A 144,179-nucleotide genomic window follows, 5' to 3' on the forward strand; every position below is an offset into this window, starting at 1 on the left:
TAAAGATGGTTGGCAGCAACTCCAGGCTCATATTCTCATAAATAACAAATCAAAACCTAGCATTTGTAAAACAAATTTCATGAAAGAACTTTAGGTTGCTTGGGTTATAGGTTCACCCTATAGCACTGTGACTGGAGAATGGAGTACCTTGTTTGGCCAGCTCTTAGTAACATCACCCATCCTTCTTGCCATGTTTCCTGAATAGACAGCACACTCATTGACAGCTCCACTGGAAACATCTGGGATGAAAGGACACTCATCCTTGAAAAGATGGTACCAACTAGATTAAAGCAGATGTCCTCTACATTCCATCCTTGGGTCAGCCAGCACACATAAAACTCATATACACATTCTTTTTTTCAATACATAAAATTGCAAAGAATTCACTACCTGATGTAGTGTAACTGTCCCATTTATAGCCAGTAATACACATAACTCTTCTATACCAAAGTAGACCTCCCACAGTTTACCCAGTTCCTGCACCTGACTCTTCAATTCTAGATCTCAGTGTAATATATATATATATATTTTTTTTTTTCTTATTGAGCAGTTGTAAAAGTGACTTCTCATGGTTAACTGTTTTAGTGAACATTCCCCCAACAATTTGATATCTAATACTTTATGTCTGTTACCTCATTAATCTTTTCAATAATGTTAGGAGGCCAATATTATGGATTTTACTTATAAATAATCCAATTTTGAGGTTCAGTTAGTACCCTAAGGACATATGGCTAGTATTATAGAATTCAAGCTAAGATCCAGGATTTAACTAATTGGGGAGGTTTTCAGTCTTACCTTCTTAATGTAGTATTCTTAAACTTGCAGTAGTTCCTCATTTATCTACAAGAGCAGGGTTACTGCAAAACAGACCATGAAGTACAGTTTTCAATTTACTTACTCAAATTGAGAAATAATTGTGGCTCCAGAATGTCTCTTATAAGCAAATGACCCTTACTTAAGAAACAAAAATGCTCATCGTACAAAGCATACAAATTGAAAGTCCAGGTCAGTGTTTATATTTCCAGGTACTAGAATCAAACTCTAGAACTCTCCAGGACAAGTACCTGATAATAATGGAAGTATACTCCTGTGAGAAGTTTGGCAATACGCTACAATAAAATTTTGAGTTTCAAGAAGGTTGAGCTTCAAAGCTATTTTGACACCAGATGATTAGACATTTAAAAAGTTTAAAATTCTAACTGTTCAAACAGATTTTTGAGTTTGGGGCTCAACTGCTCATCATTAGGTGGAAAATGTGTGTTTTGTAAGGGTTGTATGTTAAAACACCAACTGAATAGTGAAAAGTAGCCAAAAATGATTCTATAAGGAAACCTATGCAGCATTAGTTTTCAACAATGGGTGATATTTCCCCTAGGGTACATTTGCAATACCTAGAGGGATTTAGGGTTGTCACAAATGGTAGTTGTATATGTAGACAGTAGATGCAAGCGATGCTGCTCAACATCCTACAGTGCACAAGATACCTCCCCTATATACACGATCAAGGATATTTGGTCCATCCTGTCAGTAGTGCCAAGATTAAGTATCCTTCAGTATCCTTGCTATCGGACTCTTTCTTGTCTAAGATATATGCGTAGTAAGCCAAAGAACCAACATTTAATGAGTTAATACTATATACCTGCCAGTAGAGCATTAAAATCAGTCTATTTCTCTTTATATATTTAATTTATAGCTAGTGACCCTACACTAAGATCTGAGTAGAGGAGACAGATAAGAAAAATAACAATTATAAGCTACTGAACTAAGTGTTAGTGTAGAGACAGTGTATTGAAATAACTGACAGTGTTTGTATATATGAGTTATCTATGAAACAGACTTCTAACAGAACTTGAGTTACTCACAGGGCCATCCCAGATTTCAAGGGATGGAAAGCGATTTCAACTTTCACTGGGAAGCCTGGCAAAGAGTTAATGGTTTTCTTTAATGTACCATAATTACCTTTACTTCAGCACATAGACTGGAGCTATTTTACCTTTCCTGAACAGTAGATGAGCCTTGGCATTACTGTTCCCACTAATTCACTTTGTTCAGTGCTGTATACTCAGCATCTCTTGGAACACTGGGCACTTATTAGGTGTTGCATGTATGCATACATATTGAATGAGTGAATGAAAGACCAACTTATTTTATCACAGGCATTTTGGTATCACTTATAGGATACCATACATTAAAAGGCCATATACTGTTTTTTCCAAAATTATCTTAGCCACACTATTCATATACTTAACACTGTCATTATTATGTTTTCCCATGAGGTTGATGTGTCAGTTGCCCATCACATGTACCTCCCCTGTACATATCAGGGTATGTGTATTCTTGGGAACAAGGGTCAGTATCATCATCTTAAGCTTCTTGGTAGGGATATGCGCCTAACTGGAACTTAAGGGTGTATGGAGATTATTTTCTATTGCTTTTGTATTCTGCTTTTCAGCAAACAGGTATTATAGTACTATGTGTGTAACTTGACCTTCAGAAATGTGTAATAATTATATTAGAAGTCAGGCTCTGTACAATCTAGTTTTACAAGGTAATTTTTAATTTTGTTTTCATTAAATAATAGGATACCTTATTGACTATTGAAATAGCCTACTGATGTTGGTTGCCTTATAGTAATTTTCTTATCAAATTACTATCTTCACTTTATTTTGGATGACAATCTCAGACTTACGAATTCTCAATTCAAAATGAGACTATTATGTGAGTAGGAAATTTCTGGTGACCTAGTTTTTTTTTTGAATAAACTTTTTTGTTTCAGACTCCATTTAGATATACAGGAGTTGTGAAGATAGTACAGAGAGTTCCTGTATCTTCTCAAGTACTGATTTTCCACTGTTGTTAACATCTTGTGTGTTGATGGTACATTTGTCACAAGAAATAGGCCATTATTATTACATTATAATGTATTGAAGTCCCTACTTTTATTCTTGGATGACCCTTTAATAAAGATGTCAGGATGAGGTTTGATCATTATTTAAAGCTCTTTTGTTTTTGCCTGGAAAATTTAATACTACAACATGGTTTGTTTTTTAATCCTAAGATTGTTGGACAGAAAAGGGCTGTTGTTCTACCATAGTTAATTTGTCCTTCTTGTACTGAATTGGAACTTAGTTTAGGACGCAATAGCAATAAGAAGCCAGTGGCTTAGAGGCTCATTTCTATAATTCACATTGGTGTAAATAGCCTAATTCTTTCCCCCAGGACTCCTCAATTTAAGACTAAATTTTATACTGGAACATAGAAGCGATATGGTTATTTTGCTATTTCAGTGGAACCTTTTAATCAGCTTTAATGCAGTCCTGGGTAAAGTAAGAAGTAATCTTATCTCTCTTTTTGGGCTTTTTTATTTTGCCATTCTCAAAGCAGAAAAAGAAGCAGTGAAGCAGCACTGCTTCTTATAGTTTCTGTTTTTATTACATTTTCTTCATTAATCCTCTTCTAGTCTTTTCATTTTAACATTATTTGAGCCATGAAATAAAAATGGTACTCAAATGAAATTTCAAAAATTATTTTAGTGAAACACTGGAAATATTCCAAACCTCAAAAGATGTTTTTTCCCTAGTTTATTTTTTAAATTCTAGAAACTAGGTCAGTAGAAATATCCACCTTTAATTGGTTTAATTAGAAATGAAAAATTATAGGAGTAACTCAATTTGAACTGTAGATTTAAATAAGAATTATACTGGGATTAATATTTTTTAAGGGTGTGAATTTAAATAAGGTGCATTTAATTATAGCTTATAATTTCTTCTTGAAAAGATTTTAATAGTATTGAGGAAGCCAAAGTATTAGAATATATCAATACATGGGGAAAATTTTACCATGAAATATAATATTTGACACAGAAATCACTATAGGGCTGTATTTCTCAACTGGCATGCCTAAGAATATTATTCTACTGGATGCTAATAGGTATGTCTTGGGATATGTCTATGGAGGCTGAAGTATTCTGTGCCCAAGTAAGTCTGAGAAATATTAAGTTAAATAAATTTGAGTAATTACCTACAGAACTTCTCAGGGCATCCCCAAGTCTGTGTGTTCAAAATGTTTTCCCAATGTATACTATGAAGTATTATATCCAATCAATCCTTTGCTCAGTATTTCCCTTTTGTTGACTAAAGTGATTTCCAAACAAAACTGCATATTACAAATATCCAGGAAGCTTTTTAAAAAATACTAAGATTCCTGGGCTCTGACCTTGGAAATTGTTTGAATAGAAATGTCATGTGCTCAGGATTCTGTATTTATTACAAACATCCAGGTGATTCTGATGTAGCCAACACTGGCCCTCCAATTGCTACTTTGGAACTGTTGAACTAAAATTTACCTTTCTTCAATGGGTGATTGGGTTTGTGGTATAGTTAATTTGTAGTCATAAAACCCGTGGGCTAACAATCCCATACTGGAGAGAACTGCAGTACTGACCTCCACTGACCCCAAACGGTGATGTTTTGGCAGCACCCTAATGTGAAAAAAAGTACCAGTTTTTGAGGAAAAACAGAATAATCTTAAGGGACTTTTCATTACCATTTTAAGGAAACATCATATATAACTTTGCTATTTGTTTTTACTTAGTTTTGAGTAATAGCTATCTTGTGGATGGTATTTTATCTATATTTTAAAATAAATACTAGTTTTTAATTTATTTATTATGCCATTTAAGAGTATATTCTCTCCAGTCCTCCTGATAATAGATGGATATTTATCCTCAAGAAGCAAATAGGTCAATAGTCTCATTTATGCTTTCATTTATGTGAGCATTGATAATAACTTTTTATTAAAAGTATATATTTATGATTTCTGCCTGGTAAAACAAACCATATTACTGCATATTCTCTTTTGCAATCTACAAATATAGTTGAAAAAGAACAATATAAGTAATTACTACTGCTTTGAGAGACAACTAGTTTTAACATCTTGATTGGATAGTTTTAAACCAGCAATAATATATGATACATTAGACACATTAAATGACAGAAATATATACTGATGTGTTAAAATTATTCCACAAGATCTTGCTAATGCAGTAGACAAGAAACAAAAGATATGATTATGGAAACTGGAGATAAAATTTTCATTACTTGCAAATAAAATTGTATACTTAGAAAACCTAAGAGAAATTAAATAAAATTATGTTTAATAAACTGATTATCAGTGGTATCAAAATCCACATTTCTTTTATATACAAATAGCATTTCTTACGTATAGTGTTATTTCTACATATTAATTGGTTGGTGGAATTACAAACAGAAAAAAATAAGTTTGAATTTTCATGTTAAAGAATCAGGAGACAGAAAGTTCCCCCATAAAAACTCAGGGAAGAAAGCGTTGTAAGGAGAACTTTACCACCATTTACCATGGTAAATGTCAGAGCAATTGTGAGTACTGTGGATTCTACAGATGTTCTAGAACCACTGGCTTCCTTTGAAGGAAGTGGCAGTCAAACCACAGTGGTTGATGAAGGAATGTAATGTGAGAGCCAAGGCGTTTATTTGAGTTTGTTTGTAATGAAAAAAAGAGAGAGATTGAGAATTTTGTTGTTGTTGTTGCTGTTTTGTCATTTTGTTTATTTTCAGAACCTTTCCTTGTCTCCCATGGAAACCCCTCAAAGGCAGGCTCTCAACTGCGCTAGTGCACAGTCCTGCCTTGAAAATGTGGCACTCATTGACTTTATGTTTAATTCATGATTGTGAATGAAGATTTTCAAACATTTGGTAGTAGACAAAATGCAGCATAAATTTCAGTGCATTCTCACCTGTTAAATTAGGCAGCTCTAGCTTTGAGACATGTTCTCCGTGTGCCAACAATGGCAGTTATGCTGCTTCTCATCCCCCTGTCTTTGGCCTCAGCACTCTTGCCACCTCTGTTCATGACCTCTTCTTGGGCTTTTTTTACAGCTATGAAACCTACATAATCGAACATCACGATGCTTCTCCTGTAGAGTGTGTGATGAGGAGCAGAGTTTGGCTTTGGAGTGCTCGGAACCAGAGAAATTGCCGAGGACTCGGAGCTTAGCCCTGACTACTAGAGAGCCCACAACACGATGAACAAATTGAACTTCCATAACAACAGAGTCATGCAAGACCGCCGGAGTGTGTGTATTTTCCTCCCCAATGATGAATCTCTGAACATCATCATAAATGTGAGTAGATCCCACTTTTAGAAATGTTTAAATACAGTGTTCCCCACCAGTGACCACAGTCAAGTGTGGTGAAGAGTGAAACCATTAGAGTGAGATCATTAATAATGTAGCAGAATTCAGGCATTGTAGTAGTTTACACAGTTAGTATAAGCTTTGAATTACGACTTAAAGGCAACTGTCTCAAATTTTCTGTCACCTGGAATAAAATTAGAGACTTTAAGTATCTGTATCAAAAAAAAAAAAAACCACTTTCCTATTTTTAAACTTTTTATTAATGTGTAAATTTTGGTTATGAATATGAATTTGCTTTTTAAATGCTTTTGAGTTGTCATCATACACATGAAATGGTAGTTTTTTAATGTGTGTCTTTTTTGTTTTTAACAGTAGCCCAAGTCTAATTTCAAGAATAGTCTATGCATTTGAGCACTAAGCTGAAGGTTAGGGTTCATGAATCAGTTAACTCTCCTAGTTAAATTGGACATTGAGGAATGTGATACTGTTTTTCTTAACTTTTAATAATTGAGTTATAATTTACATACAGCAAAACATAGAAATCTTAATCATGCTGCTCATTAAGTTTTTGCAAGTGTATAAAGCCATGTGATCATCATCCACCTTAAGATTTAGTGTAGTTTCAGCACCTCAGAAAGATCTTTTGTGACTCCTTCTAGTAAATACCCTCCACTCAAAGGGCAATAACTGTTCCCCACTCTATTACTATGGAAATTTGCTTCTTAACTCTGTACTGAAAACTGTGTGGCATATTCTATATGCATCTGGCTTCTTTAATTTAATAGCCTATTAAACTCATCCATGTGACAGTACCTCTTTTTCATTGTTGTGTAATAGTCCACTGTATGAATATGCCCTATTTATATACCTATTGTTGATGAATATTGGTTGTTTTGATTTTGGACTATTATGAATAAAACAGCATAAAATGCTGTTGTGAACATTTTATGTTTATACCTATATGTATAAATTTCTGCACTCATACCCAGGCTTGGAATTATAAGATATACATCTATATCATATATTTTTATATATGTATTTACATATTCATATATATATATATATGAACTTTGGTATAGATAACCCAACAATTTTATGGTAATATTATGTCTAACATTTTTCAGCTACTATATTTTAAACCCAATTGATGTATAAAAGAATATTTCTAAATGTTACACTGAATACATATGACATTTAAATAGCTTCCTTAAAAAGTTTAGATAGAAAGAGGTTCTGCTTATTACCATGATTATTTTAGTTTTATTCTGACAATCACTGTAGTGCCTTAATGTAACCTCATTTTTGCTAATAGGGGTTGTCTGAACATCAAACCTGTCTATTGGATGAATGTGATCATCTGGCAGAATTCCTACACAGGGTGCCTGGAATTGTTTTGGATATTATTTTTTTGGATGTTTTTGGCTGTTACTTTTGGAACATTTGGTTTTTAAAAACTAATAAAAATTGACAACATATCACTCTTTTTCAGTGTGGACACTGACAAAACATTAAAATGTAATTCTGCATATATATCTGAATAGGCTATTTGAATTCTTTTGTACATTTATATAAAAATATATCCACTAAATTTTGAAACTAGCTATTATCCAGGGCATACAGCAGAAGCACTTAAGAAACTTCTTTTAGTTTCACTCTGTCTTTTCACCACTTGGAATATGAATAGGGGTGTGTGTGTATGTGTACATGTAGAGGATATGGAACAAAACATAACTGACCTCATACCTGTGAGAGGAATACTATGCTGACTGTTGAAGGGTACTTAGAGTTGACTATAATTTTCAAAGAAATTAATTTGTATGAAAAGCTTAGGTGATGAAGATAATTATGGCTAATAGACTGAAAATAGACTATTCTTGTAGATATGTGGTTTTAAAATTTTTTAAAAATTATTTGAGGAGCTTATTAAATACTCAGATTGTTGGACTCCTCTTCTTGGAGATGCTGATGTGTATTTAGGTTTGGAATCTGCATTTTACAAGGTCCCTTCAACAGGTGCTATAAACACTTTAAAATCTTAAGCCAGAAAGCAAAAACCTGATTACCAGCACCACTTAGGCTTTTTCATTCTGCAGAACACTATCTACAGGATTGTGTTTTTGGCATTGTATCAGTGGCTGAGCCCTTAGAATAGTACCTGATACATAGTAAGTACAGGTTGTTCATAATAATAATAAAATTAATAATAATATAATTACCATCATCTTTATAATACAAGTAATAATGTAATTACCATCATCAGTGTTGAGAAATGTTATAAGATTATTCATAATTTAGCTCTGCTATTGACTTGTTTTATGACCTTTGGACAAGTTGCTTAATCTCACTTTCTGCATTTGTAAAAGCAAACTGTGTTACCTCAATTAAAAAAAAAAAAAAGCAACTCACCCAGTACCCAGCTCATAATAGGCATCCAATTTCCCCCTTTCAGCCTTTCCTTTATAAAGAATAATTGAGGGGCAGACATGAATGTCTTAATGTCTTAAAATATACACACCTAAATTTAAATCCAATGACTAAATGACTTCTGGAAATTTAATTAAGCCTCCCTCAGCCCAACATCTTCACATATAAAATAGGAATACCTGTGCTATAAGGTCTTGTGAGAATGAAGGGTTAAATATAGCATATAACATATGCTATCCTCTCTATCCTGACACATAGAGAATAGCTGCTATTATTGTAATTTCTAGCCAGAGATTGATTTTACATTTCTTCTATTCTCATCTTTGCAAAATTAGTATGTTAATCTCTACAGGATGGTCAAGACTGCTCATGGACCGTATAGCTGTATGTCATCATAATTAAAGAGGATTTTAGCATCACAGGAACTAAGTGGAAATCATTTTGCAACCTTGGACAAGTTAGATTTTCTTGCTTCAGTTTCCTTATCTATAAAGTATGGAGAATTGTACTCTTCCCACAGAGACATTGCGAGGATTTAAAGAGATAAATGCATAAAGCACCCACTGCAGTGCCTGGCGCCCAGGAACTGCCAGTGAGCACTCACCAGAGCAGTGCATGTTTTAATTTCTTTGAGCTGTTTGTATTTTTCATTAGGAAATAAAATTCAAATGTAAAGCCTGAACCCATGTAGGTCTATAAAATTTTCTGGTTCCAGGTCGATACCCTTGCCAAGTCCAGACTTGTTATTAGCAATTGATTGGACCAAAGGAGAGAAAGGGGACTGGATTAAGTAGTATGGCAGCCCCCCCTGCCAGAAAATCAGTTCACAGCTGCCAGAGGTCTTTTTCTACAAAGTAGTGTTTTTGTATTCAGGAAACAGCAGTTAATGTTTATAGAGTTGTGGTTATAACAAATTAACTATAGCAAAAATTATTTCATTAATGGTCTTTTTTTTTACCCAACATTTCTAAGTTTTGTTTTTTTGTATTTTTTAAAAACAAGGTTTGTTCCATGATAGGTGTGGTTGATAAATTGTTGTCTTTCTGCATGTGGAGTAAATTTAACATTTTGGTCATTCTAAAGTCTCCATGAGTTGAACTAATAGGGGGTTGTTTTAAATTATTTTAGTCATCAGATAATACTGAATATGGAAACTTGGAAAATTTTGGAAATAATACCATGATCAATATAAGAACCACAAAGTTTCGAGTGATATAAATTGTGGCAAAGAGCTTATTACTCTTTTTCTAGAGTGTATTTTAAATATTCTTGCTCAGTAATGAGCCATTGACATTTAGGATCAAATGCTGTTTTTACTAAAATGTTCCATATGCAGTATATTTTTCAATAATGTCGTAATTCTTATTCTTAACGTGTTATACTATATAGCACTTTTTAAAATTCCCATTGCTCCTGAAGATTAAAGGACTTGAAAATTTTCATAATCAGCTAAAATGTGGCATTAAAGACTTGTAATTTGCAAATACAAAAAAACTCAAGCTTGTTTTCATAGCAAGTATTCATAGCAAGTAAGACTTCAGAGCAACAGCCTTACTTAATTACAGTTTTTAAAGAACACTGACTTACTTGATAGTCAGCTCAATACGATACTTGATAGTATCAGTCAGCTCCAAATACTTGATTAAAACTAGTGAAACAATAATAATTATATGGGATGCATGGAGGAAATGTGCAGTGTTATTTGAACAATAGTTACACAACATTACAGCATAGTTTATTTTTTATAGTTTGTGGTTTAGAATATTTTGGTGATTCTTTATCACATTTTATCCCAAGTCCTTTTTTATGCCACACTTTTAAATACAGTCAAAACTAAGCATGAAAATTTTAGAAATAAAATCATGATAAAGATGCTATGACATTTTAAATCTCAAACTTGTATTCTATAGTTTAATTCTATATGACACTTGATTCTTTTTTTTTTTTAAATCATTCTGTTTAAACTTATTTGTAGATTGGAAATACAAGTATAGAAACTCAGTGTCCAGAGTCTTTAGTTATGGAAAAGAGTAATGATTCTCCATTGGCAAATGTGTTGTCCCCATGGTCTTACAGGGTTTGTATTGGTGCATTCTCCCTAGGTTCCTAAATGGCATATTTTACAATGATTTGCTCAGTAGATTTGTAATCATGAAACAGAATGAAGGTGAAGAGTCCACAGGGGAATCAGACTTTGGGCCTCATTCATCAGTGTTTGCTATATAATATTCAGCCTATTATATATCCTGAATATAGAAAAAGACACTGTCGGGACCTCACTGCATTCCAGGTGCTTCTGACAGCTGAATTCGTGCTACCCTGGCCATAAATGAATATGCTTTTTCTGATGACTGAGGTGCTTCAAGTTGGTTGTCATTTAATAATGAATGTGGAAAAAAGCAATAAACCTATTTTTCTTACTGCAGTTGTAATGATCACCATTCTGAATAGTTTCGCTTTCAACTCTCAGGACATTTAGGCATGTTTTTTATTTTCTGAAACTGAGTTACATATATTCTAAAGTATGATTAAAAAGTTATTATTCAGTTACCTAATTTGAACTTAATAATAATTAAAACTATAATTGGCATTATTAAAAAAAAGAATTTCCAAGTTAATCATACAAATGAGAGGTGATATGTCACAAATAATATATAAATCTATGGCGCGCAGACATCCCCTGCCGCCCACTGCTCCCCTCAGCAGTGTACTTTGGTCCTTCTGCCTGCTCTGCTCCCCGCTCTGGCTCTGGTGAATTCTTTCACCCTCCTGCGCTTCTGACTGTACCCAGTGCTTGTATAAATAAATAAATAAATAAATAAATAAATAAATAAATCTTAAAAATATATATATATAAATCTAAAATGGTAAGTATGTCATGTTGTACCTATTTTATTTTTATTTTTTTAATTTTTTTTATTAGATAATAAATTTTATTGTTATATTCCCCATACAATTGCAGCCCCCCCATTCTGACCCCAATCCCTCCCCTCCCGCCCCCGCCCCCCTAAAAGTGTCTCTGGTTCATAGTTTTTTGCTGATTTTGATTTTCACTTTCTTATAGTTATTCATTTTCCTGGTCCCTTATTTAAGTTTTCTAGATTCCTGCTATGAGTGAGACCATCCGGTATTTTTCTTTTTCTTTCTGGCTTATTTCGCTGAGTATGATCCCTTCCAGCGCCATCCATGTTACTGCAAATTGCATGTGTTTATCTTTTTTGAATGCTGAGTAATATTCCATGGTATGTATGTACCACATCTTCTTGATCCAGTCATCTATTTTTGGGCATTTGGGTTGTTTCCAAAGCTTAGCTATTGTAAACAGTGCTGCTATAAACATAGGGGTGCAGGTGTTCTTTGGAATTGATGTTTCTGTGTCCTTTGGGTAAATACCTAGGAGTGGAATTGCTGGATCATATGGAAGCTCTATGTTTAGTAGGTCCAGAAATCTCCACACAGCTCTCCACAGTGGTTGGACCAGTTTGCACTCCCACCAACAGTGCAGAAGAGTTCCTTTTTCTCCACATCCTCGCCAACATTTGTTGTTGCTAGTTTTTTTAATATGTGCCATTCTCACTGGTGTAAGATGGTATCTCATGGTAGTTTTGATTTGCATTTCCCTGATGACAAGTGATGTTGAACATTTTTTCATATGCCTGTTGGCCATTTGCATTTCCTCTTCAGAGAAGTTTCTTTTTAGCTCTTCTGCCCATTTTTTGACTGGATTATTTTCTTTGTTGTTGTTGAGTCTCATCAGCTCTTTGCAGATTTTTGTGATCAGTCCTTTATCATTAGTGTTGGGTGCAAAAATGTTCTCCCAGTCAGTGGGGTTTCTCTTTGTTTTTGTTATTGTCTCTTTTGCTGTGCAGAAGCTCTTTAATTTGATGTAGTCCCAGCTGTTTAGCTTCGCCTTCACTATCACTGCTTTGGGTGATGTGTCTGTAAAGATGTCTTTGATGTGCAAATCACGTAGTGTTTCGCCTATATTTCCTTCTATATATTTTATGGTTTCAGGTCTTATGTCTAGTTCTTTAATCCATTTTGAGTTGATTTTTGTGTATGGTGTGAGGTAGTGGTCAAGCTTCATTCTTTTGCATGTAGCTACCCAGTTTTCCCAGCACCATTTATTGAACAAACTTTCTTTGCTCCAATGCATAGTCTTTGCTCCTTTGTCAAAGATTAGTTGACCATAAATCTGTGGGTTTATTTCTGGATTTTCTATTCGATTCCATTGGTCTGTATGTCTGTTCTTGTTCCAATACCATGCAGTTTTGATGATTATGGCTTTGTAGTAGAGTTTGAAGTCTGGGAGTGTGATGCCTCCATTCCCTTCTTTTTTTTTCAGGAGAGCTTTGGCTATTCGGGTTTTTTTGTGATTCCATATGAATTTCATCAATAATTGTTCTATTTCTTTGAAGAATGACATTGAAATTTTGATTGGAATAGCATTGAATCTGTATATTGCTTTTGGAAGGATGGCCATTTTAATAATGTTTATTCTTCCAATCCATGAGAAGGGGATGTCTCTCCATTTCTTTGTGTCTTCTTCTATTTCTTTTAACAGTGTTTTATAGTTTTCTTTGTATAGGTCCTTTACCTCTTTTGTTAGATTTATTCCCAAATATTTGATTTTTTTTGTTTCAATAACGAAAGGGATGGTTTTTTTGATTTCTTCTTCTTCAGATTTATTGTTTGTGTATAGGAAGGCTACTGACTTTTGCGTGTTGATTTTGTATCCTGCCACTTTACTGAACTGATTGATGAGTTGAATTAGCTTTTCTGTGGAGTTTTTGGGGTTCTCTATGTATAATATCATATCGTCTGCAAATAGTGATAGTTTGACTTCTTCTTTTCCTATTTGGATTCCTTGGATGTCTTTCTCTTGTCTTATTGCCCTGGCTAGGACTTCCAGTATTATATTGAAAAGCAGTGGTGAGAGTGGACATCCTTGTCTTGTTCCAGATCTTAATGGAATTGCTTTCAGCTTTTCACCGTTGAGAATGATACTGGCTGTTGGCTTGTCATAGATGGCCTTTATGATGTTAAGGTATGTTCCTTGTATCCCAAAAATTTCAAGGGGTTTTATCATGAATGGGTGTTGCACTTTGTCGAAAGCTTTCTCAGCATCTATTGATATTATCATATGGTTTTTATATTTCTTTTTGTTGATGTGTTGGATAACGTTGATTGATTTTCGGATGTTAAACCATCCTTGTGTACCTGGAATGAATCCTACTTGGTCGTGGTGAATTATCTTATGGATACATTGTTGGATTCTGATGGCTAAAATTTTATTGAGGATTTTTGCATCAGTGTTCATTAGGGAGATTGGCCTGTAGTTTTCCTTTTTTGTGTTGTCCTTGTTCGGTTTTGGTATTAGTGTAATGTTGGCTTCATAGAACGTGTTTGGTATTGTCCCTTCCTTCTCAATTTTTTGGAAGAGTTTGTGAAGGATAGGCACTAATTCGTCTCTGAATGTTTGGTAGAATTCATTTGAAAATCCATCAGGTCCTGGGCTTTTGTTTTTGGGGAGGTTTTTGATTACCATTTCAATTTCGCTAATTGTAATTGGTCTGTTTAGGTGTTCTATTTCTTCTTTATCTAGCTTTGGGTGATTGTAGAGTTGTAGGAATTTGTCCATCTCCTCTAGATTATTAAACTTGTTTCCATATAACTGTTCATAGTAGTTACTGATTATTCTTTTGATTTCTGCTGTGTCCGTTGTGATTTCTCCTCTTTCATTGATGATCCTGTTTATTTGTGCTTTCTCCCTTTTTTCCTTTGTGAGCCTGGCTAGGGGTTTGTCTGTTTTATTGATTTTTTCAAAGAACCAGCTCTTGGTTTCATTGATCTTTTGGATTGTTTTTTTAGTTTCAATTTCATTTATTTCTGCTTTGGTTTTTATTATTTCATTTCTTCTACTGGTTTTGGGTTTTTTTTGTTGTTCTTTTTCTAGATCTTTGAGCTTCGAGATTAGGTTGTTTCTTTGAGTTCTTTCTTGTTTCTTGATGTGAGCTTCTATTGCTATATATTTTCCTGTTATTACTGCTTTTGCTGCATCCCATACATTTAGGATATTGGTGTCCTCCTTGTCGTTCAATTCAAAAAATTTTTTAATTTCTTCTTTGATCTCCTCATTAGTCCAGTGATCTTCCAGTAGTGTGGTTTTCAATCTCCATGAGGTAGGAAAGTTCCTTGCCTTCTTTTTATGGTTTATTTCTAGTTTGATGCCTTCATGGTCAGAAAAGCTGGTTGATATGATTTCAATCTTGGTGTATCTGTTGATGTTTGTCTTGTGCCCCAGTATGTGATCGATCCTGAAGAATGATCCATGTGCGCTTGAGAAAAATGTGTACTCCGTTTTTTTGGGGTTTAGTGTTCTATAGATGTCTGTTAAGCCCAATTGCTCTAGGTCCTTATTTAGGGCTTTGGTTTCTTTACTTATTTTTTGTCTTGTTGATCTATCCATTGTTGATAGTGGTGTGTTGAAGTCTCCCACTACGTATGTGTTTTCTCTGATGTCTGTTTTCAGAGAGGACAACAGTTGTCTGATATATTTTGGTGCTCCTTCGTTTGGTGAGTATATGTTAATGAGTGTTATTTCTTCTTGAGGTATTGTCCCCTTGATCATAATGTAGTGACCATTGGGGTCTCTTTTTATCTTTTTGAGTTTGAAATCTGTTTTATCTGATATAAGTATAGCTGTTCCTGCTTTCTTTTTTGGTCCATTTGCTTGTAGGATTGTTTTCCATCCTTTAACTTTGAGCCTATTTTTATCTTTTGTAGCTAAATGTGTTTCCTGGAGACAGCAAAAGGTTTGGTTTTGTTTCTTAATCCAGGCTGCAACTCTGTGTCTTTTTATTGAAGAGTTTAGTCCATTTACATTTAGAGTTAATATTGATATGTTAACATCTGTATTTGCCATTGTGTTTGTCTTTCCTTTGATTTTATTTATTTATTCTTTTAATAACTTTTTTTTTTTTTTTGGCCTTCTTTCATTGTTATTCGTCCCTCTGAGGTTCTGGCTTTAGGACTCCTTGTAGTATTTTTTGGAGTGGGGGTTTAGTTGCAGTGAAATTCCGGAGTTTCTGTTTGTCTGGGAAGGTCCATATTCTTTCTTCAAAGAGGAAGGAGAGCTTTGCGGGATAGAGTATTCTTGGTTGGCATCTGTTTTCTTGGAGTCTGTTGACTATGTCCATCCACTCTCTCCTTGCCCGTAGTGTTTCTTCGGAGAAGTCTGATGTCAGCCTGATTGGTTTTCCTTTGAATGTTATCTGTTTCTTCCCTCTTGCCAGCTTCATTATTTTTTCCTTGTCCTGGATTCTTGGGAGCTTTACTATTATGTGTCTTGCTGTATTTTTCCTTTCGTCGTGGAAGTTGGGTGTTCTTCTTGCTTCTTGTATATCAATTTTCAGCTCCTTCTTCACATTTGGGAAGTTCTCTTCAATTATCTCTTTGAATATTTTCTCTGTTCCTACTTCTCTCTCCTCTCCTTCTGGTATTCCTATAACTCTTATATTTCCTTTCCTCATGGAGTCAGATAGTTCCCGAAGTCTTTCTTCATTCTTTTTCCTTCGTACTTCTCTTTCTTTTTCTGTTTTGGTTCTTTTTATTTCTGTGTCTTCAAGAGAACTTATTCGTTCTTCCATTTCATCAATTCTGCTTTCATTGCTTTTCCCAGAATTCTTTAGTTCTTCCATTAATTCTTTGATCTCCTGCATTTCTTTTACTTCCCTCTTTAGGGACTCAATTTCATTCTTCTGATCGTTGATTATTTTTCCCTTATCATTGTTTTCCTTTATGACTTCTGTCAGTTTTTTAATCACGGCAATTTTAAATTCTCTTTCTGGAAGGCTCAGAAGTTCTTCCAAGTTACTGTCGTTGCAATCTGGGGGCTGGTTTTCTTTTTGTGGTGTGCTTTTTCTCTGGAGAGTTGCTAGGTTGCGTGTGGTTCTTCTCCTCCCTACTGTCTGTTTTCTAATTTGCCGTATGCGTTGGGACACTGTGTTGTTGGGACTGGCCGGCATCTTGGGTGGGCTTCTCTGCTCCCCTCTGGTTCCTCCAGGAGTCATCTGTCAGTTTCAAACAGTCTTTGCTGGAGAAAGGTCCCTGTTCTAAAATGCCGATGTGGGGACACACTCCCCTGTGCGCCTGGTCTGCCCCGGCGGTGGGTTCCTGCTCCCACTCTGGGCTTGGACTGCAGGCCAGAGGGGGTCTGGCGTGGGCGAACTTCCCCCGCTCACCTCTGGCTCCTGAGGAAGCCTTCTGCAGGTAGTCTTTACTGAAGAAATGTCCCTATTCTATAATGGTGATGTGGGACACACTCCCTGCGCGTCCGGTCTCAGGCACACTCTTCTGCGCGCTTGGTCTGCCCCAGCTGTGGGTGCTCGCTCTCCCTGTGGGCTCAGACTACTTGTTTGGAAGGGGCCGGGTGTGGGCTAACTCCCCAGCTGGCCACTAGCTCCTTCAGGAGCCTGTGCTGGCTTCAAGTCGCTAGGTGGCGCCAGAGATCTCTCCTAGAGCCCTTGGGGAGCTGATTTTCCACCCCGTGGGATAGGGAGCAGAGCGGGGATGGTAGGGTACACCTCAACGGCTTTGGGGTGCTGTGTCTGCCTTGTGCCCCACCGTCGTGGGGAACCCACGCCCCTAATTTCGTGCCCCGGGTCTCAGTTCCAAAGCCCTCAGTTCAGTGGCGCGGGAATGGCGCCTTTTGAATCCCGCTCCCCTGCCTGGGCGCCTGGTTCCTGCTCACTCTGGGAGGGCCTCTGCGCGTCTCCCCGCAAGCCTAGGTTGCAGGCGCGGGGACCTGGGCAGCTGTGATCCGATCCAGATCCGCGTTTGCTTTTCAACCGCATTGCTTTTCAGCGCGATCCGCGTGCTCCGCTTTTCCGCCAATCCCGATCCGCGTCTGCTTTTCCAGCGCGCCGCTTTCTGTGCAAGCTTACCGGGCGGCCGGGGTTGTGTGCTGGTGCTGGTCTCCTCCTGGGGGGCGGGGCTCTCTTTAATGGTGCCTGGAGCTCACCTCTGTGGTGGATCCTGCAGGGTTCTCCACAGCTCCCATTCACGGGGTGTGGTGGCTGAAATAGTTCCTTTCCACTCACATTCCCGCTTGCTGCGTCCTTTGTTCTTATTGGCCGTTTTGGTTTGTTGTTTTCCTCCTCTCTGCCGGTCGGAGAGTGCAGCCTCTGTGGGCGGGGGAGGGGAGCAGGGTTCTGTGCTTCCCTCCCTTCTAGTCCTCTTTTATGGCCACTTTCTTCTTCGGGTAGTTTGCTGGAGTCACCCGTTTATCTTCCGTGTCCCAGTTCTCACTGGGACCTGCCGCTTTTCCTCCCTATTAACTTTTTTTAATGGGAGATCTTACTCGCAGCGTCTCCTCGCCGCCATGTTGCTCCCATGTTGTACCTATTTTAATATACACATGTAAAAATATTTTAATACACAGATAAGCAAAGTTGTGACTTGATGCTTTTGCCACTACTAGCTAGCTAATTTAAGCTTTGAGTTTTTTCAATTTGTTTTTAAGATTTATTTATTCATTCATTCATTCATTCATTCATTTATTTATTTATACAAGCACTGGGTACAGTCAGAAGCACAGGAGGGTGAGAGAATTCACCAGAGCCAGAGCGGGAGCAGAGCGGGCAGAAGGACTGAAGTACACTGCTGAGGGGAGCAGTGGGTGGCAGGAGAGGTCTGCGTGCCGTGTGGGACCCTCCTCCAGTGGCCGGGGAGCAGCCGGGCATCAAACCGGCGATGCAGAGGCTGCGGGCGCCTCATAAACCAGCGCTCAACTGCTGCGCCACTGGGAAGGCCCAAGTTTTTTCAATTTTTATAAAATGAAGAATATTGACCTGGATGATCTCATAAGTCTATTCCAATTCTCATTAGCTTTAGTGATTCTGAATCAAACATGGCAGTCTCAACACAATTACTATAGAATACTTCATTAAACATTTGAGAAATTATAAAACTATCTTTTAAAGACTATTCCATCTTTAAACACGTGACTTTTTAGAATAACTTTACCGCTAGAGTTGCAAATTAATATGGCTTTATTGTGTTTGAATTACACTAGGGCTCAGAAAAGGAACTCAGATTAGATACTTAAAAGATATACTATTTAAAAAGTGATTAACAGTAATTAAAATAAAATCAAAGCTAGGCATCTGCTTATTGTATAATATGAATGTTTTGCTTCGACCATTAAAGGGAGAATTTTTTATATGAAGATACTTGCCAAATTAATCTTTTTGATAATGTGAGCATGTTTTGGGTATATTCTGAAATACTCATTTCCACCATGATTTTAAAGAAAGACCTTATCCATATACTATAAGATTTATGAGACTTAAGGCTGCATTGATACTTTATTACTATGTTGTGAAAATTTGTGTACTGATAATCATTATTTTTTTTATCATTTTAAATTCTTTTTTTAAAAGGTTTATTTATGCATACAAGAGCCGGGGTACAGGCCAGAGGTGTGGGGAGTGAGAGGATTCACCAGAGACAGATTGGGGAACAGAATAGGTAGACTGATTGAAATACACTGCTGAGGGGAGCAGCGGGCGAGACAGGTGAGGTTTGCTGAGCCATGTGGGTAGCTCCCTGGCCAACCGGGGATCAAACTTGTGCTACAGAGGCTGCGGATTGCTTCATAGTGCTATGCTTAACCCCTTGTGCCACCAGGGAGGTCCTGATAATCATTATTGAAACACAGCTACAGATTAAAATGATTTCCATAAACCAGCAGTTGTTTTGCTAATGTCAGTTTGTTCTTTCAAGGATGTATACATAATGTATTAAATGGCCTGATCATGGCTCACTTGGTTGAATTATTACCTCAAATTGTGCTTTGATTCCTCCACAGGTTAAAATTCTATGTCACCAGTTGCTGGTTCAGGTGTGTGATCTACTCAGGCTAAAGGATTGTCACCTCTTTGGACTAAGTGTTATACAAAGTAAGTCTTAGTACCATCTCTGATGGATTTAGTCACCTGTCCTTAAGGAAATGACATTTTATAGCTATGACTTAAATTGAGCATATTGTCTTAAAATTGTGATTGTCAAAATATCCATTAACTGATTATTTTTAGTTTAATATTCATTTTTAAATATTTTCTGTTGTGTATTTCTTACAACATTGAGAATTTTAGATCATGTATTAAAGATTGAATTAAAAAAATGGTTCCTCTTTATAAGTCTGAATTTTATGTATTTGCTTCTTTATGTTTTAATATACCATGCTTGGTTTTTGTCCTTGTACTCAGGGAACAGCTAAAGCTAGTAGGAGATTATCTGAGGTGTTTTGTAATTTAATTGTTTTGTAATTCTTGCCATTAAAAAGAAATTTGGACATAACAAAACGGGCTTTCCTTTATGCAAGTTCTCTTGCTATTGCCTGTGTTGTATATAACAAAGTGGTCTGTTAATTTACTCATATTTCGTTTTTTCCTTCCTCATCCCTTCTCTTTTCCCATCAGACCATGGGACTTGAAGACATGGGCTCAGTTTCTTCTGTGTACTTTATTTGGAGATTTCCAAGTAATGGGTTTCATATAAGCTTTCTCCTCTCCCCTTCTTTCTCTCCCCACTCCACTCTCTCCCCCTTGCTCCATAACACCTTAGAATTAAGTTGCCAGGGTTAACTTGATAGTCATTCCTCATAAGCTTTCTTATTTCAAATCACACTAAATTTCTCTAACTTAATCTTCTAGATTCCTAAACCCTCTCATATCTTTTGTTCAGTGTTTCAAGGAGACTTGTGTGTGTGAAATATTTTTATATCTTATTCTTGGATGTGAATTATTTTCTATTACTGGAATTGGTTTAAATTTGATGGCCTATGAGATCTTTACGATCTGGTTCACACCATAAAGTGCTTAGCTATGTCAGGTTGGAAAGTATATCCTGATCAGTGATCAACACAGCCCTTCTCCGTAATGTGAGTTGTTTTCAGCTCTCTTTCTAGGAAGGGCCAGAGAGCATGTAGCAGGGAATATATCAGGAACTGATGAATCAGCCATTTGCTCTTTGCTTTCTTCCTGTGGTAGTTAAAGCAATAAAAACACAAATGCTCAGCTCCATCTTTCTATTAGTACTTCCTCAGTCATTCTTTCAGGAAATGGTCTGGAAGAAGGTGCCCTATTGATTCTAAATAATTTTATTTTTTTATATTCAAAGATAATTCTTCTTACTACAGTTGCAGCCTCACTGTTGATCTTTATTGTTCAACAAGTCAGTCTAATAAAACCAGTTTGCTATTCCTTAGATTTCAAAATTAGATTTATGAAGATGTCCTTTTTAAAAGCAAGATTGGATTGTGGTGTGGCGAAAGAACATTGGAACAGGAATGAGATGAACTAGTTCTGATTCTGGTTCTTCCACTAGCTAGCTGTGTGGCTTTAGACATGTCACTTAACTTTCCTCTATTTCAGTTTTCTCACATGTCAAATTAAAATTATTGTTCCACCAGCTTTGCAGGATTGATGTGTGCTTGAGAATCCTTAAAGTGCACAGCTCTGGTAAAACCATCAAATGGTAGAGACACAGCAATAGTTAAAAAACAGATATGTGCTCTTATGGTAAAGAGTCTCAGTTCTATTTATTATGTTGCTTCTTCAGACAGGAACTCAAGCCAAATCCAAGTCAGATTGAACAGGAAGGTTGTCTGGTCTTGTCCATTTCATGTTTAATCAGTAACATACGAGACATGGGAGTTAGGTTTTAGTTGATCTGATAAGTGGATTTATAAGTAGCATCTTCTCTTATCACTGGGATCGCTTCCTTATTCCTTTCGTTCAAATTGGTTGACTTACAATGCCATTTATGGTGGCTTTCCCCTGCCTATTATCTTATGGCACTTTTCCAGCAAACCCCTGCTTTCAGTCAGGAGTGACAGTGTGATCGAATGTGTTCTCCATGGTTTTTAGTAAAAATGAGATTCAAACCTTTGTGTTAGATAGGAATGCTGAAGTTTTTCTTGTGAGATAGATCTATCTTTTAAAAAATCTCCTAGGAAATAAGAAAATTATTGTACTTTATATTGTCTTCTTTAGATCATTTTTTTTTTAAAGATTTATTTATTTATACAAGAACTGGAGTACAGGCTAGAGGCATGGGAGGATGAGAGAATTCACCAGAGCCAGAGAAGGGAGCAGAATAGGCAGATGACCGAAAACACTGCTGAGGGGAGCAGCTGGCGAGACAGGAGAGGTCTACTGTGCCATGTGAGTATCTCCCCGGCCGGCCAGGAATAGAACCCGCACTGCAGAGGCTGTGGACAGCTTCACAGTGCTGCGCTTAACCTGTTGCGCCACCGGGGAGGCCCTGTTTAGATCATTTTTAAAATGGATTTTTAGGGCCTCCTCAGTGGCGCAGCAGTTGAGCGCTGGGTTGCAAAGCTGCCCGCAGCCTCTGCAGCACCGGTTCGATCCCCGGCCACCAGTGAGGGTCCCACATGGCGTGCAGACCTCTCCTGTTGCCCACTGCTCCCCTAAGCAGTGTACTTCGGCAGTCTGCCTGCTCTGCTCTGCTCTGCACTCTGCCTCTGGTGAATTCTCTCACCCTTCTGTGCTTCTGACTGTACCCAGTGCTTGTATTTAAAAAAAAAAAAAAAAAGGTAAAAAAATAAATAAAATGGATTTTTACCTTCTGTTCATCTTAAACTCATTCCCTTGAAGAAGTATTTCAGCATTCATTCTTTTCACTCTTAGAGTCTCCTCTCCTACAAGATCAGTCTCAAAGACAATGCAAGTAGTAGTTTATCATTTTGTGATGTTGTATTTTATGTGAGGACACAAGGAAGGCATGTCTTAGGTCAGGGGTCAGGCTCCTCACTTAGAAATGGGCTGATGTCATCAATGTTTCTAATGTTTTACGCAGCAATTAAGATGGTGTTTCTGTCCTGTTTTGTTATATTGTACCACTGAAAGAATCCACTAAGAACCTAGCAAAAAGCATGCTTTTCTAAGACCAAGCAATGCCAACTGTGTTGGAAGTTCAGACTATGTGTTTAATGACCCTAGAAATTAAGAAAAATCAGGAGTTGAAAACTAAATTTCTTCTAAATGTCACATATTCTAATATACATTTTGTTTTGCAAAAGCAAAATAATTCATAAAGAACCTCATTTGTGTCTACTCCACAGGATCTTTCATCTTTTAGTATCTTGCTGAGTTTTCTTAGTAGTGTGTGAATTCAGGGTATATTTCCAAATTTTAAGGCTTTTTAAAAAGTTGTTTCTTTGTATATTCTGTTCTTTCATCAAAATCTGTTCTTTATCATCATGTTTCCTTTTTGATTATGCAGATAATGAGCATGTGTATATGGAGTTGTCACAAAAGCTTTATAAGTATTGCCCAAAGGAATGGAAGAAAGAGGCCAGCAAGGTACGCCAATACGAAGTCACTTGGGTGAGATAACATTTATGAGCAAAATTATTTTGATTTTTTTTAAGGATTTGTTTTAGCTCTCAGACATTAGAAAAATATTTAACAGTACTTTACATGCACAGAAGGGAAAGAATTTAAGTTCTAAAATGTCATATTAGTCAAGTATTAATAGCTCATTAACAGCTCATAGCTATTAATAGCTCAAGTATTAATAGCTCAGTAGATTTTGGATATCTGCTCAAATAATGTTGGACAGTGAATTTTTTGTAATGAAAATGTGGAAAAAATATTCCTCTCCTGTGACTATTATTTGTCAAACTGATGTTCTGATTGTTATTAGTAATTTAAAAGTCTGCTCATATTACACATGATATTTTGTATTTTATTATACTAATGTCTTTAGTAAACATCAAATCCATTTAGTGGGGAACACTCATGGGGAATTTATGTAGTTTTCTGGGGTCATACTAGTAAGTCAGGAATAAATCCCTGTGTTTGAACCTAGATCATCCAATTTGTATTTAAGAATTTTCAGAATAAATGGAAAGGCTACTTCAAAGCCAACTACAAAGTAAGGAACATGAATGTCTAAATAAACAAACAGCATACTAGAATTTGGTATGTGCAATGTCAGAGGAACAAGAGAACATTTGTAATGAGGAGCAAATGGTCACCACAGGGGACAGAGCTGAGAGAAGAGCTGAATCTCGGCTAGAAATTTCCACTGACATTTATTTTTATCTTCCCTTATGTTGTCATTGGCATTACAGTGAATGAATATCAGATAACATAGTAATGCTTTGTAATTTTTTGGTTTTTCATGAACCTGGTAGGTCACCTAAATTTAGTGTTAAAAAGTATCTTGTACATACTGGTATTTTGTTGCTTCTGAAACCCATTTCTACAGTAACTGAAAATAGCTTAATTTTTATATATCTTTTCTACCAGGGTATTGACCAGTTTGGACCGCCTATGATCATCCACTTCCGTGTGCAGTATTATGTGGAAAATGGCAGATTGATCAGGTATGAGGACAAGGAGAGATTATTTCCCCATGCATTCCTCATAACACTCCAAATACAGTATTCATGTCTATTGTTTGCCGCCATGCTCCACAAGAGTAGGCCTTTTTAAAAAATCCTTTTGCATGCTCATATAGCCTCAGTTACTGAAACAGAAGCAGAGTAGATATTCACTAAATACCTGTTAAATAAATACTGTTCAAGTATATTTGACTGTCAAAGAAAATGTTATTAGTTTCACAGGCTCATACTTTCTGTACTCCACATTTTCAAGAACATTCCAGTCACCAAGAAAATAATACATTCAAGAAGGAGCTAGCACTTTTGTGTGAAGAGTAGAGAAATCCATTTAATGATTATATTCTTTTCTGATGGTGAGGTTGGGAGTAGAACAGGAACTAGAACTCTCTTTCATAAAAATGCTCAGTGTTTATACGGCCTGGTTTTCTTTTCACCCTTGGGGTCATGCTTCTGCACTTGGCAGTATCTTTAAAGCAAGAGTTTGACCAGTGGGGCTATCCTGTGAGGACCTTGGTTCCAACTTGGCATGGTCAGATAATTGATTCTTTTTCTGGAGGTGAGTGCATGAGTACCATGTTCATGATAACATACTCAGAAGTCACCATATCAGAAAGTTACAGAAAGTTTGTATGGGAGGATTCAGTGCTGGAAAACTTTCAGACGTGATTTGGTTGCTAATAAAAAATACTAGAAATGTGAACTCCGTTTAACCTATTTTTAAATTTTGAGAAACACCATGAAAAAGAAACAAAGATAATATTTGGCTAGTGAAATTTGCTCTTGAGCTTTATATATGGCAATGGCCATATGCAAATTAAAAAGTTGAACACATTAGCCCATAAAGAATTATTTTTTAAGGCTGAGTAATGTTGTTATATAAAAATTTTTACTCAGTTTACCTAATACCTATGGAATGTGCTGGAAAGGAGGAAAATGTATTATTTAGCCTCTAATTAATTCCCTGGGGCTAATGAATGTTTAATTGATCCCAATACTTGTGCCCTTTCCCCCAAGGGTGAACTGGTCCAAATATTGTTTGGTGAGCATTATAAAAAGAAGTGCTCCAAAAAGTTCTCTGCCCCGAGGGGAAAAATTACATAAATGTTTTATTTTTAAGCCCTGCATACTTAAACATGAACTTGCTTAAAATAAGCCCATATGTTGTTATATCATCAGTTAATGGACTATGAGTCTCAGGTAAACATTCAACCTAAAATAATTGGGAAGCAAATAAGCTCATTAAATACACACACACACAGAGGTTTTTTCCTTAGTATTTTACTTTGATCAGAAAGGCATCTTATTTGCCTGTGACATATTTTGGAGCTTCAACAGTGTTTTTCCTCTGTAAGCACTTCTTACTCATTGTATATAATGGGGACTCAATGGATTGTAGTGATCATACTATTACTATGTCAATTTGTAAGGAGTAATGTGATTGTCATAACGTGCCTATAAAAACACACCCATAAAGTAACATCTACTTAATTCTTAAAAATATTTGAGGAAAACTTCAGTTCCTTCATTCTTACTGAACACACTTAGTTAAAGCAAATTTTCCCCTAGAAAGGCAGAGTAAACAAACATTTTTAAAGGATCTTAGAGGATTTGCAACGTGCTCATGTAAAAAACAAAATGGAAACAAACAGCAAACATTAGAGCCAGGATTGTTCCCTTAAATTTGTCCTTCTTCATGTCTCATGGGCAGTATTATTACAGCAAAATTATTTTAATATAGACAACAAATACCTAGTCTTCTGTATAATACTTTATCAATGAAAGATTTGCCATGTTTTGCCCCCGTTCTCTCAATGAAAAATGTTACAGCCCTTAGAAAATGTTATCTTTGCCATCTGGGATTCTGACTTGGAGTTCTGACTGGCTGTGATCTCAGGGAAGCAGCAGTCCGTATTAGCTGCAACCTCCCCCTTTTCAGTGAGTGATGGGGAGGAAGGAGAGGAGGGAGCAAAAACAGAAGAGCCCTTGTCACCAGATGGAGAGCAGGATTTGGGTTCTGTTTACATGCCATTGGATTGTTCCATCAAAATGTGAGTTCTGTTTTCTTTTATTTTCCTAGTGACAGAGCGGCAAGATACTATTATTACTGGCACCTGAGAAAACAAGTTCTTCATTCTCAGTGTGTACTCCGAGAGGAGGCCTACTTCCTGCTGGCAGCCTTTGCCCTGCAGGCTGATCTTGGGAACTTCAAAAGGAATAAACACTATGGAAAATACTTTGAGCCAGAAGCTTACTTCCCATCTTGGGTAGGTACTGTTTTCAAATTCTATAGTGTTTTCTCTAGCACATTTTTCGTTTATTGTACTGCTACTGATGTTGCTTCAAGAAATGGAAACCCGGATATTTTGTGGCCAGTAAAGCTTAATGATGCCCAGATAAAAAATTAACACTTGAAAGCAGGATAGGTACAGAGTCTCTTGTCCTCAGTCTGCTTATAGTTCCTGGGGAGAAGAAAACTCCATCCTAAATATGGTGGAACTTGAAATTTGCTAGTCTTCTCTTGACATTTACCTGGCCTTGACCGTATTTACTCTTAATTTGAGCAGCATTTTTGTCAGGAAAAAAAGAGGATAACACAGTTCTTTAAAAGGTGAGATCATTCACAGCTTTTCCAGTGCTGAGAAAACAAGCATAAGTAAACTCCTTGCGCTGACTGCTATGTCCTTCACTACCAGAGAGGGACCACTCCCTTCTGCCATAGAAAACTTGGGTTATTCCAACATGAGCTGTCTCAACTGTCCTTACCTCCTCCCCCTTCCATATCTGTTCCCATCTTTCCTCCACGTCTCTGCTCTCTCTTCTATCTCTTTAACCTCTGCTCACATTAACTCCTCTCCAGGCAGAACATAAACATGTTCAGTTCACACCACTCCATCCTCAGGGGAGAAAGAGAGGAAACAACAGCTACCACTCTTGCCTTTCCTTTTCAGTTTAAGCTTCTTGAAAAAGTAATGTATATTTGATTTTTTAGCTTCTCTACTTCCCACACACGTACTACCCTCAACCCACTTCTTCCATCTGCTTCTTTCCCCACTACACTCCTCTCACGGTGCCCTCCCTGAGGTCACCAGTAACCTTTAAATTGCTAAACTTAGTAGACCTTTTTTGTCTTTTCCTCAATTCCTTGGCTGTATTTAACACTTGACCACTTAAATCCTGGGGAACCTGATCCAAATGAATGATTTTAACTACTACCTATGTGCTAACGATTCCCAAATACATTTCTCTCCCATTCCCAGGGATATGACTATTTTCCCTCTATACCTCAAAGCTCCCACATCAAATTCCTCTTGTTCCTACCTTCATTCTATGTATTCCTCACTCTGTGTAGCTGATGTCAGCTGGCACATTGCCAGCTGAACTCATCCACATCACCCTTCTGTCTTCCTGCCCTATGCAGTCACTCAGAGCAACTTCCAACATGAACTTAATTACCCATACCCAGCTTGAGAAATAAAATGTTCTTGTACTTCTGTTGTTAAACTTCCTAAATGTTTATTGCATTCTCTTCCTATTATTGTTTCTCATATCCCAGCTTCCAGCTCTCATTAGCACTTAACATCACTGCCACGGTGTCTTGTCTCCTCCTCAGCCTTTACTTACAGCTTGCAGAGGAGTTGATTTCATTTCTGATTAGTTCTTCAAAGACTCCCCAGCTACCTACAGCATGAAGCCCAGACTCTGAAGCGTGGCCTATGAACTTTCTGGAATATAGGCCTGCCAGCCTTTTTGACTTCTTTTCTGATTGCCCTGCACCTTGATTTTTATGTTCTGACCACATTCAGTAATTCCTGTCTCCACACCTGCTGTGGTGTTTCATACTTCTGGCCTTTCTTCTCTCAGTTACTTTAGCCAATGAAGCCCCTCTCCCTATTTCACCTGGCTAATTCCTGCTCCTCTGCCAAGATTCAACTCAGGTGTGGTTCCCTCTGGACAGACTCTCGCGTTTCCCTCCTTTGGGTTCACTTAGGTTCTGATAATAAGTGTTTTACATCTTACTTTCAAATGATCCATTTCTCTCCTGTCTGTTTCTTAGTATGTTCTAAAGGACAGGTACACACTTTACCTCCCCTGTTTTTTCCATTTCATATTGAGCTGCTTATTGTAAGATTTTGTTCACTGAATTACAGTGCTTCAGTTGTTGAAGAGCAGCCACAAAAGCAGTTCAAGTATCCCATATCAGTGTTGGATGAAAATTAGGTTGTATTTATATTCCCTAATTGTCATCAGGTACTCACTGAATCTTCATTGAAATCAGAACTTCCCAATCAGTGTGTCATGGCATCCAGAGTACCAGCTACCAATTTCCTAAACTCTTGAGATTACCAAGGCCTTCTACTTCAGTGTTTTTACAAATGTTATTTTCTTTGTTTTTTGACTTAAAAAAGGTTAACAATTGCTGAATTAGATGATCTCTATGTAAAAGAGTCCAGAAAGAAAAATTTGTAATTTGGGTCCTCAAAACTTGGTAATTGGCCAGTAATTGGTCTTGTTTAGCAGGAAGAAATAAAATGTGAATGTCTATAAAAACAATTTAAAACCAAAAATAGAGACTTTATTCTGATCACTGCAGTGCTTTTTGCTCTCATTGCATACTTCTTTCCATATTCTATAACTCATATAAAGTCAACTAACCATTTTAACTAATCAACACCTTTCTTTCAGCCTGCAGCTATTGGGTACTATATATTTTTGACTTCTACAAGTTGAGGCTACTATGCCATGAAAACCTGAGACACAGTGAATTGCAGTAATTTTTATTTTTTAAAAAAGATTTATTTATTTATTTATACAAGCACTGGGTACAGTCAGAAGCGCGGGAGGGCGAGGGAATTCACCAGAGCCAGAGTGGGGAACAGAACAGGCAGACCAATGAAATACACTGCTGAGGGGAGCAGCGGGCACGGCAGGAGAGAGCTGCATGCCATGTGGGACCCTTGCTGGCGGCCAGGGATCGAACCAGCGCTGCTGAGGCTGCTGACAGCTTTACAGCACAGCGCACAACCACTGCGCCACCAGTGGAGGTCCGCAGTAATTTTTAAATGAAATTATTTTTTCATAAATATTTCAATAAGCTGTTTATATCAGCCTCTTGCAAAAAAACAGATTTCAGAGAATTCCTCCAGTCCCCTGCCTTCTCTATATTAACATTCAGAACCTCCCACTCTGTGGGTATGCTTTTAAAAGAGATAGATCCAGAACTTGAAAATATGCTGACAGTAGGTATATTTTATGGTACCAATAATTTTACAAGTATAGACAATGATATGTAAAAAAACAAAAAAACTTGCAAGTGTGCATTTTTCCCCCTTGGTGGTTCTAAAACCAAAAGAACATATTTTTTCCATTTCCATTTATGATTTTTCTTACTCAGTTTTACAGCTAAATTGATATTGTAGCTTTTCATATTCATTGCTTCAGCCTTGTAGCAAAACAGGTGGTGAAAACAGAATAAAAGTGGGGAATTTCTAATAGAAATTAGCTGACTTATGTTGCCTATTTTAGGTTTTCATCCTTTTATCATTTTGGGGATGAGGGGAACACTGATTTCCCTCTAACAATTGTTGCAATGCACACCCATTGTATTCTGCAGGTTGTTTCCAAGAGAGGGAAGGACTACATCCTGAAGCACATTCCCAACATGCACAAAGACCAGTTTGCGCTTACAGCTTCTGAGGCTCATCTTAAGTATATCAAAGAGGCTGTTCGACTGGATGACGTGGCTGTTCATTACTACAGATTATATAAGGTACAAAACTGTAGTAACATCTGTAGCTTCTGAGACAGAAAACACCCCCTCAATTAGGATAAGCCCTTATTTAAAGTTATCACTTTATTTTCTAACAGGTCTTTATTTTAAGAGTTTCATATGAACTGCTGTTTGTCCTCCTAGGTCAGTCTGGAAGTCAGTAAGGCTTTCCTCTCGCCCGGAAGCAGGTGCAATATTTTCAGTGGTTCTAGTACTGAGATAATAAGCTGCTGTAAATTATGAATCTGGCTTTTCAGTGATCATGAAATAATTCTTTTTCTCCTTCCTAAATCTGATTTTCTGCACAGTAATTTTTAATATTCCTCAAATCAAAACTATGTGTGCATTGTATCTATTAATAAGAACATTGCTACAAAAGCTAATGTTTAGCAAATACTGTCTTTTTGGGGCACTTTACATTTATCCTTTTCTTTTTTAATCTCGCAGCTCTGTGAGATAGGAACTGTAACCTTCATTTACAGAACAGAAAATACACTGAAGATGACAATATTTAACAGAGCCAGGATTCAACCCAGGTCTTCTTCTAAACAGTGCTTAAAACGTTGAACTCCATATTTCCTTCACTCTCTGAAGTTTGCTACTCTCTTTTGTATCCTATGTGCCTCTAGCCTCATTTTCCCATCCCTGTCAAGGATCACACATCCAAATAACAACTGGGGACAGACTCTGAAGGAAATCACTCACATTAGTATTTATCATCATCTTGTCTTTTCCTTTTCTCCCTTCCCTCCCTATTTTCACAAATGTCACTTCCTTGGCAAGGATTTCTGAATTCCCAATTAAGTAATCAAAATTATATTCTCAAACCAAATAGGATGAATTAGTTAAAAGTGTGGTCTGTTGGGCCTCACTGTCTGGAATTGACTCCCAGCTTCATCTCTTACTGTGTGACCTTATGCATGATACTTAACCTCTGTATACTTAAGTTTCCCTGTAGTTAAATGGGGGCTCATAAGAAACCTAACTGTGAGGATTGATGAGCACTAAAGGGTTTAATGTATGAAAAGTGCTTAACACTGTGCCCAGCACATATTAAGCAGAATGTTAAATTTGCTGCTGCTACCATTACGGTTATTATTGTGCTTTTGGTATTTCTGCACTCTTGTAAGAGTAGGGAAACTAGACCACTGGAGACTGCTCTGGAGTTTGGATGTATTGCTGAATAATCTTCCTGATGGGTTAGAAAACTTAATAGGAGACCAAAGGAGGGTATCTGTGCAAGAGATGCACTGTTAATCCCTGTCATCATTGAAAGGCATAACTGAGTTCTACGAGATCGCATAGGCTAGATTCCTTAAGGACAGAGGGCTTTTTTTTTTTCCTTAAAAGAACATGTGACACCTCAATTTACCTGAGAAAATGCAAAAATAAAAAATATTTTTGACAAAGTTTGTTTTTAAATGTACTCAAAGTATGAATTATGTGTATATATAGAAAAGATTGTGACCTTGGAATTAGGTATCAGTTAGAAAGTCTCTGTTTCCACTTACTATTGCTAGAGTTCTACGCAACTATAACTATAACCCTACACTATGTATTAAATTAGTATGATTCCATATACTTTACAAGGTTGGCAGGATTCAACGAGGTAATCTGAAATAACCAGGTGGAAGTGCCTTGCACATTAATGAGTACTTAGTAAATATTAGTTGCTTCTTATTTACTAGGGAAATATGGTACTTTAAAAATATACCATTATGGGCCTCCCTGGTGGCGCAGTGGTTGAGCGCTGGGTTGCGAAGCTGCCCACAGCCTCTGCAGCGCTGGTTTGATCCCCGGCTGCTCCCCGGCCACCGGAGGAGGGTCCCACATGGCGCGCAGACCTCTCCTGCCACCCGCTGCTCCCCTCAGCAGTGTGCTTCAGCCTTCTGTCTGCTCCCCGCTCTGGCTCTGGTGAATTCTCTCACCCTCCCGCGCTTCTGACTGTGCCCAGTGCTTGTATAAATAAATAAATAAAATAAAATAAATCTTTAAAAAAAAAAAAAATAAAAAATACCATTAATAACCCCTCAGTGAAATAAACAGCCCCAATTTATTCCGTTAAAATCTTTCAATCTTGCTTAAAATGTAGTACTTTGTTGTATAGAGAATGACAATATTATCTGCTTAAAGCAAGGTAATACTAATGTAACTGAATGAAATAAGATACTGTTTATTTATGATCACAGTTTTCATTATTTGGAGAAATCAAGTGGCAGCCATTAACAGTTTCCTTTAAAACCTGCTTGAAAAATGGAAATAGGTTGACCGAGGACAGGAAATATGTGGGATAAAATAAACCTTCCCCAACAATACACACGACATGCATATTGAACCAACATTTTTTTTTTTTTTAAAGATTACAAACCTTTTTTTCTAGATTCATGTAGAGATTGGGCATGTTTAAACACATTTTTTAAAAAATAAATTTTATTTTTACATTCCCCATACAATTGCAACCCCCTTATTTTGACCCTAATCCCTCCCCTCCCTGCTCCCCACCCCCCATAGAGTGTCTCTGGTTCATAGTTTTTTGTTGATTTTGATTTTCACTTTCTTATAGTTATTCATTTTCCTGGTCCCTTATTTAAGTTTTCTAGATTCCTGCTACAAGTGAGACCATCCTTGAACCAACATTTTTATAAACACAGTCTTATTTCAGGAAGCAATCAAAACAGGCCTTGCAAGGGAAATTTGCCTAAATGCACCGTGATATGTTGGTTTCTCCTGTTAAACATACGCAGCATGTGCCTTCTTTGAAATAAAAATACGTTAGTTGGGAAAATCAGTCCAAATGGTGAAAATAGACTATGTCTTCTCTTTACTCTGCCAGACAGGATTCACATTCTAAAAATATTTCCTCCTATGCTTATGGGAAAACTTGCACTAACCATGGCAAAGATCTACACATATTCGTTTATTGTTTTTATTGAGAAATCTCTTAATGAAAATATTTTAGTTACTTCACTTTGATTTTCTGTTTTGAACTTCATAGTTTATACCCACTTATTAGAAGATGAGCCCTTAAAAGATGAGGCCAAACCTCAGAGCATATTGTAGAATTTCTTTCTCTTTGCTATTGTATTTTATTTTTTACATTTATGGTTTAATAGGTGGAATGTATGGTCATATTGGCAGGTGATAATTGAACTCATTAAAAATAAGGATTTTCTTTCTAAACTGAATGTAAAGCTTTTATAGCTTTATTATCATCTTCATGAGAGAGAGCCTTAAATATTTAGAATTGCCTCTAGTTTTGGTTTCAGAGTAGGATATTTACACAGTTTTAAATGCAAAGTCCAGTGCATCTCAAGAATATAACCATAGCATTATATTCTAGAGTCTGTCATCTGAGAAAAGATAGAGGTTTTAAAATATTGTGCAGACACAGCAAACATGGGCTTCTTAACTGCAGTTTTCAATATTGTAAATATTTAGAATATTGTTATATATGAAAATGTACACAATTAAACCATTAACATTTTGAAATCTCAAGCTTTTAAAAAAAAAGTGGGATATACCATAATTGATTGAATATGTGCTCAAAAATGATTATCTTAAATTTTGTAGAAAATTGGAAATACCGAAAGATAAGTAAAGTTACCTTAAATCAGAAGCTTTACAAATCTGAAATTTCTTTGTCTCTTTTCTCTGCTGCTGAGTTGTCCACTGGAGGGGAAATACATAATTTTTCATACAATTTTATTCCTGCAGGATAAGAGGGAAATTGAAGCTTCCCTGACCCTTGGATTGACTATGCGGGGAATACAGATTTTTCAGGTTAGTAATGAGAACTAAGGGCCTCCCCTAGTGGCGCAGTGGTTGAGCGCTGGGCTGCGAGCTGCCCGCAGCCTCTGCAGCACCGGTTCCATCCCCGGCTGCCTGCCGGTGAGGGTCCCACATGGCGCGCAGACCTCTCCTGCTGCGCCTGCTGCTCCCCTCAGCAGTGTATTTCATCAAGTCTGCCTGCTCTGTTCCCTGCTCTGGCTCTGGTGAATTCTCTCGCCCTCCCGTGCTTCTCACTGTACACAGTGCTTGTATGTATAAATAAATAAATAAATAAATCTTTAAAGAAAAAAAAGGAATGAGAACTAAGTTTCAAATGGTATCCACTGTCTTACTTGACAGTGTACCTGTGTGGTCCTGCAATACATTCATGGTCCATTTCCAGCCACTGATGGGCTATTGTTTCCTTTTTGTCTAGCACTGCTGCATATGATGTGGGGCAGATGAAATGATGCAGTTTGATCTTTGGCAGTAATAAGTCCTCTCAAAAAGAGAGCAGCAAGCCTAAGATTGGCCCTCATTCATCACTAACAGATTGTTAATATCTAAACATTTTTCTCTGTGTGTCATTTATTTTAAATAGGCTCCTTTATCCTTTGGCACATTTTTATGACCATGGAAAGAAAAATGACATTTTAATACCAGTGCCTGACCAGACACTTTAATTTCCGTTTTGCTTTTCTGATAAAATTTGTTCCTTGAATAAGTAGTAACTGTCACCCTTTTGCTTATGTGATAGTGTTATCTGTAGCCATCATTAGGGGAGAGAGACTGCCCCTTTCTCTGAGACCTAGAAGACTATAATGCTGCCTTATCTTTGATGTAGGCAAAATATCCAATTATGAAAGTCTGAATGTCATATCTCTAAATGCCTGAATAGTTTGGACTTTTTTTGTTTCAATTTAGAGATGGACCGGAGGGGAAAAGTCTGCCTTGAAAGGGCCAGTTAATGGAGTCACTCAGGGACCAAAAGCTACATAATTGTATCACTAATCTTTTAATTACTGTCTACATATCTCCAAAGAGAGCTGAGGACTTCCTTCAGATTTTAATTATTGTATTTTAGTTTTCTGGGAGAGAAGTTAAAGCTATTTTAGAGTGCCTGTCAGTTTCTCCATAACTCTTATGTGCGTATAATTCTTCCCACAGAATTTAGATGAAGAGAAACAATTACTCTATGATTTCCCCTGGACAAATGTTGGAAAGCTAGTGTTTGTGGTAAGTTTATAAAAAATAAGTGACTAAAAATGTTTTTTCAGTTGTTTGCTTTTTTCATTTTGTTTTTTAAAACAACATTGTCCCAGGCACAAAATTTGATATTGTTTAAAACTTGGAGAAGATAATTAGCTTTCTTATATTCTTATATATGTGCTATAATCCTTTTAGACCATAATAGTGAATCTGAAATCAAAGACTCTTACAGCAAGAGAAATCAATAATTTTAATTTGTGTGTGTGGTTCCTACCACACTTCCCTAAGTTATTATAATTGAAGTGGGAAAAGTATAAGATGAGTTCAGAATATACATGTATTTTTAAAAACCTATAGCAGAGGGATTGGAAAATAGAAAGTCTTAATCACAGGGTGAATTATTCTGTGTGTGTGTGTGTGTTTGTGTGTGTGGCAGGGGGAGGGGGCGGTCATCCATTTCCTTTGGAAGTTACATCTTTCCAGCAAAGAATAAAGAGTGATATAAAAAGATGTTTCTATTAATATCTGACCACTTGAAATTCAACATTATAAAAAAGATCTGCAATTCTTAGCATTGAAGATACTTGTATTTTTAGAATATTGGGAATGGTACATTTTCTTTTGTTAGAGCAAATTCATGATTCTCCCTAGGTGTTTCTTTATTTGCCAGCTATATTTGGTAGGGTTCAAAGAATTATAGATAATCATGAACATACCTGGTGGTCATTAAAATCCGTAATTTTACTTTGTTCAGAGATTATTAGAAGAAAATACACCAAGGAGGAAGATAAGGGTTTGAAGATGAGCTGGTCTCTCCGATAAAGTCAGTGCCAAATTGCACTGGGCACAGATCCACCCAGTGCAATGTGAGTCTAAAGACCTGCTTGTGATTTACTTTAATTACTCAGACACAGTAAAATTTCATTTAACTTTGTTCCTACATGAAGGGGGACCTGCCCTACCTCATCTATGTTGGTTTTCTCTTGTTCAAGCTCCTTGTGAAAGGATCTGACCTAGTTGAAAATGAACAGTTTATTACCCCCATTTTGTCCCAAATTAAGTAGTAATAAAATACATTTATGGAATTGAGTGTTTTAAGCCTCCTGGACTCATTGGTTTCCTGATCTTGTATGTGAGCCTGAAGAGTTTAAGATAACAGATTTCTGATCCTCATCTACTCCCATGTGAGTTTTGATTCAGTGGGTCAGGGATGAAAGCCAGAAATGTATTTTGACAGATTTTCCAGGATGATTCTTCTCATAGCCAGAGCAGCCCTAGCCTGGGTATGTGACCTTAGGCAGGTTTTTTTTAGCTTTTTTGGTTTCTTCACTTCAAAATGGGAATAATAGGCCTTTCTCCATACACTTGTGAGGATTAAATGAGTTAATACAAGCGTAGTGTTCATTATGTGTCAATTATTACTATTCTAGCATGGGATCCACTATTGTTGCCTTTAAAATGAAAAATCAGAAGTTGAAAAATTCTGTCCCTGTTACGCTAACCCATGTTACATTGTACTGACTTTAAGTGTGTCACTAGAATGTGCCTCCCTCTTTACTTCTCCCCTCCATCTGAGCATCATTGCGTCTGGAATATTCCTTTTAGAAGTTCTGCTGTCCTGTTCATTATAGGAATTCATAATATTCTATAACTCTAAGGGACTTTGACGAACTCATCCTCAACTCACAACTTTATGTTAATGAGCCCAGACTTAAAAAAAAAAAAAAAAAGACCTTCCCATAGCTTTACTGATGGATATTTAGGCCACTTCTGTCCTTTATCTTTCCTGTCATCCTTCCAGCTGTCTCTTTAGCTTCAAGCTCCCTCTCTTATCCAGCTATAGAGGTTTTCCATTTTTCTAAACCCTAAATTTGTATGCTGTGTTGTTCACTATTATAACTTCTTATTTATTTCCTTTCCAGAATTTATCATGTTATAATTGTTAACTATGTTTATTTGCCATGTCTCCCCCCAGAATATATCTCCTTGAGAGTAGGGATCTTGTCTGTCCTATTCACTGTCATTTTCTCAGTGCATAGCACAATTCTGGATACATAGTAAATGTTTAACAAATATTTGAATGCTTTATGCTTCTAGAAGTTGTCCTCTTGTTGGGCTTGAAATATTTGAATGCTGTGTACTTCTAGAATTTGTCATATCATTTGCCAAGTTAGGGTGTTGGGATTGCATTTGAAGGCACTTGCATTTGAAAGTCATTATGGGGCCTTCTCTCCTCCATTGTATAAATAGCCTGACCAGCCAGAGAAACCAAAGATGCTTCCCAACTGTTTTACACAGTCATGGTTTCCCTGGAGACTCTGAATGAATGCTTACATTATTTTTTTGGATAATCCTCTCTTCTGTGATATTGTTAAAAGGGAAAATAATTTACCCCTTGGGGGGATATTTTATTTGCTATTATTGAGGTAATACTGATTTAAAACAGTGTATGTAGAGGCACAGGCTCATACCTCTTTAGATGCAAGCCACCTTACCACACCCACCACCCAGGCACCCCTGTCTTCCACCATAGTCCACTGGGACCCCTCCCTGCCGTGGGGATTTTAAAAGGGAGCTTCACACCTATTTCTGAAACTGTAGTTCTTACTAAATAGAAAATGAAGAGGACTTGACAAATCAGAGATTATTTTTCCTGAATCTGATTCATACTTTCTCTCCATAGGGTAAGAAATTTGAGATTTTGCCAGATGGTTTGCCCTCAGCTAGAAAGCTCATATACTACACTGGGTGCCCCCTGCGCTCCAGACACCTCCTGCAACTCTTGAGCAACAGCCACCGCCTCTACATGAACCTGCAGCCTGTCCTGCGCCACATCCGGAAGCTGGAAGAAAATGAAGGTATTGCAGGATTTGGGGAAGGGAAGCAAATGGTGACTTTGCCCCCAGGGATCCCTTACTCTACAATTGCCATCAAGTTGGGGCCCAGAGAGTGGACTTTGGGGACTCCAGGTTCAAAGATGCATTACTATTTACATCTCAGCACCATCCTGGAAGGCATGGGGTAGCTTGAGGCCCACCTGCCATAGTGCTTATTCAATTACCTGAGGTTATCCCTGAAGCTAAAGTTTCAGTATAGTCTCTTTAAAGTTCCCTACACGTGGTTTGAAAACCTCTGCCAAAAGCTACCATGTGAAGGTTCAAGCCAAGGCTTATCTGCATATCTGTGCTCTGTACATACACTGATCGACCTTGGTGCTGTTGTCCATAGGCAATCTGCTATTCCTGATTATGCCTTAGATTAAGTAAAAGTAAAACTGGGTCATGGAAATGTCTCCAGCCTTTCTGATTAACTGTTGGGAGGTTCCCAAGGCTGACTCAGCAAGAATTATAAAGGACAGGGAAGTTTTCATTTAAGGATTTTTGCCAGCCAGTTTGGTGGGACTTTGCCAAGGCAGACAGATCAGAATAGACTCTTTGGGGCCCAGAATGCCAGGCTCTAAAAAGGAGGACAAGTCACATAAGGAAGAAGGCAAGGCTAGAGCCTCTAACTAAATAAACTTTATAATATTAACCTAATGGTTAGTCCTTTATCTTAGTTGTTGCACCCTGCGGTTACTCCATTTAACACATTTTTACCATCTAATCCCCCAGAAAGCAACTTTGCTTATTCTTTTTTTTTAAAGATTTATTTATTTATTTATTTATTTATTTATTTATTTATTTATTTATTTATTTATTTATACAAGCACTGGGTATAGTCAGAAGCACGGGAGGGTGAGAGAATTCACCAGAGCCAGAGTGGGGAGCAGAGCAGGCAGAAGGACCAAAGTACACACTGCTGAGGGGAGCAGCGCGCAGGAGAGGTTTGCGCGCCATGTGGGACCCTCCTCCAGTGGCCTGGGAGCAGCCGGGGATTGAACTGGCACTGCAGAGGCTGCGGGCAGCTTCACAACCCAGCGCTCAACCGCTGTGCCACTGGGGAGGCCCTTATTCATTTATTTTTTAATATCTTGATTTTTAAATTCATGTAGTAATTCAATTAGATTAGACTTTGGGTATTTGCATGAACAGCAGGATACAGATTCCTATCTCACACATTTGACCTCTCAGACTGCATCTTTCCTACAAAAACAAGACAAATACCTGCCTTTTCTTAACCAACAAAAACCTTTATAGAGGTTTTGATTGATTTCTTTCATATGCTGTCTGTCTCAATGCAACCCAGTTTGGAGATGCCATTGTAATTTAAGTAGCAATTAGAAGATGAATCATTTCCCACCACCTGCATCTGTCTTCAGAGAGAACTGGTACAACTGTCAGGTGTACTGCCTTCTTCTGTTTCCAGCCTTCCAGTTCTTCCCCACTATGACTCATCAGGGTAACAGATATCTTTCTTTGATGCTGATGTGAAGGTTTAAGAGGAATTCAGACAGGACAGAAGCACAAAGAAACTTGAGAACACGTGACTTCGGGACAGAGCCCACCATTTGCCAGTCAGCCTGGTTCCAAAATGACCAGGTTGGCACCTTGAGAAGTTCATTTATTCCCTCAGCTCTTTGCCAACAGCCTTTTAGTAAACTCTTATCTAGATGACCTTAAGGGGGGCCCTTTAGAGCCTGAAAGAATTAATGGACCTCCTCTAGAGGGGCTAAAATAAAATTGCAAAGAATTTTCAGCTCTTAAGAGGGCAGGGTTTTCTCCATTATCAAGCTTAGCACCAAGTGCATTGGGGGCTTAAGTGAATAGGGTGGAAGGAATGATAAAGGTGTAAATTGAATCTTTAATTTTTTTTAAAAAAATTTTAAAGATTTATTTGTGCATTGAAGAACTGGGGTGTAGGCCAGAAGTGTTGGGGGGGCGCGGCGGGTGAGAGGATTCATCAGAGACAGATATAGAGCAGAGCGGGCAGATCTATTGAAATACACTGCTGAGGGGAGCAGCGGGTAAGACAGGAAAGGTCTGCTAGGGTATGTGGGTTAGCTCCCTGGCCAGGGATTGAACTCATGCCACAGCAATGATAGCATGATAGCACTGTGACTTAATCCCTATGCTACCAGGGAGGCCCTAAATTGAATCTTTTATTAGATATGTATGGATAGATTTAGAGGGAATTTTTTTCTTCTTCTCCATAATATTTCTTCTACTTAGAGAACCCTCTAAGTCTGAGAAGAGCCCTAAGTTCTGAGCCAACCTTAGCTTGCGTCGTTACCTCACCCAGTTAAGGGCTCCATCATTTTCATAAGGAAACCCTTCACTCAATATTAGTTTAGCAAATAAAAAAAAAAAAAACTAGCACAAAATGAGTCTTTTTTCCTTAATTGAATTTAACTTAGAGTCACATTGTCTGAAACACTATTTTTAGCATCTTAGAGCAGAAAATGATCACAATAATTCTTCCATATGATTTAGAAGAGAAGGGAGAGAGGAGTGGTTTGTATCATTAAAAAAAGAAATTAACCCAACTTTATTCAATAGCTGGAGTTTGTTAGGTCAAATGTCAGGAGGTCACATTAACTACATTCTATCCCAAGATAATGTATGAAAAACTTTATCATCTCTCAGCTACTACAACATAGAAGAAAAGGGACATCAATGTATTGATAATTTGCACTGTTGATGTGAGTGATTATTAGGAAGTTGAAAATTTTGTATCATTCAGAATAAATTGCAGGGTTATTTAAAATTTCAGTGTATAACTGAATTGTGTGAAGCTGTGCTACAGCACTGTGAAGGGAACAGAAACCAGCCACATGGAAACCAGAATTGCTCTGATATGTTGATGTAGATTTCCACACGTTTCCACTGGATAGAAAGCAGCCTGGCAGGTACTTGTCTTCTGGAGTGCCTACTAGTGAGTGTAGAGTAACTATAATTGGTGCTGAAGCTTCTGGAAATTGGGAGTAAAAGGCTATTGTAAATCCTTTGTATTACTATATCCATAATTCCCAATTGTCTTAGAATTTGAACACCCTCTCTAGAACCTTCTTTAATTTTTCTCCTCACTGCCTACCCTTCCAAGGGCCACACTGTGTTAATTTGAACTACACTTACACAAATTATATGAGGGCCTCCCTGGTGGCGCAAGCAGTTGAGCGCCACACTGTGAAGCTGTCTGCAGCCTCTTCAGTGAGGGTTCGATCCCGGCCAGCCGCGGAGAAACCCACATGATGCAGCAGACCTCTCCTGCCTCTGCCGCCTCTCCCCTCAGCAGTGTGTTTCATCAGTCTGCCTGTTCTGTTCCCCACTATGTCTCTGGTGAATCCTCTCACCCTCCCACACATCTGGCCTGTACCCGGTTCTTGTATAAATAAATAAATCTTTTTTTAAAAATACAAATTATATGAGAATTTACAAACCCCTTCAGCTCTTTACCTTTATTTCTTCCCTGTTGCCTTCAGAAAACAGAACTCAGTAGAACCCCATCTAGCTCTAAACGATAACTGTGGATGGACACCGTCATAGCAGCAATTTGTGTGGAGAGGTGGGGCTTCCAATGTCTGGTTCCAGTCCACTTTCTTTATTGCTGCACACACTAGCCTTTGGTTTTCAGCCTGGTTTCTGGTAGAGAGGCATGGATAGGCTGGAGTGCAGTAATGTCCATGTTATGTTGCCTTCTTGAAGCACTTTGTTGCATTTTGCATCCTGGAAAGCATATCTTCTTTTCTTTGCTTATTTCCTCTGGGGAGCAGATGGTGATTATATTTCTGAACCAGATTCAGCCATCAGTAGCACAGGTATTTTCACTTAACTAAGAAACAAGACAATTAAGTCCATTAACAGGCCCCTGAGAACCCAATTAGTTTACTAGTTAGCAGTTTCTGAAATAATAATCTAACATTTCCCAAATGCTCTTTCCATTTTTAACATTGTTGTGATATCTCTTTTTTCCCTCATCAGCAGTAAAAATACAAGGATACTAAACTATTTGTTACAAACTTCTGATCTGAAATACAAAAATAACTGTTTTGTGTCAAATGTATACTGCAGTTTAGTTGTAACATTGTGTCTCAATGTTATGGGTAGTTTAACATTTGATTAATAAGACTTAAAATGTTTTTGCATTAAAGAACAGCACTGAAATGTTAAATCAGGACAGTTTTACCAATCAAAGGCCATGTGTATATAAATCATCAACTAGTAGTGATACAACTATTTTCTAAATAGTGATAAAGAAAGCTTTACTAGTTCAGCCTAAGTGGAGAAAAGCAATCTTCATTATTGAATGTCTAAATTTTATACTTCTTTGAAAGAAATTCTCAGAATAGCTTTATTTAAAAATGTTTTATTCTAACAAAACTAAACTAACAATAAACAAATGAGTGGCAAATAGCATAATTATATTTATTAAATAGTCTTTTACAGCAGTGCTTCTGAATTTATATATGGAGAAGGACTAGATTCTATAAATTTCTAATCCACCGAGGACTGATACATTTGGAAAGTACAAAATCACATCTATGACTGTCATGCAATGTCAAAGTGCTCTTAAAGTTTCTAAATGTTTGTTCTCACTTACTGAACTTATTTCAGTGTGGATCAATGACATTTTGCAGACAAGAAGAGGTTGAAGAGGTTGCTGCCTATACTTTGAGTAGCATTCTTTTATAGCATTTAAAGTTCAAAACTGAGTAGCTTCAGTACTCAGCAAATTTTGTACTGGTTTTCATTCGTTTTTCAGCCTTCTTCAGTTGCAATCCTACCCAAATTATCACCACTTCCACTCACCAGATTCTGGCTGTGAAATTGTACTTGTTTTGGGCCTGATGATGCATACAATCTAACCAGTCACTTGTTCTGTCTTGGTTGAATATAATAACAAGCTGTGTTCCTCACCAACAGAGAAGAAGCAGTACCGGGAATCTTACATCAGCGATAACCTGGACCTCGACATGGACCAACTGGAAAAGCGGTCTCGGGCCAGTGGGAGCAGTGCAGGAAGTATGAAGCATAAGCGTCTGTCTCGTCATTCCACCGCCAGCCACAGCAGTTCTCACACCTCGGGTATCGAGGCCGATACCAAGCCCCGCGACACTGGGCCGGAGGACAGCTACTCCAGCAGTGCCATCCACCGCAAGCTGAAAACCTGCAGCTCAATGACCAGCCACGGCAGCTCTCACACCTCGGGGGTGGAGAGTGGCGGCAAGGACCGACTGGAAGAGGACTCGCAGGACGATGGTAACCTCGCCAGTCATCTGTGCTAACTGGGCTCACATGTCGTCTCTTCTTTTCACTCCTAGCTTTTTCCTAGCAAAGATTGTGTAGAATTCATGTCTGGTGAGCTGCTGAGGAGTAGTAATAGAGAGGAGAGGTGACTTCCCAACTCCCCAGTAGAGTGGGTGAGTTGTTGAGTTTGTGAACAGAGCATCCCTCTCGCCACGATCCTTTGTTGCCACAGGTTAGATGGTTGTGGATTCCAAGTCCTAGCAGTTTATATGAAGTAAAGGTTAGTCCTGCAAGTTTAGCCCTTGTGACTGCATTTCTGATTCTCAGATTAAATAGGTGTTAGGACAACAGAGTGGAGGCAGTGATAGTGACAAAGATGAATTTTGGCAAAAAAAAAAAAAAAAAAAATGAGCAAAGGCCTTTTGTTTCTTAAACACCTTCCATGTAACCAAAACTCTAGGAGTAAGTTGAGACCTCGAGCCTAGGTAAAGCCAAACTTACTAGTGTTCATATGCATCTTTTTTACAATTTTCTGTCTCAAATCACTGCTATAGCACTAAGGTTTAAGAAAAAGATACTCCATTAAAGAAAACTAAAAACATTTGTTTAGCTAGTATACAGTTCATGTGGATCTGGATCTCATATTGAGTCACTAAATGTCCTGAGAGTAGGCAGCTCTGGGAAGTGTGGAGCGCCTCCAGCTACTCCTTTAGCCTGTGTCAGCAGTCTGGGCATTAGGGCATTAGGCAAATAGCCTATTAGTCTCTGTCAGTCCTTTGTCATTCAGCATGGGGGTACAGCTTTTCTCTTTCTTGAAAAATAAAGAATAATTGACAAATCCTGGCATTACAAGACAGCTAGAGAGCACAGCAGTCCTGTGAGAGAGAACAAGTAGCATCTAGTTAATAATGTCCCTACGGTTTTTGCTTTTAAAGTCTCATCAACAAATTTATTTTTAAATATGGATAATTACATAGCCTTCTTCAAAAGTGTGGCTATGAATTATGGTAGCCACTTTCCTGCATTTTACTAAAAGGCTTTTCCTTCTTCTGTATCAGAAATAGAAATGTTGGTTGATGACCCCAGGGACCTGGAGCAGATGAATGAAGAGTCTCTGGAAGTTAGCCCAGACATGTGCATCTACATCACGGAGGACATGCTCCTGTCGAGGAAGCTGAATGGACACTCAGGTGAGCTCTTAAGGAAGGTCATCTGACCTAGTGGCTCAGAAAATTGGAGGGCGCAGTGGGGACTTTGGGTCAGAGATAGGGTTGGAGTAAGAGCCTTTCTAAGACATTTTCATAAAGTGCGGGATTCAGGGCGTTCTGTAAAAGGAAAGGAAAGGGGAAAGGGAAAAGGAAAGGAGAAGAGCACCCAGGATTGGGAATTAACGTTTTCTCCCCCATGCTCTGGATAGAGTTTATAGTAGGAAGGGGTCTGGGAGACTTAGACTGGTGGCCTCCTTTTTACAGATGAGAAAACCTGTTGGGTAGAGAGGGAAAATGCTCTCTGGCTAGAAGCAGAAGTCAGTTCTCTAGGCTTATTTTGTTTTGTTGCGTGCCGCCCCCCCCCCCAACTTTACCTGGTCTAGGGGGAAAAGTGTCAAACATGGTTTACATAAAGAGATACTCTTGAATCTCACATTTGATTCATTCCTCTAGAAAACCGGCAATCACTGTAACCTTATTACAAGGTTATATAATATATGATATAATCTATATTTCTAGCAAATGAAAGGTGTTATCTTTTTTTGCAGAAAGCAGCAGTATGGCTTTTGCTTTTAAACCTTAGTCATTTTTAGCTGCATTTGTTATGTGTCATGAATTAGTCCGTATTCTTCAGAGAAATATGCCTCAAATGTCAAATGTCAGAATGACCCAGGTGCTTACTGTTCTACTTCAAGCTCTGGCTCAGTGAAATGAGTGAAGTGACCTGCCACTGCTCTCAAGACCCTCAAGTCTGACAGTGAACCTCTCCCACGCATCAGGCGCTGGGAATCAGAGCTGAGGAAGGCGCATACTTACAGTCTCAACCGTGATGGCACTTACTCTGTGAGAGCTTGAGGCCCCTTTACTGCAGCGTTAACTTTGTTAACCTAGAAAACCATGGCCTCCTGGCAGAACCTCTCCTAGGAGCTGACCTGCCCATGGCTACAGAGAATCAGTCTGCATGTCCCTCAGACTTAACAGACGCATTGCTCTAGTCCTGCTTAGCCTTCCTATTCCAAACATGGCCCTTTTGGACTATTTACTTTACTATATTGCACTTGTTTCTTACAAATACATCTCAATCTACATTAAGTACAAATTTACCATTATATGCACATTATAGGTGCATGAATAACACACACTTGCTTATGTTGTGGGTGGAAAGAAAATAGTTTGAAATGTTGTAGGCCAAATTGCCTGTGGCAAAGGGGGGCATGAGGAAAGCAGACTTTTACTTGCTGTTTTTATATTTCTGAGTTTAATTTTTATAAGATTAGCATGTAAATTTAAATAGAAACAAAATTTTTATAGGATGACCATTTAAAAAGATTTACATACAAAAGGTGTTTATTGAAATGTCATTTCTAATAGCAAAAAGAAAAAGAACCTAAATGTTTCATAATAAATAAGTATATTCTATTCAGACAATGGAATGTTATATAGCCAGAAAAAGAGATTTTTCAAAGAATGTTTTATAATATAAGAAGGTAGGTAAGAAAAACAATACAAATCCTATATCAGCATGATCTCAAATTATAAAATAAAAATGATTGTATATATATGAAAAACACATAAAAATATTACCAGCCTTTTCTCTGTTCTAGTTTTCCAAAATCCCTACAATTTGAGCAGTTAAGCATTGTTTTTAAAGCATGAAGTTAAGATTGAGTCATGAAGTTTACAGCTCCATCCTCCCTTCTTGTGGAAGTTTGGTAGGAGGAGTTAGTTTACTGTTCTAAGTATCAGGTTTGATGCTGATTTTTATAGTGGCAGTTTGAGTTTGGGCGTGGGGGGTGGTGGGCAGGTTATTTTCAGAGATGGTAGCCAAGAGCACACTTATCAGGAAATCCAAAAGGAAACATACCAAGTCCTAACCAGTGCCTTGGTCCACATCTTCCTGTGAGGATTTGTTTAAAAGTTTAATAATTTCTGGATGATAAGGATCTTTCTAAAGAAACACCTCCCATTAAAGCAGTTTGCACTAACCCCCGTTATATAAATATCATCTAAGTGTTTTTAAACTGTCTACATGTAAACCGAGAATGTTTTCCTAGTTCATGTTTCAGTTGAACTAATTATCAAACATTTAATGTATGCAGAACATATGCCAGACACCAAATCATTGTGAGACATTTCTAAAGAGTAAAGGGATGGAACACAAAAAATCATGTCTGTAGGTAACTAGCAGTGAGTAAATAGAAATCTCATTACAAAAAGTTCTTTTCTATGAAAGAAAATGCACTTTCCCTGAGAAGTCATTTTGCCTGAGAACTGGGACTCAAATTACGTGCTTACTTATCATATTTGCAAAAAAAAAAAAAAAGGTCAGTGGTCTTACTTACCAGTTCTTGTTGGCAATTTTTTGTCTTCTGGAATATTTTTCCTGGTTCTTCCCTTAATATCTTGGTCACATAGATAGTGTCAATCCTGGATTTCTGGGGGATTTTTTGTTTTTTTGTTTTTTTGTTTTTTTATATACAAGAGCTGGGGTACAGGCCAGATGTTGGGGAGGGTGAGAGGATTCACCAGAGACAGAGTGGGGCACAGAACAGGCAGACTGACGAAATATACTGCTGAGGGGAGCAGCTGGCGAGACAGGAGAGGTCTGCTCACCATGTGGGTTGCTTCAAGGCCGGTGGGGATTGAACCAGCACTTCAGAGGCTGCGGACAGCTTCACAGTGCTGCGCTCAACCACTTGCACCACCAGGGAGGCCCCTGGATTTCTGTTTGGAAAATATTAGCAGGTTGCCCCCAAGCACGATTAGGGACTCTGTTGATCTCAGAGATCCAGAAATAGTCTCTTAGCTATGAGATTTGGAAGCAGTGCACAGTGTCCCTGCTGACCCAGAAGAGCTCCTGTGAACCTGGTGTGTTCCACATACAGGCCCCGTACCTGGCCCTTTGCATGCAGTTGCTTTGTAATCATCTTAAAACTACTGAGTAGTTGCTCTTATTAGCCCCTTTTATAAGAGGAAAAGACTAAGATACAGAGGGTAGGTTACTGCCAGAACACATAGCTAATTATTTACTTTCTGTGCTCAGTTCCAACCCAGGTCTGTGTGACTCCACAGGCCAGAATCCCCACACTTATCCACTGCTCATCCAAATCAAGTGGAAGCAAATTTAGAGGCTGCAGCACTAGTCAGTCAAAATTAGTGTTATGTGAAAAGTGGGAATACTTTAGGAGCTAAAGAGACTGCTTTACATTTACAGTCTTTGTTCTCATTACTAACTTGATCATAAATGGCTTCATTAGAAGTTTAAGCAAATTCAAATTCCAAACTCTGTCCTATACGCTGACCCCACATTTATCTCATTCCCCCAGTATACTGTAAGACAAGAGCTAATGTGCTCCATCCAGTTTATCTACCATCAAAAAGTCACAGTGAGAATTTTCAGTAATGGATAGCATTTGACATTTTTTTCTTGGTATATGTAAGATATGCAACAAGGGTTATGAATACCTAAGTCTTCATTGCTTTTTCCTCTATGTTGTACTTTTAGGGTTGATTGTAAAAGAAATTGGTTCTTCCACCTCCAGCTCCTCAGAAACCGTTGTCAAACTCCGTGGCCAGAGCACTGATTCTCTTCCACAGGTAGGAATGGAATTAAAACAATTTTAAGTCAGAAACTGAAATTATAAAATAGTTTAAATAGGAACTTAAATCTATATTTCCATAAATATGCAAAACTTTAAAGTCTTAAGAAAATAATTCTTACTAGACATGGATAGATTATGTGTTTTGTTCCACATTTTATATAGGTGGGAAGTATCTGGTCTTCAGACTTCAGGTCTGTGGGTGGCAGTGGTTGGAGAAGTAGTTGGTTGACCTCAACAACTGTGAGAGTGTATTTTCTTGGTGGTGTGTCATGGCAGAAATGTTTCCATCTCTGATAATTGTTCTGGGGTTGAATTTTCAAAGTAAGCTCTAGAGTATTTGATAACCTGTAGAACTATTAAAATGTCAGAAGACAGAGATATATTAAAATACCCTGAAGCCATGCTTACAGCACTTGAGTGTGCTCTATGACTGATACTCACCTCTGCATCTGAGCGCTAGCTTTCCCTCTCCTTCTGAGTCTTGCTGCCTTGGGCTCCCGCTGGCTTTTTTTTTTCTTTCCCCACCTCTGTGTGTTTCATCCTCTTTATTTTTTTCTCTTGTATTCTGACAATCTTTGCCACCTACATTTTTCTCTTTCTTTCCCTTTTTCTCATGTGGCTTTTTTTCTCTTCCTTTTAAGTCGGCATAATGTGAACATGACATTTTATGAAGGATTTTTCTGAAAATTCCAATGAATAATTTTTACAACAGTGTGTATAGCATGATGATTAGGGATTCGAGCTCCTAAGTCAAATGGCCAGACTTGCACCTCTGCTCTGCTGCTCAGTGTCAGCTCTTAGTACACAGAAGTATTTGTGGGAACAGCTGAGGATCAGATGCCACAACTTCAAAATGGGGAGAAGGGAGTATGTGTGCCTGTCTCGAGGATTTGTGATGATGACCTGATGCATTCTAGGTGTGAAACCGCCTGGGTACCAAGGAAGGTGGCACTGATATAAGGAACATCGTCCTCACATGTGATGCTGTGCCCTTCTCTCCTCCTAGTACTATGGCTTCTAGTGAAAGTGATATCTTATTCTTACAAGCTTGGCTATTGTGATATTCAGCAGCAAAAGCTGGAGATGTAATCCTCGTTTCTTTAAATAACTCATTAAGTATCTTCCATTCATACAATTGTCTAAACCATTTTTTAGCCTATATATATCTTCAGCCAGTGCCACCTCTAGGGATAATGAGCTCCAAAACTGCCACCTGCTGTGCAGAGTATTTGGTTGGACATGGCCTCTGCAGTGTTCAGAAGCTGCCTCTCAGGCCTGGGTCTTGATTCCCAACCTTTTCTGTACCGAAACATTTCATATTATTTTTCTACCCAAGAATTTTGACTTTTTACAGAGTTGTTCTTCAAACTGTGTTTCTTGAGTAATAATTGGTTTGTTTTCCCATTTATTAAAATAACAGACCACAGTATGAGAGTGTTACCACACTAAACCATCATATCCTAGTGAAAATACAAACAGTATCTTTACCTATGTAGCCTTATTTTAAGATATTTGCTTGCTTTGGATTCCTGTTGCATTTACTTCTATATGCGTTGGGACATTCATCTGTAAAATGGAGACAATGATGGCACCTGCCTCATAGGGATGATAAGAAGATTAAATGAGTTAACACATGTAGTATGTTTAGATCAGGACCTGGCTTGTAATAAATGCTTAGTAAATGTTAGCTGCTTGCAGTGCCAGGAAGGCACAGAGCAGGTTTTCTATGTCTGGGCAGACGGGTAAAGGAGGAGTCCTAGAGCCCTCAGTGGTTTTTTCAGGGTTTTTATGATCTTTCTATACCATTTGTAATGAGGAAACCAGGTGCAGGGCAGGCAGGGGGGCTGGCTGGGCCGGGTGCTTAGCAGGTCTCCCAGCCCCCGGCGAATCTTTACTCTTCCTGGGCTCTCTGGCGTTCTCTCATGATCTCTTAGCTGGTCTCTACTGCTCTCTGATGCACAGTCCTCTGCCACCGCCCGTCCTCTTCTGCCGTGCTTATATGCTCAGTCTTTCGCCTTAGGTGTGCCCGCTCATACACGCTCACACCACACTCCAAGTGCCGCCATCAGGCACGCCTGCAAGACCACAGGTCCATCATTGATGCTAATGGCAGGAGGGTATGAAAAGCCTGATGACTTCCATTTACCCTACACTGGTGATGTTAGTGTTAGTAATAACATAGCCCTCCAGAAACCACAGCTCCAAAACCATTATCATATAAGCATTCCTTAACCTCTTCTGATTTTGCAGTCATGCTCTCTGCAGGGCAGAGTGTTAGTTTGTCCCTTTACTCTTTACTCTTAAAGTTGTTTCAGCCTTCCCTTACTTCACAGACTATATGTCGAAAACCAAAGACCTCCACCGATCGACATAGCTTGAGCCTGGATGACATCAGACTTTACCAGAAAGACTTCCTGCGCATTGCAGGTCTGTGTCAAGACACTGCTCAGAGCTACACGTTTGGATGTGGCCATGAACTGGATGAAGAAGGCCTCTACTGCAATAGCTGTTTGGCTCAGCAATGTGTCAACATCCAAGATGCTTTTCCAGTCAAAAGAACCAGCAAATACTTTTCTCTGGATCTTACTCATGATGAAGTCCCGGAGTTTGTTGTATAAAGCATGTCTGCGTGCAGCTCTGCGGGCAGGCTGCTGTCTGCTGGAGGCTGTGAAAGCCATGGGTTTCTCTTACTACTTGTGCCATATTTCCTTCACCCCAAACATAGCTCTTTCTTCTTAATACTTGCGATGGAAAAAAAAGCCTTGGGACAGTTGCACTTTAAGTATTACACAGAGATAAAAGAACTACAGAGAATGTACAGCCAGACAAGTGCCCAGAAGTTCATTGATCCTTTGCAAGGAAAGCGCTTTACTCATTACCAAGCCTTCAGAATTTTGAACTGTTGTATGTTTCTTCATCATTTTTTTTTAAGTTCAGTTACACATAGCATCACATTTTGTATCATGTCAACAATGTTGTTAGGTTTATTCATTTGCTTGTAAATTTTTTGTTATCACTCCCTCATGAAATTCTCGTGGTTTGAGGGAGGAGAGAGAAAAGAATCTCTTCTTTGCCTAGTATATATAGCCATTGCCGCCTCACTGGGGCCATCCCAAAGCAAACACTAAAGAAGTTCTCAGAATCATGGGGTTCTAGCAAGCCAAAGACATATACAAAACAGGAGTGCAGCCCGGGGTCACGAAGATGAGGATTCAGCAATAACCAGAAGGCTGCATGCTGCGTTGCCTGCAGCTCCCTTGCGCCCGCTCAATGCCATGCCCTCCTGCTCATCCAGAACGCCCCAGCACTCAGCTCAGCTCCTCACCCAAGTAACGGATCCATTGTGTTCACATCATAAAGAATTTTGTGGAGCTTATAAAATAGTGTTTGTGCTCAGTGGTGTTTTTTTTTTTTTCCTTAATCAAGAACAAACTATGGTAGTACTGGTTTCTGCTTGCCTGAAGTATCCCAACTATACATATATGTAAGACATATATAAATACACAAGACTGTGCGTATTTATATGTGTCAAAAGCTTACTAAGTCTTCGTTTTGGCCCTGTGACTTGTATACGCTGTCTGTCTTATTTAATGTGGAGGATGCATCATTGAGAGTGATACCTGCAGACAATCATTTGATTTATGTAAACTTAAGAATGTTTTCTCATTTGTCTTTTGCCATAGTTCTCAATCCTGGTTGCATATGGGATTATTTGGGGAGCTTTTAAAAATATGTCAATGTCTGGGTCCCAGCCCAGATCATTTCAATCAGTCGCCTGTAGTAAGACCCAGGTGGAATTGCCTTTCCTTGAAAATTTCTCCAGATGTGGCTAATATGCAACAGGGTTGGAAACAGCTGATCCAGAGGGCAGTCTTTTTATTCATTTTGAAGTTAAAAATATATACAGAAATTGTTAGTGTTCAAGAACGGGCCATTTTTAAGATGGTTACCGTTGTTGCTGTAAAAAAAAAAAAACAATGAAAACAAGTCAGGAGAATTGAACTTACTAATCTCTAGATGTAGAGTCACGGTGTTGCTCGCAATTCAGGAGAGAATTTTAGCACAATGTCTTTCTATGAGATGTTTATAATGATTTCCTATTTTACAACATTTGTTTACCATATTTTGATATACCATTTTTTCTATGTACCAGGTTTTATTAAAAAATTATTATTTTCTAAAGATGCAGTCATATTTTTATACAAAATTAAGTTTTCAGATAACAAAGAAATAGATTTAGGGTACAGCAGAGCATGCAGTGTTACCCGTGGGTGGGAGTCAGTATTATAAACACGTGGAGCGTGGAAAAGCTCCCCCTTGTGTGTCCCCATGCGGATGTGACAGGGCAGTGTTTACACCACAAGCCTGGTCAAATTAGTTTAACCTGACACTTTAAAAGGAAAAAAGTTCTATAGAGTTTTATAGTCATGAAATCATTTTGCTTTATCAAATGTTTTCAAAGAACCAAAGTTTCAGATATCAGAATGTATAAAAGTATATCGATATCTATATAAAAGAATGAAAGGATCATTTAATGACTCTTATTTATAAGTCATTAAATAACTCACCATTTCTTATACATGCTTAAGTAACAAATGCTCATAAAGTTTGGCTTTAAAGAGCTCAGATCCTGATGTGGTGCATTTCCTTAGCTCTTAGTGTTTCTTGCAAACATCAGAAAATAATTCATTAAGTGGGTAGCTCTTTATACTTTATTTTCTCTCTACTTCAACCAGAATCAGGTCTTCAGGGCTTTGCCAGTGTTGTTGGTGGCTTTGCACACCTTCTTTCTAATTGGATTTATGAAGTCTTGTGGGTTTTCGAAAATAAAACATGCTAAGAAACGTTTTTGCTTTTTGATCCAGTGTTTGCAGCAGAATTATATATATGTATATGAAAATCCATTTTGAATATCTTTTTGTATTTGGAAATTGTTTTAAAAAATAAAGAAGGAAAAGAAAAGTATAAAGCTGTTATTTATTCTGCATTTGTTAATATCCATTGCTAGTCAGTATACCAATTTGGTGTATATTGCCTCTACACATCTACATTTGTATTTGCAATGATGAGCTTTATATCTACATAAACTGTAAATAATCCTTTCTGTGAAAGGATCATCATATCAGGATGATACCAAAATTGTGTAAAAAAATGCATTATTTTGTAATTATTTCTTATAGGTATTTCATGGTGAGATTAGCAATCAATAAAGTTACCTTTTATTTGTCTTTAAAGTGTCTTCTTTATTATTAAGCAGGAATCATTAAAGAATGCTCCTGAGGACTAGGATGGGGGAGAAGCATGTTTAGATCTTCTAACAAACTTTTAACTTTTATAGAATTCAGCCATTTGGAAGTATACTATCTAAAACAAAAACTTTCTGGTCAGTGTTGCTCATGAATTTTGCAGAGTACTTGGTAAATTTAAGTGAATTGGAATCAGGAAAGAAAATGTTTGGTCACCATGAAGTGTCTGGCATTACACCATCATGTTTGGTCCTCACAGCCCTGTAAGGACTTACCACCCTCTTCTTATAGCTGAGGAAACTGCTTAACTTGCCCAGCATGCTATAGCTAGTAAATGATAGAGCAGACTTTTAAACCAAGATTTATCTCCAAAGATTTGCTTTTTCTGCTACATATACCATGTTACCCACTGCCCTTAGAGGAAGCTCAGAATCTAATAGGGAAAACAGCCTTACAATTTTGGTAGTGTGATAAATGAAGTTTGTTGGTTCACACACTTTTTTGGAGCACCCACCATGTGCCAGACATACATAAGGCTTATCCAGGAATTGCTTTGGCACAGAAACAGTGAAGAAAATGGGGTGGGAGGTGGGATATAGAGGTTTTACTCTGAGGAATATCCTTGAATTGGATGTGATGAAATACAAGCAGTCCAGGCAAAGACTTAGATGTCAGAGACAACAATGCTCACTTGAGGGCCAACAGGTAGCTTTGGTCTTGAGTGATGACTCTAGCCTGGTCTTGAAAGGCCTTGGGGGCCTGCATGGGGGTTTTTTATGTTTTATGCATGGGGACAACTGGGAGCCACTTAAGGGGATTATAAGAGGGAAGAGAGGTATTTGGGGTTTGAGAGAAATCATGGGAGAGAGTTAGTAGGGAGGAGACAGCAAGTCAAGAGAGAATGATGATCTGAACTCACAATGTGGCATAGGGAGAAAAAGGGAAAGATTGCAAGCTATGTAGGAAGCAGAATAACAGGACTGTCAAACATGTGCTTGCACAGTCAGCACTCTCTAAACCAGATACTGGAGAAAATGGGCAAATTTTCCATACTTGGCAATATCCTTAGGAAGACTGAAGAGTTAACTAGGGCTTTACAGCTCTATAGCATTGGTTCTCAATCCTGGCAGCATAAGAGAATGGTCTCTTAAGAGAGGATCATTTAACATTTAGCAGATGCCTGGAGCCCAAACTTTGGTTGGGGGTGGGTCTCTGCAAGTGGTGCTAATGTGCATCAGGATTTCCTCCATTGGTCTAGGGAAGCCTGAACAATATCCACCAGCCAGATCGTCTGCTCTTGACCTAACATGACTCACACTTGGGATGGATTGGGTCTCCACAGTGGCCAGGTTCTTGCATTTTATGAAATGACATTTTCTTTTGTTCAATAAAGTGGTCAGAGAGAAGACCAATGTTCAAAAAGGCACTGAACACACCATTTCAGAATGTCTAAATACACCCATATTCTAGAGACGTAGGTGCTACATATATATGACTATCTGACTAAGTATGAGGATGGAGGTTTGTGAATACAATAAAATAAAAAATTTCCCAGTCCCTGTTACTTGCCTTGTCATTTTTCTGATTCTTTCTTTATACAAGTTGATCCTTATTTAAAAGTATAATGGAAATTGTCAGCTAAATTCCACCCAACCCTTTGATTCTTAGACATGTATTTTGAGTTAATGGGTGATTCTCACCTCTGGAAAATCCTGCTTACTTGCTCTGAACCATTGTAAGTAATGGAGTTACATGCTTTCAAGAGATTTGTTGAAGGTCTGTAATTAACCAACTCATTATTTAGGATGGGTGTTTACCCATCTGGTGTCAACTGTAGTCTGTTAAGGTCTCCTCAGTTTATTACTGTCATTATGGCAAGAGATGGATTTCATAACACCAGACAGTTCCCAACTTAGGAAAGAATGATGTTCCAAGTTTGCTTCTAAATTCGTTGTTTGATATTTAGAATACCTCCCGCCCTCTAACTCACTCAGCTTCTCTAACTAACTCACAAAGACCTATTTATCCCAGCAATATTATTAGAGATTGTTTTCAGTGCTCGAGTAGCCACTTACCAAAGAAGCCCAAAGTAGAAAGGTAGATAAGTGAACCCCAACTAGATGGAGTTGCTAGTACCCATGCAAAAGACCAATAGTTCCATCTTCAGTTTTACTTCTCAGAGTATGTCCATGGCCAACTCTATGTAAGAGGAGGGAAAGCGCTTTAAGCAAGCCAGGCCAAAATAAAACATCTCCAAGCCAGTTTCTGCCTTGAGATTCTATAAGGGGTGCCTCTTGTGTCCTCTGATTCACATCCCAGGTAAGCTTGCTGCCTGGAGTTTCCAGGCCGCAATGAATGGGGAGGAACCCAAACAGTTCCTAATGGTCTCCTTGAATGGGGAGACCACAGAACTAGAGTTCATGGAGTAGAATATTAGAGAGCTGGACAGAGTGGAAAGGAGGGGGAGGAAAGCGAGATACTGAGAAAGGATACCTGGATATCTGCAGAAGGCTGTCCTCAGGTCTTTAGCTGATAGCTGAATAAAATAAAAGCCTGCAGTATGAATTTTACAACACTTGAAAAGAATCTATAGTTCTGTGAAATGTGGGAGGTTAAATAATACGTAGAATAACTGAGCACATAAAAAAGAGAAAGTTAACTCTGAGAACAAAATGTTGAAGAAAAGCAATCACAGTATATTACAGGGCGCAACAACTGCAGCATTTGTGCAATAAAAATGGAAACATTATTCTAATATAGATGTAACTCAAAGTACAGCTAGCTATTAGGAGGGCATGGCATCTCTATGTGGGGCGGTGACAGAGCGAATGTGTAAAAAAATGCTGTTCTTATCTCCCATAGAAGAAGTTATAGATAATGTACCATGCTGAAGAACCATATACATGTATAATAATATGACTAAGAAATAAGAAGGGAAGTACTTTAGTGAAAAGTGTTGGTGTCTGGAGAAGGAAAGAAAAGGAAACTGATTTTTTGTTAGAGTGTGCAGTGCATTTGCTTCTTAAATGTTGTATCTGTGTCACTTTAGAAAACCACTTTTTAATAAGATAAACCTGTCTCCATTACTAACATAGAACCCTGGGTTGCCAGAGATCACAAAGAGAAAAGGACCAACAAATGGAAGCAAGTATGTATGGGATAGAGGTGGGGGTGGTCAAGCTCTGTTTTGAGGAGGGAACTGTTATATTTGCCAGACTGAACAGAGCACGGGTCACCGTCCAGGAGGTGGAATAGAAAAGGGAGGCTCTTGTGCCTTAGGACCTGGGCTCTTGCTAAGAGTGTGTAGGAGGTGGGCTAGTAATGAAAGGGGCCTCGGGGAGCCCTGGGAGCTGTTGTAGCAAAAGCACCAGAAGGTGAGGTGTCTTTCTTTGCCTCCCTGCACACTGGGAAGCGTGTGGGCGATGCCCAGTGAAAGCGATCTGGCTCTGGTTTCCTTGGTGAGACACCCAGCAGATGGGTGCCTGGTAACCCAAAGCCTTTAATGAAAGGGCCCAAGTCAATTGCTCCACCTGGCATGGGACTCGGGTGACTCAGGTTTCAGCCATGAGCCTCTGGGGGCTCCTGACAAAAAGTGGGGCAGGAGAGGGGACCTGAGGCCTAGTATTGGATGGAGGGGATGTAGACACAGAGGATGCCAGGATGGGGGTGGGGGAGGGCTAACTAGGACATTGTTGACCAGTCTCTCCACTAATTGAAGGGTTCACAAACCTGAAGGATTTTTAGGATGTTTTCATTTAGAGTTGGAGTCATTTCCGGCGCTTACACCACACCCCCTGATGAGAACCTCTAGTGGGGCAGGCCCAGGATGCTGGTGCTGCAGTTTATCCCTCAAGCTGCCTCTGAAAGTCCACATACCAGTTCCAGGCCTCTGTCCCCATAACCTCAAGGCAGTCCTCCTTCTATTACAGCTGTTTCTCTACCTTCTTTATTAGAAACACAGGTGCAGAAGAACTTTCTGAAACCTGGGGTTTGACAACCTCTGTCATTAAGAATCCCTGCTTTTGGAGAAGCCACCACTTTCTGGGATGGGTAGGACCTATACTCTCCTTTAGGTTGTCGGTTTTATTCACGTCACATTTCCAGTGAGAATGTCCAGAAGGTACTGAGAGCTTCCATGACAAGAATCTTTCCCCCTCGACAGCCTCAGGGAGCTTGAGCTGGGGGTGCCAAGCAGTGGCCAGGTCCCTGCACTTCGCCTCAACGCCAGGAGATGGTGCCTGGATTGGAGCTGATTGAGTTACAGGAGACAGGAGCTCTGTTTCTGGAACCCTTTTCTTCCTCTCACCCAGAAATGCTACAGAGGGAAGGGAAACTTTTCTTTCCCCCAAATGGGCAGAGGTGGTGGCAGGATATTTTTTTCCCGAGCAACTTCATCTGGAAACTCCTCAGATGATGTTCCCATTGGGTGTTTGTAGTCACGAAGCCTCCCCATCAAGGCCATCCTAATCCCAAATTTAAAACAGATTTTCTATGATGAGGGAGATACATGGTAAACTTAGAAATTGAGGGTCAGCAGAGCATTATCTTTAAAAATGCACCAAAATAAATATAAAAATAATAAATATATTTAAAAAGAGTGTCACCAGGCAGAAACTATACCCTGAGGAACTAGCAGCACCTGGCATAGAAAAGGTGCTGGATGAAAGTTAGGGAGGCAATAAGTGAAATTCACGACCATGAGCCAAGGTGTCAGGCAGAAACCACAGGAACTTCCTACCTGAAATACTCTTCTGGTCTTTCTCTTCATTCCAACCTCAGCTCCATGGCCCCTCTGCAGAAAAGTTTCCCAAACACCCTTTCTGACACTGGCCTCTCCATTCCCTTTCTACCACATAACCCCACTTATTACTTTCATTGCACTGTCCACAAACTCTGCCTTCCTGATCCACTACTCTGGTTACCTGCTTCCTACACCACAGCACAGCCTGCAAGGGTGGCGACCTTATGGATCTTGCTTAATCCTTCCATAGAAATAGGACATTTTCCTGGCCCAGCAGGCCAGGAAGAATTGACATTGAATGAGGAGTGTAACATTAGATGATGAGAAGAAGAGAAGAAAATTTCCTCAATTCTAAAACACATTTTTTATTGATGCTGGAACTGGGCTGCTTCTTATGATGGATGAGCATTGTTTGTGTCATCTTCACTCCCCCTCAAAACTGTTAATACGTCAGAGCGTGCTATGTAGTAGATTTTGTGTCTAAGCACCAACGAAGGACAACAAATAAAGATTACCCTGAGCAGAGAGCTCAATTGCCTCTGAATCCAAGTGCCTTTTCTGAGCGAGGAGGAGGGAGGCACATCAAAGAGGATAAAATAAGGAAATCAGTGCCCAAAAATGATTAGAAGGCGCTCAGCCTGTGAGAGATAGAGAGAGGGAGTTGTCCATCATCCTCTGTCCCCATCTCACCCGGAGTGTTTATTTAATGTGACCAGGAGTAGCTGTGCCAGAGACCAGAGACTGATGGCCCTCAGCCCCCAGGCGCTAAGGCAGGTGGGTCTGACCATCTACCTTCTTGAGTACCAGACATGGCACAAAGCCAAAGTGCTTTTTAGGGATTTGAACTGCTTAAAGCAAAGGCAACGCAGGACCCTGTATCCTCTGCATCTGAACCTCTCAAAGAGTTTGCACAAAATGCAGATTCTTGTGCCCAACCCTCCTCCCCCAAATCAGCCTTCACAAGCAGGATCCAGAGTCTTATTTTTAATAAACTCTCTCTCTCTCTCTCTCTCTCTCTCTCTCTCTCTCTCTCTCTCTCTCTCACACACACACACACACACACACACACACACACACACACACACACACACACACACGATTCTTAGGTGAGTGTTTCTCAAATGAAAATAAGGGAATGATTCAGTGATTCACTTGGGACCTAACCCAATTCCAGGCAGCTTCTCTAGCAAATGCGAATGGAGTGCCACAGACCGTGCTGGATGCACCTGGCTGAGTTTGGGCTGCGCTCTTAGGCTTGTGGGGAAGGGACTGAGGGAGCCAGCACCAGCGCCCAGCGCTGTTTTTTTTTTTTGTTTTGTTGGTTTTTTTTTTTTTTTTTTTTGGGGCGTAAGCTGCCTGTTCCTAGCTGTAGCCTGACCCCTCGTGGTCAGAGCCAGGGTTTGGGAGGAAAGACCCAGGGTGTTTTTTGTGTGTGTGTGATGCTGGGGTAAATTCTACCCTTGCAGACTTGACTTGCTTGCAGAGACCCTATTACCAATACCGACGTGATATGAAGAGGGTGGATATTTCCAAATTCCTTATTTTGCCTCAATTGCTTATCCATCTTGTGGGCTTTCCTCTCCTGGTGTAGGGTGAGGTAAAAAGTGTCAGGCTTTTCTGCCCTCCCGCCATTAGGAGAGATGACGGAACCCTGCAGTCCTGAATGCATGCCTGATGGCGGGCACCTGGAGTAGGGTGTGGGCGTAGGTAGATGGGATTCACCTGGGCTAAGACTGGGCTTTTAAGGGTGGCGTCACGGGGACACCAGCAGAAGAGAAGTAGAGAAGCAGAAGCAGAACCATGAGAGCAGCAGAGATCACCGGAGAGCCCAGAAAGAGTAAAGGCCTGCCAGCCTCCCAGCCCCCCAGCACCCCTGCCTGGGGGGTGCCTGGTAAATCTAAATAAAAAGATTTACCAGGCCGTGTGCCTGGTAAATCTAAATAAAAAGCCTGCAAAAGCAACCAAGGGCTCCAGGACTCTGACTCCTCCTTTACCCGGTCTGCTGGATCATAGAAAACCTGCACTGTGTCTGTCCTGCCCCTACACCTGGTATGTGACATTTTAGCTGCATTTCTGCATCTCACCCAAGGGAGGACAAGGAGAAGTTGGGTCTTTTCACAATACATTTCGTTTTAAGGGTGGAAGGGGCAACAGTTAACTGGCAGCCACGCACAGGTACGGCGTGACTTTGTTACTCATGCCTTTCTTCTTTAGCTTTGGGCCCCCTCTGCCTCTCACGGGCTGATGCACCTGCAGCCACTGAGCATCAGCAGCTGCCTACACCCACTGCCGCTGCGGCCCTTTGTCTGCCGTGTCTGCGTGTGACTCAGCATCTGGACACTGAACCTGTTAAACTTGCTCCAGCTCAGTCCCTCCTAGGATGCAAGTGGTCATGAAAACAGGTAATTTAAACAAGTTGCTCCAGAAAATTATCACCCTCCCTTTTCTTCTTAATTCTTGGGGATTTATAACCAACAGAAATAGCTTATCTGACCTGAATGAAGAAATCTAAAATAATGTTTGCATTTCCAGAACTGAGATACAGAGCCCAGTTCAGGGTGCCATTCTTTCGTCTGGTGAGATCACAGTAAAATATTCGTTCATGTGCAAGAGAAGCAAGCTCAGAGAGCTTGGAGCTCTGGGAGGCGGGTACAGGAAGGCAGAGGTGATGAGTGCCAGGAGCCTGGCTGTTGTAGGGCTGAAATGCTGCAGTCCATTAATTCAGCCATTGAATGATTTTCATTGAGAGCCCTCCATGAGGCTGAAACTATATGTTGGATGAATTAGCTGAACTGGAAGCTATGAAGACAAAGAAAAAGCATGTGGTTCCTCAAGTTATTTAGAACTTATAGAAAGCAGTGGAAAGACATGGAAACCAAAAAATATCAGGCTATTAGGACCATGAATTGATCTGATGAGTTTAGCACTCCGGTTTGTTCAAGTGATTGTTGTCACTGTTCTTTGCTGAGTATGGAGGGGTGTCCTAGTACGTTCAAACTTTATCACTGAGGAGACAGAGTCCTTAGACCAGGTAGGGTGTCAAGGTCATGTAGCTCAGTGGTGGAATTGTGTGGGAAGCCAGGTCAGCCTAGTGAGAGCCCCACTGCTCCACACCAGATGATAATGTCTACAGACTCTCCCATCTCCTGCTGCCTTCCTGCTTAGGGTCAGCTCACCCTCTCACTTACAAACTTATCTCTACCCACTCCCTGCTCCTGACACATTCTCCTCCAAGCTCATTCATCACTCAGGCCTTTGTTCCCTGGCCCCCTCAAGTCTCCGTCCATTCATCTCCTCCTGGCCCTTTGCTTCATCATCTGCTACTTGTTTATTCCTCTCAGTCCATAAACATGTCAAAGGCTTTCCTTGGCTAAACATGCCCACAATCAAATAAAGCACAACAAAAGCTTCCTCTATCACATCTCCAGTTCAAACCTGCCCTCTTCCTAGGCCACAGATGACCAGCCATTACCTCCCTTCCTCATTCAGCCTATCCAGAAAGCAATCTGCCTGACTGTGTTCACTTTCTCAGTTTTACTCACTCTCCCATCCACTGCCATCTGACTTCTGCAACCTCCAGCTGTTATGGGGAGGTCCTAGGCTTTATCTTGCTGGGCCTTCTGCTACATTTGACACCACTGAACCCCTCTTCCTTGAGGCTCTCTGATCACTGGTGTCTATGTCAACACCTTTTCCTGCTTCTACTTGTACTTCTTTCTCATTCCTTTTCTGGCCCCTTTATAGATTTCTCTGCGAGTTATCACTTAAATGTCGATATTCCATTAGATTCTGCCTCAACCCATTGCTTTCCTTCCTGCAGTCTATCCCGGCACAATTTCATCCACTCTCCTGGTTTTAATCACATCTACCTGTCACTGCTTCCCAAATAAACATCAGCAGTCCAGGCTCAGGCCTCAGGTTTCAGCTGCATCTATGGACCTGCCTCGTGGGCATCTCCACCTGGCCATGGTCTGAGTACTGCAGATGCAACATGCACAAAACCAGTTTTATCACCCTTTATGGAATCAGCTCTTCTTCTTAATGCTGCTATTTTCTTAATCCTTTAAGTTAGAAACTTAGGAGTCCCCTTGATACCTCAGTTGGATGATGGGGTCCTCTTGAGTGGGCTTTCTCAAGTGGGCCTTCACCACTGCCCTGTCTCAGGCCACCTCATCTCTTGCCTGAATTATTGTAATAGCATCTTAAATGATTTCCCGATATATAGAACTGTCCTTTCTAAATCTGGGCAGAGTAATTTATTTAAAATATGAACCATCTCCAACCAACTCTTAGGAGTTCAGTCCATCACGTAGAGCCAGAGCTACCATCTTTCAGCATGGCACAGATGGCCTCTGTGTCTGCCAAGTGCCAATTGCTTGAGCCATCTCTTCAGTGACTCCCCGCACTTCACTCTCCCACAACAGCACCGCTTGAGGTTGCTGCTGATACTTTCCTGTTGCTCGTGTTCACCCCTCAGGCAATTGTGTTTGGGGAGACGATCATTCCTCACCCCAGACCCCTCTTCTATCCACCTAGGCCTAGCTCACACCTGCTTCTTCTTTGAGAATCACCCTTACCCACTTTCACCACCCTCAGGAATTATGACAATTATTTTTCTCTTTGTCTAGACCACATTGTCTCAAGATTTAATAGGATAAAAATACCAGATATAAGTACAGGCCTTCCCGTTACTTGAGGCGATCAAAATATTCTCTGGCTTGGAAAATGACACTTATTATAAGCTATGGAGGAGGCATTACAAATGCTTCATGTTCCATATTATGCTCTTCAAACACTGCTTGCCTTCTAAGGAGGATGGACATGCAAAAAGATGATCAGTGCCCTAAGAACACAGGGCTACATGAGCTGCATCTGCAGGGGGATGGAGATCAAAATCAACTCTGGTATCTCTGTACTGGCATAACGACAGCAATGAATAATGTCTTTAGTGGGTATGCAACAGCAAAGAACATGGGAAAAATGTAAAAACATATCTTTGCTTCAAAAGAGGCAAAAGAGGTAAGGAATAGACTCACATCTTTAGGGAGCAGAAGAGGAATTCAGGAATTTTGAAGTCGAGTCAAGGCTCATAGACTCTCAATCAGGGGCGGAGACCCCTAGGATAGCCCGTCTTGGACTTAGGGCTCTGACAAGGATACAAGCAACAGGGAGGAAATCCCAAGAAAGCAAGTCCTATAACTTCCAAGCAAACCTCCTGGTTTTCTCCACTCAGTCTGCCGTTAGCCATCATCTCTTGTGCCTGTGCCTTAGCAAATATCTCTGTTCATGCTCTTTGGATTGCCCTTAGGATTTTAAGAGTGAGGTGGCATCTTTTTAAAATAAATGCATTTCTACCTGATTTGAGATATGCCTGGTTTCAAGCTTCCACAACTTTTCTCTTGTGAAAGAAGAGAGTAGTGTGCCATCTTGTGGTTGCAGGCCATTACAACAAGAGTGCTGCTCCCACAGCATCCTGCCAGGATCAGTACAGGGTTACCCAGTGAATAGTTCTGGAAAGGGTTCTGGTTCAGGAGAAAAAGCAAAGAATGCACTATTGGAGAGACACTGCAAACTGAACTGGTAGTTAATAGCATTGGGTGGTATCCAAAAGGATTTTTCTTGGTCTATCTTCCTGTGTGATTTCATGTCTGTGCCATTTTCCCTGGTTAATGCATTCTGATTCATGGTGGTTTAAAAAATGACCTTGGGGGCCTCCCTGGTGGCACAAGGGGTTAAGCACTGCACTATGAAGCAATTTGCAGCCTCTGCAGCATGAGTTCGATCCCCAGCCAGCCAGAGAGCACCCCACATGGGACCTCTGCTGTCTCGCCTACTGCTCCCCTCAGCAGTGTATTTCAGTCAGTCTGCCTGTTCTGTTTCCCACTCTGTCTTTGGTGAATCCTCTTACCCCCGGCATCTCTGGCCTGTGCCCCAGCTCTTGTATGCATAAATAAATAAATCTTTAAAAAAATAAATAAAAATAAAAAATGACCTTGCACAGTGACATGATCACAGGACTGAATATTTAAGCACCTTGTACCTAATTGCCCTCTGCCACACACTAGCCAGGAGAGCTAGCACAGAGTTTAGTAGGAAGGGCATTGACTTGGGGTCAGGAGGGTTCTACCCAAGTTACCAAGTTCTGGCAAGCTATCTTGGGGAAACTTTGAGCACCTTCCCTGTGTTGTTCAAGGACTTTTCATGATTAAGTTTTTCCCTCACTGCCATCCTTTGGGATAGTCTTTCTACAAGTGGGGAAACTGAGGCTTAGCAAGATGGATGAGCTGTTTAGGGTCATGTACCCAGGGAGTGATGAGTCAGGGTTTGATCCAAGGTCTGACTCCAAAGTCTAGCATATGTATCTCTTTTTTCAAAAAAAAATATTTTCTTTTTAGAATTCTCTATTATGGGAATATGTGTGTTGGGAGCATAACACATAAGCCAGATGGCTTGAATTCACTGTGCCCCCTGGTGATAGGGCGAGCCCAGTTTCTAGTTTCTACCTGAGTGCTCAACAAAGCCACAGATGCTAGACTGCTGCTTTTAAATCCCTTGTGCCTTCTTTCTCTCCCTCTGACTTTGTTTATAAAGATATTTTAAGAGATCGAACTTCCCGAGCTTCAAAAATCATGTCTTTTGATTTCTAAAGATAAAGATATTACCTAAAGAGAGAACACTAGCTGAGGGATTAATAGGAAAATGATATCTTTTCAGGGAGGACAAGATGTTCTCCGCGCCACTGGTGCAGTGTTTTTCTAAAAGCTGTTGTTTTTCTAAGGGCTGTCACCAGTTTCACCTGATACAACACCAGGAGAGGTGCTTATTATTCTGTCCATTTGACTCCTGAACAAACTCAGATACCAGACCTTAAGAAACTTGTTCAAGACCTCACAGCCATGATTTGAATACAGGCCTTTAAAGAAAACAAATTTATTGACATATAATTGACATACAATGGACTGACTACATGTATTGAAGGTAATATTGGTGAGTTTCAGCATGGATAAAATTGTGAACCCATCATCAGCCAAGATAATAAATATGCCCATTATCCTCATTAGTTTTCTCAGGCCCCATTGGCATCCCTCCCCTTCCGCCCCCCAACTTTCTACCCCCACACTGGTATCCCCAGGCAATTACTGACCTATCTTCTGTCACTGTCATTTTTCACCTTATATAATTCTATACAAATGGAAACATAAGTGTGCACCCTTGTTTGACTGGCTTTATTCGCTCAGCACACTAGACTTGAGATTCATTTGTGTCACTGTTGCTGAGTCCACACCTGACATGTATAGACCAGATTATTATGACACTAGGGTTTTGAGAAAAGAAAACAGCTTTCTTGCAAATAGATGGACAAGGAGACAAAAGATAAATTCCAATCTGCCTGTTAAGAAAGGGAATGGAGTTATATAGGTTTTGGGGACCAGGGTGCGAAAAAATGAATTATATTTTATTGGCTGAAAAGTGGGTGAGAAGCAAAGAAAAATGGGGTTGGCTGATATTTATTAGCTATTTGCAGGACAGTTGATACATAAGTGTAAAGAGCCTTTTCTTCAGATAAGTGGAATTGGATTTTTGTTAGTGACCCCTGGCCTCCGGGTAGCTCCTCTCTTCTGCATTTGTGTCTCCCAGCTCCAAGTGGCCTGGGACCTCAGTTCCACATTAGTCGGAGTCTCCAGGCTATGCTGTGTCTGCAAAAGCAAATCTCAGAGGGTTTAGATACTTTCTCTACAGTCTGAATGCAACTTAACCATTTACCTCCATCATTATGCATATCAGTAACGCATTCCTTTTTATTATGGAGGACTAGTCCTTCTTTGTATTGTTATACCACAATGTATTCATTCCCCTAATGGTAGAAATTTGGATTTTTGCCATTTGAAGATAAAGCTGCATGAATGTGGATGTGCAAGTCCTTGGAATGGACATATCTTTTAGGTAAATACCTAGAAATGGAATATTTGGGTTACATGGTATGTAAATGCTTAATTTTTTGAGAAATAGTTAACCTGTTTTCCAGAGTGGTTGTACATTTTATGTATTAGCAGAATGAGAGTTCTAGTGTCTCCACATCATTGCTAACACTTGGTATGGTCAGTTTTTTCCATATACACTCTAGTGGATATTTAGTAATATCTTACTGTGGTTTTAATTTGCATTTCCTTAAGAGTAATAATGTTAAGTGTCTCTTCATATGCTTAATATCCATTCTTATTATCTTCGGTAATGAAATAGCTTTTCAAATCTTTTGACCATTTTTTAAATTGGGTTGTTTTTCATTGAGTTTTCTAAGCTCTTTATACATTTTGGATGTGAATATTTATCTGGCATGTGATTTTTCAAATTTTTTTTCTCGTTCTGTATATTGTCTTCATTGTCTTAATAATGTCTTGAAGCAGAAGTTAAATTTTTACAAAGTTCAGTTTATCACATTTTCTTTTATTGATCAATTTATTGGTATCATATTTAAGGTGTATTTGCCTAACTCAAAGTCACAAAGACTTCCTCCAATGTGTTCTAAAGGTTTTATAATTTTGGGTTTTACTTTAAGGTCTATAATCCACTTTGATTAAATTTTCCTGATATGGATGTATACTGATGTTGTTCTTTATTTACTTTATTCTCTTTGCAAATGGATAGCCAATTGTTTCAGCATCATTTGTTAAAAATACTCTATTGAATTTTCTTTGCATCTTTGTTAAATGTCAACTGGCCAAACAATTATATTTCTGTAATCTCTATTCTGTTCCATTGATCTGTGTATTTTTATGCAATACCATACTATCTTATTACCATACCTTTGTACTAAGTCTTGAAATTAATAATATATATAATGATATAAGCCCTCCAACTTTGCTCTTTTTCAAAGTAGCTTTGACTGTTCCTAGTCCTTTGCATTTTCATACAAATTTTAGAATCAGCTTTTCAATTTCTATGGAAAGAAAGTTGTAGGATTTTGTTTAGGATTGCATTGACTCAACATCAAATTGTAAGGCTCAAATTGTAAGACTCCCCTTTTTTCTAATATATCAAGAGTTACAGTTCTTTATTTCCTAATGTTCATACTTTGAAAGCCATTGTTATGTTTTTTTTCACTAGTTTTTGTTATTGTTGTTTTAGGCAGGAATTGTAATTCCAGTCCTTGTTATTCCATCTTGACTAGGCTGTTTGTTTTTGATTTTGCTTTTTAAAATCAAGAACAAATTATGGTCATATTTGTTTCTACTTAACCAAAATCTCAACTTATACAAATGTGTTATATATCTAGAAATACATGAGATTGTGTGTGTTTATATGTTTAAAATTTAGTCTTAGTATTGGCTCCCCTAGCTATCTTGTAAACACAGTCTATCTGAACTGGAAATGGCAGACTAACAAACTGAGGTCTTCTTATTTTATAAGAAATCTGATGTAAAAGATGGTGGCTATTGAAAAAAAAGAATTTACAAAAAAATAAATTTTTCTCCCATCTCTGCCTTTAATAAATACTTAAAATGCTATCTCCCACTTCCTGAAAAGACTGGTTTACTACCCCTCTGTTCTAAAATACCCAAGTTTTGATTCATATACATTAAATCTATTACTTTTGTTCAATTATGTATTATGGAAAATCACAAAAAATCTGATCTCTTGGCCAACACTTACTTGGAGGAGATGAATGCTGTCTCTCCTTGTAAATCTGATAAGTGATTTCCTAGTATAGGGAACACATCCATTTAGTAAGAAAAGAAGGATTAGTTTCTCTGGTGAATCTTTTCTTATCCCCAAACAGAAAGTGGAATCTGAGACTGTGGGATATTGGTGATTCTGAGCAGGAATCCTAATAATCTACCATATATACTTAGCTTGACTTCATTAACATTTTTGGAAATGAATCTGTTGAGAAAATTAATCTAATGTCATTCGTTGAATAGGAAAAATAGAAATTATATCATTACAGTGAACGTGGCTGGTGCCAAGGCAAACGTAATGAAAAATGTTTTATTACTCCTTATTGCAAAGCAGTCATTTAATTAAAATTTCTCCCTTCAGCAAAATGAATTTCCTAAGTTTATACAGTTTGCATATTTTAATTTACACTTTCAGAAAGTGACCCTTTTGCCAATAGGGAATTTATATTTATTCTGAAGGAAGGAAATGAGGTCTCAAGGTGAGGGCTATACCTAGCATGGTGGGGTGATGGTCATCCAGCTTATGCAGACTCTCAACAGAAACACTTTCTATTTCTTGCACTCATTTTAGTCATACCTACTCTTTACATTGACAGCTAGCCTGAGAAAAATTGTTAGAAGGATCAAACAGTCTTTAGAGTTTATCCCTTCTTGAATTTGTTGCGAAAATAGGAACCTGGATACCAGTAACATTTCCTGTGGCTGGCTTCCATGAAGACAGGCTGCATAAATTCGATAACTGCTCAGAATTTTAATTTAAGCTTCAACCTGCCAGTCAATGATCACTGGAACATATAGTACTGACCAGCTGCTCGGTGCTCTTAGAAATGACTTAATTACACAGTTGAAACAGCTGCTGGAGCCAGCCAAAGACACAGGGAAAGAAAAAAAAACAGTTAAAGGAGAAACAAGGCAGGATTAATTTGTGGTCTAACTCATTAAGACCTCCTGCTGTCACACTTTGCCAGGCCACTGAGCCTTCGCTTTTTTGAAAAATGATCACATACCTCCAGCTACTCTTATTAGGTTCCCTTGATTCTGCAGAAATCATAACAACTCCCAGGAGTCATCAAAAGTCCCTGGAGCATGTAATTTGTTCAGCATGGAGAAAGTCTTCCCTGGGAGACCAGGGATGGTCTACGGGGCATTGGCCCTTCCCTCACGTGGTGTTAAAGCTCCCCATAGAAGTGGCTACACATGCCCACAGTACCCCTCACTTTCCTTCCACTCTCCCCTCCCACACTTCTTTGCTCATCTTATTTCCTCCTCTTTCCATCTTTCTTTCTTCCTATCCTTGTCATCTTCTGGTTACTGGAATGAGGCTGAAGCAGGCGTATCTGCAGCTCTTGTTAATGTGCTTATTGAACAAACTGTATATCACTCATTTCATCCTTACAATAATCTTGAGAGGAGGCATTTCTCCCCATTATACAGGCAGAGCAATGGAGGCCTAGAGAGGTTATGTCATCAATGAAAGGTCACTACACTGGTTATTAAGTCATTCTTCCTGTTTCAAAACCATGCTGCCATAATCTGCTGGGTGACGCTGCGGCTGGCATTCTGCAAAACACACCTCTGCTTTGGCATGACTCTGTTGGCTTGCTGGTGGGGGGAGGGAAAAGGCACTTGCTTCTTCCTATTTGCTTCCTGGTACTGTCAGCCTCACCCCAGCAATGGTTATTCAACTCAGCAGCTCTCATTTTCTACATTCCCTTAAAATATCAGTCAGAAGTCTGGGTCCCAGTTATGATGGGCCCCCACTTGAGCTTCTGGATTCTGAAACCTTATCCTCCTTTCTGTGTTCTTCTAGCCTACAGATAGTAGCTATCCTTAAAGTTGCTATCTCTCTGTTGCCCCAGTGTCCCCTCTTTACCTTTTCAGGGATAACTTACTCCTTGGCTGTACATTCCCATTTGTCATGCTGTATTCAGAGTTGAGTCCAATTTCTTTGCCCCATTGTTAAGCTCCATTGTCATCCTCCCTATACTGATTGCAGTGGTACAGAATAAAGTCTGCCTTGCCATCTTTAATAAGTCTCATTAAATATTTGTTTTCTTTAACACTGATATTGAAACCACACATTGAGTCAAGTATAATTGAAAACTCAAATTATAATCTTTGGGTACTTGGGGAAAGTCCTAAACATTGTCATATTTTTATGACTAAAGATTCCACCTACTATTCAATGGCTTGGAAAGCACCTGGCACAACATAAGTAAATATCATAACCTAAGATAGAGTTCTGATTAATATATTCCTCAAAAGATCACAGAATTGACACATTCAATTCAGAGCAATAGTGGGACTCTAGGCTGCCAACTAGAAATCCAGCTAAAACATATGTTTTAGGACCTATCTTGCTGATAATTTCATTTTACAAGAAAGAAGAAGAAACAAAAGAAACTTCTTTTCTAAATTTAAAGAATCTAGAATTTAAAGAACTTTTCCTGATTTTCCAGGAAAAGTTAGTTATTGAAACAGAAGTATAGGAAAATGGGGAGGGGGGCTAGGAATCAGGGAGTATCTTTCACCTGGAGATGGAAATGCCCAAGAAAAGTCATTCTGAGAGGTACTGACCTACATGTCAGAACACAGTTCTCAGAAGTTCAGTGCAAAGTAAGGTCTAATTCCTTCACCAATCTGAAAGAGAAAAACAGATGAAAAGGGTTGGCAGGATCTCAAAAATGAAATTTTGAGGCTATAAGAGTATGGATCTTGATAAGGAGTGAGCCCTTTAATTAAAGGGCGCCCGCACCCCTTTGTTTATAGCAGCACTATTTACAATAGCTAAGCTATGGAAACAACCCAAATGCCCAAAAATAGATGACTGGATCAAGAAGATGTGGTATATATACACCATGGAATATTACTCAGCATTCAAAAAAGATAAACACATGCAATTTGCAGCAACATGGATGGCGCTAGAAGAGATCATGCTCAGCGAAATAAGCCAGAAAGAAAAAGAAAAATACCGGATGGTCTCACTCATAGCAGGAATCTAGAAAACTTAAATAAGGGACCAGGAAAAAGACTAATCAATACAAAGTAAAAAAATCAACAAGCAACTATAAACCAGAGACACACTATGTGGGGCGGGGGTGGGGGGGGACGTAGGGAGGGATGCAATTGTATGGGGAATATAACGATAATGAAAATGCACACATTGTGCAAAGATGAAAAATGATGTAAAAATTATATAAAATAAAATATTTTTTAAAAAATAAAAATCAAAATCAAGCAACTATAAACCAGAGACACACTACAGGGCGGGGGCGGGGGGCAGAGAAGAGGAGGGATTAGGGTCAAAATAAGGGGGGTGGGAATTGTGTGGGGAATATAACCAAGATGAAAATGCATACATTGTGCAAAAATGATAAATGATGTAAAAATATATAAAATAAAATTTAAAAATGCCAATGTGGTTGCATAGAACACAGTTTAATCAGCTTAATTTATCCACAAAAGATAGAAGTGTACAACATGCGATCTATGAGTGCTTCTTTATTTCAGGCACTGTCTAGAGGTGAACAGCCCAGGCTCCTGCCTTTGAGGTGATTATACTCAAGGGGAGAAGATGAACAATAAACCAATAATACTCAACAAACCTGTAAATGCATAAAGAATAGCAGGTATGTACAGTAATGTTCTGTGTGTATATGTATTGAACCAATTGAAACTGACAATACTCTACCACTTTGACCTACAGAAATAGTAGTTTCATATGGTACAACTTCTTGTCTTGTTGGGAGGGTTGGATTCTTCATAAGGTGAATAAAGGCCTCTCAGAGAAAGTGGCATCCGAGTAGAAACCTGAATACAGTGAAGGAATGATGCACATAAAAACTACAGAAGAATATTCCTTAAATACATGAAACTAAGCAATATGCTGCTTAATAAGTATTTAATTAAAGAGGAAATTAAAGCAGAAATCAAAAAATACCTTGAGAACTAATGAAAACAAGGATACAAATTAGCAGAATTTATGGGATGCAGCAAACATGGCCTTAAAGGGAAGATAGCTGTAATATCTTGTTAAGAGGAAAAATCTCAAGTAAACAACTTAATGCACATTGAAAAACAGGAACAGTGGATCTTCAGTAAAACAAAATACTTTCAAAACTAGAAGACAATAATAAACAAAGTGAGGGTTCTACAGTTAAGGGGGGTCAAGGGAGAAAGGGTCAAGATGGTATAAAGGATGCTGGTGAGAAAAAAAGATATATATATATATATATATATATATATGCTCAAAAAAAGAATGTTTAAAAAAAAATTTCTTAGTGGAAGCAAAAATCCCACTGATGAGACTGTGTTTTAAGGCATGCAGGGGTGTATGTGTGTAAAATTTGGTGTGTGCATAATTTAATGAATATATTTTTTGTTTGGATTTCCCTCAAGATTCTATTAATTCCTTTTTATGTTACAGATATAAATTCTTGAGTGAAAAATGATAGATTTCAGTATAATTTTGATAGCTGGGGGATAATACATTTTCAGATATGCTGGAGGGAAAAAACTGGTCTTTAAATAATTAAACCAAATGATGGTATTAATTAATTTCTATCCTTAATCACTAATTTCAGTTTTTACATTTCCCCTGACTTTTAGGGGAAGCATAATCTGTCTCAAAAGCAGCCTTTAGTGACCTAAAGGTTTGAAAAGCAACCAGATATAATGAGGTAAGATATTTAAATGGAAACATGCCAACAATTACTAGTTAATTGAGAGTTTTTATGATTTTGGCCTGAGGTCAGTGCTTTTCCTGCTGGGTTATAATGTGAGCAGGAGAGAATAAGAGCTTTATTTCTCTTTTCTTATGAAAGTACCAACTAATTTTGAAGTTTTTATTAAATTAAAAGTGAACAATGATTATAGCAAATATCTTAAGAAACTTTAAAACCTGTTATATTTCAGTTGAAGAGTTTTCTTCTTTTTTTAGAAATTGATATATAATTGACATGTAATATATTAGTTTTAGGTGGACAACCTCGTGTATATACTATTTCTTAATAAAGAGGGATATTTTCTCACTATACACACTGGTATGACTAAAAGAAAAAGAGAGAAAATATCAGTCTTTGGTGATAATGTAGAGCAAATGGGACTCTTTCACTTTAATGGTGGGTTTGTAAATTAGAGGTCATTTTGGAAATCTTTATGACATGACATACATACATATAGACTAGGACTGAAAGGGAGTGCAGGGAATTTCTGCTTGCCTGTCATGCTCAGTGCCTCAATCTAGGTGCTAGTCACAGGTGTGATCTGTTTTTTAAAATTCTTCAAATTGCACATTTATGGTATATATACTTTCTCATGTGTATGCTGTTTCTTAATAAAAAAAAGAGGTAATAACACTGTTCACAAGAAAACAGAAAAATTAGTTCCATAGTAATGGTTCTATTTGTCATGCTAGGCGTTGTATGCCCTCAAGATTCCCTTAGTTTTCTGGGGAAGGCTGGATATTGTTTTTCTTTTCTGACAACTGGTGCTTCTGTCTGAGATTATCAACCAGTAGATCATAGATATTGCATATTTATTCCAGATATTGCATATTTATTCCAGATATTGCATAAGGGTTGAGAAGGAAGACAAAAAAAGAAAAACACCGTAATTTCCCTTGAAGTCTCTACCCATATATGCTATTTGCAAATCACATTACCACCCTAAAACTTAAAATATGTCCACTATGGCAAAATAATGCTCTTTTATGAAATGTGGGATAATGCTTGAAGTTTTGGGCAACATAGTCATTCAAATACAAAATTTAGTGTCATAATGTATAACACAAAATGTCAAATTTGATAGGGATAGAAATATACCATGTGTATGTTTGTGTAAGTGCACAAAAGAGCCAAAAATTACCTATATTTGTAACAAATATTTTCATAATAAAGGGAGCAAATCACAGAAGATAAATTGAAAGCATCAGCATGAGCTGAGTTCTGTGGCAGGGTTTCTCACCTTTAACACTATTGACATTTGGAATCAGATAATTCTTTGTGGTGGAGGCTGTCCTCTGTCCTCTGTCTTGCAGTATGTTTAGCAGCATTCCTGGCTTCTACCCACTAGATGACAGTAGCAACCTCTTCCCTAGTCAGGACAAATGAAAATGTCCCTGGACATTGCCAAATAGCCCCTGGCAGACATTGGTCCTGGTGGCGAACCATGCTCTACATATTCTGTTGCTTTAGCGTTCTTCCTCCTGCAGCCCAAACGCAGTCACATCTGGAGTTCAGCACTGACTCCCCTTCTGACCCATCTTGATAATTTCCACTAAATGGAGCCAGAGCTCCTTGTCAGATGTTGGAACCAATCTTAGAGACAAGAAAAGGCAATATGGGCTAGAAACATTTTTGATACTGCCAGAAAGCAAGATACTATCAGAAAGTTCCAGATGAATGTTTTATTTTTAAAAAAGAGGATTGCCACTATTAAGGGAGGGAAAAACTAGACAGATTTATAATATTAACTCAGTAATAATAATTGTAGTATAGTCAACTGGAATAAGTTATGTCTATCAAAAGTACTATGATATGAAAGCAGGCAGGTAACAAGTGCATATAAGGAAGTCTGTAGTACATGTACCAGTTTCCCATAATATTACCATGTCTCTTCTCCCAAACCCACTATTTATTAATTAAGCTAGTAAAACTGGTCTAGTTTTAGACAATTTCCAACATACTGTAGCCACAAGTGGTAAACAGAAATAAGAAGGAAACTATTTCTACTATTGCTTATAAAACTATTTCACAAGGGCCTCCCCCATGGTGCAGCAGTTGAGTGCTGGGTTGCAAAGCTACCCGCAGCCTCTGCAGTGCCAGTTCAATCCCCGGCTGCTCCCCGGTCACCGGAGGAGGGTCCCACATGGCACGCAGATCTCTCCTGCTGCTTGCTGCTCCCCTCAGCAGTGTACTTCAGTCTGCCTGCTCTGCTCCCCGCTCTGGCTCTGGTGAATTCTCTCACCCTCCCACGCTTCTGACTGTACCCAGTGCTTGTATAAATAAATATAAATAAATCTTTAAAAAAAAATTAAAAAAAACTATCTCACAATCTGTTGTTCCTAAGTTCAAAAGTTGAGAGTGGATAATAGGATAGATGTTGACCATTTAGAATAGAAGATAGAGATCCTATACTGGCAGGTGCAGTCCAGTGTTGAAGTAGAAGGACCCTGAGCCTCCTAATAGGTGACCTTCAGGAAAGAACTGACCATAACAAAAGGTGACAAGGAGTTTGGTTCCTAGGAGCTAAATGGGACTGTGAGTATAACCTTAACATGAGACAGTTGTTCTACTAACCTATCCACAGCAAGATAATTCAAGAACATGTACATGAAAGTACAAATATTAAAGAAGCTCATCCAATTCCAGAAAATGGATGCTTATGAGTAAAGAACTAAATAAAAATCAGCAAGTTAATTTCCAGGTTGGAGGGATGAGACTTGAGGTTTGGACACAAGTGTGAACACATGGTTACTTTTTTTTTTTTTAAAGATTTATTTATACAAGCACTGGGTACAGTCAGAAGCGCGGGAGGGTGAGAGAATTCACCTGAGCCAGAGCAGGGAGCAGAGCAGGCAGAAGGACCGAAGTACACTGCTGAGGGGAGCAGCGGGCGGCAGGAGAGGTCTGCGCACCATGTGGGACCCTCCTCCAATGGCTGGAGAGCAGCCGGGGGATCGAACCGGCGCTACAGAGGCTGCAGGCAGCTTCGCAACCCAGCGCTCAATTGCTGCGCCACCGGGGAGGCCCACTCATGGTTACTTTGGAGAAAATATTCAAAAACAACTCTCTCCCACCTCCAAACCCTGATTCCTACTTCTGCCTGCAGGATATCCTACACTCCTACTAGTAAGACAAGGGAAAAGAGAACAGAAAAACTTAAAACACTATGAAGTTTAGTGCAGACTCCCTGGGAGAATCTTTCTTGACCAAATGGCTATAATATTTGGCAAGCTAAATGAGTTTTGTACTTTCACACAGTAAACGGTACTAAGTGTTAGCTATTATTATTCTGTGGAACATACTCATTTGATTTTCCTTTGAGGAACTAACTCACATTTGTAGTCACATATATAAAAATATAAATGTATAATCTGTACACCAACAAATTGAATAATGTAGAAAAAATGGATAATTGCTTAAAATCATGCAACCTCCCAAAACTAATTTAGGATGAAATAGAAAATCTGACTAGACCACTCACAAGGAAAGTAACTGCAAGAGTAATCTGAAGCCTCTCAAGAAACAAAAGTCCAAAACTATATAATTTCACTGGTAAATTCAGCCAAACACTCAGGAAAAATATACCTATCCCTTACAAATTCCTCCCAAAAATTGAGGAGAGAAAGCTTCCTACCTTATTTTACAAAGCCAACTTTACCCAAAATCCAAAACTAGATAAGAATATTACAAAGAGAGACAAAGAGAGAAAATTATAGACCAATGTCTCTGATGAACATAGATGCAAAAATTCTCAACAAAATCTTAGCAAATTGAAGTCCACAGTACAGTAAAAGGATCAAGCACCTTGACCAAGAGCGATTTATTCCAGGGATGGGAGTATGGTTCAAAATATGAAAACAAAGAAACAACCAGTGTAATACATCAAGTCACTAAATGAAGAACAGAAACCACATAGTCATCTCAATGGATGAGGAAAAGCATTTGACAAAAACCAATGCTCATTTATTCTAAAATCTATAAATAGAATGGAACTAGAAGGAAAGTACCTAAATATAACAAAGGCCATAAAAGACAAACCCATATCTAGCCTTACACACTCTCAATGGTGGAAAATTGCAAGTTTTCCCTCTAAGATTAGAAGACAAAGATTCTCATTGTCACGACTTAAATTCAGCATAGTATTAAATATCGTAGCATAGTAATCCCATAAGAAAAATAAAAGGCATTCGGGTAGGAAAGAAAAAAGCAAAACTATCACTCCCTGCAAATGATATGATTTTATACATAAAAAAATCCCAACAGACCCCATGAGAAACCTATGGAAATCATAAACAAATGGCCACATGGCCCTTGGCAGACACATTTGTCCCAGTTGAACACTGTATAAACAGTTTCAGGTTACAAAATCAAATACACCAAATCTTCATCTGATGGTATGCACAGGTGGGTATCCTTACACAATTCATCAAGCTTTACTCTTAGATTAGTGTGCTTCACTGAATGCAAATCATATTTTAGACATAAAAACCAACAGGAAAAAAATTCTAGGGTAGTCAGGATTGAAAATCAGTAGTTTGTATAGTCTCACACCTCAAAATGGTATTTAACAAATAGGTCACACTCTGCTTGGTTAATGGGACTTATTTTGTCCCTTTTATTTCTCTGAAATCCTCCTTTCAATTGACCTAACTGAAATTGGCCTCCTCAAGTATTAAACCCGACGAGCCTGAGGGCAGTGGGAAGGAGTGAATGAAATGCTGTAAGTATTGTTACTGTTTCTCAGCATTTTGGCTAAGATCTAGTGCAGTTTCTGTTCTTAGTATAAATGCCGTAAATATTAAACTATTTCTCTAAACTTCTATTTTTAATTATATGAATCTCTTATACAATGAGGCCACTGGAAAAGACAATGAAAACCCAAAATTTGTCTGCATATTTTTTCTCTCCTGTCATATTTTCTAAATTGTAATATGGACGATGAGTTGCTTTTTTAATACAGTACAGTAAAGAGGTTTCTTAGTATCATAGGCTGAAAGTGCAATTGATCTTAAAATATCTATTCCTGCTTTCAAATTATGCTCACAGCTATCTGACTAGGAAGCCAATTACATTAACAGCATTACCACCCTGACTGCAGCACATTTTTATTAAAGTGCTGTCCCTCAATGGGGAACCAGTGTGGGGCTGCTGGGCCTTTCCCAAGCAGGCAGAGATTTTTCCATCCTGCCTAATGCCAGTATCTAAAATAAAAATAAGTACTCAAATTTTACTTCAGATTCAAGATTCCCATCCTGTTCCTAGAAGAGACAGACATCCTGTGTTCAAGATTGGGTAATAAAATCTTAAGATCTCCACTATTTAAGATTGGAACTTTCTTTTCCAAGTAGTGGGCTTATCACTGACCCTAGAAAATAGCCTTATTTCAACAATAATTATCACAAGATTCCCTGTGTAAAGTGCTGTGCTCAGAATACAAAGCAAGTAAGGCTCAGCCTTTACCCTCATGAGGCTTATCAGGAGTATGACTCAGCCAGTTAACACACTATGGTACAGAATGTGTGTATGTGTGTGTGTGTATATATGAAACCCTATATATATATATATATATATATATATATATATATAGCCCTATATATATAACCCTATATATTAAGGGTTAAGAAGAGTAGATCAGGGCCTCCCCTGGTGGCACTGGCAGTTGAGCGTAGCGCTGTGAAGCTGTCCGCAGCCTCTGCAGCACTGGTTCGATCGCGGCCAGCCGGCGAGGGTCCCACATGGTGCAGCAGACTTCTCCTGTGGTGCCCGCTGCTCCCCTCAGCAGTGTATTTCATTCAGTCAGCCTGTTCTGTTCCCTGCTTGTCTCTGGTGAATCCCCTCACCCTCCCGCACATCTGGCCTGTACCCCAGTTCTTGTGTAAATGAAAAATAAATCATTAAAAAAAAAAAGAAGAGTAGATCAAATAACATGCTCTGAGGGCTTAGAGGTAGCTGAGGTCAATTCAGTTCAGGAAGAAGTAACCATAAGACTCTTGTAGATCCTGCCTCATGCCATATTTAAATAAAGAGTAGTTCAAGGGCAAAGATAATCAAAAAGCAGCTCAAACCTTACTGGAAACTCAAGGGGTTGGGAAACGTGGAAATGTTGGTCAAAGGGTGCAAAGTTTCAGAAACGCGAGATGAGTAAGTGCTGAGGTCTAATGTATAGCAGCATGATTTAGAGTTGCCAACACTGTATTGTATGCATGAAATTTGCTAAGAGTAGGTCTTAACTGTCCTTACCAAAAAAATTGGTAACTATGATGGTAATGGATATGTTAAATAGCTTGATTATGGTAAACATTTCACTATGAATACACATAATAAAACACCTCAGATATATACAATTTTTATTTGTCAGCGATACCTTATGGGGATAAAATAAATATGGGTTACATGAATGCATCCCCCATTTATGTCTGTATGTGTCATTGCCACATCTACACTGGAAGCTACTGAGAACAGACTCTGATTTCCAAGACCCCTTCGAAATCCAGTATTGTCTAGGTGCCTTGACCAAAGCATGAACTCAAACATCTGACTTCTTGTATCCCATGCACCTTCTAATTGCTTATTATAGTGCTATATCCATACTTGGTAGTTCAAAAATATTGCTTGAAAACAATAGGGACACAAAATAAATTTATTTCTGAAGCTTAGGCACAAGTTATACATCCCACTTTCATCTCTCAGACTACACTTGCATATTTTGTGCTGTAAAACAACTAATAAATAATGGCAGGATGGCTTATTAAAGAACTTTCCGATGAATTATGGTAGACTAATAACAATCCTGCTCTGAAGTGACATCTGAACTAATGCATTAGTATGATTACTCTCAGCCTCTGAGAAAATTTAAATCATTTTTTTCGTTCCTCTCTTAGTAAGAGCAATGCTTAACCTGTTTGTGAAAGAAAGGAACTAGAAAAATAAGACTCACAAGCCACAGAATATGACAAATGGTCAGAGAGAGAGAAAGACTAGCAACACCTACAGAGGCCTACCCTTGGCCCCCAGTCTACCCCACAGTTCTGCCCCACCCCCCTTGCTGCTTGGCTTATATGCTTAGGGCTCTGTGTTCTGTCTTGTGCAGAGGAAGCTATTTCCTACCCAATGCTGCAGCAGTAAATCATAGCTACTTGGGGTTTCATGTACTGTGCACAAATTGTAATTGCCAATACCCAGAATCCTGTAGACAAACTGCTGCTGCAGGCTTCTCCCTCATATATGAAAAGTGCTCTTATAAAGAAAAAATTATTGTGTATTGGGAGTCCAAGATTTAATAGGATGAAGTTGAAATCAAAATTGAGCTTCAAATGATTATGAGGTTACCTGTTAGGGCATAGGATGTGGGGCTACAACTTTACAGAAATAGAGGTTCTATTTTAGAAGACTTTCAGAAGCTGAGAAAGATACCCTTGCTTTTGTCATGTAATTGATTAAATCTTGGTGTTTTCAGGCAAGAGTGATTCATTAAGGATTATATATCTTACATGTCCTATCACTATCTGGCCTGAAGTCTAAACCCCAGACCCTACCTCTTTGTTCCACACTAAGAAGAACTAGATTCACTGAATACTAACAATGGGATGAGACACATCATGGAGCCACATGGAGAAGCCTGGAGGATGAGACACCCTGTGGAGGGAGGGACCACGTTGGAGGAGGGGCTGGGTGGATGAGACACACATGGAAGAAGGTCACAAAGAGGACCACAGGGGCCTCCCGGCTGACACTGAAGCCCCCCAGTCATGTAAGAGGCCTTAAAGGCCTTCCAGTCCAGTTTAGAAACAGCCAAATAGAGTCATATGATTGATCCCAAGTAGGACCAACAGAAGAACAGAATAAATCATTGCTTCAAGGCACTAAGTTTTAGGATGGTTTGTTACCCAGTATAGATAACTGATGCAGGTGGTTACTGAATTACTTGACAGTAAAGATCTTTCTTACCCTGAAAGTTTATGGCTGGTGAAGTGGGACAAGCATAACTGGCAGGAGCAAAATGCCTGTGTAGGAGAAGCCTGGAAGATAAAATTAAGAAGTTGAGGAAGACCTTCAGTGCCACTGGGGGAATCACAACTTTAACTTAAAACTTTGGAAGGTGTTTGAGGAGGGAAGTGACACAAGAAGATTACTGTAGATTACTATAGTGGCAGCATATAGAACAGACATATTAAAAATTACTGAGCAATACCCAGAAGTGGCACCCTAAGCCACAAATCAGGGGCACAATCCCCTTATTTCCCAGATTTTCTGAGTCTGCTTTGTGCAGGGGGCCAAAGAGTGGCTCCTGGAGGCCCTGGGGAGATGGGACAAGTCTCTTGGGGTTAAATCCCAACCTCACCCCTGCACCATGAGTCTGTCCCAGTCTCATCCTGCAGCTCAACCTGGCATGGTGGAAGCACCAGCACAGTAGCGGGAGGTGAGGCTCCAGGCTCACCATCAGCTGCCCCAACAGTGCGTGCAACTTGCCACACTCAGCCCTTGGTACAGTCCTCAATCGGAGGATGGCTGGGGCATCTGTGGGCCTGGGCTGCGGGGACAATATCCCGAACACCAAGACTCTTTTCAGGGCACTGGGCACTGGCGTGGTGGTGCTCAGTCACCCACTACTCGAAGAGCAGCTACTCATCCACGTGGCGCAGGAACAGAGGCCTCCGCCATTGGCCCTCCATCCGCAAGCTGCTTCATCTACGCCAAGCACCTCATGTAAGTGGATGGGAAGACAAGACTCCCACAAGGCCTAAACCCCCACTGAAGTGCAGCGCCCTCTCCACCCTGATCCACGGCAGTGTGAAGGTTTTCTCTCCAGTTGATCGAGCAGGTTTCCAACAAGGATGGATGAAGACTTTCCTGAAGGAAGGGGTATAGGAGGCCTCCTTGGGATGACAGTGCAGTGCACTCCCCATGGTGGCTCCCCCTGCATGACTCTCAGTAGCTGTGTCTGCAGCTTGTGAGATGGGAGGCCAAGTGCAGCTCCTGTTGGTCTCCGTGGGGAAGCAGCTTCTTCACAGAGAAGTTGCTGGGATTCTTTTTCAGCTTCATGCCTCACCTCTTGGGAAATGTGGGCGTCTTCCTTTCTGCTGGTGTGTAATCTCATGGCTGTGAACAGCTGCGGGCTGGGCCCTGACTCCCCCGTCCATCCACTCCACTCCTCAGTGCTCAAATCCTGGCTCTATTGCTGGAAGTGCCTGAATGTGTAGGGCCAGTTTCCCCCCACGCCAACTTGGTTTGGGTATCACCACAATTGTGCTTTGGAGTAATCTAAGTCACATTAAAAAAAAAAAAAAAAAAAGATAATTCAGTCAGTCTGGCCTCATCCCTGCACCTGTTGTGTCTCCAATCTAGTCACATTTGCATGTGCTGCAGTCCAGCAGGACTTCACTTTACATATCTGCCAAATGTCTGTCCTTGGAGACCAGCATGGTGGGGCTGTTCCTGGTGGTCTGGGTCACTTCTTGGAAACTCAGATGGTGAGGTGGGGCTGGGAGTTGGGGCAGAATCCCCTTAATTTCCCAGATTTGCTGAGTCTGCTTTGTGCAGGGGGCCAAAGAGTGGCTCACAGAGGCCCTGGTGGGATGGGACTAGGCTCTTGGGGTTAGATCACACCCCCATTCCCACACCAAGAGTCTACAGCTCAACCAGGAGCATCACTCTCCTGCTTTGTAAAGAGGACGTGATCCCCCTTCACCAGGCCGCCATTGCACCCAGGCCTGTGCTGGAATGCTGTTACTAACTTCTGCCTTCGTTTTTACCAGCACAGCTTTTCTTCTATGAAAGCAGTGTCTTCTTCCGAATGGGAAACCACATGACTGCTCAGAATGTGTCCCCCTCATCAAAAGCTGGTTGGGTTCATGTACCCATTATGGGTGCAGCTGTGAACACCCAGAGTTACATCAGTGTCTCTAGTCCTTCCCAGTTTAAAAGTTCCTGACACAATCTGACCTTTCCTCCCTAAAATAAATGTATTGGTGGTGATTTGGGGGAAAAAATTACTGAGCAACAAGCAATTAAAAATCCCAGCAACATGCTACTCAGTGTAGAATCTGGCATCAGCTTTGAAAGCACAGATGTTTTCTGCCTTAACTACAGACTCTGTTAACTCTATTTTTCCCGAGTATGAGGGTTTTCATTTTCAAAAATCCATGGGAAGATATATGGTGTGTGATTAAGAGTCTGGATTTTTTTAACTTTTTTTCATTACACGTGTTTAATTTAAATACTTGTAACATTTTCTCTTTTTTGTACATTTTTTTAATTGATGTAACATGTGTAGTTTCACACCTCTTTAGGCATATGTCACCACACCACCCCTACCATCAAGGCACCCACAGTTTTCCACCACAGTGTATTGACCTCTCTTTCTATTCTTCCTCAATTTCAGAGTCAGATTTCTGGGTTTGCTAGGAAATCTGAACACTGAAAGTACGTGAGTGTGCAAAGCCAGTTCTTTCCCCACACCAGCTTGATTTGGGTATCACCATGATTGTGCTTTGCCCTGGAGTAATCTAAATCACCTAAAAATAAAAAATAAAAAAGACATGCAGTCTTAACCTGGCCTCTTCCCCACACCTGCTGTGACTCCAATCCAGTCACATTTGCATATGCGCCAGCCCAGCAGGACTTCAGTTTCCACATTTGCCAAGTGTCTGTCCATGGGGATCCAGAGTGGTGGGGCTAGATCCTGCTCTTTCTTTATATTGACTTTTAAAAAAAACTTTTTTTTTTTTTTTAGAGGCATGTTTTATTTATTTATTTGTTTGTTTGTTTGTTTATACATGCACTGGGTACAGTCAGAAGCGCGGGAGGGTGAGAGAATTCACCAGAGCCAGAGCAGGGAGCAGAGCAGGCAGAAGGACTGAAGTACACTGCTGAGGGGAGCAGCGGGCGGCAGGAGAGGTCTGCGCGCCATGTGGGACCCTCCTCCGGTGGCCGGGGAGCAGCCGGGGATCGAACCGGCGCGGCAGAGGCCGCGGGCAGCTTCGCAACCCAGCGCTCAACCGCTGCGCCACCGGGGAAGCCCTATATTGACTTTTAAAGAATCTTCAAACATTGTCTTACACAGTGCAACACATTCTGAACTGGTCACTTGCTCATGGTGTTAAATTGCTTCTCTTTCTCCTCTAGTCCCCATTATCTAAACAAAGCTAAGTCTAGAAGCTTGATTGGCTTCAGGCTAAACATATTTTCAAGAATGCTTCAGAGATGATGAGAACTTTGCTTCCTCATACCAGTGGGCACATGCTGTCAGGTGACCCCACTTTCCCTGATAATAAGTTTAATCAATCGACTCTGGGATCTACCAAAGCTCTCCTTATTGAAAGGGCATCTTTCTCTTTGCAAAAAATAAATTGTCTGTACAATGGTATTTTCTAGTTCCCTAGCAACCTTCCACCTGATTGGTCATTCTTGCCTTTATCAATTATGCATTGGGAGTTGCAAAATGGTTATTTTTGTATCTATCATTATGTGGACATTTCTTTCTCAGCATGTCCGCTTTCTTTTACTTTTCCTTTGTCTCCTAGTTTTTCTCTGTCATGATCATTTTTTATGCTGCCATTAGTTATACTCATTATTTTTGATGCTCTGAATTGTTCTGAATTTGGCCAATGGGAGACCTTTGATCTGGTTCCTGTCACCTTTTGACACAATCCTGTTAGCCTCTGAGCATTTCCTTACTTTTGGGAACAACAATATGTCAAGGCTCACCTTGTGCTTTTCCTGCTTACATGTAGACTCAGCCATTTCCCCCAAAGAGCCTTCATTCCTTTTATTAGAAAATGTTTTGTTGTTGTTATTTTTCAATTACAAAAGCAACATATGCTCATTGCAGAAAAATTTAAAAAGTTGAGTATAAATGAAAACCACATATTGCTCTACCACCTAGAGTAATTTAGTGTACTCTAAACATTTAGTGTACTTATTTCCAAGTTTTTAAATAATATGTCTATAAGTGAATATTTTAAATTTTAATTATGGGTTGATATTATGTATTTGGTCTTGTACTCTGATTTTTAAAAAAAATATTTCATGAGTTTCTTTCCATTAATTATTCTTTAAAATCATGATTTTTGTTTTTTCTGATATAGAAACTATGTTTTAAACTTTTTAGGTCTTTTCCTGAGTATCAGCAACTACCTACTATGATAAAACAAAAATCATTCCACAGTTATTAAGCTGCATTCTAAATCTTCATTGAGGAGTTAGGACATTAGTTATGTATATAAATATTTTTAAATACAATAATGCTGTGGAATTCAAAGATCTCCTAAAAACAATATTTCCTAAAAAGAAATGTATTCTTGTGAGATTTACATAACCAGTTACTGTGGATGAATAAATTTCCTTGAATCTAAATGCTTTAATGTCTTAAAGACAACCAACCGATAAATAAAACACCAATCTATGTTTTAAGTGCCCCCAAAAGGAGAAAATATTTTTTAAAAAGTGATTGCCCAGCAAATAAAAAGAGATTAATTTTTCTCATACTACTTCTTCTTTGCTGTATGACCATAGGACTGTTATATCCATAATCGGCTCTATCCATAATAGTAATTGCCCCTACATACCATTTTTTTGGCAATTAAATAATTATTAAAGTGTTTATCACAGGATCTGGCATTGAGTAAGGTTAACTATTAGAATTATCACTGTGGGCTAGCATGGTGAGGGAGATTGGAACTGGTATTAATGGAAGTGTAGAATTTAGGCTAATGGTAGTAGGACAGAGAGGAATTCTGGGAGAAGAGAAAACCCTAGCACATGGTTCAGAATACACAAGTGCTGTTGTGTGAACGTGTTGAAGTAGGGTGGGTGCTGATGTGAAGATTAAACAGGATGACGCTTGTAACAGCATGGGAGCTCAGGGTAAGCAGTTAGCTTCCATCTTTTTACCATGGAGTATCTCGTTATACCCAGGTCTAGTGTTTTTGTTTACTTTGGTTATAGCATTAAAAGTATGTTCTTTTAATAGGGAAAGAGTTGAATACTTCTTATTGGAAAGTAGACAAGATATTAGCCAAACCATTGCCAAGCTGAATTTTAAGTTCCCAAAGAGACTGTTATAACTGAAACTTTTTCAGTGTCTACCTTATTCCAAGTTCTCTGCTTCGTGTCCATGTTCAGATGTGATAAGTTCTTTAGAGCTACACTAGCAAGGCTATAAAGTGCTCAGCACAGGTACAGGCCACTTGGGTGACTCTAGGAAAATCACTTAATCCTCCAAGTTCTAACTTTCCTATCTTTATAACAAGAATTACAACAACAACATGCACTATGTAAGGTTATCGTAAGACTAAAATACCTTGTTATCTAGGCAGCACCTAATACCAGGCCAGCCATTCACATACCAGGCTAAACAGTAGACAGTAGCATTTATATTCAGTTCTGAAAGCCCTTTCAGTTTTAGCTTTCCTATCCTCCCTCCTGATACACTGTTTATTAAATTTGTTAACTAGAATCTCTGTCAGATACATTGCCTTCTCTGTGACATTCTTATATATTAGGAAAGAATCTGCTATGTCTATTTCCATTCTAGGTATTCATGCAATTTGTTCATTCCTTCCACAAACATGAACCAAACACTATTATACTTCCCTGGGCAGGATCTGGGGCATTCCCAGAGGGGCATGTATCTCAGACAAGGTGAAAGTATTCAAGTCCCCTGTGATGATACTCCAAGTTGAAAATGATAATACATTTGGATATAAAGCTGCTTATTAAGCAAGTGTAATTCTAGAATAAATGAAGCTGTAAGTCCTTGAAGAAGATACATCTTGCAGAAAGCCTCAAAGGCAAGGCGGGCATTTGACATCTCACCATGAGTGTAAGAGGTACATGGTCATATCCCTGAAATGTTTTGAGCTCATTTTCAAATGATTTGTCATGACCATGATGAGACCCTTACAGCCATATTCTCAGAAGAGCACGCCAGATTCAATGACGGGAGCCCAGAGTGCATGATTCAATTCTGGGCCCCTCAACGATGTTTGGGAGAGCACTTTCCTCTGGCCCACAGCAAATCAAAATGTCCTGGGCTTAAAAAAAAATTGGCTGAAAGTTTGAGGAGGTACAGAATGTTTTAGGAATAAAACTCTGAGGGACCTCAGAGGATCCCTCCAGATATACAGTTCAGTCAAATTCAGCAACGAATAGGTAATCTAGGAAAAGAGGATGATGTACTAGATTAATGAGGAGAAGGAAAAGAACATATAGAATATTACAGTTTCCTAGCTTCCCTCATCATCCATTAAAAACAATCTTGAGGGCCTCTCCTGGTGGTGCAGTGGTTGAACACTGGGCTGCTAAGCTGCCCGCAGCCTCTGCAGCACTGGTTCGATCCCCAGCCGCTGGCGAGGGTCCCACATGGTGCGCAGACCTCTCCTGCCGCCCACTGCTCCCCTCAGCAATGTATTTCGATGTTCTGCCTGTTCTGTTCCCCGCTCTGGGTCTGGTGAATCCTCTCACCCTCCCACGCTTCTGACTGTACCCAGTGCTTATATAAATAAATAAATAAATCTAAAAAAAAAAAAAAATCTTGAACATCTTTCACAGGCTAGTTACTTTGCCAGTTATATGAATGTGGCAGATTTCAAGGCATTCCTCTCTGTGGGATGAAATGAGAAATGCAGTCCTAATTGCTCCTGCCAATCACAGGGATCTCCATCTTCATAGTCCCAGGACTGGAAGAGTGTTGGGGGTCAGGAAGGGCACCGTCCTATGAAGTTCCTACTGTAGCAGCTCTAGCTTTTATTACAAAAGAATCACTGATTTCTCTCCTCAAGTCTTATCAGAAGCAAGAATGTTATTTTCCATTGACTCATTTACCCCGAGGGTTCCACTTAGAGAAAAGAGAATCTATGATGATTATCTCAATTTCTCTACCTTACGCAGAGACAGAAGTTTAGTGAATCAGAGCATTCTTCTGGCTGGATCAGGCTGACCAGGATAAAATCAACATTTGCTTTAGGACATGTTTTGAGTTAAACTATTTGCTATAGCTAAAGCTTTCACTCTCAAGGGGAAAGAAATATACTAATATTTAGCATTTGGAAATAATACATATAATTTTCTAATGCTTGTTGTACCTATTCTTATAAAAAGCTGGAGTTAATAGAGTTAATAATCACAAACAAAACTTTAAAAATACCCTCATTATCTGTAAAGATGCTTTAAGGGGCAAGTAATCCCCCCTATCCCTTCCCCCCCCACACACACACTATGTTAAAGAAAAAAGAAGTTTACTTTGTGGAGGCACAGGAAGTAGTCTTCACCACAGGTTGATTCAGTGGAATTATAATGTCTACAAGGACCCAGGTTATTTTTGTCTCTTCCCCCACCACCTTATGTGTTGGCATCCTCAAGGGAGTAGCAAGGTGATTGCAAAATCTTCAAGTACCAAACCTGCACGTGTGAATATTCACAGGAAGGAGAGAGGCAGACTCTTTTTGTTGTTCTGTCATAGGAGCTTTTTTCAGAAGACCCTACAGACTTCAGCTCCTCAGTCCCTGCCCATGATTCATTGGCTCCTTAATTCAACATTGGCAAGGGAAATGGGATTACACTAGCTAATCAGTGCTGCCCCTAATCCTGGAGATGGAATTGGATGGCTATCTGAACAACATCTGGGCTCTTCTCGTGAAGAAGGGGTGATGGGTGCTGAGCAGATTACAGGAAATAGAAAACCTAATTTACAAGGGGCTTAGGTCAAAAATTATTTTTCTCTCAGAACAAAAATTATTGCATTAGCTGGCTGCTGGCATTGATTCAGCAACCTGATGATGTTGCAGTTAAAAGCCCAGGGATGCTCTTGACCTTTCCCCCTGCTAGTCACCGCCTGGGCCTGAGATGATTGCTCTAGCTCCATACATCATGTCTGGATTCAAAGTAGAAAAAAAGGGGGAAAGGACACACCCTACAAATTACTGCGTGCAACTGTGGGGTAGATGAAAAAGTAGACTTCATCTCCCTATCTTACCAGGGACTACAAATTACATGGGAAAATAAACCCCACCTAGGAACCACAACACAATGTCAGCACTAAAAGAAGGGTGCAGACACCTATAATAGGAACAACAGAATAGACCTCATGGCTGCCTGCCCCCATCCCACAGCTGGTGTACCCCGCCCCCTATCCCTTCATCCTACTGTGTTACCAGATTTGCTGCAGCTCCAGGCAAGCATCCAGAAATTATGGCCTGCATGCCTGAAGCAAGCAGATCTGTGACTACATGTCCTTTAAATGGGTACTACTTTCCTATTGGGAAGACAGATAGATGTATCAGAGGCTCCTGGATGACAGTATTGTCTTGGCAATGGTCCAGGGCAGATGGGAAGAGAAGGCATTGAAAAGGTCTGGCAGCAGAGCAGTTGAGGTGTGACTGAATGTGACAGATGACAAAAGACCCCTTTGACAATGACATTATCTGCACTTGAGTGGACCCTCGCCTCCAGCTTCAGATGGCCAGGCATTATTGCTGGCAGCCAGTCAGCTGACATATTTTATTCTGTGACCATGAGTTAGGTTTGGAAGAACTCTAAGGTAAGTAGCTACTCTTTAGCTTGACAATTGGGTGTTGCCTTTCTCTCATAACATTTTAATTCAATACAGGCAGGGAATATATGTCTTCTTGCTATTATTCCATTAGCCTCACCTCTGGTGTATGTGGGTTTTCCTCTTGACTTCAGTAACACACTCCCTGGACCCTAAGAATCCTTGACATCACCACTACCGCCCTACCCCAACCTCCATCTTCTTTCCCATCACTCCAGCTTCTTTCCCTACCTGCTTTCCCTTCATGAAGAGACTGGACAGAAGGTCTGTCTCCCAAAGTGTCCTTTCAGCTCTTACTCCCTGGCACTCTCTACAGCACTATGCACTCTCTTTCTTGCCTTCTGGACCTCAATCTCCTGGCTTTTGTTCCTTGAGGTATTCTCCTCGGGTGCCTTTCTAAATGTTTGTTTTCCTCTAAGCCCATCCCAGGTTCAATGTTCCATTTCTTACTTTCTGCATCTTCCCTGGGTCCTTCATTCAAATTCACAACTGAAAGCTCTGCTTCTGCCTCCAGCTGAGCTCTTTCCATATATAAGGAAACACCTCTGCTAGTCAGGCCCACAGGGGCACGGAACTCAACATGGAGACAACCTCTTGCCCCAGATGGATTCCTCCCTTTCTAAAGCACAGCAACATCTGTGAATCAGAAAGCCCACAAGCCATCCCTGTCTTCCTGTGTGTGCATTCCATACAACAGTTGCCCTTACTGAGATATTGTCATGCAACTATGTGACATACTTACCCCTTTCTTCAAACCTTCTATCATAGCATGTCATCATTTGGTGATGTCAAATGTACCCTGTTTCTCTTCCCCCACAAGCCAGTCTGAATTATTTGTTTGGCTTCTGGGATCCAATAGCATCAATAGCACCCAGTCCCTTCCTCTATCCACATGCTTCCATGTCTATCACCTACGCAAGGCTGTGCGTAGGGGCAGAGTCCCTCCAGGGCAGAGTCTGCCATAACAATTTTGGAAGCCCCAGAAACCAGCATATATAGGACATGGTGCATAATATTTATAAAATCACTATTTGTTGCATGAATTATTCAAGAAATGACTGATATATAAAAGTTTATTAATACATTCTGATTCACATAAAAAAGAAAAGAAATATTGCTGGTAGTCTCACCACCCAAAGAGAACTGTAGTCATCACATTAGGATATATTTTCTTATCTTTACTTCTGTGGATAAGATACATTTTTACCTAAGAATAGTCATATTGCACTTAGAATTTTGAATCCCACTTTTCCACTATGACTGTCACAATTTTTCTTATCGTTAAATATTTTTCCAGTTTATTGAGATATAATTGACAAGTAACATTGTGGAAGTTTGGCATAAAATATGATGATTTGATGCATAAATATATCATAAAATGATAACCACAATAGGGTTAATTAAATTTCCATCACCTCACATGATTACCTTTGATATGTGTATGTGTGTGGTAAGAATGTTTAAGATCTTCTCTCTTAACTTTCAAGTACACAAAGTGGTGGTGGTAACTATAGTTACTAAGCTGCCCATTAGATCCTGAGAATTTATTCATCTTCTAATTGGAAGTTTGCATTTGACTATTATCTCCCTCATTTCCTCTAGCCCACAGTCCTTGGCAGCCATCATTCTACATTCTGTTTCTGTGAGTTTGGTGTTTGTATATTCTACATATGAATAAGATCATACCGTAATTAATCTGTTTGTTTCAATTCACTTAACATAATGCCCTCAAGGTACATCCATGTTGTTGTAAATGACAGGATTTCCTTCTGTTCATGACTGAGTAATTGTGTATGTGTGTATCACATTTTCTTTATCCATTCATCAATAAATACTTAGATTATTTTAAGTCTTGGCTTTTATGAATAATCCTGCTATAAATGGGTATAGATAACTCTTGAAGATGTTTATTTCATTGTCTTAAGATACATATCCAGAAGTGGACTTGCTTGATCATGTGGTAATTCTAATTTTAACTTTTTGAGGAACCTCTTTACTATGTTTTATAGTGGCCACACAAATTTATATTAAGTAATAGTGTACAGGTGTTCCCTTTCCACTATAGGCCTCATCAACAAAACTCTGGTTATCACAGCTTTTTGCTAATACTCATTCTGTAACAGATGTGAAGTGATGTCTCATGATTCTGATTTGATTTCCCTAATGAGTAATGATGTTTAGCATCATATCATGTGCCTGTTGGCCATTTGTCTGTCTGCTATGGGAAAATGTTTATTTGGGTCCTTTGCCCATTTTAAAATCAGATTATTTTTATCCTATTAAGTTTATGAGTTTCTTATATATATTTTTTTTAAAAGATTTATTTATTTATTTATACAAGCATTGGGTACAGTCAGAAGCACGGGAGGGTGAGAGAATTCATCAGAGCCAGAGCAGGGAACAGAACAGGCAGACAGACAAAATACACTGCTGAGGGAAGCAGTGGGCCAGACAGAAGAGGTCTGTGTGCCATGTGGGACCCTCGCCAGAGGCCAGGGATCAAACCGGCGCTGCAGAGGCTGTGGGCAGCTTTGCAGCCCAGCGCTCAACTGCTGCGCCACCGGGGAGGCCCAGGTTCTTACATTTTTTTCTTTTTTTAAGTATTTATTTATACAAGCACTGGGTACAGTCAGAAGCACGGGAGGGTGAGAGAATTCACCAGAGCCAGAGCAGGGAACAGAACAGGCAGACTGACGAAATACACTGGGAGGGGAGCAGCGGGTGTGGCAGGAGAGGTCTGCGCGCCATGTGGGACCCTTGCTGGCAGCTGGGGATTGAACCAGCGCTACAGAGGCTGAGGGCAGCTTCGCAGCCCAGTGCTCAACCACTGCACCACTGGGGAGGCCCTCTTACATATTTTAGATGTTAGTCCCTTACCCAATATATGGTTTGCAAATATTTTCTACCATTGCACATGTTGCCTTTGATTTTGTTGATTGTTTCTTTTCCTATGAAAAGCTTTTTAGTTTAAGGTAGATTATCATAATTTTTCCATAGCTTTTGTTTCCTATTATAAACAAATACCCACTCCTGGCGATAAGCTCAAAAGTATAAAGAGTAAATAACAATCATAATCTTACTATTCAAAGGCGCAGTTGTTAATATTTTACATGTTTTATTATACTCTAAAAATGAATTTCTATGGCTGAACTACATTTTATACTGTGACAGCTTCCTTTTACTATTACAAATTCCTGTGCCATTTGAAGTATTTCACATATTTTTAATGACCATATAATAGTCCACTATATGGTTGTCCAATAGTTTACTTAACTCCTCCTCAAATATTGGACTTAAAGGATAATTGTAATTTGTTAGAAATTATTATAAACAGCATGTCAGTCTTATATTTTGTGTGTTCCTTAATGCAAATGCCTGATAGTCAAATCAATCTGTCAAAACATAAATATTTTCAAGATATTTAATATCTACTATTAAAATACTGTCCAGAAAGGTTTTTTCCCAGTTTGTCTTCCCAACCAAAGAGAAGAAATTTCTCAACATACGTTCCGTTCCCCCCCCCACCCCACTTGCTGCAGGGGGCCTTGTTGCCCCAGCCAGATAAGACACTGGCAAGCAGCTAAGTTAAAGGGCCTCACACCGTGGGGCCAAAGCTAAAGGGCCTTACACCTTGAGGCTGAAGATTCCTTGTGCCTCACACCATGGGGCCGAAGATTTAACAGCCCTTTATTTTTGTTCTTGGTCATAAAAAGAGAAAAATTTCCCAGAAAGTACATTAGACAATAAATTATATGCATCAGTATACTTCAAATAAACGGCATGGAAAATTATCTGTTTAGAAATTAGTTATTAAACAATTTGGCCCATTTGACAATGGGAGACAATTTATTGTATATATCTGACAAGCAATCCAGCACAACAATTATAGTAAATCCTTCTTTTGCTTTTTTAGAAGTTTCTTAGGAAAGTTTTTAAATGAAGTTAACTGTGTTAAGGAGTTTCTAGGTAGAAAAAGTTCTGATAGCTGAGTACCAGCTGGTCTCCGGCTGAAGGCCATATGAATAGAAGAGTCTTTTGATGCTTAGGCATTGGCTGATAGGGATGTACTGACGGCTATCAACTGTCTTAGGTAATTGTCTAGCTGAAATAATAAGTTTTAGTGTTAGGTTTGGTTTTTTATCTATTAACGTTGAAGGCTACCGTCTAGCTGGGACCCATAGGAGCCAGTAGTCCATGGGAATAAAATACACTAATTGTTTCTGCTTTGCACATGATGATATTATTTTTCTGATTACTAAAAATGAATAAATAAAGACCTGCTGAGTCTCTCGGCAGAAGAATATACTTGCACCCCACCCAGTATCAGTATCTCCTTAATCCCCTTCCTTTCAGCCCCTTACAGGTCGCCTAGGCCATCTCATCCTTTCAAGAACCCCTGACACAACATTTGCCAGAGGCTGGTCCCCAGCAGTCACTGGGAAGTTATTGTTTCTCTTGTTGACAAGTCTTAAAAAAGAGTAAACAAACCCTCAGATCCTACTGTTGGTTTCATTGCTTATAAGGTTGAAGTCTTCAATACCTTAAAATGACCATTTCTAAACTGGTTTCTTTCATGAATTGTGTATGCCTTTGGGGCATTAGTATTTTATGGAAATACTATAATTTGTTTAAATAAGTTCTCAATATAAAAAGACTAACATATATTGACATTTTTCACTATAATTTTTCCTAATTGTCCAGACTTTAATTTTATTAATAATTTTACTTACATTTAGGTTTTATTATGTATGTAATCAATTCTATATTTTCCTTTAGGATCTCTTCAATAGACTGTAACCTCAGATATTTTTTCCTTCTACTATCTTTATGTTCTAATACACTGTTATATTTAATGCTTTTATTCACTTGAATTTACTTTGGCATGTCATATGATGTAAAAGTCTAACCTGATTATTCCCCCCAGAATTAAGCAGTCCCAACTATATCATTTTTAATAACGTAATAATATTCTGCATTGTATAGCATTTAGAAACTTGATTGCTGAAAGGAAGTCAGGATAATGTTTCTGATGAAATAAAACCTCATAATGTAATTTGGAGCATAAATGAAGGGTATGGCATTCCAAGAGGCAGGGGCAGGATGGGGCCAAGTATGAGTTAGGCCCATTTCTAGAAGTATCTTCAAGCCAATACAGGTACAAATAGAAAAAAACAGGAATGTGCTAACGGAACCTCTCAGCCTAGGAGCATTCATACTTACAAAAAATTAATTTAGCAGTGCCTAGGCCACTTCCATTTCCATGGATGTCTATAAATACAGTAAGATGGGAATAAGAGAACAGATGGGAAAGCTATTATTTTAATTTGCATCACTTCATACTCAAACCTCAATCCTGACCCTTTGTTAAACAATGACTCATACCTCCACAAGTTGCTAGATTTCAAAGATAATAGAAATGCCATATCAACTGGATGCAAATTTGTCTGCAAAAACCAGCGTCAGCATGTGCAATTTGTCTCTTTATTCAAGTCAGTGTGACTTGTCAATAGAAAAGGAATCACCAACAAGGCTACTCCCTCCACCACAGATGTAAATCAAGAGAGTCGGTACATATGACAGTGGTCAACCTTTTCTTAACAGATCTGGGTTTTGTTTGGAAATAAGCTCAGCTCCTAGCACCACTGGCCAGGAGCCTCTGTTTGGCTTGGTAGGTCAACATAAGCTATGCCCATGCATAGTACTGGGAAATTTGCCTTCTGCCCTCTTTAGATATCATAACAGAAAGTCTTTACTTCTCATAATATCAGGATTGTCATTTTGTAGAAATGAGTTCATCAGCAAAAAAAGAAAGAAAAAAATTGCAGCTGCATACACATACACACATACACACATTTGGCTCGGTTTTACTGATGAGATCTTCACTTGGAAATGAAACAATTTTGTAATTCATGCAATTTTAAAAACACACCAACAGCCTCACTAAATAAGTGCTTGTCACAGAAACATAAATCCTTAAGTTACCAGCTACAGCCTATATACACAGGATCCAGATTTTTCTTTAAGAAAAATAGCAAAATATTTAAGCTGCAAGGAATTCAAAGCATATTGTAGTGCAACTCCTTTGTTTTACATTGTGAGGTTTTCAACCTGATCATACAGTGCTTTTTGTTTGTTTGTTTGTTAGCTAATAACTGTTTCTTAACTTTCTTTCTCAGCCAGTATGTGAATTCCTTGAGCACAAAGGTTTGTCATCTCCATCAGATGGCTCACAAGCCTAATTATCATGCTTCATGCATGAAAGATGCTCAGTAGATGTTGAAGATGATCTTAGTGCTTCACCCACTCCTTGCAGTACAGTTCCAAACAAGAAAATAGCACAAGTGCATTTATTCTATGTTGTTTGATAGCCATTAAGGACGAACAAAACAAGCTTTAACCACACAGTTAATATATGATTATGCAAAAATAACTGACATATGGCAAAAAAAATGAGTTTGCTACTTTATTTAACAATGATGATCCAGTTTGTGAATTGTGGAGGCTCTCCTCTGCTTTGTAAGGGGAATTGACAAAAAAATGCAGACTTTTCACATGGTGTTCATGCCAGTTCCTCATATCAATCTGGTCAATTGCAAGAAGACTAACCATTCTCAGGAACTATAATACTTGAAACTTCCAAAAACCTTTCTGTCAGTAAATGACCGATCTGGGGGTTGGGATAATGGGTGGTTATTTCTTATGCCACACTTGAAAGTCTTTATCATGCTCTATTTCAATTAAAAATGGAAATTTGGTTCACTGGTAATTTAAATAACTATGAATTGTTAATTTTTTTAAATGTAACTTTATCGAGGTGTAAGTAAAAATAATCTAGATTTAGAGCATTTCCATCACCTCAGGTTCCCTCATGTCCATTTATAGTTAATCACAGCTCTCATCCCTAACCCTAGGCAACCACTGATCTATTTCTGTTCCTGTAAATTTGCTTTTTCTAAATCCATCATAAAAATGGAATCAGACATACAATATGCAATTTCCTGCATCTGGCCTCTATCACAGAGTATATATTTTCTAGATTCATACATGTTGTAACATGAATCAGCCGTTATTTCACTTTCTTTTTTGAAAATTCTTCCATTGTATGGATTTACCACGTTTTTATTATCGATTCACTAGTTCACGAATATTTGAGAAATTGCCAATTTGGGCTACTATGAATAATATTCTCATGAACATTCGCACCTGCATCTCTATGGGGACATTTGCTTTTGTTTCTCTTGTAAAGATTCCTAGGAGTAGAATTGAAGAATCATATGGTAAGTTTATATTTAACTTTTTACAAACTGCTTAATGTTTTCCAACGTGACTGTATCATTTTACATACCCACCAGTTATGCATGAAATTTCCAATTTCTTTACATCCTCACTAACACATGGTATTGTCTGTCCTTTTGATTATAGTCATTCTAGTGGGTATATAATGGTGACTCACTTTTTTTGCATCACCCTAATCACCAATGGTACTGAGCATCTTCTATCTCATTTTCATTTTCATTTCACTTTGGTGAAATGTCTTTTCAGATCTTTTGCCCATTAAAAAAACATGGATTTTCTTGTTATTGAATTTAAAGAATTCTTTACATATTCTGGATACAAGTACTTTACAGATATATGATTTTTAAATATTTTCTCCTCTGTGACTTCATTTTCTAAAGTGGCATCTTTGAAGCACAAATGTTTCTAATATTGATAAGGTCCAATTTAACTATTTTGTTTTTTAAGTATCATGCTTTTTTAAAAAACTTTTTTAAAATTTATTTATGCATACAAGAACTGGGGTACAGGCCAGAGATGGGGGTAGTGAGAGGATTCACCAGAGACAGAGTGAGGAACAGAACAGGCAGACTGACTGAAATACAATGCTGAAGAGAGTAGCGGGCAAGACAGGAGAGGTCTACTGTGCCATGTGGATAGCTCCTGGCTGACCGGGATAGAACTCGTGCTGCAGAGGCTGTGGATAGCTTCACAGTGCTATGCTTAAACCTTTGTACCACCAGGGAGGCCCTTAAGTATCAAGCTTTTAAGATCAACAGTTTTTATGTCAGAATCAGAAATTTTATATAAATATACTTAATATTCCAGATGCACAATATATAATTTTATATAATTATAATGTCTAAAATGACAGTGAACATATGAGAATAATTAATACCAAAGCTTTCTCTGTTGTCCCTCCTGACCTACTTTGTATTTTTAATAGAAGCAACACTAGCATTCTGTTCTAACTTAGCATCAAAGTTTTTCAAAGCCCTGATGAAAGAAATCCATGTTATATCATCTAGCACTAGACACTCAACTTGACGCCTGGATCTCAGTACCATATAAGCCCACTTCTTAAACCAAGCTTTATTATTTGAGCAAACAAAACTACATGTTTCTGTCTGTCTTGCTGATTTCCTTCCTGTACTGTGCTTCCTGTGTGTGTTTTTGTCATTTTCTGCCATTTTTCCCCCTGCCTCTGCTGGAGTTGTCACCAAGTGAATAGGAAACCCACAGATCCCCAGACAACTGGTTTCCAAGTGGGTTGCTGGATTGGTTGGTTTTTCATTATTCTGACGAGAGAAACGTGTCTGCCTTCTGTTGAGCAGTAAATGCATGTTGGAAACAAAGGTATCATTAATACAATGCTTTATGCTTCTGAGGCAGCTTTCTTGTTAGTGCCTAACATACTGAGCAATGACATCAGGTTCTAGAAATAAAGAGAAGTGCACTGTTAACAGTGTAAGCAGAGTCCTCTTTCACATGGTAAGGCAGAGGTAAACCAGAAAAAAACATAAGAAAAATTTTGAATACCAGCTCAAAACCCTATAAAAGGAGGCATCTAGAAGAACCTATTCCTCTTCCTGAATTAGCCATTAGTAGGCAGAAAAAGCAGACAAATGGAAGCAGGAATTATGTACAAGAGAATAATAAGGAAAAGGGGGAGAACCAGTCTAGAGAGATTAAGATCTAAAGCAGAGCCTCTCCTAACAGAAAGAATGGTTAAGATGTATGGATGCATCACATTATTAATCATGCTAGGTGCCAGCAAAATGTGATGGTTTGTGTATGAGGGTAGAGGCATTGGCCTTAAACTGAGTAGGGGAGTAGGGAGATATAACAGACTAAAATGTAGGGATGAAAAAGAGGGAGGAGGGGTGTGGCCACAGATATATTTGTTATTTTGATAGTTTAAATTGGAGATCATGCCTGATGGAATTGATTTTTACTTGTTGGGGCAAAAAATCATCGGAGAAGTTCAAGTAGGGCAATTACAATGGTGAAGTTTTAGAATTTTCAGTGAGGCAGATGGAGACTAGGAAGAACCAAGAATAAGGGTATATGAATGAGCACAACGAGGATGAGCCATAGGATAAGTTTGTGTGATTTTCTCCAGCCAGTATTTAGGAAAAAATGAGAAAACGAATAGACAAGGGTTTGCAGTTACCCTGGGGGAGGAGGTTAACACCAGGATACGGGGGAATAATCAATCAGGTGAGAGGTGTAGTTTGGATGATTAACTTTATCCTCCAGGATGAGTAGGAGATGACAGGCTAGAAAGTGCTGATACCAATGCTTCCAAATTTATCTGTGAATAGAATCACCTGGGGATCTCTTTAAAACTCTATTGCTCAGGTCACAATCCAGAGTGAACCATAATCCCAAGGTGTGGGATGCAGACATCTATATTTTTTGAAGCTTCCCAGATAATACTGACATGAACATAATATGGATACTTGGTCACATGCATTAGGACATGGTTCTCAAAATGTGATCCCCAGACCAGCTTCATTAGCATTCCTGAGGAACTGATTAGAAATGCAAATTCTTTAGCCCCACCTCAGATCTATGGAATTAGAAATTCTGGGCTTAGAATTCAGCAATGTTTCTTAATGAGTCCTCCAGGTGATTCTGATGGTTAAGTTTTGCAACTGCTGAATTAGCAGAAAAAGGAATCCTACTCTGGTAGTCCCTTTCAAGCAGTTGTAGTGAGAGGGGTGGAAAGAAAGCTCATATCCGTTGTATGCTAGCATTTTTAGACTACAGCTAGCTCAATTTTGAAAAAGTCAAGGGGCTGAATGCTAGTATGTTGGATGGCCGTCCACATATATGTTTAAACATTCCAGAATTATGTCAGGATTTGGATGCGGTGAGAAAACAGATCCAGATCATGTGTCTAGATCTTCAGTGTTTATGGAAAATAGAAAATGAAAACTTCAACATAAACTTTGGTGGAATTGACACAGATGGAAAAGTGGCACCAGGGCGCCAAGTGAATCCTGACCACAACCTCTGCTTTCTGTCTCGGAACGTGAAGAAGAAATGGCAGCTTCACTGGAGAGGGAAGTTAGAGGATGCGCACCTTTAAGAGAAGGTAAGCTTCAGCTTCAGTTTATGGTGCTGGAAGGACATTATAAAGAAACCTATGTTTGCTTCAGAGGGTATGGTGGATAGGGTGAGGGGCTGGAGAAAGGGTTTGAAAGTGAAAGGAGCAGAAGAAAGCAGAAAAAGCTTCAGCAGATGAGAGAATAATGCAGATAGATCTTTGTGTAGGGGAGATTCAGAAAGGACTACTTGCTTTGGGGGCAGTTTTCCAAGGGTTTATTGATGACACAAGAGGCCTTGGTAGATATGACCAGCTCGACATGAATTTTCTGATGCCTTTGTGGTTGGTGGTCCCTGACAGTCCTGTCACCATCCCCAGGGAGCTGAGTCACTGTGGGGTGAAAACCACAGTCTCTGGCAAGCCTGCTTTGAGAGCAGCCACAGGTCTGGGGAAGCTGCCGCCACCCCAAGATGAACCGACAGTGAGCAGGGCCTCGTCTACGATTAGCTCTCTCACCTGGACAACTTGCCTCCTTTCAGATCTCTGGATCTTCCCCCCAGCAGGAATGTGCCTGCTGAAAATGGTTCTAGGGTTCAACTATTTAATCACAAAGGAAAGCAGGTCAGAAGAATCTGGAAAACTTTTAGATATTGTTTATCCTGACTCTAACTGATAAGCAAGGCAGGAGGAGAAAGGGAGGAAGGAACAAATCAAAATGATAACAGCAGAAGAAAACAAGTCCTTTAAGATGGCCTAAGTAGTTTAGTGCATGATTTCTGTGTTTCGTGGCCACACTGAGGAGTCTGGAATGGATGATAGCATTTCGTAACAGGTATGAGTGAGGCATTCTAAGAGCCACGAGATGTAGCTTAGTTTACAAACCAATACAATCGTTTGGGCTGGTCCAAGTCTAAACTGTGAAGCTGGCAATAATGTACTCCCCTTGTGGGCCTTTTCCCTCTTCCAGAAGTCCTTCTCATTAGGTTTTTCTCACCCTATAGATTTTGTGTTCACTCTTCTTTAGGAACACCCTCGGAGCTCAGATCTAGGGACTACATAGAGGCTTGACCACCTCCTTCCAATGTTTGGATGTGAAGTCATTATAGACACGCATTCCCTGAGGCTTTTTAGCCCACTCTCACTTCCCCAAATTTTCCTGTCACAGTTCTTGGGAATGTCAAACTCCACAATGGGGAGCCTATTCAATTCCTTGAACTCAGAAATAATATTTATAGCATGTAACAACTGATAGGGCAAAGGCACTGATGATTCAGAACAGACTCTAAGTTTTAACACCTCAAACAGCAAGCTCCAGTAGCTTCATCCAGCTTGTCTGGACTTCACCCTCTGGTGGTCTTGTCTTCCCCTGATTAGTTGTCCACTACTGTGAGTATATCTGCACTCATCATTACCATCAACAAGGACCTCTTCTCCATTGCAATCACTGTCTATTGACCTTCGAGAAAAATTTAATTCCAACAGCTCCTTGACACACCTACAATCTGTGGATTCTGTACATTTTCTTTATCCTGCCAAACCCTCATTACCTCCTTATCTAGCTCAGACTCCATAACTTTACTTTTATTTTGTCCTTGTGCTTTAAGAGTCAGATCAAAAAACAAAACAAAACAAAACAAAAACATGACCAAGAGCCATATAAAGGAACATTTTCTCTATTTTTTTCTCCTGGAAATTTTGAGGCTTTAGGATTTACAGTTAAGTCACTAATCTATTTTGAATTAATTTTTGTGAGTGGTGTAAAATAGAGGCCTAGCTTAATTCTTTACATGTGAGTATCTGATTTTTCCAGCATAGTTTTTTGAAGAAACTGTCTTTTCTACGTTGAGTTTTCTTGGTTCCCTTATCAAATATTAGTTGACTGTATACACAAGGGCCTATTTCTGGACTTTCAGTTCTGTTCCATTGGTGTATTTGTCTGTTTTTATGCTCATATTATACTGGTTTGATTTCTTTTTTTTTAATTTTTTATTTAAATATTTTATTTTATATAATTCTTACATCTTTTTTCATCTTTGCACAATGTATGCATTTTCATTTTGGTTATATTCCCCATACAATTGCACCTCCCCCCTTATTTTGACTCTAGTCCTTCCTTTCCCCACCCCTCTTAACCCCCCCCCCCCAGTAGTGTGTCTCTGGTTTATAGTTGCTTGTTGATTTTGATTTTTACTTTGTATTGATTAGTCTTTTTCCTGGTCTCTTATTTTGGTTTTCTAAATTCCTGCTATGAGTGATACCATACGGTATTTTTCTTTTTCTGACTTATTTTGCTGAGCATCATCCCTTCTAGCTCCATCCATTTTGCTGCAAACTGCATGTGTTTATCTTTTTTGATTGTTGAGTAATATTTCACTGTGTATATGTACCACGTTTTGGAAGTTGCATATTCTTTAGGAAGTTATTGCAGTGTTTTATAATATCTAGAGCTGCCTTGCGTGTTTGGCCATCTATCACCACACTGTTGACATACTGTATGAGTAAGAGCAACTTTTTTTTTTAATAATAAATTTTATTTTTATATTCCCCATACAATTGCAACCCCCTTATTTTGACCCCAATCCCTCCCCTCCTGCCCCCTACCCCCCATAGAGTGTCTCTGGTTCATAGTTTTTTGTTGATTTTGATTTTCACTTTTTTATAGTTATTCATTTTCCTGGTCCCTTATTTAAGTTTTCTAGATTCCTGCTATGAGTGAGACCATCCGGTATTTTTCTTTTTCTTTCTGGCTTATTTCGCTGAGCATGATCCCTTCCAGTGCCATCCATGTTGCTGCAAATTGCATGTGTTTATCTTTTTTGAATGCTGAGTAATAGTCCATGGTATATATGTACCACATCTTCTTGATCCAGTCATCTATTTTTGGGCATTTGGGTTGTTTCCAAAGCTTAGCTATTGTAAACAGTGCTGCTATAAACATAGGGGTGCAGGTGCTCTTTGAAATTGATGTTTCTGTGTCCTTTGGGTAAATACCTATGAGTGGAATTGCTGGATCATATGGAAGCTCTATGTTTTATACTGGTTTGATTTCTATGGCTTTCTAATATAGTTTGAAATCAGGAAGGGTGATGCTTTGCCCTTCTGTTTCAGGATTGATTTGACTATTGAGGGTCTTTGGTGATTCCATACAAATTTTAGGATTGTTTTCTAAAGGAAGTAATCCCTACTGAAGTTAAAAAGATACACCAAAGTGGAATATACTACACAACATGTGGTATAATTCCTAGAACTTCCCTTTACTGTTGAAAGTATTTTCAAAATTAAAAATACAATTCTTATATAATTACATAGTGTATGACAAAGTTATTTTAGCTTATAAAATGATGAAGTCAGTCCAAAGAATGATAAGAGAATATAATATATGGTCAGTGAGAGCAAAAATGAATGCAGGATTAAGATTGTTAATTGTATAGAAAACTACAGAACAACAAACAATTATCTTTGGGGAATCTCTTTACTACTTTCAGGAAAAATATGTATGTCTATGGGGCAAACGTTACCCTCTGTAGGCATCTTCATCATCTTGGGCCACTATAACAAAATATGGTAGATTGAATGAAATAAACATCAGATATTTATTCTCTCCAAGTTCTGGTGGGTGGAAAGTCCAGGATCAAGGTGCCAGTGTGGCCAATTTTTAGTGAGATAACTCTTTTCGAGCTTGTAAACAGCCAACTCATCCCTGTGTTTGAGAGAGAGAGAGAGAAAGAGAGAGCGAGAACTAGAACACACAAATTCAAATCTTTGGCATCTCTTCATGTAAGAATAATAATGCCTTCACAAGGTTCCCACCATCATGACCTCATCTAAATACAATAACCTGCCAACTATTCCATATCCACATGCAATGTATTAGGGGTTAGGATTTCAACATATGAATTTGGGGAGGCACAATTCAGTCCTTAGCAACACAACAAACATTTACATTTTATCCATTTTTTGTAAAGTTTGCGGAGAGCCCTTGCAGAATTGTAAAATAGTCTAGTAATAATTGATAGTATGTCACATATTTATATCCTTCTGAATCCAGATACCCCCTAGAAGTCTTATAGACAAGGCCCTAACATGACAAGGAAGTCATTTTGCCTATTGGAGTTATGGACAATTTTTTTTAAAATCACCAATTTACTTCTTTATAGATTTATTGAAGAGTTGGATTAATGAGGCCTGAAACTTTCACAATTTGGGGGGAAGAGTGCTTTGCATAAAGAATATAAAATGTGAATACATTGCTTGGATCCTAGGCATTTAGAAGGGGTCTGTACCAGTGAGATTTTCATGGAAAATCTATCTCTGTTCTCTTTCATAACTATTTTCACACCTCCCCCAAAATCTCCTCTCTAAACATTCTATAAAAGTCTTCATCTTTCACTGATTTTCCTTCCCCCTTTCAAAACTCTTCTCCAGTGAGTCTTGGTTCATGAATTTCTTCTAAAGTCTTTCTAATGTCAATCACTTCAACTTCTCTAGGTGTCTTCTAGTTTTTGCTATCTTTTATCTCTGTAGCAAGAGGTAGAGTCTTTAGAACATGGCGTAAGGTAATATTGTGAATACAAATATAGCAACAGCTGCCCTCTTAACATTCTTTAGGAAAAGTAAATGCTTCTTTTTACTAAGGTAGTGATGACAGATAAAGCTTAATGTATACCTTTTCAGAATTTTTTATTTAACAGTAGTAAGGAAGCCTTAAGTCAAAGGAATGAAAACCGCTATTTGTGGAACTTCAGGTTGAGGTTGGGGGAGAGCAGTAAGGGGGATGAATATTTGAGGGGTGTGTTATATTTGAGGGGCATAAAGAATGGTAGTGTTGATGTTTGGAAAAGCTCCCAAATACACACCTTCTGTGGAATATCACTCACCTGTTGCCACAGCCAGCTCATCACAGCATCATTCCTGCATGCTATCTGCTGGGATGATGAATGAAATTCCCATCACAGCAGAACTGTCACCACCTTCCCTGCCATTTTTCTTTTTTCACAATGATAAATGTTAGTGGCTATACCAGCAGTAGGGATACACAGTGTTTTCATAGCTTCCAGTAGCTGGCTTGAGAGGCACTCAGCTAAGAGCGTCAGAATGCCCTTCAGATACATCACGCAACAGCAACTGCATTAGAAACAGGGTCCTGTTTTCTGGACAATTACTGGAAGAGATGAAAAAATAGGCAGGCGAAAAGATTTGTAGAATGTTGTCTTTGTCCAGAAAGTGCATTAAATAAATAACACACTGAGACTTCGGGGAAAGGTGGAAGAAGGGCATTTCAAAGGCTGACAGGAGAAAGAAAAGCAGGAATTACCTCAGAATGCACTTCTTTCTGTTAACCAGAAGGGTACAAATACATTTTTTTCTCTCCACAAAACATCCTGTGGAGCATACCTGGTGCTCAGCACTTAGATCCTATGCAGGGGTGTTTTTTTTGGGGGGTGGGGGTATCTCCATCCCTGGGATTGCCAGGCTTCTGCCTGCTGTGGGCTTCCTGCTGAGGTCTGGGCCACGTGGAAGCTCAGCCTCCCCTGGTGACAGACAACAGAGCTTGTCAGCCAGCAGGGAGACAAGAGTCAAGTGCTATTGAAAGGTGGCAGATGAAAGGCTGGTGAGGCGCTAATGTTATTCCCTCCAGAGAGTAGCAAGTTAGAAGAAAGCCTTCCCTGCCTTGTGCAACAGGCTTTGTGCTCACATACCCTGTGGATGCCACCGCCACTGGATACTGGGTGATGAAATACATGCCACTCGATACTGAGGCTGCTAAAACCACTTTAATTTTCTAAGAGTCCTTTTCATAGGGAAGAAGGAAAGCAGAAGGGACATGGCCTAAGTGGATTCTGGGAATACAACTAGCCCTGTAATGAATGCTAAGTTATTGGGTACATGGCCTGAAGTGCTCATTAATAGAATGCAGATGTTCAGGAAATAGATTTTCTTTTCCATTCCCTTCAGGGCATTCAATTTATTTCTACTATATCCAAAGAGACGTGTTTTTCTGTATGCTCTGAGTTAGAACTCTTTATTACAGTTTAAAGATATCATAAATGTCCACCCTGCTACCACATGAATGGATAAAGATAAAATTTCATGCTAAAATGAGCTGGAATTTTGTTGGTAATCTGGGTCTTTACCTAGGTAGAGAAATGTAAATGAACAGGTGAATCCTGTAGAATTAGGCTTTAGCCCCTGGAATTATCACCCAGGTTCTGCTTTTTTATGCCCTCTCTAAGGAACTAGCTGCAGCTGGAGACCAGAGGAAGCCAGTGGGCTAATGATTGTTAATGGCCTCAGGCTCAACTGAGGGGAAGAGCAAAGCTGAGCTTCAATAATTACCATATGAAGCAGGAAAGACTGCTCAACTAATCATGGGGGTGGGAGCTCCAGAAAATATGAGAAGTCTGGACATTCAGACTTTTTATTCTTTGAACACCTATTATCCCATTTCTTTAATCTTGAGGAGAAAAATTACCTTTCTATTCAGACCTCCAGATCTGCCAGTAATCATGACATGTAATATCTCGAAAGTTAGGCTAAGCTACGTAGTCAAGTCAGATAGACCTTTTCAGGCCATAAGTTAGGTTCCCTCTCTCCCTAAGGCTTCCAAATATCACCCACACTTGATTTGGGATATGCTGACCCAGAAGCATCAACAGCTAACCCGGGCCTCCCCAGGCTCCGTTCCCAATTGCAAACACCTACATAAATGCACCAAAGAAAAGCATTTTAGCAAACTTACAAAACCATCTACTCCTGCCCCTCATCTACAACTTCACACTAAAGATCCAAATGTATGAGGTGCCCAAAGGCTCTGGGAATGTAAACATTTAACAAAACAGAAAATTTTAGCTAAAATATTATGTCTTTCCTATTCCTATCACTTTGCAAATATTAGTCTTGCTGCTAATTGTCAGATCTCTTGCTGACAGATGCTTAAAAGGAAGAACTAATATCCAGCCTTGGAGGTTTCAGGATGAGCTACTGTGCAGTGAAAATTATGCTACAAATAGATCTGGTAGGTGAATCGTGGCAATGTGGTATAAACAGAGCAGGCGCTGTATGTGGGCTGCCCTTGGCTCTGTCACTGATTAGTTCACTGAGTGAATTTGAACTCTTTATACCTATTTCATTTTAGATGGAATGGAAGAAAGCATTTTATCGGTTTTTTTTTTTTTTGAGACTCAAATGAGAAAATGTATTTCAGAATAATAAAAAGCCGTACAAATATGTGTTTTTATAGTTACCTGTTAATATTCTACCTGCCTCACCTGTGTTCCCTCCTCTCCCTACCACTGGTCAACTGTATTCCCTGGATAATCTGAAGTACATCAAGTCTAAGTTACTTTTAGTCCATGCTCCTGCACACATCCTTAAACATATGTACCTTAAACAGTGCCATGATTTACAGGATTATCCCTCCTGTCCCTAATCTACAACTTCCCAATAAGGACTCCATGCTAAACTATAATGAATAGCTTGTTTTTAGAAACACAGTATTTTCTGTGTTTAAATGACCTCATCTCAACATTGATGGAATAAAATTAACTGGAAATTTTATCAAAGAAAGACACCTCATTTTTTATTATTTCCCCAGGATTACATTTGGAAGAATGGATAATGGATGAGAATAAAAGCTAAAATTTATTGAACACTGTGCAAAGCACTACAGCTACAAAATTAAAAAGCATGATTCATACAAATATACAGTAAACACATGTCAAAGGTTTTTAACTTATTAATGAAGGAACAAGTCGGGTGGTTCAAAAATTAGGAAGATGGAAGTATTTAGAGAGAATGAAAAATGAAGAAAAAAAGCTTGAATAAAATTTGTCCTTGAGATAAAAAACTGGTTCATGTCCAAAGGATATTAACAGTATAATCTTGGGGTTGTCTTTTCAACTCAAAAATCATTTCCACATCTCTGGATAAGATTAATTTGCATTGCCATTGCTCTTTGACAAGAATCACTTGCCTTGCTAGCCATTTTCTACCAATTAAGGTTTGCAGTTGCATAGTTATAAAATAATGCTAATCAATAATAAATAGCACATCAAACAAAAGTAACAAAAAACCCTCGATAATCAGATAATCCCCTATAAGAGCCTATCCATAACTCCTGCTCAACACTGAGAAGACTTGTTAATTTCCAACTTTTGGCTGTGTCTTCTTGAGAGTACTTTATGCATATTATGAGACTCATTTAATATTCATTATTTTGTAGAACTACACAATTCTGGAAAGTGATTTTTATTTCCATAAACACACATAAGGAAACTGAAAATCAAGGCGATAAAGAAACTTATTCAAATTCAAGATAACAAATGTTTACCCAGATCTGCTCAATTATGATGTCCTTACTTCTCTTGCTACCATGTGCATATCAATGAAAGAAAATTTTAAATTTTTTAATAAAAAACGCTACAAATGGCAGAATGAATCAATCTACATATACAGGTCAGTGATATTTTACTTACATGGATGCCTATCTTTTGCCAAACATGCCAGCATCTCTAGTACCCTAAATTTTTTCTTGTGCCCCTTTCCAGTCAATAACTACCATCATCACTTACCCAGGTGACCATTTTTGTGACATCTATCTCTGTAGATTAGTTTTGCCTATTTTCCATAAAATGGCAACACAGTATGTATTCTCTTGCTTCTGGTATTTTTTGCTCATCATCATGTCTGCAGCAATCTGCAATGTCATTGGATGTAACAGTATTCTTTTTAAAAAGCTGTATGAATATACCATAACTTTTTGTCTACATGCTTGCTGGGGGACATTTGTAGTTTCTTATTTGGGCTATAATGCCTAAAACTATTTTAAAAAATTTTATATAGTCTTTCTGTGGGTATGAGCATTTGTTTTTGTTGTTTCTATACCTAAGAATGGGATTATTTGGTTGCAGATAATGTGTATGATTAGTTTTAGTAGGTTCTGCCAAATATTTTCCAAAATGGTTATACCACTTCACATGCCCCTGGTAGTGCATGAGAATTTCAGTAGGCTCACATCCTCAGAACACTTGATACTGTCAGTCTTTAACTATTTTGTGGTATGACTAAGTATTCTACTGCACTTGTAATTTCTACCCTACCTGTCATAATGGAAGGAAATAATATGACAGTTCTTTAAAGCATTGCGTTTAAGAATGTGAATGCAAACAATACTAGCTCTATCTGGTGCGCGTACCATGCTGGGTCAAAGTTATATCTTTTTTTTTTTTTTTTCTCAAAGGGAGGGAAAGTTTATTGCGCCCCGGGCGGACCTCACAGACCCAAGGCGGGGGTCAGTGGAGTCGCGCCCAAAGTTGTATCTTTTTGAGACATTCTCTTCTGTTCATTTTGGATTCCATGATCTTAATGGCTTTTCTCAATTCTATTTGGTAGAAATGCCTAGTGATATTAGAAAGATTCTTTAAATCTAGCACTGTCAAAATAAAATTAATAAACATAACATTGTATAAAAAGCCAAAATTAGGACCCTAATCAAAAGCTATTAAATAATGATGTACATGCAAATAAATTTAATGGTAAGTATAAACACATCAAACTATAATTAATATAGGGAGGCCTAACTTTACAGGAAGATGGTAAACACATGTTGCTCAGTGTTTATGAATGGTATCAACTGTATACCTCTCTTTATCTGTTCAGAGTGGAATTTTACCATTTTTTTTCAGTGTGTTTGTGCTGGTCCACTTTGGAGCATTAAAGTAAATCAACACAGATTCACTGACTTACAGAAAAGTTACGGTTTCTGCAGATACTCTGCATTTAAATTTTAAACAGTTTCCAACTGAATTTGTAAATCTGTAGTTTTTTTTATTCCTGCCACACAAATCAACTTAGAACCCTACAGAAGACATTTTTCTTTCAATGGTCAGACTTTGAATTTACTATCATTTCTCTTTACTGTAGCGAATGAGTGATTGATACACAGCTATGATTTTGGGCAGAGAAAGAACATTTTAACCCCCTTAGCTTTAAATCCTATTTCCATTACTTATTTTGTGACCTTTGACGAGTCACTTAATCTCTATGTATGTCACTTTCCTCATATGTAAAATGGAAATAATAGTTGCTCCAACCTTAGAAGATTGAATCCAGTGAATTTTGTAATGCATCTAGAACAGTGTCTGACACCTAGAAAACAATGTACAGGTGTTAAGTAAAATAAATTTCAAATCCTGCCTTAAAGAATCTTCAGTCATCCAAAAAAATCTCTTTGGAGTCCTGTGCATCCTTTTTAAATGCCTCACCCTGAATCCATATGTCCTCTCAATGCCAACGTACATGGATATATCTTAATGTCAGAAGAGATGCTCAGCAACCAGTGACCCATTAAGACAACAACATTCACAGATCCCCAGGACTTTCTGCCGAAGGAAAGAAGCCAAGTGTTAAAGTGACAGATTGCGTGATTCCTTTTACTTGACATTCTGGGAGGCAAGCCTATAGGGATAAAAACAGATCAGTGGTTGCCAGGGATCAGAGGTCAGGAGAGGTGTAACTGCTAGGGGGCATGAGAGGACTTGGGGGAATGAGGGGACTTGGGGGAATGATGCTGCTATTCTAGATCTTAATTGTAGTGGTGTGTCTACAATACCCACCTGTATGCATTTGTGAAAACTCAGATAACTGTAGTTTTGAAAAGGGTAAATTTTGTTACATGCAAATTAAGTATTACATTTTTAAAAGATGGGAAAAAGAGCAAGATGTACCATAATGTCTTTCACCAAAAAAGCAGTCTTAGTCATTCAGCTACATATCAGGAATCCCGGGATATATGAAGAACCATGTCCAACTTCAGACACAAACCAATTATTGCAATTTTAGGAACAGATCTATAACAGTCCTGAAACTTTGGCAGGATGCTCATGGAGAATTCTCTTTGCTTAATTATATTGCAGTAGACATTGGGAATGTGCTGTAGTTTTTTGCATCAATACTGTATCTGGCAACCAGGGATCCTCATACTCAAGAATGTATAAGTGTTGCTGTAAAAGTGGACAAGGTGAGTTTATCACCTGGTGAAGTTCAGTTCCACCCATGATTTCTTAGCAACTATATATCATCAGAGTCTCAGAACCTGGATGCCCATACATCAGTCTGGGAACATGCCACCTTCTTTCTGCTTTATCTGACTCTAGAACTATTTCTTATTCCTTATTTTATCATCAGGAACTTCATGTTCCTGTGCTGTCTGTTGGCATCTTCCTGTCAGTCATGTCCCCTGTGACACCTATAAAATCTCACATACAAAATCTACTTTAAATAGAAAATGAGAAGTAGTTACCTGAGCCTGTTCAACTGCTTCTGTCCCAGTTGGGCAAGTCTCAGTTCTCCATTCTGGATGCAGCCCGCAGTTGCCCAGTTTTCAGTCTCTTGAGGAACAGCTTCTCTCTGTAAATATTCCTCATTATTATCCCTCTTCTGCTTCTCTCCCAAGATCTTAAGAACCCACTGCATTTTGACTTTGCTCAACCATGTGTCAGGATTGTCATTCACTACATTACCTCTGGAGTTTTCCTGGTTAAAGTTGAGACCCAGGAAGTTGGTGAAGAAAAGAAAGCTACATTTGCCCTTCTGTGCCTAGGTCGAGCATCCTCCAGAACAGCTAGTTCTTCATACCACTATATGTGATGCCTTTTAGCATGACTCCAACGCTTCTATGCTACATGAGAGACCCCCCTTCTATACGTTGTATTGTATAAACAAGTCCCCTGAAGTTTCTTCTACTCTGCAATATTCAGAGCCCAAGTAGGTTCAATCACACAAACATCTAATGCCAAAAGTATTACTTCCCACCACAGCAATTAGGGATTAATCAGAGCCCACATGTATCTAATAACATTCTTTCCCAAGAGTGGAGGTTATGGACAGAACCTGAGGAGTGACCACAAATGCATCACATTAAACCAGTTTAGTAAGTGGGAAGATGAGTAATTCTACAGATGTCTACCATAGTAGGCAAATCAATCAAAATCTACAAAATCTGAGGTCTGTCATTGTACACCAGAAGATGGGAGAAAAATCAGTAGGAGGGAAGAACAAGGACAAAATTGTAAATAGTGGTTCTTAAATAACTGCATGAATTAGCTGTAACAGGCCCCCCTCCAGGCTGACCGAATCATAATTGTGGCAGTGGGCCCAGGATTCCGTTCTTTAAAATATCTGCCCAGGTGATTCTGACATTTTCCCATGGTCTGAAAAGACCATGTTTAGAGGCTCCACCAGGAAGAGAGTCCCTGACTATTCTATATTCATTCCTATGATTCTCATAATGATTCTATAAAGAAGGCACTATTACTAGCCCCAAATAACATGCTAACACTGAAGCACAGAGAGATCTCACAGTTAGTAGGGGGTGGAAGCTAGAATTGAAACCAGGCAATCTGGCTTCAGAGTCCACAATAATAATAGAACAACAAAAAGGAAACAAAATGAGCAAGCAAAAACATTAAGCACATGGAAAAGAAAGACTAGGAAGATATGAAAGGCAAATGAGAAAATCATTATAGGAACTGGGAACCAGTTGTGAAAAGCAGACATAGCCTGAAGCACACAGAGGTGGGTAAAGAGCAACGAAGTGCCTTTCTGCAGGGCTGTCCAGTGGCAACCATGGTTTTTGTGACAGGTGCAGACAATGCAAACTCTCATGAAGAATGAGTTGCGTCCTGTAGACATAAAAGATACTGATATATTTTTAAAAGCCACTCACGTTATTATTTCTTCACATGCAGCACCCAAAAAGGTGCATTAAGGTAAAATTATCAGCTCTGAACATTCTGCTTAAGGGAGTTTTTATTCTGATGTGGTGATGCGGTTTTGGTTTTTTGTTTTTTTTTTTTTTTGGTCTAACCTAGCTGGACCCATGATGTCATGTTTATTTGCTCTCTCCTGACCTACACTATAATGAAATTGAGGTCCTTGAAAATCCTTTCTATTCAGAGCCAGGACACTAAAAGCTTATTCAGATATGAGACAATTGTCCTGATAATATCTAGTCTAGACACAGGGACTCATGAAAGAAGGTACAATTAGAATCTTTTCATCTGGAGCTGATGGTTTGAAATAAGTTTTTTTTTTTTTAAATCTGGTCTTAATATGTTATTTTGTCAAGAGAGAAAACTACTTTCCCAGGTCTTCACCAGAGTCCTTAATTGTGTTTTTCTTTCTGCATCCTCTGCAGCTGTCAAAGTCAAGAACTGAGCCTGTGAATGGCAGGAAGAGTTTCTTTCACAGCCTTCACAGAGTTCTGCACCCCTAAACAAAAGTGCAAGAGACTGACCACTCCCTGTCCCCACAGGAGTGGTGTTTCCTGAGGTCCTGCCAGAATCATCAGGGACCAGTTTGGGGTCCAAGATGACAGTTGTCTAGGTGCGAGCCTTTTCACAGAGCACAGTTATTTACCAGAATCAAAAATAAGATAATTATTCTTCCTCGGGAGACCTCTGCTGCTAATCTTGTTGCCACTAAACTAGCAGAGAGATTGGCAGCAAAAAACCCACCCATGTTATTATAAAGCAGAACAAACCAATTTAAGGTATAATTAGCTAAACTATTTCAGTGCTTTTAATCAACACAGCTCTTACTGTAGATATGGTTTTCATAGCAGAGAGAGAAGAGGTGATGCTTTTTCATTAATGCAAACAAATAATTGTTGAATGGACAGACGAAGCTATGCTGGTGGCTTTACTCATGACAATAATCTTCATGTCTTTCTTGCTTTTCTTTCTGTTGCCTCCTCCTTGACATTCTCAGACACTTGACCATGAAGTGCTATGAAAACCACTCAAATATTTTATGTGTCTACTCTGCTCTTGCCTTCCACCCTGCTTCCTTTCAAAATCTTTCCCATGTTGTCATGAAACATCTTTCCCAAAATGTGAACCTGGTTATGCCAACCTGACTCCAATCTTCCACATTAGTTGAAATGTCAAGGAAGTTACTTGTGACCCTAGCCCACCTCTTCCATCCAGTGTCCCCCACCATTCCCTCTCAGACATTTTTTCCCACTGTGCCAAATCATTCACAGCTTAAAGAATAAGCCAGGCTCTGTCCCTCCCATGGCTCTGGATAGGCAGAACTGGGCCTCCAAAGCTCGGTTTCTCTTGCATGGCCCTCAGCTGCCCTCTCAATTATTACCTGTGTTCTAAAGACTCCCCTAGTAACTCAGACAAAATAAATCTCTCTTGCCTCCCTGTGCTTCCCCTTCTCACTCTCCCCATCTGTGCCCCTGCATTGTTTACATGAGGTTCCAGCTACTAAAACAGTTAGATGGAAGATACTCAACTACTTGAGGTAAAAATGGCTGCTGCCAACTTTGTTGCAGTTGAGTCTACTTTCCCTCTGGGCTGCAGGCTCCTTTAGCAATATATCATTCTGTTCCCTTCTCTTCAGTCTTCTGTTAGTTAAAGCAACCTGATAGAGTCATCTCATGTTTGATTCAGATCTTTCTATATCCTCAGGGCAGGCTAGACTAGGCTGGGTGGGGGGCTCCTCCATTCTCTGCCATGGTTCCTTCTGACTTAAGGCATCATAGTGAGGAGCAGGAGGAAAAGATGTCCTTTGTCATTTTCTCGTTGACTTCAGTGGTGATGTTGCTGACAATCAGTTGTTTTTCACAACCAGTGGGAGGAAGTCATCCTATAAAGAGTAGGTGAACTCATATGGAGGCCCCAAAATCTCCACTGATGAGAACTTGGGCCAGAAGTTCCTTTTAAACATCTGTGGCTCTTTCCCAGAAGAATCCCAAGCAACTTCCAGCTGACGCCCTCATCCCAGGCATCACTCACATCCTCTGGCGTCTGTCCCTCTTTGCCCCTCACCATGCTATTGCTAAAACAATTTGGAGCATATATGGAGTTTATTGGTAGAGAATTTCACCTCTTAGACCTGTAACAGCTATAGTAAAATCTTGAAAATATGTACTCATGTGCTCAGGTTTAAAATAAATATTCTAAAAGAAACCTAACATCATAGATTCTTTTTCAGCTCCTTTATTTTTTTTCTCTTGGCTCCCTTAGAAATATGTTTATAGGCTAAATTAGGTATCACATGGAATCAATCATTTTTATAAACTTTGCAATTTTAAATCATAAATAAAAATTCAAGTATCTTTAAATTATAATTAGATCTTAGAGACAATCTGGCCCTGCCTCTCAAATAGACTGAAGAACAAAGAGATGTTCTGTCAAATGCCTCTAGGAAACACCATCTTTTCTAGACCCCCCTCCTGGGGAGTCACCATAGATATTGCATTACCAAAAGCTCTGAGAAGTTCTGCAGTATATAAACCTGTCGAATGTTCTTAAACCTACGATTTTGCAAAATTATTTGAGCTATGAATTTCCTGCCCCAACTTTTTATCCGGTGTGACACCTATTGACCCAGTTTGGAGCAAGCTGGCTTTTGTGATGAGGCGATGCTGTTGAAAGCCAGAATGAATATTAAGAAACGCAGTTATGAGATCTTTCTCGCTTTGTACCCTGAAGAACCCCAGACATGGAACTTTACCACTTAGTGTCACTTCTCTAGCATCTATAAAACCAGGGCAGCTTTAGCTCATTGCAGCTCCAACCTTCGGCTTCCAATAATGACATAGTGATTCAGCTGCCAAAAATTACTAAGAGTAAAGCACCAGTAGTGCATTCTCTCTCTGTATGTTTTAATGAACCTATGAAAATTCCACCTAATTAGGTTTTCTAAACCTATATATGAATCATTTCTTAAAAGGCAGAAAGGATTGTTTTTTTTAAAGGAAGAGCAGATGATTTTTATACCATTTGATTCTAAGATATAATGCAAAATCAAGAAGGTGAGTTATCAACAATTGCATCTTTATACAAAGAGTAACAGAAAATACATGTTGTCTTTTTCCATATGCTGGTGCTTTTATATAGACATTACTAAACACAGATAATGCCCAGGCTATGAAAGCCATAGAAATATGGCTTACTCAATTCTGGACGTGTAGCTTTATCAGAAAGCTATAAATTGTTTTTTTTTTCCCAAAAAGCTGCATTTTATTTCCAAAGTTATTGGATAGAAATATTTCAGTATCAAACAAATATTGAGCATTTGGAATTTTAATTCTAAAACTATACAAATTAAAGTCTATGTAGAAAATGTCCATGAGATCTGTTTTTCATTTTCCTAACTTCTGGCCCTCTGTTAAACATTTCAGATTTCCTCTCAGCAGGACTCAGGCTGATTACGGGAGGCCTCTAGCCACCTGAGAACAGCATCTGCCTTCCTGTCACCATGCCAACTCCTCTGCCACAAACCAGGGATTTCCCCTTTTTCCTGTCTTCCCTCCAAAGGGGGCAAGACTACTCACTCCTACCCCAGGAAGAGCGCCATTTCTAATAACAATAGGTTCCTGTGCTTTTGTGTGGAAGAAAAGGCTTGGCGAGAAATTCTTTGTCTTTTAAAATATGGTTTTTGTTTTCCCACTATTCTTGCTGACGTCTTTGTGTGGTGCAGTGGCTGGAATCCCACTGCATTTACATGGCAACAAGGAAGTCAGTCACTCAGAGTCGCCATGGTAACCAGAGGGGGGCAGGGAGGAGAAGTCCATTTTACCACAGTGTGCTGTGTCCCTTCCTGGAGGGCTGCAGAATTTTAGACACAGATCGTTTTGAACAACACCACCACAAAAATGCCTGGTGGCATCAAGATGGGCCCCCACGTGGGCACCACAAAGCACACTGTAGACCAAGGGTGTGAGTGAGCGTGTGGCAAACCTGACTAGAGGCCAGGGTGTTGCCTCTCTCCTCAGAGCACAGGGTGCTGACTTGGTCCCCTAGAAGTCAGGAGAGGGAAGTCTGTTAGCACAAGCTGCACACTGAATTGGCCAATTCTCTCTAAAGCATGAAGTCTGTGAAGGAACAGCAGGTAGCGGATGTTGTGTAAGGAGAGTGGGTGTCAGCGTGAGCAGGGACACAGCTCCACTTTTATGGTCAGAAGAGCCACGAACTGAGGAAGTGGGGCAAAGGGTGCTGTCCCAAGAAAAACGGAAGTATCTGTTAGGTCTTGTTTCCTGTTACATCTGCTTCTGGAGCTGAAGGTAGTCATGTTTCAAATGTCTTTAAAAAGAGAGTCATGTGATGTTAATCAGTGAGGTGTTCTTTTTACAAGTGTGATAATGGGCAGATTATATTTTCCGGTTGATGACAGAAGCCCTGGGCCCCCAAGAACAGATTTAAGTACTGGTTTTGTTTAGTATGAACTTTGCAGGGCCAGCTGACCCAGAGTTGATTATATTTGTAACTAAAATTGAGAATGTACTTCTTGATTTTAAAATTCTTCTAATGGCAGTATTCTAGTGAGCCAGGAGATAGAAATGCCACTCTATGAATGTGGTTCCTTTTCTTTGTAAAATAAGGGGGGAAACGATCGGCTTCCTTAAAAAAATAGACTGTTACTCTTTTTCTCTTTTAAAGAGGAAAAGAACAAATCTTGACTTCCATCCCTCCTCCATCCTCTCAACTGCCCTCCTCCCCTCATTTTCATTTCAGTAAACAGCTCTAGCATTCACTCCTCACTTTAGGTTTCCTTTATTCTTACTTTGCTTCCCTCATATCCAATTCAGAAGCAAATCGTCACTCTACACATGTCATCCTCCACCAAGCCATAATCACCTTTCTATGTTCTAGAAGAGATTTCTGAGTGGTCTCCCAGTTTCCACTGTGTCTACCAACATCCTGGTCTCACAATGCAAGTTAGAGCATGTCAGGCCCCTGTTCACACCATGCCCTCCCAGCCGGTGACTGTACATAACTCTCAGAATGTAGCCATGACCCATGAAACTCTACTGGTCATAGTCCTCGAATATCTCTCCCTCCTTATACTTGAACACTCTCTTTTTTGTGTGTCCACTTTACCCATGCTGACCTTGCTGTTCTTTGAACACAATGAGAATTCTCTCATTTCAGTGCCTGCTGTAACAATTCTCCCCACATATTTGGTGGCCTCCTTCCCTCCCTTCAAGTCTCCAAATGTCCTCTCCTATAGGAAGCCTTTTGTATCAACCTGGGTCTTGGTAGAAAATAGAAAGCGTACAATTTTTAGGAGAAAGAAGGGATGAGTTACAGAGGTGTGTGTAGGGATAAGGAAAACAACAGCAAGGTCTGAGGCTACATTAAGCTTGAAGAGAGAATGTCATATTAGTGCAAACAGAGCAGCCGTCTTAGAGACCCCATGGGGCTGCCAGAAGGTGCTTGTGGTTTCTGATGGAGGAAATCAGGTCCAGAATGGAATGCTGAGAAATAAACACTTAGCTCACATTTCATGCATTGGCCCAAAACAGTTGGAAACCAGAATCCAAGGGAGTCTGGGTATTACACGTCATCTATTATTGCATAACAAAATACCTCCAAAACTTAGTGGCTTGAAAGAATAAACATTTATCTGTTACAGTTACTATAGTTCAGGAATTTGGAAGCAGCTTATCTTGATGTAGTCAAGATGCCAATTGTTGGAAGGCTACTCTGAGGTTGAGGATCCATCTCCAGCATGCCTCATGCAGCTGAGAAGGTGCTGCTCGGCATTGGTAGGAGACCTTAGACCCTTTCCATGTGCACCTCTCCACAGTACTGTTGAGTATCCTCACAACATGGCACCCAGTTTCCCCAGAGTGAGTGATCCAAGAGGCCAAAATGAAAGCCATAGTACCTTTTATCACCTAGCCTTGAAAATCTTACCCTGTCACCTCAGTTGCATTCTCTTAATCACGCAATTCAGCTCTAAGTCTAAATGAGAGGAACCCACACAACGGTCAAAATAGGAGGAGCTAAAGATAACTGGGAGCCATCACTAGACCATGAACAAGGGAAAGAGGGGCAGAGAATGAGTTGAAAAGGGTGGGTGAAAAGTGGATTAACTCCTGCTTGATTATTGACTGAAAATATTGTATGCATTCCTGTTACTGTTCCCCTTTATTCTGATTTCTTCAAAGGATTTATTGTTACCTGACAGCATATTTCTTTTTAATTAATTTTTTAAAGATTTATTTATTTATGCATACAAGAGCCAGGGCACAGGTCAGAGGTGCGGGAGGGTGAGAGGAATCACCAGAGACAGTGGGGAACAGAACAGGCAGACTGACTGAAAACACTGCTGAGGCAAGCAGCAGGCGAGACAGGAGAGGTCTGCTGTTTCATGTGGGTAGCTCCCTGGCTGGCCAGAGGTCGAACTCGTACTTCAGAGGCTGCAGATAGCTTCATAGTGCTGTGCTTAACCCCTTGCCCCACCAGGGAGGCCCTTTTTAATTAATTTATTTTTGATTTTCCCACTAGCATACAAACTGTGAGATAAAAGACAGTCTGGTGGGTGGTGCTTCAGGACATGGGCCCTGTACATCTCCCTTCCCCTGTTAACTATATTATTTGAGGTTACTGCTGCCATTTTCTTCAGGTATAAAACCATTCATGTATGTAATCCTTAAGCAAGGGTACAGATAAAGTTGTTTTCCTCTCATAGATCACATTGCCAAGTGTGTTTATTGGATATTGGTGGAGTTTTATTAGTCATATTCATGCTGCCCATTTTCAGTTAGTGTAGCTACTTTTTAAATGCAAAAATTTGGGGGTGAAAAGGTGGGAGGAATGTACATATATATTTCAGTAGTAAACAAATGACTTGGCTATGGTCTGGGTTAATTCCAGTATCTTGAGGTGGGAAGCAATCAGTGACAAGTAACTCACTCTCTTCATTATAAAACAAAGCCATAAATGATACTGCAGAAATAATGACACTCGCTTACTAATGAGATATAATAGCATGTTATAAATTTCTTAAAATTACAAATAAACCTACATATTTTTGACTTGTAACCATCCTCCTAAAATTAATTTCTGTACCTCACTTGGCATACCTTTGCCCTTACTCATATATACAGTAAATATTTGTTGCCGATTTATTATATGCTACGTATTGAGCTCTGTAGCAAATAGTGATACAGCGTTAACACATTGCCATTGCATTTTAGACTTCCACATATGGTGGTGATAAAGGGAAGCACACAATAACAATATAAAAAACTGATAAAAAATTAAAATTTTTATTAAGGTAACATTAGTATGATAACTGGTAAACCAAAATAAGCAAGAGGTGACTTGTGGAGAAGCAGGAAAATACCTAAACCGTTCATTTTCTTTTTGAAAACCATGCAAGTTAAAACTGATTTGCTAAGGAATATTACTTATTAAAAATTTGCCAAGTTAATAATTTGAGATGTCCCCAGGTTTACTATACATGATGCAATTCTTCTGTTGAAATTTCCCTGCATAATCATACAAGTAATAATGTTGAATAATTCTTACTAAAGTAACTGAAATCATTTTTGTAACATCTTATAGGAAGCTACAACAAATGTTTTGCATTACTGAAAAGACATCTTCCAAGTTTAGAGATTTGCAAGAGCTCAAATGATAAAACTTTGGGAGACTTTCTACATAAAGAGACTTTAGTATCATCTAAGTAAATAACAGATTGTTGCTTCAGGTTTAATATTATTACTTGGTTGGTAACTTTCGGCTCTTTCCTTTTTTTCCACATCAATATCATATTTTCCTCCTTGCCAAGTTCTCTTCTTATTTTCTGATTCCCAAGGACATTTTTGGTATCATTGTAAACAATCTTGGTGGTGGTCAGTTTGCTCGTTTTCTTAGAATTTTGTAAATGTGTGTTCTTGCATTTTCAAAGTGGTCAGCAGTCTCATAACTTTCTACCATGAGGACCTAATTGTTTAGATACAGTTACAGTTCACAGACATGCACTAAGCTCAGACTCACCAGCACCATGCCAGGTGATGTACAGTGAGATGAGAGAGGACTCAGGGGGACTTTGGTAAAAGAGACAGATTCACCACCTATGCTTAACATCCCACATCCTCTCCTCAGCTCCTGCAATAGGAAAATTCAAATTGACAGCCTCAAAACTCAGAAGGAAAACAGGGTCTGGGAGACAACCAAGGTCAGAAGTAAGCAAGCTGATGGGTACTCTACAGTGGGGAAATCAACAGACACAAAGATAAAATGTTTCCGAACATCTTTAGTGCACCAGCCATTTGCCACTCTATTTACTATCAAAATAGATCACCCTGTCAGGTCAACTTATTTAACACAGAAAAATGTTTTTCCTCTCTGCCTTGCCTACAAATTATTGGGATTATTATTATATAGTTTTTCTTTCAAGACACTTTGAAATGATTTACTTGTGTGATATTAATCTCACTGATTGGTACCCTTTAATTCTGACATCCCTGAGACTTTGCTTGTATACAGTGTTCTCTCACTGCTATCAGATATTGCTGCGGATTCCCTCTTCTTGATCTTGCTGTTCATTTCCTGTTGTCCCTGAGTTTCTGTTATGGATCTTCAACAACTTATTAGATGGGACACGTTTTATTTCACAGTTACCATTTCTAGATTTTGTGGTAATAATGCCTTTGGTTTAAGTTCTTCCATCACCACAGTTGGCAGTTTAGCTCCAACCTCTGCTAGTGGAAGGCCTGGAACATTTTCTGCTAATGTATTAGTGGGAAGACCAGAACTTCAGGCATACCGTGGGGGTGTTGAGCCTCCTAAACCCTGGCCAGGCTTTCCCTGCTTTGGTTCCACATCCAGGCCGTATGTGACTCTTTCTTACCTGCTTCAGTTCTGGTTCTGCCCATCTCCCGCCTGCTTCCTTCGTGTGTCTTCCAGACCAGACTCTTCAACTAGCCCTCCTTCCATCCTCCCAGCTTCTTTTTACCCTCAGTTTCCAAGCACATCTTCCCCTTAACAACTGTATTTATTTTCTCATGCGGTATTAGAAAAAACAAGTTTCTTTTTTCCTTTAAATATTGTATGCAATGTTTTTATTAGATTAAAATATTAAATATTGTATGCAATGTTTTTATTAACATTATTTTACAACACTGTATAGGGTCCAAAATCACATTTTCTCCCCAAGCTCACCACCAAATGTCCAGTCACCATCCATCAATAATCAACTGGCTCCTCGATCAAATTCCCTCCACCACTACCATCTTTCCCCTCTGGTAACCACCATTCTGTTGTCAGAGTCTAAGGATTTGATTCTGTTTTTGTACAAAAGCAAATTTCTTGAACTCATTCATCACTGACAACCTCACCAGGGCTTTATGTACACATATACCCATAGACAAATGAGCTTAATTTTGGTGACATTCTAGGCAAGAGCAGAGAACATGCTGGGCTACTTCACAGAGTTCCACTCCATCCCCTGGTGGGCTATGCCCAACTTCAACCTAACACTCTACCCTCTGGAGGAAGAGTGGCCAGCACTCAGACCCCTTATCCTACCCGCCTTTGTACTGAGCCATGAGTCAGGAGGATGTTTTTCATACATGAGGGATAGTCAGCCTCTCTTAAGAAAGATTAGTTCTGCCCACTCCACCCCACCCTACCCCCTACTCTCTTTAGACCAAGTATGGTTCAGTCTTCTTGACTCCTAACAGTTGGGAATAGGCTCAGATATCTTGGGGAGGAAATGATCCTGTGACCCACAGATCAGATCATGATTATGTCCAATTTTTTTTTTCTTTTAAGTTTTTAAGAGGCTGCTGTTCCCGTTAGTTGATTCAAGAAATGCATAAAATTCTGATGATAATAGCTCAATTATTCATTTATTCTTGATCACTGTTCGGCACCAATTATTTCATTAAATGTATCAACAATGTATGTGAGTGGGCAAGATTTGTTAACATATGAATTTGCCCTTCTTATTCCCATTTCACTCTTCCTTCTTCATGGTAGCCCACATGTCCTGGAAAGGCTTTCCTCGTACAATTCGTGGCTCCTTTCTGGTATAATAGAATAATGAGAAAGGATAGAGACCAAAACTGAGAAATGGAATGAAAAGGGAGGGCTTAGCCAGAGAAAACAAGTCAATCAAAGTAGTAAAGGAGTAGTGGGACATGGCAAAAAGGAGGACAGGGAGAGGACCGATATTATTAAGAGCTGAGAGGAAGAGTTAGGAGTTGGCATAGGAGAAGCTCTGGGACAGCTGTGAGGTGGCAAAACTAGAGTGTGCAGAAGGGAATGTGAAATGTTTCTGGCTCATAAATTAAAGTTCATCCAGAAATGCAAGTAAAGAACAGCTTACTTTCCCTTTTTTCTATTTCTTTTTAAAAATTATTTTTAAATTACTTTCTGCTGCCAGACTGTTCTTTATAAGCAATTCTGTGCAGAAACAGAACCAGGAGTTGCCCCAGGATTCTTTAGCATTTTCTACATAGCAAACATTCAGAGTCTGCTGGGCATGTATCATGGTTTTTTGCAAACAATTTGCAAAGAGCAAGGGGATTATTTTTTCTTATCCCATCACCAACTTCTCATGTAAGAGACTTCCTTTTTTTCTCACACCCCAGGCACTTAGAGGCATACAAAAGCAGTTTGGAATTTTCTACCAGCGATGCCTTTTCACTACAAAAACATCTGTTAACTACTTGCTACGTGACAAACAAAGATGAATAGAACATGACCCTAACCTTACAGGGCTCAAATATGGAATGAGAGGAACATGTTGTACCTCATTAAAACACTGTAGGGGCCTTTCTGGTGGGGCAAGGGGTTAAGTAAGTACTGCACTATGAAGCAATTCGCAGCCTCTGCAGCACCAGTTCGATCCCTGGCCGTCCAGGGAGCAAACCAAATGGCGCAGCAGACCTCTCCTGTCTCACCCGCTGCTCCCCTCAGCAGTGTTTTCAGTCAACCTGCTTGTTCTGTTCCCTACTCTGTCTTGGCTGAATCCTCTCACCCCCGCATCTCTGGCCTGTACCCCAGCTCTTATATGCATAAATAAATAAATCTTTAAAAAAAAAAACAACAACTCTGTAGTTAGTGCTGAAATGAAGAGCTAGACACAGTACCATGCGCTACTGGCTCTGCTTGCACAATCAGGGAAGGCTGCTGAGAGAGGCTGAGTCTTAAAGGCTCCATGGGCTGACCAGCAGACAGAAAGGAGGAAGGAATAAGGGCAAAGGAAGAGCATGTACCAAGATGCAGGGAAGAGCCCCGCCTCATGAGAAAACTGCCATGTTGCTGGATATGGAGTGGGTGGGTGGAATGAATGGCTGGATGTGGAATGGGTAGGTGTGGCGTGGATGGGTGTGGAATGGGTGAGTGTGGGCTTGCAGCAGTTTAGATAAAAAGGTTTGAGTGCAGTTGGGTGACATCATGGAAGGCCTTATATTCCAAGCAAAGGAATTAAGACTTAAAGATGGGAAGAACTGACACCTAAAAATTATAACAAGGCAGTGATATGAGCAACCCTTCATTTGAGAAATGTACTTCCAGAGGCATGACTTAGAAGAAAGACTTGGAGGTCAAGGCATGGACTATTGTAGTCATGTAGGGGAAAACATAGTTTTCTGTAATAAGACAGTAACAAGGGTAAATATAGAGGTGGGTTTGGTCAAAGGAATAGTTTCGTGGTGGGATTGTAAGGATGAAATTTATATTAGATATGAGGTAAAATAAACCAGTCATTCTGCTATCATTCTTATATTCCTGCTGTGGGCAACTGGTTTGCATTCCAACTGGTTTGCATTAAATGAAGTGGAGAATATAGAAAGAAACAAACAAGCTTTGGAGAAGGTTTTTTATATATATATATTTTTATATTTTTATTTTAAATTTTATATATTTATATATATATATATATATATATAAAACGTAAGGAATGTTAGTATTAAAAACCTCCAAGGGGCGTCCAGCTAGAATGCTCAATAATGCAGGAGAGCTATCAGGCCAAAGTTATGATGTCTTTGTTATGATCATTCTCTTCTACCAGGCAGATGTTTGAAATACATGTCATCAGTGCCTACAACTAGGCTTACTGATGAATGTTATTTATAGGCTTTTGTTTTAAACATTGATAAGATGTATCTAGGATAGGCTCATATTTAGTAATTGATGGCATGAACCATTAATACTAAGTTGTAATTCTATGTCCTAAGAATGAACACTTAGGTAAACTTAAAATATGCATTTACCACACTTGTGTTAGAGTTCTGAACTGGTTAACTTTTTCTCCTGGGCAAACCACATTTTTCTTCTCCCTGAAAGGGATGTTTTTAAGCTCAATTAAAAGCAATGAGATTTTATTGAGGAATAGAAAAGAAATTAAAATCTACTTTTTAGCTTTGAAGAGAGATTGGTTGGCACTTCCCAGCAATGGGCAGATCAACCTACTAAGGGTTTTATAATCACCAGAGATAGAAGAACCAATTGGAAGACAGCAAGTCAAATTCCAGAGATTTTATTGTCTGAAAGAGATTAGACTTAAAGATAAGTAACAACCACTCTCTGATGATAGAGTATGAGAAAAAAGAAAATTAAACAAAAAACACCTTGGCATTTTATGAGTGTGTGTGTGTGCACACGTGTGCATGCATGCATGTGCACAAGTGTGTATGCATGGAGACATACACTAAATTATTAATATTTATTAAAGAGTCTGGTAACCTTTGTCACCTGAATTTCCATTTGTGGGTTGGAGGATGCTGTGAGAATCTACATCCAGTCCTCTCTCACCACTGCAATTCTATTTTCTGGTGGCTCAAATGTAGTCCCTTATTTTTCATCTTAGAACAATCCATTTTGTAATTTGTTGATGTCAATGTGTTGACATCAGTGTCCTTTTTGATAAAAGATGCCCAGGAAGAAGTAAATTCTGTTCATGGAATATGAAATCAAATCAAAGCATATCCTGAGACTGTCTCATAACATTTCTTAGAAATTAAATGTGGTGCTTTCTAGGTTGATGTGCTGTGAACCCCAAGGTGTGTTAGACAGGCTTACCTGGCCACTTCTCTGACATCTGCATCAGCCCTAGGTTGCCAACTATTCTGTGCTTTAACTTGCTGGATTTAAAAGGTGAGGTTGGGCAATTAACTCTGTTGCCCTTTATAGTAAGGACAGTTTTTTTTTATTGTTTTTTTATTACTGTTTCCTGGACACACAGACAAAGGACTCTCTGCCCCAGCTTCCCCAAAGTCCTTGCAGTTGGTATTACAGAGAATGACCCACAAGTTGAACAAACTGTCACCAGGAGCATCAGGGTTTAATGGTAGATATGCTACTTGTGGGAAATTGGGAAGCCAAGCAGTGGTCCTGGTGGCACTAACTTGCTATCTCTGTTTCCCAGTCCTATAAAAATAAGAAGTGCTGGTAGATATTGAGCATTTCTATGTTCCAGGAACTATTATTAACATTTTACGTAGCATCTCATTTAATCTTCAGATTTCTGCTGTGGGGTATAATCAACTCCATTGTGCAGATGGGAAAATTGAGGTTATAAAAAGTCAATAATTTTCTTAAATTCATATGGTCAGTCTTATGAGCTTGGATTCAAATCTTGGCAGACAGAATGCCTGCAGCCTGTCCCCTAACCCAGAACACTACAACATCTTCTTATGGATCGAAGGGAAAACACAAGAGGGTCACGAGGGGCTGTTCCCCGGTGGGGAAAGTGTTCTATTTCTGGGCTGCGAATATACAGCATTCAGCATCACCTAGCTTTTCCCAACACTGAGAATCTTTTGGGAATATGTCATCACTACAAAGCTACAGGTAGCACTGCAGAGCTTGGATTAGCTTCCGTGCCCCACACGAATACCTACTAGGGCCAATCTTTTCTAAGCATGTAGGTTAAGTAAGATCTTAATTAGCAGGTAGTGAGAGCCTGAAATGAGGCATTTGGAATGTTGGCTACAGAGAAAAATGCTGCAACAAAACGCTGCACACTGCAAGCTCCCTGGTAGCTAAATGATAGGGGCCAGAGTAAATCAGGAGAATTCCTGGAGGCTGCTGCTGGATCTTGAGGCCAGAACCTGACCAGGGGCTGCAGACCCCAAAATAACAGCAGCAGCAACAACATTCAAGGCTAAGAAAGCAGACTGTGTGCAGGGAAGGAATCAGGAGGCAGTTGCAAAGTGCTGTGGGGTGGAGATGAGGGTGAGGGAGTGAAAAGGGAAGGAAGGAACAGACAATACCATAGGGACTTGGAACAAAGGGAAAAAGGGGATTCTAGTCAACTTAGTGTCAGTAACCAGGAGAAGATGAGATTACTAGAGTGAGCCCATTCCTGAAATGGAACTAGAGGGAAAGGAGAAAGCTGCTAAGGGTTACCAAGAAGAGGAGGAAGTGGGAGATGCGCTGCTTCCTGTAAAAAGAGTGATGATTGAAGACAAAGCTGGGTGGGGACTAGTCCCTGAGCTGCAGGCGCCGCTGCTACACATACACACAGCGGCTGCCGCTCCGTGGGCAGCTCCTACTACTGCGGGGCTGGGCTGGGCTGGGCTGGGCTGGGCGGGCTGCTGCGCTGGGGCTCGCCTGCACATAGCCGCTCCGGAAAGAGGAGAAACCACTCTTCTCTGACCAACCTCAGGAGCGAAGGTAAAGGAAACGCTTTTCACATCGCTCCTTTTTAAGTGAGAAAACCGACCATCACCTGTGGTTTTGAGGCCAGATTTCTAAGGGACTATAAGGACTTCAGGATGGAGAGAAATGGTTGGGGTGGGTTCTTTGAGAAGGGCTTTTAAGAAGGATCACATTCGTGACATATTTGCTTTGAAAAAATCAGCTTTAGTATTTAGCTTTGATGACTGGTCAGGAAAACACGCCGCCGAAGGTAAGCTGTTTGCATAGTTGTCTTGATAGAGAAGCAGGGCTGAGTTGAAATCAGCTGGGGCTGTGAAGCTGTGGGCTGATCATCTGAGCCTTGCAGTCTGCTGTTTTGGGGTGTAAGTGGTGTAAAATGCTAATCGTATTATCTTTCTTGCATATTGCTCTGGGTGTCTTCCGTTGTGCAGCATGATGACTGTGAATTGGCTTTCCTTTCTTCCAACTCTCTTTTTTTTGCTGTTGTTGTTAAATCCTCTTGTATTCAGAATTTGCCAACAAAGCCTGGAATTGCGTATGTGAGGGGCAGTATTTACCATTAAAAAACCAGTGTCCTCCTCCCTGGGCTCTGTGCAGCTGCTTTCAGGATAACCCCAGAGAGAGCTACCGTTTGCCAGTAGATCTGATCCTAAAGTTGCATCCTTTTTCAAAGGAGTGTGTGCTTGGTTTAACTTGTCCAGAATCAGACGCCTGTATTTATATATGGATTTTAGGTTCAGATAGATTGTATTAGTGTCTAGGTCAAGAAGCACATTAACCTCAGTGAGAGATGAAATGTAAAAGTGGAACTGGGTTGTTCTTTACCTGCATATACCACAGATAGAGGGAAATAGTAAAATAATGTGATTTTTATTCTTTGATTTTCTTGAGCAATGGATGCTCTTAATGAGAGTCCCTTTCAGTGAAAGACCACCATGTGTTCATATTTATGAATGATATGTAAAAGTGCAGGAAATTGGTCTAATGGCTTAGAAATGTGATGAAATGTGATTATAAGTTTCCTTTGGCAGGATATGTAGGAGAAAGAGTTGAATACCCTAGTGTAGCATGATTTTTTAAATTAAGGTTTATTTCCAACAGAAAGTAAGGTTAAGCCATAAATGGTCATTGATAAAAGATTTTGTCTAGAGTTTTTAGAAATGAGGGGATAATTTTTCAAAGGAAAGAACTGCTTATAATAGAGTAAAAAATAGCATTTATTTAGGCACAGATTCTTCAACTACAGGTTTTTAAACGCTACACCAGTTGGTTTCTCATTTATTACATTTTCATTTGTGAAGAACTATTGGGTTTTTTAATACCATCTTTAGGCATTGATTTGATGTCTCAAAATCTGTAGTGTAACAGCACATTTTCAGAGATAAGCTTTTTATAGGTACTAAGGGAAAAAAGAATTGTCTGCTTTTCTAAGATATTTCTCATTAAAATAAACCTGTACCATGTCTAAGAGATGAAATATCACTGATGTCGAAAGCATGGTGCTCCCCTAACAAAATTGTTAAATTTAATTGAACCTGTGGACAAAACAAGTCGTGTCACATAGTCCATGTTTCCACTTCCTGTTTGACTCCTAAAGTAAAACATGTAAAGATAAACTTCCCAGAGAGGAGATCTGTGGCAGATGTGGATCCAGAATGGCCCTGCCTGGAGTTCTAGAATCAAACTGCCAGTTAGTAAGTGAAGTAGAAAGTTGGCAATCTGGACCTTGTGAATGAGAACAGCACTCACCCCTTGGTACTTATTCATTCAGTCTGTGTTCCTGAGATATTGCCCACACCCTGCTTTGTTAGGGGATGTGTAGACTCTGTGTGACTCTTAAATGTGTGTTTCACACCAGAGTAAGAAAATGAGTCCTTTGCCCATATGTATAGAAGAGCCAAGAGGGTTCCCTGCTCTCTTTCAGAAAACAACTAAGAGATGTGTGGGGTTTTTTTTCCCTATACAGCACCAAACATTTCCCTAATTGTTAAAATCCAGCTGAAGGCACAACATTAGCAATAGCAGATCAGTAATTATCATGGTAGAATGTTTAGGAAGAAGATGACCAGGCTTCTACACTGTGAAATGAGACTGATTCTAGCCATATGGGATATTGAAAGACATAATGCTTTTGCTCAGGGTATTCAATGGCTTTTAAGGGAGTCGACCAACACTGAAATTTTAATTGTATGGGCTTTTTTTCCTCCTGCCATATGGCCAATGGCTGAGTGGAAACATGAGTCCATTATTTCATGGCCAGCCCTGGGCCTCATGTGGTGGGCACGTAGTGAATGTGCTTGGTTCACTGACTTTTTTAGCCTACTTCAGAAGGCTGGGCTAACTTTTAAGTATAAAAGCTCTGTAGTCAAAGCAGAAAGCCTGTTCAAAAAGACAACTGTGGGTGGAAGAAAAGAACCACATGGAGTGAAAACCAGGCAGGCTTTCAGTCAGGCAGATCTGCCTTGAGCCTTGCCTCTGTTCATCATACTTGACCTGATGTGTTAACTTGTAAAACAGTTTCTTCGTGGTGAACAAGGGTTAATAGTGCATAGTGCGTAATCAAGATTTGGTATTTTGGTTTTATGTTTTGTTTTGTTCTTGCTTTTGGGTGTGTATGTGTGAGTGCCTAATACATAGCCGGTACTTCCAATGTATTTTTTTTCCTTCCTAGGTGGCATAAAGAAAAGTTAGCATATTGTTGATTTTTGCCACTATCCAAAGATTTCAGGAGACTGGTTTTATTGTAGCAAAATAGAGCATAAAATTTCCTTTTTTTAAACCATTCTGAAGTCTGTATTCTGTGGCATTAAGTTTATTGATATTGCTGTGCAACCCTCACCATTAGATCTTTTTGTCATATCAGACTGAAACTCTGTGCCCACTAAATAATAACTCTCCATCTCTCCTCTCCCCCTGCCTCACTCCTCTGGCCACTACCATTCTACTTTCTGGCTCTAGGAATCTGAGTACTCTAGGACCCTCATGGAGGTGAAATCATGCAGTATTTGTGTTTATGTGACTGGCTTATTCATTTAGCAAAATGTCTTCAAGTTTCATTTATGTTGCTACAAATGGCAGGATTTCCTTCCTTTTTAAGGTTGAATAATTTTTCCATTGTGTGCACATGCTACGTTTTGTTCATACATCTGTTGATGGACACTTGGATTGCTTCCACACTTTAGCAGTTGTGAATAACACTGCTATAAACATGGATGGACAAATATATATTTGTATCCCTGTTTTCTTTTCTTTTTGGTTACCCAGAGATGGAACTGCTAGGTCATGAAAATTCTATCTTTGATTTTTTTTGAGGAATCACCATCCCATTTTCCATAGCAGCTGCACCATTTTACATTCCCACCAGCAGTGCATAAGGATTCCAATTTTTCCACATCATCACCCAAACTTGTTATTTTCCTAGGTTTTTGATAGTAGTCATCATAATGGATATGAGTTGGTATCACCCCAAAACTGGAGGTTTCACTTTGCATTTCAGTAAGGTGTAGCCATGTTGAGCAGTTTCTTCTGTGCTTATTGGCCTTTTGTTTACCTTCTTTGGAGAAAAGTTTACTCAATCCCTTGCCCCTTTTTAAATGGTGGGATTCCTTCACAATGTGTGTTAAAGAGATCGTTATTTTAATATTTGTGTGTAATCACCTTTATACAAGTGTTATCTCTGTCCAAGTAAAACACCTCTCTCAAAGGTTACTTTAAAAATCAAAGGAGAAAGTAAGGAAGTCTGTCTGTACAGTCTGTACAGCTTCTGATAACGTGGGATAATAAGACCCTGAGTATGTAATTCAAACCCTTCATCTAGATAGTCACACCAGAGACCCTGCTGCTCACACGTGGACCAGACTACCACTAAGGAGGCAGTGGAAGATGCCACTTCTGTGTCTTTCTAGACTCTACTCATTAGCTGTCATCTCTTAGGATGAGGGGAAAATGCCCTCTATGTAGCAGGGTCAGAAAAAGGGAGGAACTAAAGTACTGGCTTGCTCTCAAACCCTTTACGATGGAGAGCATTAACTGTGGAGGGGGCTATATTAGTTCAACTACCACAGATTTCTGAAACAGCAAGTTTCCACTAATGAAATATGATTCTAATCTAAATTTCACTTTTGAAATTAAAGAATCAATATAGGATTCATTTTTCACTGTAGATTTCAATCCTGGTTCCAAAACTGGGGAGGCAGTGGCCAAGGAGAGCAGGACAGGAAGATGAAGGAACAGTCTACTAAATAGCAACATTATCTAAGTGTAGTAGTCATTGACATTAAATGGTTTGAGGAACTCCTGTATGATTGTATTTTTACTTATTGTGATATACTGTGAGTGTATGTGTTGGGCCAGGGGATGGATAATGACGCCCCCAAGCTTTGTTTAATTCGCAAATCTTTTCATTCTACAATTAGTGAGAAGAACTTTGCCTGGCTTTACTGGATCCTGATGGGAGAGGGGAGTTACAGAACACATTAACACTTAGTCTCTGGTCTGGGTATCATGGAATTATCAAGCTGAAATGACCTTAGGACAAATGTAGACTGTATCCATTCCTCCATGATGGGTCATGAATTAGGTTCAGAATTTAAGTTACTTCTCTGGAGTTGCACAGTTAATACCTTATCCCCTGATTTAATCTCCATTTCACTCCCCTCCAGAGTAAGACAAATGGATAAAGTCTTTATACGTTACTTCTTCTAAAATTGTAAGATTAAATTATTTTGTTTAAAGAGAAGAGGTAGCGTTTAAATTTAATACTCTATATTCATGCAGAGTCTCTGTTCAAATTTGGTGAAATGTAAAGATGACACTGTAGTCTGAGATTCAGATTTTTAGGTAAGTATATCAGAGATCCATATGATCCCCCAAAATTCTCCTATTAAAGAAAATGAGTTATATATAATGGGAATTAGTGTTCAGATAATCTCCAGAGGACTTCATTGAACATTAAAAAAGAGACAGATCAATTCTCAAATTCTTATGATAACATTTCTTAGAAGTGATACTACTGTATACCAAGGTTTGAGATAACATAGGATCTGTCCTTTTATCTCTTGGCAAATATGTGTAAACAGTCAAGCTCCTAATGGAAAGGTTCAGAAAAGCCCCTTTCTGCCTATTCTTTTGCTTTCTTTGACCTCCTACTAGCCTGATTATCAGGATCAGACATTCTCATGATCCTCTCTAAGAGCCCAACTCTCAGAGCTAGTGGAGAGGGTCTGGAAAATCTGTTGATAGGTTCTACTCCAGATTTATTGCAGATCCATGACCATATTTGAAAATTTTCTTTTTTTCCTATCCTTTATATATTGTTAATGAAAATAATAAGATCCAAGTCCCCAATCGCATTATTTATTCTTAGAAGGTATATATTATAGCTTTCCTCAGTCTCATTCCTTACTACCTTAAAATTCCTTTGTGTCTTCATGCATTCTCTTTGCCTTCCTGCCTAGGTCAAACTAACACAGCCTTCCTTTCTTTCAAGCCAAGCGTAATCTCTCTACTTGCAGTCACCATTCCATTTTATTTTCTGAGGGAATATATTCTGATAATTCTAACTTTTTCTTATATATTTAGTTTTGTCTTTATTGACCCTTATCTCTTTGGCTAAAAACATGCATAGTTTACATGTGTGAATTAAAAAAGCAAACAAATCTGCCAACAAAGATTCTCTTTGACTTCTGTAAATACCTTGTTCTCCTCCTACCTCTAATAAAGGAAAAAAATAAGTTTCCCTTTATCATTCTAATTTCTCAACTGAGAACCCTGTAACAAAAGAGAGGTTAAGAAGGGAAAACAAATAAGAGCATGTAAATAGGTATATCTTCCATGGATAACTGGAGGGAAATTGTGTAACTCTCAGAGGAGGCTTAGAAATCAGGTTTAAATACCATCTTCAACTAAAAACAAGAGGAGGAGGAAGAGAGGAGATCATTTATGGGGAGGTGACCAGGGAAAGTGTGGTAAACAAGAGTAAGATTTGTCATGCAGATTTAAGTCAATGCCCTCTACACTGACAAGGCTCTAGTAATTTAATCATCCTTCTCTTCTTGAAGACTTCCTTTATAAATAAAAATTTTTCCTACAAAAGAAGTAACTTCTAGACTGAGTGTCTCCTGTGTCTGCTGTTTGCCAAAATAATTATCTCAATATAATCCATATGCCAATGCACATATTTTCAGGTGGCATGTACTGCCAACTCTTTATAACCTCTCTGAAAGCCCCATCTTCTTCATTAAATCCAGGTTCTGCTCCCTGGATGTGCATATTCTTAAGATTTGATTCATTAGTCACTGAATTTCTCCCTCTCGCTTAATCAAATCCTTTTCTATGATTTCAATTATAGTCACTGTGTGGGTCAGTCCTCTGTCTGCTTCTCCATCCTAAGCTCTCGGCTGTTCTCTACGTTTACACACCAAGTTCCCTGCAAACTCACTGGGATAGCCAATCCACTGAAACAGAGACTCATATATACACAAGAGTACTCAACAACACTTTCTCCACTCCTCATAACCAGCTCCTTTCCATGTCTATTAATGGCACCCCATTCTCTTAGTCCCTCAATTACAAAAGCTCAATCTTACTATTTTCCTCACCTAACAACCCAAGATGTAGTCAGTTGCATTGCCCTTTTCATTGTGGTTGGAACTATATCTTGACACTGTTTATTCTTTTCCACATTAGTAACCTGTGTCTTAATTCAGGCCATTTTAATCTCCGACTGGGCTGATTTGCTGTTTGCGTTCCTGCTGCTCTCTAGAATTACTTTCCCTTCTACACGTCACTCCCACAATCTTGCTTTTCTGAAGAGCTGATTTCACAAAGTCCGTCTGTGTAAAGTTCAGTTCAAAAGCTACCTCTTCAGTGAAAGCTTCCTTGGTTTCTCCCTATCCATTCCAATAAAAAAAAAATCTTTATCTTCCCTGAAATTTGTTCATTCATAATAGAACTTCACACATTCTAGTGTGTGTGAAGTGACAATCTGATTTTTTCTTTGCAAGTTCTTTGAGGATATGCATGTGGTTATGCACAATTTCATCTTTGTCTTCCTTATAGCACATAATTACAGTTTCATATATTTTTGGTTTGTTTTTAGATTCAGCTTTATTGAAATATAATTAACCAAATTGTAAAATATTTAAAGTGAACGTCATGGTGATTTGATTCACATATCACTGTGAGAAAATTTACCATTGAGTTATCGAGTTAATTAACACAGCCATCAACTCGTGTGTGTGTGTGTGTGTGTGTGTGTGTGTGTGTGAGTGAGAAAGAGAGAGAGAGAGAGAGAGAGAGAGAGAGAGAGAGAACATTTTAGTTCACAAATGCAGGTTTTATGGTTCATTTATTTGATGAATTTTCTTGAGTCACTTATTTTTTTCCTGCATAATTGGCTAGACACTCTAGGTGGCTTCTAGGAGTTCATAAGCTACTGGACAACTGACAAATACTGACATAATTACAGTAGTTATACTATCCAGAAGTCTTGAATGTCTACAACATGCCATGTGCCCTCAAGAAGCCAGGGTGACTTGGATCAACAAAACAGACCAGTTCTTTGTTTTCTTGGAATTTTTATTCTAATGTTGGGAGAGACCAAATAAACACATACAACAGTGGTTTTATTTTATTTTATTTAAGATTTATTTATTCATACAAGAGCTGGGGTGTAGGCCAGAGGTGCGGGGAGTGAGAGGATTCACCAGAGACAGAGTGGGAAGCAGAACAGGCAGATCTATTGAGACACACTTCTGAGGGGAGCAGTGGGTGAGACAGAAGAGGTCTTCTGCGCCATGTGAGTCAGCTCCCTAGCCAGGGATCGAACTCATGCTGCAGTGGCTGAGATAGCTTTATAGTGCTGAGACTTAACCCCTGCACCACCAGGGAGGCCCCTAACAATGGCTTTAAATCTGGCTGCACATTAAAAATTACTGTGTGTGTGTGTGTGTGTGTGTGTGTGTTTGTGCTGTGGGGGGTTGGGGGAAGAGGGTACCTTGGAAAAATATCTGTATCCAGTCTCAGCCAAGACTAATTTGATGAGAATCAGAGAGCTATTGACAGAAACAAATTATGATATGAAAAAATGTCAGGTGGTGAGGTGGTGATAGTGCTGCGATGGATAAAACAGAAAAAGTTTGAATGAAGGGGATTGCATGTAGAATAAGGGTGGTAATGGAAAGTTTATGTTTGTTGGGTAGTCCCTGAAGTCCTCTCTGAGGAGGTAACATTTGAATTGAGACCTTTATTTATGGTTAGGAGTCAGCCATGTGAAGGTCTTCGGGAAGAGGGATCCCAACCAGAAGGCACAGGAGCCTTTCTGAAATAAGGATGAGGTAAAATTGTGAGGAAATTGGCCTTCTTCACATACATGTGTAATGGGCCTTTCCTTGACAGAAGGCAGTTTTTCAACAAAACTAGGCAGACTCCTAAGCAGAACACTCTATTGAGTACTTAGTTTAGTTGGATTTTATGTAAATCAAATTGATTTACACAGGAAGATGACTACTCCATTTAATTATATATATATTTTATACTATAATCAGCACTCAGGGCTTGTTTGAATAAAACGTCAATCTTACTGTTTAAAATAACCTTAGGTATGTGATATTATCTCCCAGGTCAATCTTACTGTTTAAAATAACCTTAGGTATGTGATATTATCTCCCAGATGAATAGAGAAGAGGGCAGCAATATCTGCCCCTAGTTTTAGTGTGGGGGATTAGGGATAATCTTCCAGCATCAGGCACTGGCATGTGTTTGAATGAGTGATGATCAACACATTTCAGGAATCTAATTAAGAACAAGTATTTGTTGAGCATTCAGTTTGTGCTGCTGTGTGCTGGATACTTTATATGCATTACTGTTTTAAAGTAGTTTTTTAAAAGAACCCTAAATGAGAACATTATTCTCCTGTCAGGATACTTCTGGCCGGCTTGCATTAAAAAAATAAATAAAACAAACCCTACCCAATGGCTTAAATAATAGGAAATTTATCTCAAGACCTCCTGAAAGGAGGTGAACTCCAGAGTTAGTTATTCATGACTGGGCAATATCCTTAGCAACCTGAATTCTTTCCTTCCTCCCAATCTGATATCCTCACCAGGTTAGTTTACATTTTTAGGACAGTTCTTCTGCCTAGCTACTGTAACTTCTGAATTATAGGCAGATTTCATTATCTTTTTTTTTTTTAAAGATTTATTTATTTATGCATACAAGAGCTGGGATACAGGCCACAGATGCAGGAGGTGAGAGGATTCACAGACAGAGTGGGGAGCAGAACAGGCAGACTGACTGAAATACACTGCTGAGGGGAGCCACAGGGTAGACAGGAGAGGTCTGCTTCGTCATGTGGGTTTCTCTCTGGCCAGGGTATCAAACTCATGCTGCGGATTGCTTCATAGTGCGGTGCTTAACATCTTGCGCCACCAGGGAGGCCCAGATTTCACTATCTTAAAGGCATAATGAAGTGGATAATTTCTTCTTTGTACCTCTTTTAATGATTATGGAAAAACTACCTGCAGAATTTCCCTCACAGCTCACATACCTTATCTATTAGAGGCAAGGCAGACAGAAACACTGGGATTGGCTAATCTCAGAATTCCCTTCAGAGACCAAGGAACAGTCATGCCTCTTGGAAGCACATGGTCACCAGACCCCAGAAAAAAGATCTGATTCTAATAGCAAGAAAGAAAGGGGTGTTGGGTAGGCAGTCAGTTGAATCTGCGACTATCAGAGATCCATTTTATAAGTGCAGATATCAAGGTTCAAAAAGGTTAAATAACTTGCCAAAACCACACGTTTTTGCATTGAACAGTTTTCACACATTTTCCTTTAAGAAAAACACACACACAAATGACTTGTTTGTGTTGATGATGATGATCTAAGTAGACAAAAGAAAGAATCCCAGAGGAAAACATGAAATGGCGGGTGCAAGACAAAGTATAACCTTCTAAACAAATTATCCCAGAAGAAAATACCTCAGGTCCTATAAAGCAGCAAGCATGGCATTTAATTTAGACAACCAGTCCTGCATTTTTCAGTTAAAAAAATAATTAAATTGAGCCATCTTAACTGGTCATTTAATTCATTTGATCCAAATAAAATCTACCTGCACCAAGAAGTGAGTTAGAGAAGCTCAGGATTCTGTGTGTGGTTCCTGCTGGAGTTAAATGGAAACCTGGTTTTCTTCAGAGAGGATGTAGGTTGTTGATTATAGTGCCTTATAAGAGAAGAATGCCTGATTTTTGGCATTTCTGATTTTGAGTGATTTTGAAAATAAATTTGTACTTTCCAACTTGAGAGACATCATGCAAGTTCATTGTTGCATTTTCTTCATGGCTCCTACTTCCCACACTGTTATTATTTTTTGGACACTAGTTATATGAAGCGGCAATAATGAAAGGAGGGAAATTTCAGTAGAATTGCCATCATTACAGTGTTTTGACTGCTTGTCTTTAGGTGTATTTCAGTGCAGTCTCATCATAACAGACTAAGTATGAATGGGGTAGGAGTACATTTCTGTAATAAATGATTGAATGCTTCCTACTCTTGTATTTGCATTTTTAAACAGGGAGTCAAGCTAATTTCTAGAGTTTACTAATATTTTTTCTGAACTGTGCCGAACCATATGAGAAAATTTGTGAAGGAAATTAAAAAGGAAAAAATGTCATTTTAGAGTCTTTTCTTGAAAATCTGAGTTGCTCTTTTGCCATTTTTTTAACACCATAGGTTTTTAAGGAACATTGTTTTGTTAAAGGCATTCAAGCTATTTTACTGAGAGGCTTATTTTGTTTTCTTTGGGAAAAAAACTGATGTTGAAAAGCCCAAGATTTTCTTTTAATTTAAATAATAATTTTTTTATTATTAATTAAATAAGAATAGGTGAAAAATCCTATATAAAAATGTGCCAACTTTTATTATAAGTCTTAAAATAATCCTAAAATACACATTGTAGAAAAATAATAGTCTAAGACTTAATACACAGGAGAGAATCATAAAGAACAGTGGCTTGGAATTAGAATCTCTTGGGCAAGTTGCTTCCTCATCTATGAAAGGAGAAATAAAAACAACAACATCTACCTTACAAACTTGTCAGTAGAAAATTACATAATGTATATAAAAGGTTTATTTACTTACAGTGATTATCCAGAAGTATAGTTATTATTAGTATAATTGCTGTTACCACAAAACTGGCATAAAGTATCTTTTACTCTATGGGATTATTACCAAATTCTAGTAGAAATAATTAGGTATAGGTGCCTAATTATAGGTTCCTAGAGCTGGAATAAGGAATTGTCTGAGGAAGCCTAGTTTCCTAAGAGAGTCAGAGGTCTGTTTTGACTTAGGTAAGCATTCCTGTCAGGACAGTATTTGCTCAGTAATCCATGTGCTTTGTCAAAAATATTTCTAATTTTCCTTCCCAACTCATTTATACTACTCAGTTCGCTTTAGGTAGGTATGTCACATGTCTTGCATTGACCAATGAAATGTGAGAGGAAGTGATACCTGTGGATTCCAGGAAGAAGTGATAAGGACCAGGAGGAAAACACATTCCTTGATTCTGTTGGTACTGATGGAGGTACAGAAAATATGGCTGCTCTCATAAACCTGGGTCTTAGATTAAAGGACAGGTAGTAAGGAGCCTCCCCAATGGCACAGCGGGTTGAGCACAGTACTGTGAAGCTGTCCGCACCCTCTGCAGCGCAGGTTCGATTACCAGCCGGCCAGGGAGATACTCACATGCCACGGCAGACCTCTCCTGTCTCACCCGCTGCTCCCCTCAGCAGTATTTTCGGTCCGTCTGCCTGTTCTACTCCCCACTCTATCTATGGTGAATCCTCTCACCCTCCTGCGCCTCTGGCCTGTACCCCAGCTCTTATATAAATAAATAAAATCTTTTAAAAAAAATGGTGGAAATAAACTTTGCAGTTACAAGCCACTGAAATTTTCGAATTGTTCATTAATACAGTGCAACCTAGCTTAGCCTGACAGCTACACTGTTTTCCCTTCAAACTCTTGAGCAAAAGTATGCTATTGGTAACAATACATGAAATGTGTAGTAATGTGGACATAGGCATTTTAGGTAATTATTTATATAAGCATCAAGAAACATAAAGTCTTAAGTTTAATAGATTTATATAAATATTTCCATTTTCATTTCTTTGCAAATAAAGTTTTGTTCCATTTCACAGAGAGGGATATCAAGAGATCAAAATTAATGGCATTTTTTTGTTTTTTTGAGGGAGTCACTGGTAATGACAAAACCAGGGCTGTGAATTCCAGGCGGAGCTGAGAGCTTACCCAGAAGGGTCTCTGTGAAGCAGAGATTATTTCTGAAAGAAGTTAATGCACTGAGCCTTGCCCTTCATAGGAGCCATTTTCTGCATAGGAAAATAGTCTTTCCTAAACCCAGATTCTGTGTTCCAGTTATAAACATGGCTCTTAGTACATTGAGAGTCCTAAATAATATGTATGAAATAATTGAATGGTGGTAATCCACAGCACCCCAAATGTGTGAATTCTTTCAGGTTTGCATTTTTAAAGTAAATGTCTTTATTTTAGACATTGATTTGAAATCATCTTGGTATTAAGATTTCCATTTATTTCTTTGTAGCTCTTTACATGTGACCACATGTCCTCAGATTTAGCCTATTCTGTTTGATTTTTTTTTTACTGCTGATTTTATTTCACTTGATTATTTCATCTGGGTCTCTAAAACTACATTATGAAATACCTTAATTATTTAAATTAGGACCAGATTAATTATCTCTAGTGTACAAACTCAAATTAATTTCATTATTAACCTGAGTTTTAAATTGATTAATCTTGGAGTTTTTAAGGAACCAAGTGGGTTTTTTTTTTTCATCCTCAAGGAGAAGGGCATATCTGATTTGATGAATCTCTCTCTATTGTACCAGTTATGCTAATAGGAGTAAGAAAAATTTGCACGAAAACTTTAGATGGATTTTATAAACCAGCCAGAAACCTGTGTGTCTAGGGCTTCTGGGGGAACAATCTGTGAGTCATTTTAAAAAACAAACACACTCATAATCACAGTGCATGTTGTTACCATGGTAATTAGGCCTGTCGAGTTGGCTTGCTTATGTTCCTGTAAAGGCAAGAGGGGAAAGAAATGGAGAATTCAGAGCTTTGACTATCAGCTTCAATTTGCCTATTGGAAGAGAGACTGTAGGGGGTTCTTGAGAACATACTGGCACAGCCATCCTGAGAGGGAAATGAAGAAATTCTGGCATCCTGCCTTTGTTATTGAATGTAAGTTAGCCATATTAGTGTTGGGTGCTGTGATTCACAGGGGAGAAAAGGACCATTTGGCATTCTCTTGGAAAGGAGGGAAAAGTAGGTTCTTTATTTGATATATAATTACATAGAAGTGTCCAAGGTCTACCTGGTGAAATGTCTCCTGTACATATGCATAGGACTTTATTGATCCACTAAAAAGCGCCAAATGCTGCTGGTATAACATTATTCTAGATTTAAAGGAAACTCAGTGCACTGTGAGGTCAGAGTTTCAGAGCTGATCTTTTCTTTATCTTATGGACTAGGCATGGCTCCTTTATCTTGGATGGTCATAACACAGGCCCAGTAGGTCACAGAGGAAGCCAGGGACGTCTTGTGAGTTCTACCAAATGAATCACCACTCCAGGGGGAAGTCAAGTCAAAGCATACATCTAGCTGATGAACAGTCAGCAGAGTTATTGGACCAGTAGAATTACTACTGTAGGAATGATTCATTATGGACTGTATGGAGAACAAACAAAAGCCTTAAATTAAATGTATGACTGTACATCCAAAACTGTTTTTAAAAATGTTTCCAAGTTCACTTTAAGAAGTCAAGGTGTCTTATTAAATGGATAACTAAAATGCATTGACTAGAGTTTTATTTTCTAGAGAATTACTCAAATAGATTTTATTTAGAATTGAAGAGTTTTCTTATTAAAACTGTTTTCTAAATACTTAAAATGAAGTGCCATGGATGTGATTAAAAGATCACATAAACTCAGGGAATTTGTGTGTGATTTGTACCCTGGCATATGAGGTAAAAGCTACTATTTGCAACTAAAGATTTCATTTTACTTTTTACATATGCAAAGAAAGCATATGCTACTCAAACTTCATCCTGTGCTATCTTAATTTTCTTAAGGTTAGTAAACAAAGTTTGACTTGAAATTTTTTCCTGATGTTCAAAGTAATTCATGGAAATTATTGAAAAAATTTGGGGAAAAATTGTAAAAACAGTAAGAATGACTCCTTCTATTGATTAGGTTGTTGGCTGAACTGTATGTAACAGAAACTTGATTTCACAGTTGCTGACAGAAGTTATGAGTTATTTCTCTTCAACATAACCGCTGGCCCAGGACTAGTAAGACAGTTCTACCCCATAAGATCATTCAGGGACCCAGGCTCCTTCTATGATGTTCATTCACTCAGCAAATTTCCCTGGCCTTATGTTAAGGTGGCTTGCCATAAGGACCCCATTATTACCAGCAAGAAGAAAGTAAGTTGGAAAGAGGAGAGCTTAGCCCAAAATGTGCACATACTACTTTTGCAACCTTCCCATTGAACTTTATCTCATGATCACACACCTAGCAGGGTGGGAGACTGGGAAAAGCAGTTATTCTTGATATGGATGTACCTACTTTAAAATGCTATACCAGGTTTCCCCTGGTATAAAATAATAGAGATTCTTGTTTGATAGGATTTGGTAAGTTATTTTTGGATTCTGGGGATGCTCTAATATTTTAACCCGGGCCTCCCCAGTGGCAAAGCGGTTGAGCGCTGGGCTGCGAAGCTGCCCGCAGCCTTTGCAGTGCTGGTTCCATCCCCGGCCACCAACGAGGGTCCCACATGGCTCGCAGACCTCTGCTGCCGCCCGCTGCTCCCCTCAGCAGTGTGCTTCGTCAGTCTGCCTGCTCTGTTCTCCCCTCTGGCTCTGGTGAATTCTCTCACCTTCCTGCGCTTCTGACTGTACCCAGTGCTTGTATAAATAAATAAATAAATAAATCTTAAAAAAAAATTGCTAACCCATCTAAATTAATGGTAATAGCATTCCCAGAGGCAAAAAAAAAAAAAAAAACCAATTATATCAAATAGGAATCTTTTACTTTTGGACAGTGGGGCAAACCTATATAGGCATTGAAGATGACAGCAACTATTGGGGTATATCTAGCAATTTCTGCTACTTCCATTATCCTATACAGATAATATATTGTTTATACTTTGATGTGTCTTCTCATTTTTTTTCCTAGAAAATAAATATATCAGCAAGATATTATACATACACTATTTATTAGAAGATCATGTAAGATGTTATGGAAGAATATTACATATGAAAAATATAAAAAATGCATTGGAAAATATATTTAAATATATATTAGAAAATATATATATATGAAATATATATTAGAAAATATATATGAGGTTGTACTACACACAATTTTATATTCTCTCTTCACATAACTTTATAGCATGTATTTTTTCTTCATCACTGAAAGTATTTGTATTTATTGTTTCAAAGTTCATCATGTGAAGTTTCTCTGTCCCTAACAGGTTGATTATTATTGATATTTCTAACACCTTGGTAATAATTCTACTTTTTTTTAAAGAAAGTCAGGGAGTGGCATCACTAAGGTAATGACTGAGAATATATTTTAGGATCTCAATAAAGAACACCAAAGGGAAGTTGTGCCAATTTATGCTATCACTAATAATGTCTGAGCACCTTGAACAGGCTTATTTTTCAAGTCCCACTAATCATTGTTATCCTTAGGGTTCAGTCTCTAAAAATAGGTTGTTATTTGTCCTTGGCTTTTTTCCACCTTTGCTGTCATTAATCATGAGATAATAGTTTTCTAATAACTTTGACTCATTTAAAAATATATCACCCCGTATAGTCATCTGGGAATATAATTGGTTGAGTTGATTTTGTGGGATGTGTTCCAGTCTTAACTAGTGCAAGATCTCTAGAAACATTGATGTTTATTTGTTCCTATGACCCATTGTGAATTTTATTCCATACTCATTGTACTCTAGAGGCAAGGTACTTTATTCTGAGACACAACAAAATAGGAATGGTAAAGCACTTCGAAGTCCAAGGAATAGGCAGTTCCCTTTGAGCTGGATGTAAGGAGCTTCTCAGCTATGAACCATACTTGGCAAAATTCAATCAACTCTGTTCAATAACCTCAGATGCCATTAGTAGCTAGGGGTATAGGTATCTCTACTTCTTAAGAGCCAGTAGAAGCTTTAGATGGTAGAGATGCTTTTGTAATCAGTAATTGGTTCCAACCACTAGCTTAACTGCCTTCAAGTTTTACATATGCATGAATGGAACCCTAACTCTGTCCCTAACACCTAAAGCAAGATTATGTTCTGTCTCTGCACTTTGATCTTGCTGGTAGCAAACAGACGAGGTCAGGAAAAATCCCTGTTCTTTTTCGTCAATCTCGGTTACCAAAAACAGTTTCCCAAGCCAACTCTGTGTTTTCATGTCTTCTTGCAACCTTGGGAAATTCACAGAAAAAGGTACTCCTATTTTCACAAGTTTGTTCTTAAAAGACAGAGTTAACAACATATTTGTTTCTTGGCTCAGAAATGTAAACCTGTAAGACCCTTGGCCTTTCAAGCTATTCAGCCATTACCAGCAAATCCTATTGACAGAACCACTCACTTGTTTGTTCAGCTATTATGTATCTTGTTATTTCTCCATTAAAATAATACAATTTTCTCTCTGCTTTCTCAACAGCTAGATCTGCCAGCTAGTCTCAGACTTTGGGAACTGAAAAGGTAAGAATTTGGAAATACTTTTTTCCGGTATTTTCTTAATCTATAATAATTAGAACTTCAAGAGGAAGAAGATACTTTAAATGATCCCATAGATGAAAGCATCTAGCATGTGATGTTTTATCCACAAGAAACAGTCATAGAGTATTTCGCATAGAGTATTTCGCACAGAGTATTTCAGAAAAAAAAAAAATGACTCTCCTTGATGATGGCTTATATCATATTTCTCACCCAGATTTTTACATTTTCTTTTAAAAATCTAAATTAGAGAGTCTTTGAGATTGCAACTTTAACTAAATGTATCCCTGTGGTATCAAACATGATTAATCGTTGCAGCCATTGTAGACATACCCTGTGTGAGATGCGTCAGAGTAGATTAAATCAGAGAAGGGTGAACCCAGTTCTTAACAGGTTGGTTGTAGATGTAAGGGCTTTTCCAGCAGCAATAACAACAGCAAAAGGTCAATCGAATGATGTTGGGGTTGCTTTTTGAAGAAGCTGACTTGGCTTTTGAAACTAGCTAAATCCATTTGAATCTGGTTGTAGACTTAAAAGGTTACCACATTTCTGAGACACATGATAATGGGTTTCCCTTCCCCAACCAACAGTCAGTAACTAGGATTTTTGTCTTATTTTAAAATTTAAGCTCATTAGGAAAAATTGCAAGCATATCCCAAAGTAAAGAGAAAAATATAATAACTTCCATATCCATATCACTCAATTGCAATAATTATCAACTCCTGGCAAGTACTGTTTCATTTATATCCTACTCACTTCTAATTTCCCCCCATGGGATTAACTGTTAGTGACTTAACTTGGTTTTTGGATTTTAATGGTTTGCTGACATAACTATTTAGTGGCTATAGCAAAATGTTAATAAGAAATAAAACTTATAACCTCACTTAGTTTACTGGAACTAGTCATTCCATTCATTTACTTATTCTGCAAATACTTAGTATTTACTAGTGTAAGAAACTTCTTAGGGTA

General features: G+C 39.0%; 1 protein-coding gene across 2 annotated transcripts; it reads left to right on the plus strand.

The window, feature by feature from the left end:
* Window positions 1–6,004: 6,004 nt before the first annotated feature.
* On the plus strand, window positions 6,005–50,327 carry FRMD6 (FERM domain containing 6; the record flags this gene model as incomplete). 2 transcript variants are annotated; one of them, XM_084240035.1, is made up of 13 exons in its annotated part: window positions 6,005–6,160; window positions 19,467–19,557; window positions 22,907–23,010; window positions 23,938–24,014; window positions 26,110–26,296; window positions 29,644–29,799; window positions 33,514–33,579; window positions 34,735–34,803; window positions 37,460–37,634; window positions 42,576–42,911; window positions 43,958–44,089; window positions 47,613–47,704; window positions 50,043–50,327. In XM_084240035.1, 13 exons carry the CDS (start codon window positions 6,062–6,064, stop codon window positions 50,325–50,327), a joined length of 1,869 nt encoding a protein of 622 aa, XP_084096161.1. The 2 variants fall into 2 exon arrangements, with proteins under 2 accessions (XP_084096161.1, XP_084096160.1); XM_084240034.1 differs by having other exon boundaries at window positions 6,062–6,160; window positions 22,907–22,986.
* Between the last annotated feature and the right edge of the window lie 93,852 nt (window positions 50,328–144,179).

This window comes from Talpa europaea (assembly GCF_964194135.1).
Source record: "Talpa europaea genome assembly, chromosome: 8".
Classification (NCBI taxonomy): domain Eukaryota; kingdom Metazoa; phylum Chordata; class Mammalia; order Eulipotyphla; family Talpidae; genus Talpa; species Talpa europaea.